Below are 140,350 nucleotides of genomic sequence, written 5' to 3'. Positions count from 1 at the left end.
TCACTTGGAAATGTCCTTGTTTTTTAAAGAAAAACACATTTTTTTTGTCCATTTAAAATAACATCAAATTGATCAGAAATACAGTGTAGACATTGTTAATGTTATAAATGACTATTGTAGCTGGAAACGGCTGATTTTTTTTTAATGGAATATCTACATAGGCGTACAGAGGCCCATTATCAGCAACCATCACTCCTTTGTTCCAATGGCACGTTGTTAGCTAATCCAAGTTTAGCATTTTAAAAGGCTAATTGATCATTAGAAAACCCTTTTTGCAATTATGTTAGCATAGCTGAAAACCTTTTTTAGCCTTTTAAAATGATAAACTTGGATATCCACCAGAGCTGTTGCCAGAGAATTGAACGTTCATTTATCTACTATACATTGCCTCCAACGTCGTTGTAGAGAATTTGGCAGCACGTCCAACCGGCCTCACAACCGCAGACCACCTGTAACCATGCCAGCCCAGGACCTCCACATCTGGCTAATTCACCTGCGGAATCGTCTGAATCCAGCCACCAGGACAGCTAATGAAACTGAGGAGTATTTCTGTCTGTAATAAAGCCCTTTTGTGGGGTAAAACTCATTCTGATTGGCTGGGCCTGGTTCCCCAGTGGGTAGGCCTATGCCCACCCATGCCAAGAGTGTACAAAGCTGTCATCAAGACAAATGGTGGCTACTTTGAAGAATCTGGTTACTACATGATTCCATGTGTTATTTCATAGTTTTGATGTTTTCACTATTATTCTACAATGTAGAAAATAGTACAAATAAAGAAAACCCTTGAATATATATATATACATTACCTCATGCCTTTCCTGGGCTCCTGATCCTAATCTGTTCCAGTAGCGTCATCCCCACCAGACCCATACACTCTCTCTGGTACCGGATGGTGTCTGGTACCGGATGGTGTCTGGTACCGGATGGTGTCTGGTACCCAAGCTTCATGGCCCATGCTGTGCATTGGAACAACATTTTCTCTCCGGAGACTCCAGTGGTTGAAACATGCACTGCAGCATTGATTAAGGGCAGCGTTTCAGGTGCTGTAATCTGATTTGTTTGGGAGAGATACTGCATCTTCAGCAGGTGCATACTGTATGTTTGCAGTCATGTTCTCCTGAACGGCTGATTAAATATAAATCCCACTTAGAGAGAGGCACTGTTTTGTCATTGAACGAATGAGAAGAGCTGTGAGTGTGGTGTCTGCTGATTGATGTCATCGTAGATTGACCCTAATCACATTTACAGATTTATCAGTCATTGAGTCATTTAGCAGACCCTCTTATCCAGAGCCACTCAGTTATTTAGCAGACCCTCTTATCCAGAGCCACTTACAGTAGTGAGTCATTTAGCAGACCCTCTTATCCAGAGCCACTTACAGTAGTGAGTCATTTAGCAGACGCTCTTATCCAGAGCCACTTACAGTAGTGAGTCATTTAGCAGACCCTCTTATCCAGAGCCACTTACAGTAGTGAGTCATTAGCAGACGCTCTTATCCAGAGCCACTTACAGTAGTGAGTCATTTAGCAGACCCTCTTATCCAGAGCCACTTACAGTAGTGAGTCATTTAGCAGACGCTCTTATCCAGAGCCACTTACAGTAGTGAGTCATTTAGCAGACCCTCTTATCCAGAGCCACTTACAGTAGTGAGTCATTTAGCAGACGCTCTTATCCAGAGCCACTTACAGTAGTGAGTCATTTAGCAGACCCTCTTATCCAGAGCCACTTACAGTAGTGAGTCATTTAGCAGACCCTCTTATCCAGAGCCACTTACAGTAGTGAGTCATTTAGCAGACCCTCTTATCCAGAGCCACTTAAAGTCATTCCCCTGTGGAATCAAACCCGCAACCCTGGAGTTGCAGGCGCTGTGCTCCAGCAGCTGAGCTGTACAGGACACTAATGGACTGTATGTAAGACGCTCATTTACTGTATCTGCTCACTGCCTTTGTAATATGTTAACATGGAAATTAATATTTTGACCTTTTTGGAATAAGGAATATTTTTAATAAAGGACTATTCGTTGTGTCACCTTCAGCATGGTCCTAGCAGGTCAGTCTGGCCTGATTTGTAGCTAAAATGGCAGCCACATCAGGCACACAGTTGTATGTGTATAGTCACATATGGTTAGAGAAGCTCTCCCACGTCCACGTCAATCTATTTCATGTTTGTTTGAGTTTTCTTTGATTAGAACAGAGCCGAATGAGGAAAACCCAGCATCCTGGAAAAAGGATTAAAAAGAACGTTGTAGAAGCGTCTTGGTATTGTACTGAGAGGTTTATAGAGAGGTTTATATTATCCTCAGAAGAGATTCCATTCCTTGCCTTGGCTGTCATTAAAGTGGGTTTAAGAGGTGGGTGTATATCTCTGCGCTCTACTTACCTACCTACCTTACCCTAATTCTCCTTCCTTTACCCTCTGTCACTCTCTCTGTTTCCTTTCCTTCTCACTCCTTTCCCTCTCTCACTCCTTTCCCTCTCTCACTCCTTTCTCTCCTCTCTAGATTGCCCTCCCTCTCTCTCTTATCCCCTCCCCTCTACCTCTTTTTGTCCCTTTCTCTTTGGGGATTTGGGAATTAGTATATCTAGCCGTCTGTGCTGGCTTGTTCTACAGTAGTCATGCTGCTGTGTGTGTGTGGATGGGTAGAGCAGAGAGGGCTCTGAGGATGGCGTCGACACTGGGCAGCAGCAGTAGTAGTAGGGGCAGCTCTCTGGCCGGTTCGCTGGTCTGGCCACCCCTCAACCACTACCCCGGCTCCCAACAGAGGCCCCAGGGCAGGGGTCGCAAGGCCAAAGGCCAGGCGCGAGATGCGTGGACAGCTTCACAGCCCTACCCACAGGGCGGACAGGTGGGCAGCCGCGGTGGGTGTATGTCACATGATGGAGGGGCTGACGGGATTGGACGGATTACATTTTGCAAAGGTTATATGCAATTCAGCCAGAGAGGAGAGAAGAGGACCAATATGGTGGTGTTGGCTTATTGGTGTAGGACTGTGATTACTGTGTGGCTACTCCTCCGCTCTATTGAGCTGAGATTTTCTTATCTGTGGGCACGCTGCCTGGCTCTGTGTGACTCACTGGTCCTGACAGGTGTCTGAGGCTCCATGCTGTGGAGTTGCGTGGGTGTGAGCTCACACTGTTCTGTCTGTTTCTCTCTCTGTCACACACATGCACACACACAATTACTATTCTTGTATTTTCTAGGTGAGGACTTATCACCCCCCACCACACACACACACACACACACACACACACACACTATCCTCACAGTGCTATCCCATTTTCATGGAGCTTTACTTCCATCAGGCTCAGAGCAGCAGATTGTGTCATGCTGCTAAACATTCCGCACCCTTCAGTTTGTCGCCAGTGTTTCTTCAGGTGAAAAAAAATAACTCAGGCGCCGTTAAAGCAATGCTAAACCTTCCCTGACCTGTGTACAAGAAGATATGCCCACTTTTCACTTTGCTTTAGGTCTGGGTTCAGCTGTGTTTTTGTGCATGTTCAAATCACCAGTTGGCTGTGAAAATCAGTCCTAATCATGGATGTTGTTGTCGCTGCTGCTGTTGTCTTCAGAGAAAGTGAAGGTTCACAGCTTTCAGAAGAGCAGACGTGGTGTAGCTCCCACTTGTTCTGTACGTCATGTCTTCTCTGGACCTTATGTTTTAACTTCCAGTCCATCACATCAAAGCTTTCACCCTGGACCAGTGGTGGAGTGGGTAGCATGCAGCAGGCTCCGCGTTGCCGTGGTAAAGTGCAAGCTGTAACTAGTGGGAATGTTCCTAGTGTGTTGGTTCAGATACAGAAATAAACATGATCGTCCAGCCAGTCAGTCAGCGCTGGTGGTTCAACAGAGGGATGACTTGACTCAGTCTATCAGAGCTGAGGGTCCCTGGGGAGAGGGGAGACTCATGAGAAACACGGGGGAACATGAAGAGGGCGAGAGAGAGAAATAGCCTACACCCTCAAGTCGCATCGATTCTTCTCCTATATGTTTAAGTGGCTATCTAACAATGGATTTTCCACACTGTTTGCTCAATGTGTGTTTGTGGATCATCTTGAATCCACCTGGTGAAAAGGTTGTTCCACCTACAGAGAATGGTATATTTATAGGACTTCAGGAAAATGTGACAGAAAATGTGCAAATGTAACGTTGTCTCTTCATGCCTACTTTAATGACCCGTCCAGTGCTTTTGTTGTCGGTGTTGAACTCTGACCTCTGTGTTGGCAGGCTCACCTGGTGGCAGCCTTTGAGAAGAGCCTGGGGAACATGACCTGTCGCCTAACGAGCCTCACCATGACAGCTGAGCAAAGGTACGTGCCTCTTTCTGTTGCTGCGTCCCACCGCTACCAGACACCTTCTCATGTATGAAGTCACGGCTTTAGTGTTTCATCGTCTCTGAGAAGTCTGCCTGTTTGTGCACATCACTGTTAATCCATGGTCCTTTACACTTTACTATAACATTAACTTATAGAGGTGTTATAGAGCATTCATAAGGTCTTCATAAGCACTACATAACGTACCCTAAATCATTTAGAATCATCCTGTGTCGTGCCCATGGCACATTTACCACGCTTTATACAGCATGACTTTTTCTTATGAATGATTTCTGTATAGACCTCTTGTTGAAGGCTTCATTACGTTAGACGCTATGTTAAAGGACAATTCCACCCAAAAAACTGTCTCTCGGGATTTGTTTCATTAGTCCATTGTCATATGATGCAAAACTCATGATGCGGGGATGATTTCTGTATTTTTAAAGTTCACTATCCTCACAACTTTATTGCTGACAAGCAAAACATTTTGGGACTATGTCAACAATGGACCAATGAAACAAATACCAAAATATAGTTTTTGGGTGGTTTTCCTTGAAGTTTAGTGTGGGACCATTTCCACTCTTACTTGAAGATGTAACTTGTCACACATGTATCCTGATCCAGGACATTGGTTTCGCTCCATACTCTGCAGAGTTATTTCTTCAGGGGCGTGTACTGAATGATGCTATACTCATAGACAGATGTCAGACCACATTAGAGATGACAGAAGTGTTTGTTACGGGTTCGTAAATTGGCAGCGCTTGAGTGGGATTAGGGTCTGGGAGAAGAACCCAGATAGGGTAACGTCATCCAGCTCTAAAACCAGGATCAGTGAAAGAATGGTGCATGTGTTTGTAAATGTAAAGCCGTCCTTGTGATGAAACGTGAGCGTTTCCGCCTGTCCGCCCGCCGTGGAAACCCTACTCATAACATTGACGAGCTGTGGCAGCCCTAATCCTGGATCAATTCAACCAGAGATTCTAGAGGGACGTCTTTGTTAAGCAAGCTGCCTGCGCCTCCCAACTTTTAATTAAGACTGAAACCCTATCACAAGCCCACAGTGGTTTTGGGGGAATTGGAGCGATGTTGCCTTATATCTAATCATGTGGGTTTAATAGAGGAGCCGTGTAGGTTTTATCCAAGCAGGTGGGCGGAGGGTAAAACTCTATTGCCAAACCTTATCTTCTTAAACCTGCTTATGGTCTATCTCAGTGTGCTTTTGAGGCAGGAATATTTGACTGAGTTATTTAGATTGAGAATTGAGAGAATAGTGCCCCTGGCCGAAATGAAGATGTTTCTCTTCAACAGGATTAGTGAACAAAAAGGTCTCATTCAAGATCCACCTAAAGCACATTTGTTATTTTTGGGGGACTCCAAATGGTGTTTCTGCAGTATATCTATAATCAAGCAATCAAATTGTTTTCAATTGTGCAGTTTGGTATTGTCTGTGGTGTGGTGGTGCTGTGGAGATTGGTATGGTCTGTGGTGCGGTGGAGATTGGTATGGTCTGTGGAGATTGGTATGGTCTGGTGGAGATTGGTATGGTCTGTGGTGTGGTGGTGCTGTGGAGATTGGTATGGTCTGTGGTGGTGTGGAGATTGGTATGGTCTGTGGTGTTGTGGAGATTGGTATGGTCTGTGGTGTGCTGTGGAGATTGGTGTGTGGTGTTGTGAGATTGGTGTGTGCTGTGGAGATTGGTGTGTGCTGTGGAGATGGTGTGTGCTGTGGAGATTGGTATGGTCTGTGGTGTTGTGGAGATTGGTATGGTCTGTGGTGTTGTGGAGATTGGTATGGTCTGTGGTGTTGTGAGATTGGTATGGTCTGTGGTGTTGTGGAGATTGGTATGGTCTGTGGTGTTGTGGAGATTGGTATGGTCTGTGGTGTGGTGCTGTGCAGGTTGGTATTGTCTGTGGTGCTGTGGAGGTTGGTATTGTCTGTGGTGCTGTGGAGGTTGGTAATTGTCTGTGGTGTGGTGGTGCTGTGGAGGTTTATTGTCTGTGGTGTGGTGGTTCTGTGGAGGTTGGTATTGTCTGTGGTGTGGTGATGCTGTGGAGGTTGATCTGTGGCGCTGCTTCTCTTCCTCAGGAGTCGGAGCTGGCTGAGCTGAGAGAGACCATGAGGCGCTGAAAGCCCAGAACACAGACGCCCAGACAGCCATCCAAGTGGCCCCCTCAACGGCCCCGACCACCTACACAAAGGTAGCGCCGCCAGAGGAGAACACTCCATATGCGCTAGTGTGGGCAAGAACTCTTCCTCTTGATCGACCCACACATTTCAAACTCTGTCCCTCTTTACTCATGAGAGCAGCCATACACCACTCTAGAATGTTCAGAGCATCCATACACCACTCTAGAATGTTCAGAGCAGCCATACACCCTCTAGAATGTTCAGAGCAGCCATACACCACTCTAGAATGTTCAGAGCAGCCATACACCACTCTAGAATGTTCTGAGCAGCCATACACCCCTCTAGAATGTTCAGAGCAGCCATACACCCTCTAGAATGTTCAGAGCAGCCATACACCCCCTCTAGAATGTTCAGAGCAGCCATACACCACTCTAGAATGTTCAGAGCAGCCATACACCCCTCTAGAATGTTCAGAGCAGCCATACACCCCTCTAGAATGTTCAGAGCAGCCATACACCCCTCTAGAATGTTCAGAGCAGCCATACACCACTCTAGAATGTTCAGAGCAGCCATACACCACTCTAGAATGTTCAGAGCAGCCATACACCACTCTAGAATGTTCAGAGCAGCCATACACCCCTCTAGAATGTTCAGAGCAGCCATACACCACTCTAGAATGTTCAGAGCAGCCATACACCACTCTAGAATGTTCAGAGCAGCCATACACCACTCTAGAATGTTCAGAGCAGCCATACACCACTCTAGAATGTTCAGAGCAGCCATACACCACTCTAGAATGTTCAGAGCAGCCATACACCCCTCTAGAATGTTCAGAGCAGCCATACACCCTCTAGAATGTTCAGAGCAGCCATACACCCTCTAGAATGTTCAGAGCAGCCATACACCCCCTCTAGAATGTTCAGAGCAGCCATACATCCCTCTAGAATGTTCACCCTCTTTGAAAGTTGATCTCAAACACCTGGCGCTTGGGAGTTAGACTGGGTAGGTACTAAAAAGCGGGTTGTCTTGTGCTTCCAGATCTGCGGATTAGGCGGCAACACTCGTCGGAGAGCATGTCCAGCATCAACAGTGCAGCAGTCACTCATCCCTGGGCAGCGCCAAAGACCTAGAGGACAAGAAGAAGAAGAAGAAGAGCTGGGTAAGTTAGTGAGTGAAGAAATCCCACGGGAGAAGGAGAGGAGGAGGGTTTCTTGGCTCGAATAGACGTCTCCATGCAGTGCACTTCACTCTAACCTCTGAACCATCTAAACCATGCCAGTCTCACACTCCTTTCTACTGAGAAGTCATACATTGTCATAACTGTGACTTGTAATTCCACTCCCTTTCTCACGCTCTCCTAACCCTAACCCTCTGCCAGGGAAAAGAGAGAGGCAACAAGGTGAATATGAAACCCCCCATCCTCTCGCATGTCTATGACAGAGTGAATGACTGAGATAAAGAAGGGTAACACTTTTGTACAAGGATCACATAATGGGCACTAATCTCCCTAAGTGTATAATTGTGTATATAAGTAGATAAATAAGTAGATAAACCTTTATTCTATAGTGTTAGCCAGTCGTTAGTCCTTCATTCAGTGTTTCCTGTACTCATTCATGTGTAAAGAAGAAAACACTAAATAAAGCCTAATAAAATGTGTTAATAATACCAACTAAAGGCTTAATTCACTATTTCAAATAGTGCCTAATGTGATCCATATACCCGAAAGGGACAGATACTTATTTAAGAATGAATCAGTGCTGTCCCACTTTGTTGCCTTAAGTCCCCCAGTCAGTGTACCACTTGATTAAGCGTACAGTCAATCTCTCCTCGTAATATTAAGCTTCTTTCCCCTCTCCTTCTGTGTGCAGTTACACTTCTGCCTCCCATGGAGAAAATATGACACACCCTATTTGAGAAACGCATTCATTCAAAAAAATCCACGTTTTTGTAAATCCTCCCTCTACCCTGTGTTTTTCTGCCGGTAATACAGTTTCCTGCTGGTTAATGACTACTATTTTGCGAGGACCCTCTGAATAATTTTTCATTACATTCAATAATTACTCATACATTCTTATAATAAGATTCAGTACAGAAGACAACCCCACTTCAGGAGTATACAATCTGACCTCCATACTATCTCTTCTGGGAAACAGACCATGATGAACGGCTAAATGTTCGTCAAGGAGTACGACCAGCATCTTTACAACTGCTCAATTCTCTTTCCCAATCCTTCCCAGACTCTGAGCCAGAGAAAGCTCAACCCATGCTCATAAATAAAATCTGCTTCTTATTTATGCAGCTATTCATATTAATTTGCCTATAAAATCTGCCTCTGTGCCACTGTGGCCTGAAACACTGGGAGTGTGTGACTCAGAGGTTAATGAAGTGCCTGTGATCTGGCTGAAGAGGGCATCACTAACAGCAGGGAGCGGGACATGGGCACACACACACACACACACATCAAGTGCAGTTTCCTGGATCCATTCTTCAACTTGTACAGGAAACAAATGTCTCCTTCTTCCGGCTCCATTGTGGCTCCAGATGTTCTTTAACATGGGGGGAAAGTCTGCAGTCGCACTGAAAATGATGTGATTGTGCTATGGCTCCTCCTCCAAACAAGGGAGAGATATGAGGCAGCTCAGCTCTGAGTGCCACAACGAAAATGCCCCAGACCTCAGGAACTAGTCGCCAGTTAAATGGAGTTTTAAAGTGGCAAGGGAGGTATTTTGGGGTATGACAGTTGAACAAAGCTCATTAGGTATTTATAAGCTATATTCTTCAAAAATCAATATATATATATCATTCATTTGAAAGTTAAAAAATGGATGTACTAATCTCAGATTGCCCCTTTAAAGATAATGGTGGCCCTAGCGGTAATACAGTAGTGATGATGTGTGGGTCAGTGGAGGGGCGTGTTCTTGTGGTAACAGTAGTGATTGTTCTATCCTCAGGTGGCTGACTCCATCCCAGCACAGGTTAGTTGTACTGAGGCGTCCTACTGTCCGTATGCTGTGGTGACCACCCCTCTTCCTCCTCTCTCCTTTCCTCCTCAGTTCTTCAACGTTTTCTCCTTCTACAACTGTTTGGCATGGAAACAGCCCCCTCTCTCTTCCTCCATTTTGACTGCCTGTTTGTTTCTAGTTCCAGGACCTTAAAAAGTCTGGCTCCTCCCCTGCATTCCTCATTACTCCTCCATACAGTCTGGCTCCTCCCTGCATTCCTCATTCCTCCAGTCTGGCTCCTCCGCTGCATTCCTCATTCCTCCTCCATACAGTCTGGCTCCTCCCTGCATTCCTCATTCCTCCTCCATACAGTCGCCCTTGATTGGATCCCTCTCTCGCCCTTGATTGAGTTGCCTTGCGTTCCCTCTCTCTGATGGTGACTGTTGCCTAAGAACAGCACTGACCCGATAGGAAATGATCTCTGTTCAGTTGGAGAGATGGGCGATGTTGATGTTTTGGTGTTTCTCTTGCAGTTGCGGAGCTCGTTCAAGCAGGCCTTCAGTAAGAAGAAGGGCAACAAGCCTCAGTCTCCCCACGACGACATCGAAGAGATGACAGACACATCACTGCCGTCCTCGCCCAAGCTACAGCATGCTAACAGACAGGACAGCTTCCCAACACTACTCTCCTCAGCCTCTACCACAGAGTGAGTATACTGTAATATACACACATGGCAGATAGCCTAGCGGTAAGAGCGTTGGGCCAGTAACTGAAAGGTCGCTAGTTCGAATCCGCGAGACGACAAGGTGAAGAATTGTCCCTTGTGCAAGGCACTTAACCCTAATTGCCCCAGGGTCACTGTTGATAATGGCTGACCCTGGATGTGACCCTACCCCCCGATGTCTCAGGGGGAGTTGGGATATGCAAAAAAACACATTTCTCATGAAGACATGTATGAATACACACTTGTACATGTGTGAAACAGGACAAATCTAATCACCCACCTCATTATTATTATTACAAACAGGCTACATCCCAATCTACATACAACACATACTTCAGTGTCCATGTCTTGGCACATGTTGTTTTTCTTCTGAATTCACCCACTCTTTTTTTATGTCTCTTCTTGTTCACCTTGTTTCTCCATTTCATATGTCTATCTGTCCAGTAACAAGTGCCTTTGTGATAGCAAGCCCCTCCCCATTTGGATGTCAAAGAGAAGGCTAAACGGTCATGTGGTCTACAAGCACAGATCTCGGTAACAGGCTGTGTGTGGCTGGCACGCTGTTGGGAGTGTGAAGTGCTTAACTCAGCCTGCTTTTATCTTTGGCTGGCTCCCAAATGGCACGTTAGTCCCTATATTGTACACTCTAGGACCCATAGGGCTCTGGTCAAATGTAGTGCACTATGTAGGGAATAGGGTGCTCTTTTTGGACTTAACCTTTCTCTCTCACAAAGGGCCCCAATCAGGCCACGACGCAAAAAATATAATGCACCAGAATGTGAGCCGCGTACACAAATATTAAAATCACTTGTAGCAGTCATGGGAGAGGATATTATATTTCCGTGCTTACTGATACTGCTGGTGAATTGGCCATGTACAGAAGGCTCCTCCATCTTGCTAATATCCTCAGCTGGCCATGCATTTGCCAGAAGCATGCTAGTTTCATTCACATCTGCTGTGTGTGGCCAGCTGGCTAGTTGGTTTGCCCTCACTTCTTTTGGAGGGTCCCTGACAGGATTTCCTAGCCGCGGAGGGTGATGCTCATGGTGTGGGTTTTGAAATCAATTTCCCATTTCAGATTGTAAACTCAGCTGTGACCTGCAGAGTTTGATAGTAGTGAATGACTTACATGGTAGCAGTAGTAGCAACACTGGATCTGTAGACAGACACCATCTTTGTCTTTGCTTGGCCAGATGGACCATTCCTATGATGGAGGATTCACTCATCCCCAATGCTCACCTGAACCCTGTGTGACCCCGTACCACCTATGTGTTTGTGTGTTTTCTAAGTATGTCTGCCATAACGGTTTCCTACTGACTCAATGGATCCTCTTTGACTGTTCAGCCGAGTTCTCTCCCTCGGGGTTGAGGTTCCCTCGGTGGACGCTCCCCATGCCTGTACTGTACTGTATGTGTAACTATCCCTGTTTGTAGTATTTCTAGCCTGTATGTGTAACTACCTCTGTTTGTAGTATTTCCAGCCTGTATGTGTAACTACCCCTGTTTGTAGTATTTCTAGCTTGTATGTGTAACTACCCTGTTTGTAGTATTTCTAGCTTGTATGTGTAACTACCCTTGTTTGTAGTATTTCTAGCTTGTGTGTAACTACCCCTGTTTGTAGTATTTCTAGCTTGTATGTGTAACTACCCCTGTTTGTAGTATTTCTAGCCCTGTGACCCCTGTGTGACCCCTTGCAGGCTGTGTGAGTGCACGGAGGCGGAGGCGGAGATCATCCTGCAGCTGAAGAACGAGCTGAGGGAGAAGGAACTGAAGCTGACAGACATCCGCCTGGAGGCTCTTAGCTCCGCCCACCACCTGGACCAGATCCGAGAGGCCATGAACCGTATGCAGGTGAGGAACCAGGTAGCCTGCTAAACGAATGCACAACCCAAACCATGGGGACCCACCAATGTTAATTAGCACTGACGTATATATCAAATCACTAATTGTACATATAGCCTTATTTTGTTGTTTAACACTAATCCAGTCCATTTCTTATCTGTTGTTTTATCTGTATGTATATTGTTTATGCTGTAAAAAAAAAAAAAAAAAAAAAACTTCAGGAGGAGACATTATTGGGTTACACCCAGAGAGACCTGTTTCCCAGGGGCCAGTGGGCCGTGACACTGTGCAGTTAGGGAGCTAAAGCAGCGTTTGGGGATTGTTCTGGCTCTTTGATGCCATGCCAGGAGTGACTGGGGTGGTCAGGGGGTTCAGGGGGAAGCCAACAAGCCGCGATGGCACCGTGGTCAACATACAATATAACCACTCAGACCACTAATTAGGTTTATCTGTCGGTGGGGCTGGCCGTGCCATACACCCAATCACCTTTCTGGTAGAGCAATGACAATGCATCTCATGACAAAGACCGAGGGGGACAGTGGCTTGGCCGTTGATTCCAACTCCCATGACAAAATGGCAACAACTGGAGAAGTCAGCGCTCTCTCCTCAGATATGTAGATAATCTACCCAGGCCCTTAATCTGGGATTTAGGTTTTAGCCCAGTACAAAGAGCTCTGTTGAGATTAAAGGGTCTCTCACAGCCAACAATGACGCTAATACTGATCCAGAATGATAACTATGGGCAGTCTGAATGCAAGGAAATTTCCATATTCTTCTAATCGGCTTACCTCTCAGTAGAATGACTTTATTTTTACATCGTGTTGGGCTCAGTTTCTGGATTGCTCTCTAAAAGCGTCCATTTGTGGTGACGTCATTGTCTCCCAACAGGTGGCATAGGCCTACATGATGAGTTATAACCATAGAAAGATGAATTACTAGACAGGACACTCAAATACGGTTGCTGGTCCACCCATCACAGAACATTGACTTGAAAGGGAATGTTCATTCTGGTAGTTCTATTTCTATAGTTTAGAAAAGCATCTGTCAGGAAACAACGACCGTGTCATTTAGAGTATCCTCCTGATGCTTATTCTCTGTCATTGGGCAGAATGAGATCGAGCTGCTGAAAGCGGAAAATGACCGGCTCAAGACGGAGGCACCACGCCAGCCGCCACGCCAGCCAAGATGGGCCGGCCGCCCTCTGAGACCTCCAGTACATCCTCGTCCTCCTCGCGCCAATCTCTGGGCCTGTCCCTCAACAACCTCAATATCACAGACACCATCATGTCAGGTGAGCCACAGCTTTGAGCCTGTCCATCAACAACCTCAACATCAACTGTGGTGACCCACCATAACCCTGTGACTCTACAACATGACAGACACCATGTCAGGTGACCCACCATAACCCTGTGACTCTACAACATGACAGACACCATGTCAGGTGACCCACCATAACCCTGTGACTCTACAACATGACAGACACCATGTCAGGTGACCCACCATAACCCTGTGACTCTACAACATCAGACACCATCATGTCAGGTGACCCACCATAACCCCGTGACTCTACATCATGACAGACACCATCATGTCAGGTGACCCACCATAACCCTGTGACTCTACAACATGACAGACACCATGTCAGGTGACCCACCATAACCCTGTGACTCTACAACATGACAGACACCATGTCAGGTGATCCACCATAACCCTGTGACTCTACAACATGACAGACACCATGTCAGGTGACCCACCATAACCCTGTGACTCTACAACATGACAGACACCATGTCAGGTGACCCACCATAACCCTGTGACTCTACAACATGACAGACACCATCATGTCAGGTGACCCACCATAACCCTGTGACTCTACAACATGACAGACACCATGTCAGGAGACCCACCATAACCCTGTGACTCTACAACATGACACACCATCATGTCAGGTGACCCACCATAACCCGGTGACTCTACAACATGACAGACACCATGTCATGTCAGGTGACCCACCATAACCCTGTGACTCTACAACATGACAGACACCATGTCAGGTGACCCACCATAACCCTGTGACTCTACAACATGACACACCATCATGTCAGGTGACCCACCATAACCCTGTGACTCTACAACATGACAGACACCATGTCAGGTGATCCACCATAACCCTGTGACTCTACAACATGACAGACACCATGTCAGGTGACCCACCATAACCCTGTGACTCTACAACATGACAGACACCATCATGTCAGGTGACCCACCATAACCCTGTGACTCTACATCATGACAGACACCATCATGTCAGGTGACCCACCATAACCCTGTGACTCTACAACATGACACACCATCATGTCAGGTGACCCACCATAACCCTGTGACTCTACAACATGACAGACATCATGTCAGGTGACCCACCATAACCCTGTGACTCTACAACATGACAGACACCATGTCAGGTGACCCACCATAACCCTGTGACTCTACAACATGACAGACACCATCATGTCAGGTGACCCACCATAACCCCGTGACTCTACAACATGACAGACACCATCATGTCAGGTGACCCACCATAACCCTGTGACTCTACAACATGACAGACACCATGTCAGGTGACCCACCATAACCCTGTGACTCTACAACATGACAGACACCATGTCAGGTGACCCACCATAACCCTGTGACTCTACAACATGACAGACACCATGTCAGGTGACCCACCATAACCCCGTGACTCTACAACATGACAGACACCATGTCAGGTGACCCACCATAACCCTGTGACTCTACAACATGACAGACACCATGTCAGGTGACCCACCATAACCCCGTGACTCTACAACATGACAGACACCATGTCAGGTGACCCACCATAACCCTGTGACTCTACAACATCAGACACCATCATGTCAGGTGATCCACCATAACCCCGTGACACTACAACATGACACACCATGTCAGGTGACCCACCATAACCCTGTGACTCTACAACATGACAGACACCATCATGTCAGGTGACCCACCATAACCCTGTGACTCTACAACATGACAGACACCATCATGTCAGGTGATCCACCATAACCCCGTGACTCTACAACATGACAGACATCATGTCAGGTGACCCACCATAACCCTGTGACTCTACAACATGACAGACACCATCATGTCAGGTGACCCACCATAACCCCGTGACTCTACAACATGACAGACACCATGTCAGGTGACCCACCATAACCCGTGACTCTACAACATGACAGACACCATCATGTCAGGTGACCCACCATAACCCTGTGACTCTACAACATGACAGACACCATGTCAGGTGACCCACCATAACCCCGACTCTACAACATGACAGACACCATCATGTCAGGTGACCCACCATAACCCTGTGACTCTACAACATGACAGACACCATCATGTCAGGTGACCCACCATAACCCTGTGACTCTACAACATGACAGACACCATCATGTCAGGTGATCCACCATAACCCTGTGACTCTACAACATGACAGACACCATCATGTCAGGTGATCCACCATAACCCCGTGACTCTACCATAACCCTGTGACTCTACAACATGACAGACACCATCATGTCAGGTGACCCACCATAACCCTGTGACTCTACAACATGACAGACACCATCATGTCAGGTGACCCACCATAACCCTGTGACTCTACAACATGACAGACACCATCATGTCAGGTGACCCACCATAACCCCGTGACTCTACAACATGACAGACACCATCATGTCAGGTGACCCACCATAACCCTGTGACTCTACAGACACCATGACAGACACCATCATGTCAGGTGACCCACCATAACCTACAACATGTGACTCTACAACATGACAGACACCATCATGTCAGGTGACCCACCATAACCCTGTGACTCTACAACATGACAGACACCATCATGTCAGGTGACCCACCATAACCCCGTGACTCTACAACATGACAGACACCGTGACTCTACAACATGACAGACACCATCATGTCAGGTGACCCACCATAACCCTGTGACTCTACAACATGACAGACACCATCATGTCAGGTGACCCACCATAACCCTGTGACTACAACATGACAGACACCATCATGTCAGGTGATCCACCATAACCCTGTGACTCTACAACATCAGACACCATCATGTCAGGTGACCCACCATAACCCTGTGACTCTACAACATGACAGACACCATGTCAGGTGACCCACCATAACCCCGTGACTCTACAACATGACAGACACCATCATGTCAGGTGACCCACCATAACCCTGTGACTCTACAACATGACAGACATCATGTCAGGTGACCCACCATAACCCTGTGACTCTACAACATGACAGACACCATGTCAGGTGACCCACCATAACCCTGTGACTCTACAACATGACAGACACCATCATGTCAGGTGACCCACCATAACCCCGTGACTCTACAACATGACAGACACCATGTCAGGTGACCCACCATAACCCCGTGACTCTACAACATGACAGACACCATCATGTCAGGTGACCCACCATAACCCTGTGACTCTACAACATGACAGACACCATCATGTCAGGTGACCCACCATAACCCTGTGACTCTACAACATGACAGACACCATCATGTCAGGTGACCCACCATAACCCCGTGACTCTACAACATGACAGACACCATGTCAGGTGACCCACCATAACCCTGTGACTCTACAACATGACAGACACCATCATGTCAGGTGACCCACCATAACCCCGTGACTCTACAACATGACAGACACCATGTCAGGTGACCCACCATAACCCCGTGACTCTACAACATGACAGACACCATCATGTCAGGTGATCCACCATAACCCTGTGACTACAACATGACAGACACCATGTCAGGTGATCCACCATAACCCTGTGACTCTACAACATGACAGACACCATCATGTCAGGTGACCCACCATAACCCCGTGACTCTACAACATGACAGACACCATCATGTCAGGTGACCCACCATAACCCTGTGACTCTACAACATGACAGACACCATCATGTCAGGTGACCCACCATAACCCTGTGACTCTACAACATGACAGACACCATCATGTCAGGTGACCCACCATAACCCTGTGACTCTACAACATGACAGACACCATGTCAGGTGACCCACCATAACCCTGTGACTCTACAACATGACAGACACCATCATGTCAGGTGACCCACCATAACCCCGTGACTCTACAACATGACAGACACCATGTCAGGTGACCCACCATAACCCTGTGACTCTACAACATGACAGACACCATCATGTCAGGTGACCCACCATAACCCTGTGACTCTACAACATGACAGACACCATCATGTCAGGTGACCCACCATAACCCTGTGACTCTACAACATGACAGACACCATCATGTCAGGTGACCCACCATAACCCTGTGACTCTACAACATGACAGACACCATCATGTCAGGTGACCCACCATAACCCTGTGACTCTACAACATGACAGACACCATCATGTCAGGTGACCCACCATAACCCTGTGACTCTACAACATGACAGACACCATGTCAGGTGACCCACCATAACCCTGTGACTCTACAACATGACAGACACCATCATGTCAGGTGACCCACCATAACCCCGTGACTCTACAACATGACAGACACATGTCAGGTGACCCACCATAACCCTGTGACTCTACAACATGACAGACACCATGTCAGGTGACCCACCATAACCCCGTGACTCTACAACATGACAGACACCATCATGTCAGGTGACCCACCATAACCCTGTGACTCTACAACATGACAGACACCATCATGTCAGGTGATCCACCATAACCCTGTGACTCTACAACATGACAGACACCATCATGTCAGGTGACCCACCATAACCCTGTGACTCTACAACATGACAGACACCATCATGTCAGGTGACCCACCATAACCCCGTGACTCTACAACATGACAGACACCATCATGTCAGGTGACCCACCATAACCCTGTGACTCTACAACATGACAGACACCATCATGTCAGGTGACCCACCATAACCCTGTGACTCTACAACATGACAGACACCATCATGTCAGGTGACCCACCATAACCCCGTGACTCTACAACATGACAGACACCATGTCAGGTGACCCACCATAACCCCGTGACTCTACAACATGACAGACACCATGTCAGGTGACCCACCATAACCCCGTGACTCTACAACATGACAGACACCATCATGTCAGGTGACCCACCATAACCCCGTGACTCTACAACATGACAGACACCATCATGTCAGGTGACCCACCATAACCCCGTGACTCTACAACATGACAGACACCATGTCAGGTGACCCACCATAACCCTGTGACTCTACAACATGACAGACACCATCATGTCAGGTGACCCACCATAACCCTGTGACTCTACAACATGACAGACACCATCATGTCAGGTGACCCACCATAACCCTGTGACTCTACAACATGACAGACACCATCATGTCAGGTGATCCACCATAACCCCGTGACTCTACAACATGACAGACACCATCATGTCAGGTGACCCACCATAACCCTGTGACTCTACAACATGACAGACACCATCATGTCAGGTGATCCACCATAACCCTGTGACTCTACAACATGACAGACACCATCATGTCAGGTGACCCACCATAACCCCGTGACTCTACAACATGACAGACACCATGTCAGGTGACCCACCATAACCCTGTGACTCTACAACATGACAGACACCATGTCAGGTGACCCACCATAACCCCGTGACTCTACAACATGACAGACACCATGTCAGGTGATCCACCATAACCCCGTGACTCTACAACATGACAGACACCATCATGTCAGGTGACCCACCATAACCCCGTGACTCTACAACATGACAGACACCATGTCAGGTGACCCACCATAACCCTGTGACTCTACAACATGACAGACACCATCATGTCAGGTGATCCACCATAACCCCGTGACTCTACAACATGACAGACACCATCATGTCAGGTGACCCACCATAACCCTGTGACTCTACAACATGACAGACACCATGTCAGGTGACCCACCATAACCCTGTGACTCTACAACATGACAGACACCATGTCAGGTGACCCACCATAACCCCGTGACTCTACAACATGACAGACATCATGTCAGGTGACCCACCATAACCCTGTGACTCTACAACATGACACACCATCATGTCAGGTGATCCACCATAACCCTGTGACTCTACAACATGACAGACACCATGTCAGGTGATCCACCATAACCCCGTGACTCTACAACATGACAGACACCATCATGTCAGGTGACCCACCATAACCCTGTGACTCTACAACATGACAGACACCATGTCAGGTGACCCACCATAACCCCGTGACTCTACAACATGACAGACACCATGTCAGGTGATCCACCATAACCCTGTGACTCTACAACATGACAGACACCATCATGTCAGGTGACCCACCATAACCCTGTGACTCTACAACATGACAGACACCATGTCAGGTGACCACCATAACCCTGTGACTCTACAACATGACAGACACCATCATGTCAGGTGACCCACCATAACCCTGTGACTCTACAACATGACAGACACCATGTCAGGAGACCCACCATAACCCTGTGACTCTACAACATGACAGACACCATCATGTCAGGAGACCCACCATAACCCTGTGACTCTACAACATGACAGACACCATGTCAGGTGACCCACCATAACCCCGTGACTCTACAACATGACAGACACCATCATGTCAGGTGACCCACCATAACCCCGTGACTCTACAACATGACAGACACCATGTCAGGTGACCCACCATAACCCCGTGACTCTACAACATGACAGACACCATGTCAGGTGACCCACCATAACCCTGTGACTCTACAACATGACAGACACCATCATGTCAGGTGACCCACCATAACCCCGTGACTCTACAACATGACAGACACCATCATGTCAGGTGACCCACCATAACCCTGTGACTCTACAACATGACAGACACCATCATGTCAGGTGATCCACCATAACCCTGTGACTCTACAACATGACAGACACTATTTTTTTATTTTATTTTATTTATTTTATTTCACCTTTATTTAACCAGGTAGGCTAGTTGAGAACAAGTTCTCATTTGCAACTGCGACCTGGCCAAGATAAAGCAGACAGACAACACAGAGTTACACATGGAGTAAACAATTAACAAGTCACACAGTAGAAAAAAAGGGGAGTCTATATACAATGTGTGCAAAAGGCATGAGGAGTTAGGCGAATAATTACAATTTTGCAGATTAACACTGGAGTGATAAATGATCAGATGATCATGTACAGGTAGAGATTTTGGTGTGCAAAAGAGCAGAAAAGTAAATAAATAAAAACTATGGGGATGAGGTAGGTGAAAATGGGTGGGCTATTTACCAATAGATTATGTACAGCTGCAGCGATCGGTTAGCTGCTCAGATAGATGATGTTTGAAGTTGGTGAGGGAAATAAAAGTCTCCAACTTCAGCGATTTTTGCAATTCGTTCCAGTCACAGGCAGCAGAGTACTGGAACGAAAGGCGGCCGAATGAGGTGTTGGCTTTAGGGATGATCAGTGAGATACACTTGCTGGAGCTCGTGCTATGGATGGGTGTTGCCATCGTGACCAGTGAACTGAGATAAGGCGGAGCTTTACCTAGCAAGGCCTTGTAGATGACCTGGAGCCAGTGGGTCTGGCGACGAATATGTAGCGAGGGCCAGCCGACTAGAGCATACAAGTCGCAGTGGTGGGTAGTATAAGGTGCTTTAGTGACAAAACGGATGGCACTGTGATAAACTGCATCCAGTTTGCTGAGTAGAGTGTTGGAAGCAATTTTGTAGATGACATCGCCAAAGTCGAGGATCGGTAGGATAGTCAGTTTTACTAGGGTAAGCTTGGCAGCGTGAGTGAAGGAGGCTTTGTTGCGGAATAGAAAGCCGACTCTTGATTTGATTTTCGATTGGAGATGTTTGATATGGGTCTGGAAGGAGAGTTTGCAGTCTAGCCAGACACCTAGGTACTTATAGGTGTCCACATATTCAAGGTAGGAACCATCCAGTGTGGTGATGCTAGTCGGGCATGCGGGTGCAGGCAGCGATCGGTTGAAAAGCATGCATTTGGTTTTACTAGCGTTTAAGAGCAGTTGGAGGCCACGGAAGGAGTGTTGTATGGCATTGAAGCTCGTTTGGAGGTTAGATAGCACAGTGTCCAATGACGGGCCAAAAGTATATAGAATGGTGTCGTCTCTGCGAGGTGGATCAGGGAATCCCCGCCCGTATACATCATTGATATATACAGAGAAAAGAGTCGGCCCGAGAATTGAACCCTGTGGCACCCCCATAGAGACTGCCAGAGGACCGGACAGCATGCCCTCCGATTTGACACACTGAACTCTGTCTGCAAAGTAATTGGTGAACCAGGCAAGGCAGTCATCCGAAAAACCGAAGCTACTGAGTCTGCTGATAACAATATGGTGATTGACAGAGTCGAAAGCCTTGGCAAGGTCGATGAAGACGGCTGCACAGTACTGTCTTTTATCGATGACGGTTATGATGTCGTTTAGTACCTTGAGTGTGGCTGAGGTGCACCCGTGACCGGCTCGGAAACCAGATTGCACAGCGGAGAAGGTACGGTGGGATTCGAGATGGTCAGTGACCTGTTTGTTGACTTGGCTTTCGAAGACCTTAGATAGGCAGGGCAGGATGGATATAGGTCTGTAACAGTTTGGGTCCAGGGTGTCTCCCCCTTTGAAGAGGGGATGACTGCGGCAGCTTTCAATCCTTGGGGATCTCAGATGATATGAAAGAGAGGTTGAAGAGGGGTTGAGAGGGTTGCGACAATGGCGGCGGATAGTTTCAGAAATAGAGGGTCCAGATTGTCAAGCCCAGCTGATTTATACGGGTCCAGGTTTTGCAGCTCTTTCAGAACATCTGCTATCTGGATTTGGGTAAAGGAGAACCTGGAGAGGCTTGGGAGAGGAGCTGCGGGGGGCGGAGCTGTTGGCCGAGGTAGGAGTAGCCAGGCGGAAGGCATGGCCAGCCGTTGAGAATGCTTGTTGAAGTTTTCGATAATCATGGATTTGTCGGTGGTGACAGTGTTCCCTAGCCTCATTGCAGTGGGCAGCTGGGAGGAGGTGCTCTTGTTCTCCATGGACTTCACAGTGTCCCAGAACTTTTTGGAGTTGGAGCTACAGGATGCAAACTTCTGCCTGAAGAAGCTGGCCTTAGCTTTCCTGACTGACTGCGTGTATTGGTTCCTGACTTCCCTGAACAGTTGCATATCGCGGGGACTGTTCGATGCTATTGCAGTCCGCCACAGGATGTTTTTGTGCTGGTCGAGGGCAGTCAGGTCTGGAGTGAACCAAGGGCTGTATCTGTTCTTAGTTCTGCATTTTTTGAACGGAGCATGCTTATCTAAAATGGTGAGGAAGTTACTCTTAAAGAATGACCAGGCATCCTCAACTGACGGGATGAGGTCAATGTCCTTCCAGGATACCCGGGCCAGGTCGATTAGAAAGGCCTGCTCACAGAAGTGTTTTAGGGAGCGTTTGACAGTGATGAGGGGTGGTCGTTTGACTGCGGCACCGTAGTAGATACAGGCAATGAGGCAGTGGTCTCTGAGATCCTGGTTGAAGACAGAGGAGGTGTATTTGGAGGGCCAGTTGGTCAGGATGACGTCTATGAGGGTGCCCTTGCTTACAGAGTTAGGTGGATTCCTTGATGATTTGTGTGAGATTGAGGGCCTGGTGGGTTCCTTTAGGTCACCTGAACAAACTTTGTGTGAGGTGTCCAGGCACAGCAGTAGGGGGTCGGTAGCAACAGTGAGAGACTTATTCCTGGAGAGAGTAATTTTCAGAATTAGTAGTTCGAACTGTTTGGGTATGGACCTGGAAAGTAATGACATTACTTTGCAGGCTATCTCTGCAGTAGACTGCAACTCCTCCCCCTTTGGCAGTTCTATCTTGACGGAAGATGTTATAGTTTGGTATGGAAATCTCTGATTTTTGGTGGCCTTCCTGAGCCAGGATTCAGACACGGCAAGGACATCAGGGTTAGCAGAGTGTGCTAAAGCAGTGAGTAAGTACCATGTCAGGTGATCCACCACAGCTGCTGATCCACTTTACTGTTACAGCCCCATGTTACTCTACATGATCTTTAGACACCATCATGTCAGGTGATCCACCACAGCTGCGTTGTCCTATCTTTACTGTTACCCACCACAGCTGCTGCGTTGTCCTATCTTTACTGTTACCCAACACGCTGCGTTGTCCTATCTTTACTGTTACCCAACACGCTGCGTTAATCCTATCTTTACTGTTACCCAACACGCTGCGTTGTTATCTTTACTGTTACCCAACACGCTGCGCTGTCCTATCTTTACTGTTACCCACCACAGCTGCTGCGTTGTCCTATCTTTACTGTTACCTCGTTGTCCTATCAATACTGTTACCCAGACAGAACTCCTCGTTGTCCTATCTTTACTGTTACCACCACAGCTGCTGTGTTGTCCTATCTTTACTGTTACCCACCTGCTGCGTTGTCCTATCTTTACTGTTACCCAACACGCTGCGTTGTCCTATCTTTACTGTTACCCAACACGTGCGTTGTCCTATCTTTACTGTTACCCAACACGCTGCGTTAATCCTATCTTTACTGTTACCCAACACGCTGTTGTCCTATCTTACTGTTACCCAACACGCTGTTGTCCTATCTTTACTGGCTGTTGTCCTATCTTTAGTTTGAAGACTGCGTTGTCCTAACTGTTACCCAACACGAGGTTGTCCTATCTTTATCATGAACTGTTACCCAACACGCTGTTGTCCATCAAGTTACCAACACGCGTTGTCCTAACTGTTACCCAACACGCTCGTTGTCCTATCTTTACTGTTACCCAACACGCTGCGTCCTATCTTTACTGTTACCCAACACGCTGGAAAATAGAATGTTTATGTTAACATCTGCGTTGCCTATCAATGCATTTTTTACTGTTACCCAACACGCTGCGTTGTCCTATCTTTACTGTTACCCAACACGGCATCTTTACTGTTACCCAACACGCTGCGTTAATCGATATTTACTGTTACCCAACATGCTGTTCGGACAGTTTGAAGACAATGTGCTAGTCCTTTTGGATGAAGGTGAGTCACCAAGGCACGTTTGTAGTTCCTCAAGTTAACATCTGCATCAATCAAGCAGACGTCAGAACAGAACTCCTCGGAGAGGTGTGTGTGTGTGTGTGTGTGTGTGTGTGTGTGTGTGTGTGTGTGTGTGTGTGTGTGTGTGTGTGTGTGTGTGTGTGTGTGTGTGTGTGTGTGTGTGTGTGTGTGTGTGTGTGTGTGTGTGTGAGACTAATTAAACCTTGTATGCTCCTCTTCTCCGAATCCTGCCTTGTCCTCGTTGATGAGTGGAGTGCTGTTCGGTCCTCCTTTGGTCTCCTCGTCTGTCCTGTAATTAAAATAGAACACTCTCGGAGGGACCTTATGGCTGTTTAATTGATGGGGGTGAGTTAGGAGCAGCAGCGCGTGGGAAGACGAGTGGCAGAGGGCCCTTATCACCCCTGCACAGAGCCTGCATGCCAGCAAGCCAGCCGAATACAAGTAGTTCCCCTTCCTCCCCAGTTCAATGTAAATAAAGCAGAGAGAGAAAAATAGAATGTTTATAAATAATAATGTTTATAATTAATATCTGGAGCTCCTAGCAATGTAACTTTTTAACCTGACAACCGTGTCTTTCAAAAGGCAGAAGGACCGCTCTATATTAAATATAGGCTCTTGTTTTTACTTTTCTATTTTTCAGACGCTTAGTTTTTCCCCAAGATTGTTTCTTCCCTTGATAGATAGTTGTGTTTGTGCCCACAGATATTCTCCTGGACGATGGTTATGATGGCAATCTACGCAAAGAGGGGCGCAGTGTCCGCATTGTGGTCACAATCAACAGTGGCTCCAATAAGACCAAGGTAGCTAATGAGATATGGTGCCTAGAATCAACAGTGTCTCCAATAAGACCAAGGTAGCTAATGAGATATGGTGCCTAGAATCAACAGTGGCTCCAATAAGACCAAGGTAGCTAATGAGATATGGTGCCTAGAATCAACAGTGGCTCCCAATAAGACCAAGGAGCTAATGAGATATGATGCCTAGAATAACAATGTGAGAATCTTATGCTGTCGTATAATCAGATGCTTCGGTACCAGCGCTTGACTTGGGCAGGAGCTCACCGGAGCCGAGTACCAGGACCTTAGTTTTTCTGTTCCTCTTGTAAAATATTATATCAAAAGAATTTTGGAGCTCCTGCACCTTAATATAAACAGTACCGGCAACTAAAATAAACACTGGCACCTATTTCAGTCCATGTCACTGTTCGGTACAACAATTTTGTAACTTATTTTCATTCATGTCTCTGACATGCTACGTTTTCTAATTCCCTATCGTACACTCAGGGTATGCAAAGCCAGGAGTACCTCATTGGTTCCATCGGCGTGAGCGGAAAGACCAAGTGGGATGTGCTAGATGGAGTAATCAGACGATTATTCAAGGTAAAACCTCCTTCCCCCTGCTCACCATATGATCAGTCACTGACTGAACCCTACAGACGAAAAACACCAAATATGAAGCACTACATTTTTTTTTTGTCAGAAAAAGCTCATGATATATGGTTCTTCCTCTGTATGATTGACAGACTATTTCTTTGCTGTGGAAACATATGGATAAACACTGAGATGTTAGATAGAATGTGTCTTTATCTTAGAATTCAATTTGTCCATTTCCCCTCCAGGAGTACGTGTTCCGGGTGGACCCACTGACCAGTCTGGGGCTGAACTCAGACAGTATAGTCAGCTATAGGATGGGGGATGTGGTGCGGGCCCACGCCTCTGAACTGCCTGAAATGCTGCCCTGTGGCTACCTGGTGGGGGACAACAACGTCATCAGCATCAACCTCAAAGGTACTAGGATGGCCCAGACTAACGGCATGATGCATTTCACTGTTTCTATTGTTGTGTGTTTTATGTATTACTGTACGTCCTACATCCTTTTAAGGACATGACCAAACACATTTCCCTCTGGTGGGATAATAAAGTTTATTAAATCAAAATAGCACAGATATAGAGGAAGGGCCTTGAGTCTTGACCATGAGGCCTGAACAGGAACAACCCACCTATAGGATGGCACATTTCCAAACATGACAAAATGGAACCCCAGAAGGTTTAAATAGAATGTCCAAAAGCTTCTTAATCCTGACATGACAATACTCTCATGCACTTTGAAAAGCACTTCGGACACTTCAGTCAATGTACTGCTCCTGAAGGGGCAAAGGAGGTGTTTTAATTAAATGGACTAACATCGGCTTCCATTTTTATTCACCAGAGCTAAAAAAAAGTAGACAACACTTCCTTTATTTCACTCGCAGGCTGGCTGCTATGTTCCTGTGGTCATAATGGCCGCTTCTCTCCCATAGTCACAACAGTGGCCATCAGCAGGAACATGTAGTGGGCCAGGCCTGAACTAGGTGCCATTGAATCCTGTGTCAGCACTCTGCATTACAGTTGTGTTTTTCACTGGAGGAGTAGTGTCCATGCTCCCATCAACAGTCAATTATAGTTACTCTGCAGTCATTAAAGCTGAATTATAGTTACTCTGCAGTTATTGAAGCTGAATTATAGTTACTCTGCAGTCATTAAAGCTGAATTATAGTTACTCTGCAGTCATTGAAGCTGAATTATAGTTACTCTGCAGTCTATTGAAGCTGAATTATAGTTACTCTGCAGTCTATTGAAGCTGAATTATAGTTACTCTGCAGTCATTGAAGCTGAATTATAGTTACTCTGCAGTCTATTGAAGCTGAATTATAGTTACTCTGCAGTCTATTGAAGCTGAATTATAGTTACTCTGCAGTCATTGAAGCTGAATTATAGTTACTCTGCAGTCATTGAAGCTGAATTGTAGTTACAGTCATTGAAGCTGAATTATAGTTACTCTGCAGTCATTGAAGCTGAATTATAGTTACTCTGCAGTCATTGAAGCTGAATTATAGTTACTCTGCAGTTATTGAAGCTGAATTATAGTTACTCTGCAGTCATTGAAGCTGAATTATAGTTACTCTGCAGTCATTGAAGCTGAATTATAGTTACTCTGCAGTCATTGAAGCTGAATTATAGTTACTCTGCAGTCATTGAAGCTGAATTATAGTTACTCTGCAGTCATTGAAGCTGAATTATAGTTACTCTGCAGTCATTGAAGCTGAATTATAGTTACTCTGCAGTCATTAAAGCTGAATTATAGTTACTCTGCAGTCATTGAAGCTGAATTATAGTTACTCTGCAGTCATTAAAGCTGAATTATAGTTACTCTGCAGTCATTGAAGCTGAATTATAGTTACTCTGCAGTCATTGAAGCTGAATTATAGTTACTCTGCAGTCATTGAAGCTGAATTATAGTTACTCTGCAGTCATTGAAGCTGAATTATAGTTACTCTGCAGTCATTGAAGCTGAATTATAGTTACTCTGCAGTCATTGAAGCTGAATTATAGTTACTCTGCAGTCATTGAAGCTGAATTATAGTTACTCTGCAGTCATTGAAGCTGAATTATAGTTACTCTGCAGTCATTGAAGCTGAATTATAGTTACTCTGCAGTCATTGAAAATTATAGCTGAATTATAGTTACTCTGCAGTCATTGAAGCTGAATTATAGTTACTCTGCAGTCATTGAAGCTGAATTATAGTTACTCTACAGTCATTGAAGCTGAATTATAGTTACTCTGCAGTCATTGAAGCTGAATTATAGTTACTCTGCAGTTATTGAAGCTGAATTATAGTTACTCTGCAGTCATTGAAGCTGAATTATAGTTACTCTGCAGTCATTGAAGCTGAATTATAGTTACTCTGCAGTCATTGAAGCTGAATTATAGTTACTCTGCAGTCATTGAAGCTGAATTATAGTTACTGAGTCATTGAAGCTGAGTTACTCTGCAGTCATTGAAGCTGAATTATAGTTACTCTGCAGTCATTGAAGCTGAATTATAGTTACTCTGCTGATCCTAAATCAGCGCTCCTACTCTGAGATGTTTGACACATACTCCACCTGACGTCCCAAAGAGTTGCACCATAAACAATAATCAACTCTTCCCATTTCTCATGATTTATTTTATGTTACCATCGTTTATTAGCCATCGCACAGTCGCACTGCATTTAATTATGATATTTTATGGGCTATTACCTGAGTGAATGAACTCATTCATTCCATTAGTTTTAGAATGGCATGAATTGTATTCAGTCTAACACAGGCTGTGAGAGGCTATGTTATATACCGTTAACATGATAATATCCTGTATGATTATAGCACCTAGTATCATCAGACAATCACGTCTCTACTCCTGCAGGTGTGAAGGAGAACAGCATAGACAGCCTGGTATTTGACACCCTCATCCCCAAGCCCATCGTCCAGAGATACCTCAACCTGCTCATGGAGCATCGCCGCATCATCCTCTCTGGCCCCAGCGGCACTGGGAAGTCCTTCCTGGCCAGCAAGCTGGCAGAGTTCATTGTCACCAAGTCTGGTCGAAAGGTCACGGAGAGCAACTTGGCTAGCTTCAACGTGGACCAGAAATCCAGCAAGGTAAGAAAACGCTCAGCCAATAGTATTAAGGAGCTAGTCGCTAAGGAGTCGGCATATTTGTCTATAAATCGCCTCGTTTGGCACTGTACTGTATCAAGGACAGTGGTCCTATTTCAAAGACAAAGTTACACTCACTTTATGTATAATGGCCACATCTTTAAGCTCACTGTGTGTTGTTTCTGTGCAGGACCTGCGTCAGTACCTATCCAGCCTGGCAGAGCAGTGCAACACTGAGGAGAGCGAGACGGAGCTGCCCGCCGTGGTCATACTGGACAACCTCCACCACATCGGCTCACTCAGCGACATCTTCAACGGATTCCTCAACTACAAGTACCACAAATGGTGAGTATAGCTCCACCGGCACAGGAAGGAAGTCTAGCCGCTATAGGATGGTGGTGGTGATGATGGGGATGATGATGGTGTTTAACTCAAATGCAACAGTTAGAGTTAATGTGAACACGGGGATTCTATACCAACAACCATCTCTCATTACAAGATAATGCAATTCGTATTCTTTTCAAGATAGTTTACCTACTGTTCCCTGATAAGCACAATCACTGTTGTGAAAGGAAACGTAAATATCCTTATTGCCTGGCTCTGGTACGTAAACTGCACTGTCCTCAGTATAATTGTTCTGTCTTGTCTGCAGCCCGTATGTGATTGGAACCATGAACCAGGGAGTGTCTTCCTCTCCCAACCTTGAGCTTCACCACAATTTCAGGTATGTGCACCTTCACCAACACTCAAACCGCGATTCAAAAGCTTCCTTTGCTCTTTGCTTTCAACATATTGTTTTCCCTGTACAGAAAACATATTCAAGCAGATTCCTGCTAACTAACATTATTATGGGGCCTTTTTCTTTAGTTGAAAACTCTGTTTATTCAGTTTTACACACGACAACACAAAACAATATAAATAATATACTCAACTAGAAAGAAAAAGGAGAATAGCTTTAAAGATACCGTACTTTGGACAAGTTAAACACACCAGGCTACCAAGGTTAAAGGGCCATCTGTAGTGCAGGGACAGAGCACACACCTCAACATCGTTCCTGTAAACAGACAATGGATGGGGGGAGGGGGAATCACCCAACCATCCACTGGACCAAAAATAAAGTTTACAATGATTTAAAAATATAGAATAATTTTATGTAAGCATGAACAATAGAAAACATTTTAAAAACAGGGCAAAACAAACTCCCAGTTTAGTCTCTGACTGGTCAAGATGAACAAGGCAGGTCACATTCAATAAGAATCAATAGGCACATCAACCTTAATGCCCCCTCCCCTCCCCAAACAAAACCACCCCAAAGAAATGCTCATCCATCCCTTAATTCACAGGGGGGTGAAATACAGACTTATTTTAGTGTTCATATGAATGCCATCAGAGGATGGACTGTTTAAAGACCGGAATGGAGCCCAAGCCTCATAAAACAGTTTGAGGTTCCCACGCGTATTGTATTTAATGTTTTCTAGTTTCAGAGAGCACAACACATCTCCCACCCAATATTTATAAGATGGGGGAGCTGCCATCTTCCAGTTCTGTAGTATTAGCCGTCTAGCTAAAAGAGTTGGATAAGCAACAGTGTCCGACTGGATTCTTGACAGGGGGGTACCCATGGGCAGTACTCCAAAAAGGGCTGTAAGGGGAGACGGATCTATAACAGTGTCATATATATCAGAGAAACATTTAAATATGAATTCCCAGAAACCTGACAGTTTGTGACAGCCCCAAAACATATGATAGTGTGGCTGGTTGTGTTTTACACGGACACCGGTAGGATCAGAATCTCAGAATATTCTTCCCAGTTTGGCTTTGGAGCCTTTTTCAACAATAAGATGCACTGTGTTATTTTTAAAAGGGTGACTATAAAAAATATAACAGTAACTCAATTAAAAATGAATCAATAGTCAATAGTAAAACTACCAATAAGAACATTGTGATTATGTACAGTATTTAATCAACATTTTATTCCTGCTTCCACTAGTAGAAACAATAATACCACCACCAGGCCTACTGCCACAAAATAGTTGTGTGGGTGTCTTTCAAACCATGAAGTCAGTCGACTTGGGCGACCTGACAATTCACATAATAAATATTTCTATAGATCTGTCATTCTAATTGAAAGTAAGTTCTATATGAGCCATTTCTATGCTTCCTGTTAAGTTTAGTTTTTGCGTCTTTAAATTTGGTTTTGTCCACCAGCTTCAAACAGCTGAAAATACAATATTTTTGGTTATGGAAAATATTTCACAGCAGTTTAGATGATACAATGATTCTCTACACTATACTTGCTGGTTTTGTTACATAAACTGAAATTAGCTATTAACTATTATAATGTTTCTAAACAGGCAATGGCGGAGTGATTCATGCATAGTGCATCTTAAACTTTGCTAATTAGCTTTGCTAAATTGACCTGATATCATTTTAGGCCTTACACACCTGACCTCATTTTAGACGTGACATATTTGAGAAGATAATTACATGACTAATGTGGCGACAGATATATTTGTCATTGGGTGCATGCAAAATCACACTGACATTCATTGATTAACATTTTCATCACACTGTCACCATGGAAGGTACAGGAAACAGCCCAGCATTTCATAAAATGCCATGAGGCCAAATGTGGCTCAACCTCCACGCTGATACTGGCCTTCCTGACTATGAGTCGGAATTACAATGTGGAATGATCAAACCAGAGTGCAAGCCTCAGAACAAGCAGTCATCTTTATTATGACAACAGAGCAGTCATCTTTATTATGACAACAGAGCAGTCATCTTTATTATGACAACAGAGCAGTCATCTTTATTATGACAACAGAGCAGTCATCTTTATTATGACAACAGAGCAGTCATCTTTATTATGACAACAGAGCAGTCATCTTTATTATGACAACAGAGCAGTCATCTTTATTATGACAACAGAGCAGTCATCTTTATTATGACAACAGAGCAGTCATCTTTATTATGACAACAGAGCAGTCATCTTTATTATGACAACAGAGCAAATATATGCCAAACATCCATCCCCCAAACGGCCCTTATCTTTGGGCCAAACTTGCATGGAATTTCCCTAATGCTGAATTCCAAATCGACCTCTAGTGCCATTCTCTAGTCACTGATCTGAAAGAATTGGATCTAGGTATAAGAAACTTGATGCTCCATCTTTTTTCCCATAGGCTGATTGGAATAACCACCACATCCAATCATTTCAGGTCTACCGGAATCATGTAGCCTCCAATTCCATCACAGCTGCTCCATAGAGTGTGATGTCATACATGTTGTCTCGTCATCCTCTTCCCCTGTCTCCAGGTGGGTGCTGTGTGCCAACCACACAGAGCCGGTCAAGGGTTTCCTGGGCCGATTTCTGCGCAGGAAGCTGATCGAGACGGAGATCAACAGGAACATGCGCAGCAATGACCTCATCAAGGTCATCGACTGGATTCCCAAGACGTGGCAGCACCTCAACGGCTTCCTGGAGGCCCACAGCTCCTCAGACGTCACCATCGGTTAGACACTTAATAAGTGTATTTTGGTGTTGTGACTTGGGCTATGTGAGGTAATGCGTTGCTCAAACTGAAAGGTGCTACATGGTCAATCAGACGTCTGCATTGGCCGAGCAGCATTTACAGTGATATGGCCTCTGCAGAAGTCAGGGCATTCATACTTCTTGCTCTTCGCTGAGCAGCACAGAGCTGTTGTCTAGGAAGTGAGTTTGTGTTTATGCAGAACCTGCCGTCCCCATGTACCGTCGACCAATCATGACAATGCGGCGCTATACAGAGCCCTCCGGATTATTACAACATTTAAGAGGCGCACGGCGATGCGGTACAGAGCTCAATTTAGCCTCTGCGTCACACCATCCGTACTGCGCCTCCGACCACATTTTCCAATCAAGCATGAATTGTCTCTGACCCCACAACATACAGGGAATGTGTTGTGTTCTGCCTTCAGGTCCCAGGCTCTTCCTGTCCTGCCCCATGGATGCAGATGGCTCGCGGGTGTGGTTCACTGACCTATGGAACTACTCCCTGGTGCCTTACCTGCTGGAAGCCGTCAGAGAAGGGCTCCAGGTGGGTACAGACGGAGGTCAAAGGACACAAAGTAGAGGGGTACCGGTGTAGGGTGAAGTTGCCCCTGTCATCAGCATCTATGATTTCTCCTTTCGCTTAACTCATTTCTCGTTTTGTGGCCACCATTACAGCTGTACGGCAAGAGGGCGGCGTGGGAGGACCCATCCAAGTGGGTGAAGGACACCTACCCCTGGAGATCTGCCTCCTTGCAGCATGACAGCCAGGCCCTGCTCCAGTTACGGCCAGAGGACGTGGGCTATGACGGCTACAGCTCCTCCAAAGAGGGCGCCTCCTCCAAACAAGTGTCACAGAGTGACACGGAAGGAGACCCACTGGTAAGGAGAAATTAAAACAAAGCCCTGAAATGCTGAAAGAAGGTCCAGTACGGGGATTTCTCATTTCTGAAGAAGACCATTGACTATCGAAACGTGATTCAGTCTTTTAAGCTTGTCTAATAAAACTATGTGACTTTAATGGTGAGCGAGTGTTGCACCTTTTCCTGTCCCATTATTTCATTTCCTTCAAATATGTTTAGAGAGCGGAGCATCGTTCAGACATTATTGAACATTATTGAATTAAGTTTCCGCCTGAACCCTTCTTTTCAGCACTTTAGTTTTACTTCAGTTTTAGAGTCCTAGGACTGAGCACCACTTCAGTGGTCCAGAAAATATAGACTTATTTAGAGCCAGCACAACACAATTTCAGGAGGCAGGTAGCCTAGTGGTTAGAGAGCCAGAACAACACAATGATTCAGGGAGGCAGGTAGCCTAGTGGTTAGAGAGCCAGATTCAGGAGGCAACACAATGATTCAGGGAGGCAGGTAGCCTAGTGGTTAGAGAGCCAGAACAACACAATGATTCAGGGAGGCAGGTAGCCTAGTGGTTAGAGAGCCAGAACAACACAATGATTCAGGGAGGCAGGTAGCCTGGTTAGTGGTGATTCAGAGAGCCAGTGGTTAAGACAACACAATGATTCAGGGAGGCAGGTAGCCTAGTGGTTAGAGAGCCAGAACAACACAATGATTCAGGGAGGCAGGTAGCCTAGTGGTTAGAGAGCCAGGTGATTCAGGGAGGCAGGTAGCCTAGTGGTTAGAGAGCCAGAACAACACAGATGATTCAGGGAGGCAGGTAGCCTAGATGGTTAGAGAGCCAGAACAACACAATGATTCAGGGAGGCAGGTAGCCTAGTGGTTAGAGAGCCAGCCAACACAATGATTCAGGAGGCACCTAGTGGTTAACAGAACAACACAATGATTCAGGGAGGCAGGTAGCCTAGTGGTTAGAGAGCCAGCACAACACAATGATTCAGGGAGGCAGGTAGCCTAGTGGTTAGAGAGCCAGAACAACACAATGATTCAGGGAGGCAGGTAGCCTAGTGGTTAGAGAGCCAGAACAACACAATGATTCAGGGAGGCAGGTAGCCTAGTGGTTAGAGAGCCAGCACAACACAATGATTCAGGGAGGCAGGCCTAGCCAGAACAACACAGATTCAGGTTAGTGGTTAGAGCCAGCACAACACAATGATTCAGGGAGGCAGGTAGCCTAGTGGTTAGAGAGCCAGAACAACACAGGCAGGTGATTCAGGATTCAGGGAGGCAGGTAGCCTAGTGGTTAGAGAGCCAGAGCCACAATGATTCAGGGAGGCAGGTAGCCTAGTGGTTACAGAACAACACAATGATTCAGGGGCAGGTAGCCTAGTGGTTAGAGAGCCAGAACAACACAATGATTCAGGAGGCAGGTAGCCTTGGTTAGAGAGCCAGAACAACACAATGATTCAGGGAGGCAGGTAGCCTAGTGGTTAGAGAGCCAGAACAACACAATGATTCAGGGAGGCAGGTAGCCTAGTGGTTACCAGAACAACACAATGATTCAGGGAGGCAGGTAGCCTAGTGGTTAGAGAGCCAGAACAACACAATGATTCAGGAGGCAGGTAGCCTAGTGGTTAGAGAGCCAGATTCACAACACAATGATTCAGGGAGGCAGGTAGCCTAGTGGTTAGAGAGCCAGCAACACAATGATTCAGGGAGGCAGGTAGCCTAGTGGTTAGAATGATGATTCAGGGAGGCAGGTAGCCTAGTGGTTAGAGAGCCAGAACAACACAATGATTCAGGGAGGCAGGTAGCCTAGTGGTTAGAGAGCCAGAACAACACAATGATTCAGGGAGGCAGGTAGCCTAGTGGTTAGAGAGCCAGATTCACAACACAATGATTCAGGGAGGCAGGTAGCCTAGTGGTTAGAGAGCCAGAACAACACAATGATTCAGGGAGGCAGGTAGCCTAGTGGTTAAAGAGCCAGAACAACACAATGATTCAGGGAGGCAGGTAGCCTAGTGGTTAGAGAGTGATTCAGGGGCCCTAGTGGTTAGAACCAGTAACCGAAGGTTGCTAGATCGAATCCCAGAGCTGATAAGGTGAAAATCTGTCGTTCTGCCCCTGAACATGGCAGTTAACCCACTGTTCCTAGGCCGTCATTGTTCTCAACTGACTTTCCTAGTTAAATAAAGGTCAAATAAAAAAAATTGAAAAACATGATGAAGACTGAAATCACAGGCATGTTCTAACTCTGATAGATGATTCTAATGCTGATTTGAATGACCGTTTTATTTGTACAGTGATATGTAAAATAGAGTCATATGAAAAGTTTGCTAAGAGAGTTTTACGTTTCCTGAAGCTAAGTGAAGCAACATGAAGGAGACCATGTTGGTGGACATAATAATAAGAAATAATAAACAAAAAAGACATCAGTGAGTAAAGGTGGAAGCTCGTTTCCAAGGATACCAATAACAAACGTAACAGCAGATGACCTTGTCTTTTGAAAGAAGAAAACACAAAGGGGATTTAAACACACAACCCCCCCACACACACACACACACACAGCCATTAAGCTCTGAAATGTCAGCAGCTCGTTATTCGGATGACTACACTTTAATTCCACTTTGTGCGTGATAAACCGTGTGGCAGGTGATTCCTGGGGGGTTGAATAGGAATGGGCTTTCTCTGTTGGCCACTTAATCCTCAACACATTACTGTGTAATCATCAGAGGTGGCCTGCACAGAGCTTTCCAGCCCTGGTCGCTCGCCTCCCTATTGGCCCACCAGGACCATTACAGGGAAATGAAGACCGCTGTGCCAGGTGCTTTCCATATATGGTCGGAATGGGCCACTCCGTTCCTCAGGGCCTTGAGGATCGGCTGGTTTTTCATCTTTCTTTAAAACCACGTCTGATGTAGACCTGAGGAACCAGGTGTGTGCACTAGTGTGCAATTAAGCACGATGCAAGTGGACAAAGCAGCTGACGCTCGAGCCCCTGGTGTCTATCTCTGATAAAGGACCACTGCAATGTCACCTTAATGATAATACCCAGTCTAAGACCTAGTAGTTGTGATAGTGGACTCTGAATAGCAATGTGGTGTTGGCTCTCTTTTTGTTTGCCAGTCTTTTTATTGGTTGGTTGTTTTCTGTGTTTTCCAGATGAATATGCTAATGAGGCTGCAGGAGGCGGCCAACTACTCCAGCGCGCAGAGCTGCGACAGCGACAGCGCCAGTCACCATGACGACCAGCTGGACTCGTCGCTGGAGTCGGCGCTCTAGACGAGAGCTCGGAGAGGAGACCTCAGATGGAGTGACGGAGCGGAGCGCTTTTCAGCGTGGCGTCAGCGAGACGTGGCGGCTCGAACACTTCCAGGCACCCCACACATAACACAGAGAGATGTGTGTAGTCAGGAGATGTCTGTTAGTGGGGTCGGGGGGAGAAAAGCCCTCTGACGAAATGGAGTAGATTTTTGTGTATGGTGGTTGAGACACATTCCTCCATTTCTCCACTGGATGTGGCATCCCAAAATGCAGGCTGCACGTACACAGTGAGAGACAATTATGTCTGTGGTTCTACACCATACAACTGGAATTGACATTATAGTTTTATTTGTTGATTCACAGTTGTTGTATTAACTACGGATGTTTACAAGGGCCAAATTCTGGTTTTGTTTACTAAGGTGCTGAACAAAAAAGGCACGTATCCCTCCCGTCAAACCCTGACCTCAGACGAGCCACATGGTGCTGGTCCCGTGCTTAAACCTGTCCCTAGTTTACAGGCAACGCCAAAACCCTCCGTACACCCCCTCGCCAACAAGCACAAAAAGAGCACTGTGTGTCGTCCAACCAACTGCTACTGTGAAACAATGGACAAGTGCCCGTGTTACCGTTTGATATACTGCCAAGGGCACTGCGACGTGCCCGTCCACATCCAGAGTCCTTTTAGGCTTTTCACACTAGCAGACCTGTTGTTTACCCTTTCCTTTAAAGATGGACAGCACTATACCAACAAATGGGTGCTGAAGGGAGGGGTGGCTCCTTCAATCCAAGGGCCAGGTCAAGAACAGTACAAGCCTGATATTGGTGCTTTCTCAATGCAAAGCTCTGAGACAGGGTGTATTACTTCAGTCTTTGGCTCCCTGCTGACCATCCTGAGTGGATAGGAGATTGACAGGAACACACACTTCCTGACACACAACCATTCAAATGAAGTGGTGCCGTATCGTCTCAGTGGGTGCTTTAATTTCAGTACAGTAAAGGAGAGTTTTATAACTACTTTTAGGCCAAAATATCTCACAGATCCTGTCAAAGTATATTTCCCAAAACCATCCACGTTTGTTTCTGACAGTAATATTGTACAAGCAAAATGGCTGTTATACTGTATTTGCAAGTGGAACGGACCAATTGTATAAAAGTTCAAAGGGTTGGGCATTTTTATAGTTGTTGCTTTTACCCAGTTGAGCTGGGTTCACTTGGACTGTCATGAGCACAACCCTTTGGTTTTATAGCCTAAGGAGCATGTTTTAAGCTTTCTAGGGGGAACATTTGAAGGAGACGTTTCCTTTTACATAACAGCGTGTGGTAGGGACAGAAGCCATTTTGGATTTTGATTGTCCTTCCTCCATTAATGAGTGGGTTGGTTTTGCACAGTTAAAGTGGGGGTGTAAATAATAAAGTATTGCACAGTGAATCAGAGATGCGTTCTTCCCTGTTGATGTTATATTACGCTTTAACTCGTTGAGAATTATTGTACGTTGCAAAAAATAATACAAAATAGAAATGCAAAAAACCAACAAGCTGTCAGAAACAGGTGTATGTCTTGTGGTGATTGGCTGTCTTGCCTATGCAGGAGACATACGATGTACAGTATGATATTATTATTTTAAACGCTGTATATTAATGTTCACTAAATCACTGATTTGAGGAGCAAACCATTCAATTTATCAAGAAAAGCAAATCTGGTCATTGTCACAGATTTTCCTTTTGTGTAATTCTCTGGAACTAGCATTTGGTGACTCATCCCCCGATGTCATAAGGTGTATGCACCAATTTGTAAGTCGCTCTGGATAAGAGCGTCTGCTAAATGACTTAAATGTAAATGTATTCAACAGGCGAAAATTCACAAAGCATTACACTAACATTTCTGAATATACTTAAATTCAGTCTTGTATTCGGTTTTAGTAGAATCTGTTTAGTTTTTTTGTCATCCCATTCTGGAGGTACTATTTTCCTGCTGTTGTGCTATTTACAGGTGCTACTGGTCAACTAAATCTATCAGATTCCATTTTCTGCAGAAAATGTTGTCACAACCTCAGGACAAGCTCTTGTTGTCATCACTTGGCTGTGACAAATGTATTTTTTATTTTGTTTTTGCACACATCATTGTTGGTCTACCCCATCAGCCTGCATCTAAACATAGAGCCTGACACACACACACACACACACACACACACACACACACAGTCGGTAAGACATAGCTCCCCTCCAACACAGCAGACATCTAGTCACCCCTCCCTGCTCCCCTAGGACACAATCAGTTGCCTAGTTAACCAGATGTTTTCACAACACAAACAGTTGCCTAGTTAACCAGATGTTTTCACAACACAATCAGTTGCCTAGTTAACCAGATGTTTTCACAACACAATCAGTTGCCTAGTTAACCAGATGTTTTCACAACACAATCAGTTGCCTAGTTAACCAGATGTTTTCACAACACAAACAGTTGCCTAGTTAACCAGATGTTTTCACAACACAAACAGTTGCCTAGTTAACCAGATGTTTTCACAACACAAACAGTTGCCTAGTTAACCAGATGTTTTCACAACACAAACAGTTGCCTAGTTAACCAGATGTTTTCACAACACAAACAGTTGCCTAGTTAACCAGATGTTTTCACAACACAAACAGTTGCCTAGTTAACCAGATGTTTTCACAACACAATCAGTTGCCTAGTTAACCAGATGTTTTCACAACACAAACAGTTGCCTAGTTAACCAGATGTTTTCACAACACAAACAGTTGCCTAGTTAACCAGATGTTTTCACAACACAAACAGTTGCCTAGTTAACCAGATGTTTTCACAACACAAACAGTTGCCTAGTTAACCAGATGTTTTCACAACACAAACAGTTGCCTAGTTAACCAGATGTTTTCACAACACAAACAGTGTACCATTATGTCATGGTGACACCATACAATCTCAATGACATCTTTTAGTTGAAAACATTTACTGCTTTGAGAGAAGAGTTTCTTTTTTTTGTTGAAACATTTGTCCTTAAATGTTTAATATTTTGTACATTTGTATGTAACATATCGTGTAAATAGACAGTGATTTAAATCATCTGGAGGGATTTTGTAGTCTTTGTAAAGCCCTAATAAATGGTATTTGGTGTCACATGAGCAAACGATGTGTCCTGTTCTATCTCATGTCTCTGATCATTTGTTCTCCTCCATATCTTTCCTCTGGTACAGACTTGGCGATATCCCAAACAAATGTTAACACACACAACTGCTCTTACCTTTATTTACGGTCGCTCTTTGCTAGTGTGCAGTTTTATTTAAACATACATTTGTTTGGGATTGAACGTTGTTCCTGCCAGAACCAGCACCTGTATCTGGACATACAGTAGAGCTGGGGACAGGGTTTCCACTTGGTTCTACCACTATGTCTAAACTTAACATGAACCTTTCCCTCATAGAGAATCATGTTGGGGATGGAAGGTGCTGGCTGGGTAACATTATTGTGCCCAATAGATTATGCCACTATAACCGATTACTGTGCCACTCCAGAGCTTTACCAACAAGTGTGTGTCTATCATTCAGCTTTGGCTTGGTGTCAGTGGGCTACTGGATGAGGATTGGCCAACCCTGTGAGCTCCAGAACTCTGACCAAAAGTGCTCTTGATCAAATACACCATATTTGAAATTGTAAAAAGCTCACTTGTAAAGGAGTTTACGTTCACATTATGTTGCTCGTCCAACAAAAGCTGGTGTCAATGTTCACTAAGAAAGATGTCAGCAACTCCACTTCCAGTTCTGTTAAATGGCCCATTGGTATTAACAGGGGTTCCTTCAAATGTGCTTTAATTGATTTTTAAAAAACAAACTTTTTTAAACTTAGTTTCTGAAAGTACAGAAGAGGAATAATTAGTAATTATAATACAATATCAGGTATAAGCAATAATACAATATTACAAGACATTTATATTATGAACTGCTATAATAGTAAGCGGTTACATTTATAATGGGAGATTCTTAATTGTATCCTTCTTGCGTCCTCTCTCCTTGCCGCCTCCTCAAAACCCATTGGATGACAAAGCCAGAGGTCCCGCCCTCTGACCCTTTCTTCCATTGGGTTTTGAGAAGGGGGCGATGAGAGAGGACACGAGGAGAATGCAATTGAGAAAAGACCCTTGAGTTATAACTGCCAGTAGTTACATGGGGAAATCTAACGATTCATTGGACATTGATTGGAAGGATTGGGGAAGAATGGGACTGTGAGTGAGGGTTGGAGGTCGGAAACGGAGGCGAGTATTGCAGACGAAATTGATTGGAAGGATTGGGGAAGAATGGGACTGTGAGTGAGGGTTGGAGGTTGGAGGTGAGTATTGCAGACAAAATTGATTGGAAATGGAAGAATGGGACTGTGAGTGAGGGTTGGAGGTTGGAGGCAGACGAAATTGAGAAAAGGTTGGTGAAACAACAACTATGCTGAAATGAGGACAATATGGGTGTCAGTTCTGATGCTATGGAGAGGAGGGTGAGGGTCAAGGACTAGAATGGGCGGTAGTGGAAAGACATAGGAAGAAGACAGATCATGACACAGAAAGTAGTGGATTGTCTAGTAAGGACAACATAAAGAGGGCCAAGGTAGGAAGCAAGAGGAATGATGTGTTGGAGTGGAAATTGTGATGGTGTTTGATGAGACCACAGGGCCTCACACCCTATCTGACGAGCTAATGCTGTAGAGAAAGAGGAAGGTGAAGTGAAATTAGCTCAGTTCATTGGAAATAGTAGATTATTAATATTGTGTGGTTGTCAGGCTCAGCAAGAGAAGATACTGGAAATGGAAAAGCTTAATGGAAAGAAGATTAAAAGCCATGTCCCTGGTGTTTATGCTAGATCATCACTGGGGTCCCAATATCTATGTCCACAGATGACAATTAAAGACCATGTGAAGTCAGGCAGAGTGATTGAGGCCAAAAGGTTGTTCAGTAGGAAAGAGGGTCAAAGAAGTGAAAGATTATCAATGATGTCTTGCCGGGAAAAGTACAGAACGGATTCCTTAGTTTCAATGTCAGAGAATGTGTCTCATATGCACTGCAGTGTTTTAAATGCCAAAGAATGGGACATGTAGCTGCTCATTGTAAAGGAAAGAAAAGATGTGCCAGGTGTGGAGGGGCACATAATTACTATGAAAACAATGTGAAGGTTAAGTACTGTAACTGTGGGGGAGAACACAGTGCAGCATTAGGTGGATGCCAGGTACAGAGAAAGGAGGAGCAGTCATGATGGTTTGGAAGCTTGTTCAGAAATATTGTGCTCATGAATGTGTGGTGTCAAAGGACACTTTGATAATGAATAAAGTTGACTTCAAAGTTTTTATTGGTAAGGTTATCAATACGACTCGGGTTGTGGAAAGCAGAAATGCCAGGTTGAAGGTTATTGTGGAGACGGCAAAAGAGATATTGGGGGTAATAGACTGTTGAAATGGTTGTTGACATGCTGAACAGTCCTAAGGGTGGAGTGATTCAGCATGATATAAAGTTTAATGGGGTTGGGGAGGGTGTGGTAGAATTTTGGGTTTTGAATTTTATTTTCATGGTAGTACAGACTTGGGCAGATCATGATTGATCGTACATTCCAGCACAGTAGGTGGCGGCATGCACTTTAAACGTTTGTTTGCGGACCGCCATGATATCATAGAAGAAGAAGAAGAAGAAGAAGAAGAAGAAGAAGAAGAAGAAGAAGAAGAAGAAGAAGCTACTATAAGCTCCACTAGGTGGAGGGGGAGGAGGGCGGACGCCTCGGTGGAAATGGAGTCCCTAGAGAAAACAAGAACAAGATGGTTGTCAGGAGTAGTGCAGTATTATCATAAGGAGACGTATACTTGGAAAACATAGGAGGAATGGAGGGGAAAGGAGAGGGAGAGGAGGTCTAAGAGAGAGAGGAAGAGGAGGTCTAAGAGAGAAGAAGAGGAGGTCTAAGAGAGAGAGGAAGAGGAGGTCTAAGAGAGAGAGGGAAGAAGAGAGGGAGAGGAGGTCTACGAGAGAGAGGGAAGAAGAGGGTGAGCTTTAGTCAGATAAAAATTGTGGGGAAAAGGGAGATGATTTGTTAAAGAATGGTAGAAAGTGTAAGCAGAGGGAGCTGAAGACAGGAGGAGAAATGGAAGTGAATGAGGGTGAAGTATCGGAGGTGGTAGGTGTGGTGAAGTTATCAGGGACTGAGGTATGCACCGAGGATCAGGAGAAAGACGAGTCTGTGACAGTAGGAGTGAAGTTTATGGAAAAAGTGGACTCTTGCCTTTTGGTTGATTCATTTGTGTTTTCACAGTGGGTGAAAAAAGAGTTGGGTAATGTGGAATCAGTGAGGGTAACCAGACGGGGTCTAGTGATAATTGTAATGTGGAATCAGTGAGGGTAACCAGACGGGGTCTAGTGATAATTGTAATGTGGAATCAGTGAGGGTAACCAGACGGGGTCTAGTGATAATTGTAATGTGGAATCAGTGAGGGTAACCAGACGGGGTCTAGTGATAATTGTAATGTGGAATCAGTGAGGGTAACCAGACGGGGTCTAGTGATAATTGTAATGTGGAATCAGTGAGGGTAACCAGACGGGGTCTAGTGATAATTGTAATGTGGAATCAGTGAGGGTAACCAGACGGGGTCTAGTGATAATTGTAATGTGGAATCAGTGAGGGTAACCAGACGGGGTCTAGTGATAATTGTAATGTGGAATCAGTGAGGGTAACCAGACGGGGTCTAGTGATAATTGTAATGTGGAATCAGTGAGGGTAACCAGACGGGGTCTAGTGATAATTGTTTGTGTTTCTGTTGGTCAGAGGGAGAAGGCGCTCAGAGTAAAACAAATGGGGGCAAGAAAAGTTAATTGTTTCGCTCTCAAGAAAGGGGCACCAATGAAAGGAGTGATAATTGGGGTAGCAGTAAATATAAAAGTTGACCAGCTGAGGGGAAAGATTCCTGGTGTATGTGATGCTCGTCGTTTGACGTGACGCAGACAGGGTGGCGAGTGGGGAAACAGAAGAGTCCATGTCTGTTCGTTTTAGTTTTGAAGTTGAGTCTTTGCCTGAAAAGTGAAGTTAGGATATAGAAGTTATCCTGTACGAGTGTATGTGCCAAATACATTACAATGTTACCGGTGTCAAGCTGATGGACATGTGACAGCAGTGTGTAGGAGGGGAGGTCCAAGGTGTGAGAAGTGTCCAGAAGGACAGGAGACAGCAGTGTGTAGGAGGGGAGGTCCAAGGTGTGAGAAGTGTCCAGAAGGGCAGGAGACAGCAGTGTGTAGGAGGGGAGGTCCAAGGTGTGAGAAGTGTCCAGAAGGGCAGGAGACAGCAGTGTGTAGGAGGGGAGGTCCAAGGTGTGAGAAGTGTCCAGAAGGACAGGAGACAGCAGTGTGTAGGAGGGAGGTCCAAGGTGTGAGAAGTGTCCAGAAGGGCAGGAGACAGCAGTGTGTAGGAGGGGAGGTCCAAGGTGAGAAGTGTCCAGAAGGACAGGAGACAGCAGTGTGTAGGAGGGGAGGTCCAAGGTGTGAGAAGTGTCCAGAAGGGCAGGAGACAGCAGTGTGTAGGAGGGGAGGTCCAAGGTGTGAGAAGTGTCCAGAAGGACAGGAGACAGCAGTGTGTAGGAGGGGAGGTCCAAGGTGTGAGAAGTGTCCAGAAGGACAGGAGACAGCAGTGTGTAGGAGGGGAGGTCCAAGGTGTGAGAAGTGTCCAGAAGGACAGGAGACAGCAGTGTGTAGGAGGGGAGGTCCAAGGTGTGAGAAGTGTCCAGAAGGGCAGGAGACAGCAGTGTGTAGGAGGGAGGTCCAAGGTGTGAGAAGTGTCCAGAAGGACAGGAGACAGCAGTGTGTAGGAGGGGAGGTCCAAGGTGTGAGAAGTGTCCAGAAGGGCAGGAGACAGCAGTGTGTAGGAGGGGAGGTCCAAGGTGTGAGAAGTGTCCAGAAGGACAGGAGACAGCAGTGTGTAGGAGGGGAGGTCCAAGGTGTGAGAAGTGTCCAGAAGGGCAGGAGACAGCAGTGTGTAGGAGGGGAGGTCCAAGGTGTGAGAAGTGTCCAGAAGGACAGGAGACAGCAGTGTGTAGGAGGGGAGGTCCAAGGTGTGAGAAGTGTCCAGAAGGGCAGGAGACAGCAGTGTGTAGGAGGGGAGGTCCAAGGTGTGAGAAGTGTCCAGAAGGGCAGGAGACAGCAGTGTGTAGGAGGGGAGGTCCAAGGTGTGAGAAGTGTCCAGAAGGGCAGGAGACAGCAGTGTGTAGGAGGGGAGGTCCAAGGTGTGAGAAGTGTCCAGAAGGACAGGAGACAGCAGTGTGTAGGAGGGGAGGTCCAAGGTGTGAGAAGTGTCCAGAAGGGCAGGAGACAGCAGTGTGTAGGAGGGGAGGTCCAAGGTGTGAGAAGTGTCCAGAAGGACAGGAGACAGCAGTGTGTAGGAGGGGAGGTCCAAGGTGTGAGAAGTGTCCAGAAGGACAGGAGACAGCAGTGTGTAGGAGGGGAGGTCCAAGGTGTGAGAAGTGTCCAGAAGGACAGGAGACAGCAGTGTGTAGGAGGGGAGGTCCAAGGTGTGAGAAGTGTCCAGAAGGGCAGGAGACAGCAGTGTGTAGGAGGGAGGTCCAAGGTGTGAGAAGTGTCCAGAAGGACAGGAGACAGCAGTGTGTAGGAGGGTAGGTCCAAGGTGGTCCAGAAGGACAGGAGACAGCAGTGTGTAGGAGGGGAGGTCCAAGGTGTGAGAAGTGTCCAGAAGGGCAGGAGACAGCAGTGTGTAGGAGGGGAGGTCAAGGTGTGAGAAGTGTCCAGAAGGGCAGGAGACAGCAGTGTGTAGGAGGGGAGGTCCAAGGTGTGAGAAGTGTCCAGAAGGGCAGGAGACAGCAGTGTGTAGGAGGGGAGGTCCAAGGTGTGAGAAGTGTCCAGAAGGGCAGGAGACAGCAGTGTGTAGGAGGGGAGGTCCAAGGTGTGAGAAGTGTCCAGAAGGACAGGAGACAGCAGTGTGTAGGAGGGGAGGTCAAGGTGTGAGAAGTGTCCAGAAGGGCAGGAGACAGCAGTGTGTAGGAGGGTAAGAGGTCAAGGTGTGAGAAGTGTCCAGAAGGGCAGGAGACAGCAGTGTGTAGGAGGGAGGTCCAAGGTGTGAGAAGTGTCCAGAAGGGCAGGAGACAGCAGTGTGTAGGAGGAGGTCCAAGGTGTGAGAAGTGTCCAGAAGGACAGGGTGAGACAGCAGTGTGTAGGAGGGAGGTCCAAGGTGTGAGAAGTGTCCAGAAGGGCAGGAGACAGCAGTGTGTAGGAGGGGAGGTCAAGGTGTGAGAAGTGTCCAGGAGGACAGGAGACAGCAGTGTGTAGGAGGGAGGTCCAAGGTGTGAGAAGTGTCCAGAAGGGCAGGAGACAGCAGTGTGTAGGAGGGGAGGTCCAAGGTGTGAGAAGTGTCCAGAAGGGCAGGAGACAGCAGTGTGGGAGGGAGGTCAGAAGGTGTGAGAAGTGTCCAGAAGGGCAGGAGACAGCAGTGTGTAGGAGGGGAGGTCCAAGGTGTGAGAGAAGTGTCCAGAAGGGCAGGAGACAGCAGTGTGTAGGGAGGAGGTCCAAGGTGTGAGAAGTGTCCAGAAGGACAGGAGACAGCAGTGTGTAGGAGGGGGAGGTCCAAGGTGTGAGAAGTGTCCAGAAGGACAGGAGACAGCAGTGTGTAGGAGGGGAGGTCCAAGGTGTGAGAAGTGTCCAGAAGGGCAGGAGACAGCAGTGTGTAGGAGGGGAGGTCCAAGGTGTGAGAAGTGTCCAGAAGGGCAGGAGACAGCAGTGTGTAGGAGGGGAGGTCCAAGGTGTGAGAAGTGTCCAGAAGGGCAGGAGACAGCAGTGTGTAGGAGGGGAGGTCCAAGGTGTGAGAAGTGTCCAGAAGGGCAGGAGACAGCAGTGTGTAGGAGAGGAGGTCCAAGGTGTGAGAAGTGTCCAGAAGGGCAGGAGACAGCAGTGTGTAGGAGGGGAGGTCCAAGGTGTGAGAAGTGTCCAGAAGGGCAGGAGACAGCAGTGTGTAGGAGGGGAGGTCCAAGGTGTGAGAAGTGTCCAGAAGGACATGAGACAAAGAAATGTGTAGTATTGGGGAAAGTAGTGGAATGTGTTAATTGTAGGGGTACCCATGGAGCTGGGGATCAGAAATGGCAGCTTGAGGTTTCTAGGGTTAGAGTAGTACAGAAGTTGTCATATGCTGAGGCAGTGAAGAAAGTAGAGGAAGATGGGTTAAGGAGGAGGAGTGGTGAGAGTTGTAGAGATATACCAGTACAGAGGGAGGAGTGGTGAGAGTTGTAGAGATATACCAGTACAGAGGAGGAGTGGTGATAGTTGTAGAGATATACCAGTACAGAGGGAGGAGTGGTGAGAGTTGTAGAGATATACCAGTACAGAGGAGGAGTGGTGAGAGTTGTAGAGATCTACCAGTACAGAGGGAGGAGTGGTGAGAGTTGTAGAGATATACCAGTACAGAGGAGGAGTGGTGAGAGTTGTAGAGATATACCAGTACAGAGGGAGGAGTGGTGAGAGTTGTAGAGATCTACCAGTACAGAGGGAGGAGTGGTGAGAGTTGTAGAGATCTACCAGTACAGAGGGAGGAGTGGTGAGAGTTGTAGAGATCTACCAGTACAGAGGAGGAGTGGTGAGAGTTGTAGAGATAGAGAGGAGGAGTGGTGAGAGTTGTAGACCAGTACAGAGGAGGAGTGGTGAGAGTAGTAGAGATCTACCAGTACAGAGGAGGAGTGGTGAGAGTAGTAGAGATATACCAGTACAGAGGAGGAGTGGTGAGAGTTGTAGAGATATACCAGTACAGAGGAGGAGTGGTGAGAGTTGTAGAGATCTACCAGTACAGAGGAGGAGTGGTGAGAGTAGTAGAGATCTACCAGTACAGAGGGAGGAGTGGTGAGAGTAGTAGAGATATACCAGTACAGAGGAGGAGTGGTGAGGAGTTGAGTAGAGATCTACCAGTACAGAGGAGGAGTGGTGAGAGTAGTAGAGATATACCAGTACAGAGGGAGGAGTGGTGAGAGTTGTAGAGATCTACCAGTACAGAGGGGGAGGAGGGTAAGAGTTGTAGAGATCTACCAGTACAGAGGAGGAGTGGTGAGAGTTGTAGAGATCTACCAGTACAGAGGGAGGAGTGGTGAGAGTAGTAGAGATATACCAGTACAGAGGGAGGAGTGGTGAGAGTAGTAGAGATCTACCAGTACAGAGGAGGAGTGGTGAGAGTTGTAGAGATCTACCAGTACAGAGGAGGAGTGGTGAGAGTTGTAGAGATCTACCAGTACAGAGGGAGGAGTGGTGAGAGTAGTAGAGATATACCAGTACAGAGGGAGGAGTGGTGAGAGTTGTAGAGATATACCAGTACAGAGGAGGAGTGGTGAGAGTTGTAGAGATCTACCAGTACAGAGGGAGGAGTGGTGAGAGTTGTAGAGATCTACCAGTACAGAGGAGGAGTGGTGAGAGTTGTAGAGATCTACCAGTACAGAGGAGGAGTGGTGAGAGTTGTAGAGATATACCAGTACAGAGGGAGGAGTGGTGAGAGTTGTAGAGATATACCAGTACAGAGGAGGAGGGTGTGAGAGTTGTAGAGATATAAAGTACAGAGGGAGGAGTGGTGAGAGTTGTAGAGATATACCAGTACAGAGGAGGAGTGGTGAGAGTTGTAGAGATATACCAGTACAGAGGAGGAGTGGTGAGAGTTGTAGAGATATACCAGTACAGAGGAGGAGTGGTAAGAGTTGTAGAGATATACCAGTACAGAGGAGGAGTGGTAAGAGTTGTAGAGATCTACCAGTACAGAGGAGGAGTGGTGAGAGTTGTAGAGATATACCAGTACAGAGGAGGAGTGGTGAGAGTTGTAGAGATCTACCAGTACAGAGGAGGAGTGGTAAGAGTTGTAGAGATATACCAGTACAGAGGAGGAGTGGTGAGAGTTGTAGAGATATACCAGTACAGAGGGAGGAGTGGTGAGAGTTGTAGAGATCTACCAGTACAGAGGAGGAGTGGTGAGAGTTGTAGAGATATACCAGTACAGAGGAGGAGTGGTGAGAGTTGTAGAGATATACCAGTACAGAGGAGGAGTGGTGAGAGTTGTAGAGATATACCAGTACAGAGGGAGGAGTGGTGAGAGTAGTAGAGATATACCAGTACAGAGGGAGGAGTGGTGAGAGTTGTAGAGATCTACCAGTACAGAGGGAGGAGTGGTGAGAGTAGTAGAGATATACCAGTACAGAGGAGGAGTGGTGAGAGTTGTAGAGATCTACCAGTACAGAGGAGGAGTGGTGAGAGTTGTAGAGATATACCAGTACAGAGGAGGAGTGGTGAGAGTAGTAGAGATCTACCAGTACAGAGGAGGAGTGGTGAGAGTTGTAGAGATATACCAGTACAGAGGAGGAGTGGTGAGAGTTGTAGAGATATACCAGTACAGAGGAGGAGTGGTAAGAGTTGTAGAGATATACCAGTACAGAGGAGGAGTGGTGAGAGTTGTAGAGATCTACCAGTACAGAGGAGGAGTGGTGAGTTGTAGAGATATACCAGTACAGAGGAGGAGTGGTGAGAGTTGTAGAGATATACCAGTACAGAGGAGGAGTGGTGAGAGTTGTAGAGATCTACCAGTACTGAGGAGGAGTGGTGAGAGTTGTAGAGATCTACCAGTACAGAGGAGGAGTGGTGAGAGTTGTAGAGATATACCAGTACAGAGGAGGAGTGGTGAGAGTTGTAGAGATATACCAGTACAGAAAGTGATATAAGTTTCAGTAAGATTGAATTTTTAGCATTTATAGCAATGGTTATCAACTGTACTGCAAGGGATGGAACGGAAGTTGCATAAAATTGACATTGTGGTGGCAGCTGCAGAGAGGTATTTGGGTGTGTGAGACTTGACATCAGAAGAGTTACAGGATGTGTTAAGTGGTGATGTCCCATCCTTTCAGGATGATGGAATGAGGTAGGAATAAATACATTTAATTAGTGGAGTAGGGTGGTGTTAATTTATTATAGATTGTTTTTATGTGTGAGTGTAATGTTAGATGGTAGGGTATTTATTTAGTACATTTTTCTTTTTCAAGCAAAGTATAAGGGAGTTGTACTCCAGTCTAGTAGGTGGCGGTAATGCAACGAATTGGATGCCAACCGTCGTTAAATCTCGAAGAAGAAGCCACTAGGTGGAGGCAAATAGTAAGAAATAGACAGGGCTTCGATAGCACTGGGGCGGTGCTCTTCGTCCACACACTTCCTGAAAATGGGCTTGGAAGAGAGTTTGGACACGAAATGCGCTTTGGTATCTTTACCAAAACACTCATACTGGTTTGACTTTTGGCTGTTTGTGATGTTTGACATCGCATTTTTCCTCGTTATGTATTTCATAGTTCCCTAGCTAAAATGGTAAGTTTGAGTACAACTGCAAAACCCCAGATAGCTAGCTACAAATTAGACTTGCTAGCTATGGTGGCTAAGGAAGTGAGAGTGCCAGTTAAGTTAGTTGTGTTTGAGCACACCCTGTGTATTTTAAAGTTAGCTAATTTATCATATTAAAAAAATATACACATACATACATACATGCATACATACATACATACATACATACACAAATACCACTTGTTGTATCTGGTTGCGCACCAGAACATGTGTATTGAAGGTTATTAAAACATTGTTGAATTGTATCCCTTGCAGGAGTGACTTGGAATTCTAGACTTGAAGTGCCGCCCCCTTTAACCATGACCCCCTGCTGGCTGAAATGATCGATCTTTAAAAAGGAGTGTTTACACCACTGAGGTATGAGGTTTACACCCCTCGACCAGATTGGTGTTCAAATTATATTGGATGTCTTCCTTTGTTAGGCCTATATGTTGTTTTTAACTGCCTACATTTTGGTATTATATGAAATATTTACCAGTATTTTTCAGTATGTCCAGAAAATAGCAAAATTGTGAGACCATAACATTTGAATATGCCTGTTGTTGAAATCAAGACAATAATTTGTGGCAGTCTGACTACTTAAAATGTGAAACTCAACTTCAATACAACACCTCACTCTGGATAAAAGTGGCTGCTAAATGACTGCAATGTCACAAGAACTGCAGGTTAACATGATGTAGCTAGTGGAATAAAGTGTGCTCTCTCTCTAAAATGTGTATGTCTGATTTGGATATGACACGATTGAGAGAAGGCGACTTGATTGAGCCACCTAAACATGATGATTGGAACAAGATTACAGCAATAAGGGGAAAGAGATGTATTCCCGGTCTCTTGAACAAAGATCCTACTGAAACTACATCGGCATAAACCAGAGATCTGTAATTCCATGTCTGGAATAAAAGTGATGTACACTATGAGATAAACCTATGTAAATCACAAAATAAACATGTTTTTTTCTGTCACATTCTGAGATGTGCATAGTGGAATCATATTTACTAATAATTTTGACATGTTTTATACAAATATATAGTTTGTTTTTGTATCTTGTGTTTTTGTAGTAGCACAGTAAATAAAGACAGCCGGAAGTTTACACCAGAGTCGTGCCAATGTATGGTCGGTAGGTGGCAGTATAAGCGCCTTTTCCCATTGATGGACCAGAGAGGAAGAAAACTTTCCCGGAAGATAAAAAAGAAGAGGAAGGACGCTAGCCTGCCAGATAGTGGATAAGCTAAACTATTATACTCCCAAATGTGTTTCTGTGATTTATATAAACCAAACTAGTTTATTAAAGTTATATAAGTCACAACTCAATTATCCATAATGATGGAAATCTGTGTCACGACAAAACCAGTGGAGAATGCAGGTTCGTTTAAAATAAGTACCCAGCTAACGTTGGCTAGCAACTTGCGGCTACTGTTAGTTATATCAAAGATACAGGCTGTCTAGGGTGGACTATCCATTGGGGTAGACTAGCTACTAGAAGATGGATCGAATAGATAAAATAGTTGGGCCACTGATTCACATTTTAGCTACATCTTTATTTGCTAGCGTCTACTCAAGTTATGCGGCAATGTAACGTTATGCCTCCTAACCCGCATTACCAATAATTATTGTCCCAAGATTGTCTCGTCTCTCTCACCAAACTCAATGACTAATTTTTGCCCGTAGATATCTTCCTCCCGTTATCCTCTTTGCGCCTGTTGATACCACCTCTGAGGCTGCTCTCTGCGGCCATGTGGCAAGTAGCGCAACGAAGAGATGTCATGGATTATGAGAAACTAGAGGAGTTCGTCGGCCTGGTGACAGCGACCGTTCCAGACCTGTTGAATGAGAAACAGAGGGCCAAGCTTCTTCTGCGGCTGCGAACAAGGGTTAGTGGCGAATACAGTTAAGGATGATGTTTTTGTAAACTGGAACCCCTAACAGCAGTAGTTTGGACAGTGTGTTTAGAGCCATCTCTGATTAAAACGGTCTTTCTTTATATTGGCTTTATGTAGCTGCTGATTAGTTAGGTTCTGTCCATTTTCCTGATTGCATGGGGGTTGTCCATGGTCCTGATCAGTTGGGTTCTGTCTACTGTCCTGATTGCTCAGGTTCTGTCAGTGGTCATCATCTGTTGGGTGCTGTTGTCTACTTCCTTGAATACTGTTATTCCTTTCAGGTGATACTAGAGTTGTGCTCCACTGATCATACAGCTGATATCCAGATCATCCAACCCACCTGGACAGAATTCGCCCCCTGGACACACAGGGGTAAGTAATGATACTCTGTGGAGGACAACTTCAATTTAGCATGGGGCCATATGTATCAAACTTCTCGGAGGAGGAGTGCTGATCTAGGATCAGGTCCCCCCTGTCCTTGTAATCCTTGTAATTGTGATATAAAATGCTTAACTGATCCTAAATCAGCTTACTTTGAGATGCTTGATGTATATGGCCCCTGGTCTTTATGGAACCGCCTTTGCCATTCCTATCATTTGAAATGTGCTTATTTAAATCACGTATTTGCCTAGGATAAGATAGAATTAAAACATTGACATAATGAATAAGCAACCGTCAGATCCTTTGCACCAATTAGCTTGCGCTAATTTCCAGTGCTTGTTCCTATATGTCAAGGCCATCAAGGACAGCAGTGTTGCTCCCTCTTATTTTCAGTGGTGGGTGACAGTGGTTTACTGTTCCCTTATCACTGATAAGTTCTATTTCACAGAGTGGAGATGCTGAGGTGGATGCAGAAGAGGCCATCTTCCTGGAGCTCATCCAGACTTTGCTGAAAGACCCAGCAGAGAGAGAACACTTTTTCCAGGTCAGTCTGCCTCCATCATATGTTAAGGTCTCTCTCTCTAGCTTCCTGGTTCTGTTTAGTTACCAAAGACTATTTACAGTCCTTGGAATTATATTACCCCGGAGGGGTAGGACCAGCTAGGACCAGCTTCCCCGCCCCCAATCTAACCTTGACCATCAGTGGGGTAAATGCAGAACTGACCCAAGATTAGCATCTAGGGTCAACTTCACCCTACACCAATTATATCCCCATCTATCTTGATTCCAGGAGGTGTTTCCAACGGAGTACGGCGCCAGCTATGACACAGATATGCAACTACTTGTGTGGGAATTCCTTTCTAAACTGGAGAAGATATTGCCAGTACCAGACCTTGGACAGGTAGCACAAAGTAACACCTCACTAGGTCACCTTCAGCTGGGTTCAAGTCCCCTTCTGTTATTGTATTGGGAAAATCCTGCAGTGCTGACCATGATGGCAACATTTAGACTGGTTAAGTTATAGGAGGGTAATATGTTCTGTTATAGGAGGGTAATATGTTCTGTATCTTATTAGGAGAAGATATCCAAGCTGTACTGTCACTTTCTGCACATAACCTCTGCCTTATAGCCACTCCGGGGCCACGCTGTTAGCTGAGGTGCTAGCCACCGGCTTCTCTGGTGTTCTTGAAATGGGCCTAGCATTTTGAAACATTCCCCAGTGTGAAAAAAAACATGTCAACTTTCCAGCATATTGTCACTCACTTGTTTGCATCTCTGCTCCTATAGACTGTGTCATGGCTCAGTTCTGCTCCCTCTGTCCTGGAGGAGTGTTTGCAGGCCCTCTCTCAACCTGAGGACCTGAAATCCCTGCTGCAACACCACACATGTCTTGAGAACTTGGGCACTCAGAGTAAGGAGGAAATATTGAATGTCTTTCTCTGTTACTACATATAATAAAATGTGGAGACTGTGGTATGCCCTGTAAAAACAACCACCTAATGCTTGTGCTGCCTCTGTCACATTATTAGTCTCCTTTTCCCATTGTATTCCTTCAGGTCACACCGTTGAGATGTCTTCTCAGGTCTTTGCCTGTTCCCAGTGCCCATTCTTTCACATGCAGGAATCCTACCTCCTCCAGCACATTGAGCGAAATCACCCAGAGGAGTACAGCAAGCTCCAGAAAACTGAAGAGAACCCAGCGCTTCCCGGGAAAAAGTTCCCCCGTCCTGAATTCCCCAAGCCTTTCCCCATCCACGCAAGCTCTGAACCCGGTGCTCACACATGTCACGAGTGTGGAAAGACTTTCACTCGCTCATCAGACGTGACCAGGCACCAGCGCATTCACACAGGGGAGCGTCCGTACACCTGCAAGGAGTGCGACAAGGGTTTCAAAACTCCTGGGATCTGACGAGGCATCAGCGGATTCACACCGGGAACGCCCATATATCTGCCCTCAATGTGGCAAGGGGTTCACCCAACTGGGCCTACTGTCCCTGCACTTCACCAGAACGCCTTGTGGCCAGAGTGCTGATCCCCCACTACAGTCCACAGAGCAACAGGAGGAGCCAAACGACAAAGGGAGTGGTCAGTACAAGTGTCAGAAATGTGGGGCTAGCTTTGACACCGTACTAGAGCGGCTGAAGCATAGGCAAACCCACGTGGTGAATCGCCATTACAAGTGTTCCCAGTGCGAGAAGATCTACGGCCGCCCGTCTGACCTGAGGAGACATCAGATGAAGCACACCGGAGAGAGACCCTTCCCCTGCGCAGAGTGCGGCAAGGGCTTCACTCACGTGTGGCTGCTGAACAAGCACCGGCAAATCCACACCAAGGAGCGGCCGTACCCGTGCCCGGAGTGCGGCAAGAGTTTCACCCAGTTACAGATACTGAACAGACACCAACTGATTCACAACGGGCAGAGGCCTTTCCAGTGCTCCTTCTGCGAGAAAAGTTTTACTCAGCTCGCGGGCCTGACGAGACACGAGAGGATTCATACAGGGGAGAGGCCATACCTCTGCACCGTCTGTCAGAAGACCTTCTTAACACATGGGGAGCTGGTAAGACACCAACGCAGCCACAGCGACTTCAGACCGTTCTCTTGCTCTCAGTGTCCCAAGAGCTTCAAAACCAAGCGTGCACAGAGTGAACACATGAATACCCACACAGGGGAGCGACCGTTCTCTTGCGCACACTGTGGGAAGGAGTTTGCCAAGTCTACTTCCCTCATAAGACACAACCTGATGCACACAGGGAGAGACCGCATCAGTGCGCTCAGTGTGGCAAGACCTTCCTTACCTCTGGGGAGCTGCTCCTCCACAGACGAATACACACAGGGGAGCGGCCATACCCGTGCTCGGTCTGTGAACGGAGGTTTAGGTGTTCGTCAGACCTGACCATGCATCTGCGGACACACACAGGAGAGCGCCCATACTCCTGTATGTTGTGTAAGAAGTGCTTCTCCACCTCAACGCGTCTCAAAAGGCACCTGCGCACTCACATAGGGAAAGGTGTGTAATCATGGCAAGAACCTTCGAAAATATTGTCATGTATATTAATTTATTTTCCAAATCATGTTTATGGACTGCATTACTGACTAGTATGAGGACACAAAATATATGCATGTTACTAAAACTCAGCCTTACAACATGCTCTATTAAAAAATACAATTATGCCTTTAATTCACATTAAACATTTTATTTTAACACTTGGTGTGGAAATTTTCTTGGCTCATCTCTTGTATTTCCCTGTTAACAGTTCAACACAAATGTTGTACACACACATTTTCCAACAGTAGACCTGTATTCGATCAGCCCACTGCCCATAAACTAGTCAACTGAAAAACAATATGATGCGCCCTCCCTGATCAGATGGCTTTTCTGTTTCGTTATGAAGTACTGCACCAAGCAAGATTGGTGTGAAATAATTACAAGTGGAAAGATACCCCTTTGAGGTTAAAGCACCAGTCATGTGAGAAATGTTGAAATAAGCAACCAATGATTTAAATTATCATTGGGCACAATGGTAAGGTTTGGTTAGGTAATTATAATTTGAGGTTGAGTTGACAAAATTAAATTCTAACACTACACAAATATGCTTTCTGATATACTAAGGTGAATGCACCAATTTGTAAGTCGCTCTGGATAAGAGCGTCTGCTAAATGACTTAAATGTAAATGTACTAAGGCTTTTTCTGTTAATGGCATCAACCATATCAAGGATGGACATGTATTCAAACATTTGATTTAGCATGCTTAGGTCATCCATCTTTTAATATGAGAAAATACTATGGTTCATTATGGAGTATTTTATTACAACTTAACTTTTCTTAATAAAGTATACCATTTATTATCGGGGGGGGGGATCGTGTCGTTCACTACAACCGTCACGCAGAGTAAACGTTAAACCTAACAACACACCCCTGGAGTCTAACGAGCTACTGACACCTACTGGTGGAGATCGAGTCGTGTCTGGCGACAAAATTCAGGTGACGATTAACATCTCGCCTGTAAACTTTACAAAACAAGGTTCTTCAAAATCCCTTTCTTTTATGATTCTGTCAAAACATAATGCAGCTAGCTATTCATGGGTTGCACAGATGCCGCATCATATTGATGTCCAACTGATACTCAGTCTTTCTGAACTGGGGCTAATGACATTGCTAAAGTAGACAACCTTTGTAGAAAACAAAATTGGCATCATTATGATGTCAAGTTTACTTGAGAAATGGCAGTGTTGTCATCATGAGCTAAGCAAAGTTCGACAGAAAAAGCTAGCAGTGCTAACGTTAAGCTAACTAAAACGTCGATGCCCAGTCGTAGCTAGCTAAAGTTATACTGCATATAAAGTCAATCTGGCGACATTACAATGATGACAAAAGCTTGTCCTACTAATTATTTTCCTCCTTTTTAAAATGTCATTGTGTTTCCAAGCCACGGTAATGCACTTCATACAATATCTTCATCAACACCAAGACCACATGAAATAGAATGCTCAGCTGGGCATCAGTCGAATCAAACGAATGTTCAAAACAATATTGTATGACGAAACGCGCAGCCCAGGAATACAATGAAACCACGTGTTATCACGCGACATTTGCCTGGTTCACTGTGTTCCATTTGTTTTGAATCTAAGCAACTGCAACAATGCCGAAGAGAGGGAGAAAGGTATGTCGATTGATAGACTATATTTCTGAAAGGCTACAAAACAATAATTTATTACCGGATAAATTACTGTAGAAGTCGTGTTTCAAACGGTGTTTAACTAGAGTGTGTGTGTATTTGTTTATTTTAACATGGAACTAGAAGAAGAGGTCAACCCCTGTAACCATCGAGAACGCCAGGTGAATTTACATTAGAAAATTGAGGCCCACATAGATCCAATTTAATTATAATATGTAATTCTATATTTAGGCCTATATAAAAAAATGTCCCAGAGAAAACAATCTAATGAATTATCTAATAGTGTCATTAATGTCACATGCAACCCCAGCTATGGTAAAGGAAGTTTCTAATGAACTCCACCAACAGAGTGAAGCAGAGACAAGTCTGTCTTTGTGGAATTCAGCTACGACTACATTGATTCACCAAAAGTCAATACTTGTAAAAATATATACTGTATATATAATGAAATGCTTACCTTGTACCCATGTTTGTCCTCAGTAGTTGCGTGCCTTTCTTTGTTTGATGAAATCCATACTTTTTCAATAAACCTTAATCAAATACAACCACCTGCTGTTTCCTTAAGATTCAATTGGCACATGCTCATTTTCACTGAGTTGCCATCTTAGAGCAACAGCAATGAGCAAACAGTCAGTGGTTGTATTTGATTAACATTTATTGAAAAGGTATGGATTTCATCAAATAAAGGCACGCAACTACAGAGGACAAACATAGGTACAAGGTAAGCATTTCATTATTTACATTTTTTGAAGAATTGACCTTGGACGAATCAATGTTGTCAGAGCTGAATTCCACAAAGACTGTTCTCCACAAAGCCTGTTCATCAGAAATGTCCTTCACCATGGAGGGGAGTTTAGTCAGCTAACACTGACTAATGCATATATGGTCAAATATCTGCAGGAACAATGAGACGACACATGACTCGATACGCCGTTACGCAGGAAAAATTGTGGTGAGCCATCAATTGTGAACGATACCTTTGCTCTATGTATGTGGTTTCACTGTATAAACATTTGCCTTGACTTTGTATTAATGAACCTGCATCATCTTAAACATACATCTTGCATTTACTTGTAGGACTACATTGCCCAGTCAACCACTGCTTTCTCTCAGGAAGATGTTTCCGGTATAGGCCTACATAACATCTTGGGGAAGACTGTAGAGGGCCTTCTCCAAAAAGTGTGCGGAGGGGTCTCAAGCATCCTGAACAAGTATTTGTATGGGGCGGGGTGTTGTCTGATGCGGTGATCCCAGTAAATCTCTTGCCTGTAGCTTCAAATGGAGACAATCGGAAAATGGAAAAAAGATGGCAGGACTGCACTGAGGAAGACTGTGAACTGATAATTATCCGACTGACAGGGACTGTAATTATCACCATGTTGGATAGTGTTATGGAGAGTTGCAGGACGGACCCCACACACAGTTCTTTCTTAGAAGAACTGGGGCTCACCATGGAAATGGTAACGATCATACGTGAAGTAGCAGAATGTGCAGCAAACGCCACAAGTAATGATTTCAGTCAGTTCACAGTTGGAGGAGTTCCTCTCTTTCAGAGACCACTGAGCAATCTCTCCTCTGGGCCGAGTCAACCAGCATCCCCCCAAAATGCCTTGCCAACATCCACTGTTCCCACACCTGTCTCAAAGGTGAGCTCAGCCAGTCCCAGATCCACTGACTCAGGGACCACACAAGTCAGGAAGCCAAGACAATCAACAGAAGGAGTTCAGAGACTCTCCGAAAGGCAGCAGAATCCAGGGGAGGAGATCACGTCTCTAGTGATTGAAACCATTCTACGGTCAGTTGCGGATTTAGCCAGGCATGGACTTCTGCCAAGCTGCACCCAGTAGACTGGATGCCCCCTTTTTATGGAGGTGATGCAGAAAACAAACATGTGAAGCCAATTCATAAAAGCATTAATTAAACAAATATGTTGTTAAAAGGTGAGTCAGCAGTTTGTTTCTATGGCAACAAAAACATGAAATAAAGTCAAATGTACGACTGTTTTTAATTTTTAATGAAAGCCTTATGAAGGGATTTAACACAGAACGTTGTGTTAAACGATGAATGTCAGTTATAGAATCAAGTACTGAATGTGAAATGGCAGTGCAGATATAATGATATGATATTTTCCAACAACAAAATAATGTTTAACAAGACTCCATCCAAGAATACATTCAGGTCACCAGATGGTGATAATAGAATAATAGCATTGATTATAGCAAGCAACACTGTACGAAAACTCAGATAGTCTAATAAAATAAAAAATATGAACCTTAAAAAAAGGTGTAGAAGTTACATGCCTGAGTTCATTTTGGATTTTCAATATTCAGGAGTTGCATATTCCTTTCCTTTGGACCAATGGTGGGGAGTAAAGCTGTGCATTGAAACAAACTCAGGGCTCACCAGCCATACAATCAATAATGCAGTTTTCATGTGGTTTGAGTTTGTACCCATGAAATACATGTCAAGATGCTAACACTTGAAAGTTCAGCTGACACAATATGTAATATTTCCCTGTATATAATCAACAGGTACAGGTATTTAAAGTCCCCCCCCACACACACGTTAAAGCCATGTATGCGAAGCAAATAGGCTACAATATGTATGCACACACACATACAGGGAAATAACATCAAAGTCGCAATTGCAACACTGTTGCACATGGAGCCTGGTATGGCCTTGTACATATGAGCCAGTGGACAGCGCCTAGTGCTGAAAACGTAAAAGCGCTGTTTTGATTTGGACATTTGGCATCTGACGTAGCTAGCTAAAGTCTACTAACGCTTCGAATACTTGAACACAAACAATCATCAACTTGTTGCTTGCTAAAAGAAACAGTAGCTTGCTAGCTCCCGATTTTTGCTTGATATAGTTAAACTCGAGCGTTTGGTCGTTTGTTTGAGGGACGCTGTGATTGATTTTGACAAAATTAGGTAAATTAGGTCAATTATCTTGAGTTATGAGTTTGCTATTTTTTTTTAAATACATTTTCCACTACAACTGCGTTGTTAATTTGCTACGTAACTTAGCTGACGTTAGTTGCTGACAATGCAGCATGTTATTTAAAAAAAAATGTAATTCTTTGACAACTATTCAGGTTATGTTAATGTGTAGAAAACACAGTCAATACTGAACCATACATTTTTCCTTCCAGCTGGCAGAGAAAGCCATTAGGGAAGCTGTGCACACAGTTCTGATAGATGGACGCCATGGGGAGTTTTCAAGCCTAAGAATAATGGAGCTGAAATGCATTGATATGTCTAAGACACCTAAAGCCCAATCAACCTTGGAGTCCATTCATCTGCCCAAAGACAGTAATGACAGCTTGAAATCAGGATCCTGTGAGGACTCCCTGATTGCTGAACCTCATGCTGACCAAGTTGACACCATCAAGGCATCTATGAACACTGAAATCCACTCAGTGGTTCCTAAGGCCACAGTGGTCTATGCTAACCAACCCGAGGCACTGTCCAGTGAAGTGCTTCTGGGCACTGAAGGTAATGGAGATGTTGCTGACCGTGCTGTGGTGGGTTCTCTGACTCCAGACTGTGACCTGGCATTGGTTGAAGGGCTGGACCCTGGGTGGCACACCCCCCTGGTACTGATGGAGACCTTGGTGAATCCTGGCAATGACTCTGACCTGACTGTGTCTGACTCCAGTGAAGTGTCTCTGATCACTGACGACCTGCCAGTGGTGGACTCAGCTGTTGACTCCAGTGATCACTGGCGACCTGCCAGTGGTGGACTCAGCTGTTGACTCCAGTGAAGTGTCTCTGATCACTGACAACCTGCCAGTGGTGGACTCAGCTGTTGACTCCAGTGAAGTGTCTCTGATCACTGACGACCTGCCAGTGGTGGGACTCAGCTGTTGACTCCAGTGAAGTGTCTCTGATCACTGACGACCTGCCAGTGGTGGACTCAGCTGTTGACTCCAGTGAAGTGTCTCTGATCACTGACGACCTGCCAGTGGTGGACTCAGCTGTTGACTCCAGTGAAGTGTCTCTGATCACTGACGACCTGCCAGTGGTGGACTCAGCTGTTGACTCCAGAGGGCAGCAGAGGGCAGAGGATGACTTACAAAGCACTGACCAGCTGCTAACGAGGTCCTGTGCAGATTGTGTGACCCCAGAGAAGCACTATGCTGTACCGTTTGAGGACTCTTTGAACTCTGACAAGGAAATCTCCCTCAACATTAAAGACCATGATGACCGACCTGCAGTAGACTTTAGCAGAGATTCTGTGAGCTCGTCTGACCAGTCTTTGTCCCTTGTTGCCACTGCTCTTGGATCAATAGTCACTATTGACTCTTTCAATAAGGCTCTGTTGTTTTCCAATATGTTCGACCAAGGCAAAGATAACTCTATTTACCAGCCTGTAGTGAAGTCTCAGACCACTGAAAATCTAATTAACCCCACTTTGGTGTCAGAGTCCATTCAATCTCTCATCAATGAAATCCTGGAAGATAACATTATCTCAGCCCCTGATGACAGAACTCTGTTCACTACAGACCATGTAGGATCACATGAGATTGAAATATTTATATCTAGAATGCACTTAGGCAGTGTTATCACCTGTCATGATGACCAGTTTTTGGAGCCAGACAGTGAGGATGACATGGTTGACCCTTTGTCTCACACCAGTCATAGCCATCATCTGTGCGAGTCAGTCATGAGGCCCAAAGGTCAAGTCCAACTCAGTGGACATACTTGGTCACCCTCTTATGAGACTGATGACTGCCGTCGCTATGCTCAAGACCACAACGTGATGGAATACAAATTGAAATACAGCTGGGACCTAAAGTCTGCATGGGTTTCTGTGCCACACTACATTCTGACGAGAGGGGAGAGTGTGACCAAAAGGATGGAGGGAGAGAAGAAGTATGGAGAAAAGGAATGGGAGAAGTGCTCCTCACAGTGTGACAGGAACTCTCTGATTGGTGAGTATTGTGATAATTATGTAGTTGATTATATTTCTATACATATTTTGACCACAGGAAAGGGTAGCCTATGTTTCCATGTTACTACAAGGTAGAAATAGATTAAATTGAATCCAACATTTTAATTATTGTGATTATTGGTGTAAATTTAGATTACAGGTATGTATTGATTGGATTTAAATGTTCCCTCTCGCTCTTTAGAGCATAATGGACAGTGGAGGATAGCCAGAGCAGTAGAGGCAGACACTGAAGAAATCCTTCCCAAGCCGTACATGAGAGACTTAGTTATGTACGATGGATTCAACCAGCTAAATGAGGAGAGGGTGGGAAATCAGCTGGTCCTCTCCTCTCTCAAGGGCTCTCAATGAGGTTAAGAAGGACACAGCTTTTGGAGGTCATTGAGAGAGGGGATCAATACATTTACGAGAGAAAATGAGAGAATTAAAGATGAGATGAAGAAGAAAGACATGAGGAACTTTAACAGTGCCAAAGATCGAAGGGCAGAGAGAAAGAGGGCAAGGAGGAGGGAGTGAGAGCGGGAGAGGAACTGTGATTTGACCACATGGATGCCCTCCCGGTCCGGAATGGAAAGTTCCATTATAGGACTCCGTCCCAGGCCTCCGTCCCGGCCACTGCTCAGAGAACCAGTCTTAGCCAGAACCAGCTTCAGCCGCACCGACGCCAGAACGATAAAGGTTAGGAGATGATCCTGCAAAGGAGCCGCATTGCCTACAAGATCAAGTGCCTGCAACGCCGGAAAGCGGCTGCTGAGGGGTTGACACTGACTGAGGGAGGTGGAGGACCTGAGGATGGGGGTGACGGAGAGACAGTGATGGACATTACAGGGCAAAGTAAGAAAGCCTCAAAGCGCAAGGGGTCAAAGGGCAAAGAGAGTGGAGGAGGGGAAGGTAGTGACTGGGCCAAATTCGGTCTGGAGGAAATTGTGGAGACCGATGACAGGAATAAAGAGAAGAGAACCAAAGTACGGACAGGGCAGAGAAGTAAGGACAAGCGAAGAGAAGAACGAGAGAGACAAAGATGTAGTAAGGAAACAGATTTGATCTCAGATGAATTAGCAAGAATGGACATAGAAAAATAGATGGACATAAAGCGGATGAGACGATTAGCAAGATCTCTGAGGAAAATATTTCTAACAACTGTTGCGTAGAGACAAATGAGGGAGAAAAATATGATAGAAAACAGATTAAAGAAAAGACGAGCAGAACAAATGTACATACTGATGAGGGAGTGATGAGCAAAGCATCATGGGAAAGAGAAGAGGCTGGAGAGGAGAATGCTAAGACATTTCAAGAGAGCTTAAAAGTCCAGGGTAAGAGCATAACATTCAAGTTAATGATAAGTATAATGTGTCATAAATCACATTTTATTTGTCACACCAGGTGTTCACCTTACAGTGAAATGCCTACTTACAAGCTCTTAACCAACAGTGCAGTTGTAAGAAAATACCAACACAAAAAAGATAAGAGATAAGAAAAACAAATATTTAAGGAACAGCAGTAAATAACAATATCGGGGCGAAATACAAGATGTACCAGTTCAGAGTCAATGTGGAGGCTATATACAGGGTGTACCAGTTCAGAGTCAATGTGGAGGCTATATACAGGGTGTACCAGTTCAGAGTCAATGTGGAGGCTATATACAGGGTGTACCAGTTCAGAGTCAATGTGGAGGCTATATACAGGGTGTACCAGTTCAGAGTCAATGTGGAGGCTATATACAGGGTGTACCAGTTCAGAGTCAATGTGGAGGCTATATACAGGGTGTACCAGTTCAGAGTCAATGTGGAGGCTATATACAGGGTGTACCAGTTCAGAGTCAATGTGGAGGCTATATACAGGGTGTACCAGTTCAGAGTCAATGTGGAGGCTATATACAGGGTGTACCAGTTCAGAGTCAATGTGGAGGCTATATACAGGGTGTACCAGTTCAGAGTCAATGTGGAGGCTATATACAGGGTGTACCAGTTCAGAGTCAATGTGGAGGCTATATACAGGGTGTACCAGTTCAGAGTCAATGTGGAGGCTATATACAGGGTGTACCAGTTCAGAGTCAATGTGGAGGCTATATACAGGGTGTACCAGTTCAGAGTCAATGTGGAGGCTATATACAGGTGTACCAGTTCAGAGTCAATGTGGAGGCTATATACAGGGTGTACCAGTTCAGAGTCAATGTGGAGGCTATATACAGGGTGTACCAGTTCAGAGTCAATGTGGAGGCTATATACAGGGTGTACCAGTTCAGAGTCAATGTGGAGGCTATATACAGGGTGTACCAGTTCAGAGTCAATGTGGAGGCTATATACAGGGTGTACCAGTTCAGAGTCAATGTGGAGGCTATATACAGGGTGTACCAGTTCAGAGTCAATGTGGAGGCTATATACAGGGTGTACCAGTTCAGAGTCAATGTGGAGGCTATATACAAGGTGTACCAGTTCAGAGTCAATGTGGAGGCTATATACAGGGTGTACCAGTTCAGAGTCAATGTGGAGGCTATATACAGGGTGTACCAGTTCAGAGTCAATGTGGAGGCTATATACAGGGTGTACCAGTTCAGAGTCAATGTGGAGGCTATATACAGGGTGTACCAGTTCAGAGTCAATGTGGAGGCTATATACAAGGGTGTACCAGTTCAGAGTCAATGTGGAGGCTATATACAGGGTGTACCAGTTCAGAGTCAATGTGGAGGCTATATACAGGCTAGGTGTACCAGTTCAGAGTCAATGTGGAGGCTATATACAGGGTGTACCAGTTCAGAGTCAATGTGGAGGCTATATACAGGGTGTACCAGTTCAGAGTCAATGTGGAGGCTATATACAGGGTGTACCAGTTCAGAGTCAATGTGGAGGCTATATACAGGGTGTACCAGTTCAGAGTCAATGTGGAGGCTATATACAGGGTGTACCAGTTCAGAGTCAATGTGGAGGCTATATACAGGTGTACCAGTTCAGAGTCAATGTGGAGGCTATATACAGGGTGTACCAGTTCAGAGTCAATGTGGAGGCTATATACAGGGTGTACCAGTTCAGAGTCAATGTGGAGGCTATATACAGGGTGTACCAGTTCAGAGTCAATGTGGAGGCTATATACAGGGTGTACCAGTTCAGAGTCAATGTGGAGGCTATATACAGGGTGTACCAGTTCAGAGTCAATGTGGAGGCTATATACAGGGTGTACCAGTTCAGAGTCAATGTGGAGGCTATATACAGGGTGTACCAGTTCAGAGTCAATGTGGAGGCTATATACAGGGTGTACCAGTTCAGAGTCAATGTGGAGGCTATATACAGGGTGTACCAGTTCAGAGTCAATGTGGAGGCTATATACAGGGTGTACCAGTTCAGAGTCAATGTGGAGGCTATATACAGGGTGTACCAGTTCAGAGTCAATGTGGAGGCTATATACAGGGTGTACCAGTTCAGAGTCAATGTGGAGGCTATATACAGGGTGTACCAGTTCAGAGTCAATGTGGAGGCTATATACAGGGTGTACCAGTTCAGAGTCAATGTGGAGGCTATATACAGGGTGTACCAGTTCAGAGTCAATGTGGAGGCTATATACAGGGTGTACCAGTTCAGAGTCAATGTGGAGGCTATATACAGGCCGGTTCAGAGTCAATACATACAGGGTGTACCAGTTCAGAGTCAATGTGGAGGCTATATACAGGGTGTACCAGTTCAGAGTCAATGTGGAGGCTATATACAGGGTGTACCAGTTCAGAGTCAATGTGGAGGCTATATACAGGGTGTACCAGTTCAGAGTCAATGTGGAGGCTATATACAGGGTGTACCAGTTCAGAGTCAATGTGGAGGCTATATACAGGGTGTACCAGTTCAGAGTCAATGTGGAGGCTATATACAGGGTGTACCAGTTCAGAGTCAATGTGGAGGCTATATACAGGGTGTACCAGTTCAGAGTCAATGTGGAGGCTATATACAGGGTGTACCAGTTCAGAGTCAATGTGGAGGCTATATACAGGGTGTACCAGTTCAGAGTCAATGTGGAGGCTATATACAAGGTGTACCAGTTCAGAGTCAATGTGGAGGCTATATACAAGGTGTACCAGTTCAGAGTCAATGTGGAGGCTATATACAGGGTGTACCAGTTCAGAGTCAATGTGGAGGCTATATACAGGGTGTACCAGTTCAGAGTCAATGCTGGTGTAGGCTATATACAGGGTGTACCAGTTCAGAGTCAATGTGGAGGTGTACTATATACATATACAGGTGTACCGGTTCAGAGTCAATGTGGAGGCTATATACAGGGTGTACCAGTTCAGAGTCAATGTGGAGGCTATATACAGGGTGTACCAGTTCAGAGTCAATGTGGAGGCTATATACAGGGTGTACCAGTTCAGAGTCAATGTGGAGGCTATATACAGGTGTACCAGTTCAGAGTCAATGTGGAGGCTATATACAGGGTGTACCAGTTCAGAGTCAATGTGGAGGCTATATACAGGGTGTACCAGTTCAGTGGAGTCAATGTGGAGGCTATATACAGGGTGTACCAGTTCAGAGTCAATGTGGAGGCTATATACAGGGTGTACCAGTTCAGAGTCAATGTGGAGGCTATATACAGGGTGTACCAGTTCAGAGTCAATGTGGAGGCTATATACAGGGTGTACCAGTTCAGAGTCAATGTGGAGGCTATATACAGGGTGTACCAGTTCAGAGTCAATGTGGAGGCTATATACAGGGTGTACCAGTTCAGAGTCAATGTGGAGGCTATATACAGGGTGTACCAGTTCAGAGTCAATGTGGAGGCTATATACAGGTGTACCAGTTCAGAGTCAATGTGGAGGCTATATACAGGGTGTACCAGTTCAGAGTCAATGTGGAGGCTATATACAGGGTGTACCAGTTCAGAGTCAATGTGGAGGCTATATACAGGGTGTACCGGTTCAGAGTCAATGTGGAGGCTATATACAGGGTGTACCTGTTCAGAGTCAATGTGGAGGCTATATACAGGGTGTACCAGTTCAGAGTCAATGTGGAGGCTATATACAAGGTGTACCAGTTCAGAGTCAATGTGGAGGCTATATACAAGGTGTACCAGTTCAGAGTCAATGTGTCAAGGTAATTGGGGTAATTATGTACATGCAGGTAGGGTTATTAAAATGGCTATGCATAGATAATAACAGAGAGTAGCAGCAGCATAGGGGGAGTGGGGGGGATAATCTGGGTAGCCATTTGATTAGCTGTTCAGGAGTCTTATGGCTTGGGATAAGAGCTGTTTAGAAGCGTCTTGGACCTAGACATGTCGCTCCGGTACGGCTTGCCATGCGGTAGCAGAGAGAACAGTCTATGACTAAGGTGGCAATTTTTAGGGCCTTCCTCTGACACCGCCTGATATAGAGGTCCTGGATAGCAGGAAGCTTGGCCCCGGTGATGTACTGGGCCATAGACACTACCCTCTGTAGTGCCTTGCGGTCGGAGGCCGAGCAGTTGCCATACCAGGCAGTGATGCAACCCGTCAGGATGCTCTCGATGGTGCAGCTGTAAAACCTTTTGAGGATCTGAGGAACCATGCCAAATCTTTTCAGTCTCCTGAGGGGGAAAAGGTTTTGTCGTGCCCTCTTCACGACTGTCTTGATGTGCTTGAAACATGTTAGTTTGTTGGTGATGTGGATGCCAAGGGACTTGAAGCTCTCAACCTGCTCCACTACAGCCCTGTCGCTGAGAATGGGGCCGTGCTCAGCTCTCCTTTCCCTGTAGTCCACAATCATCTCCTTTGTCTTGATCACGTTGAGGGAGAGGTTGTTGTCCTTGCACCACATGGTCAGGTCTCTGACCTCCTCCCTATAGGCTGTCTCATCATTTTCGGTGATCAGGTGATGACACTGTTGTGATCAGGTGATGACATTGTTGTGATCAGGTGATGACATTGTCATCAGCAATGATGGTTAATGATAGTGTTGGAGTTGTGCCTGGCCGTGCAGTCATGAGTGAACAGGGAGTACAGGAGGGGACTGAGCACGCACCCCTGAGGGGCCCCCGTATTGAGGATCAGCGTGACGGATGTGTTGTTACCTACCCTTACCACCTGGGAGCGGCCCATCAGGAAGTCTAGGATCCAGTTGCAGGTGTCTAGTCCCAGGGTCCATAGCTTAGTGATGAGCTTTGAGGACACTATGGTGTTGAATGCTGAGCTGTAGTCAATGAATAGCATTCTGGCATAGGTGTTCCTTTTGTCCATGTGGAAAAGGGCAGTGTGGAATGCAATAAAGATTGCATCATCTCTGGATCTGTTGGTGCGGTATGCAAATTGGAGTGGGTCTACGGTTTCTGGGACAATGGTGTTGATGTGAGCCATGACCAGCCTTTCAAAGCATTTCATGACTACAGACGTGGGTCAGTAGTCATTTAGGTAGGTTACCTTCGTGTTCTTGGGCACAGGGACTAGGGTAGTCTGCTTGAAACATGTTGGTATTACAGACTCAGTCAGGGACAGGTTGAAAATATCAGTGAAGACACTTGCCAGTTGGTTAGCGCATGCTCGGAGTACACGTCCTGGTAATCCATCTGGCCCTGCGGCCTTGTGAATGTTGACCTCTTTAAAGGTCTTACTCACATTGGTTGCGGAGAGCGTGACCACACAGTCAGTGTTACTTGCCTCGAAGCGAACATAGAAGTTATTTAGCTCATCTGGTAGGCTCGTGTCACTGGGCAGCTCTCGGTTGTGCTTCCCTTTGTCGTCTGTAATAGTTTGCAAGCCCTGCCACATCCAACAAGCGTCGGTGCCGGTGTAGTACGATTAGATCTTAGTCCTGTATTGACACTTAGGCTGTTTGATGGTTCGTCGGAGGTCATAGGAGGATTTCTTATAAGCTTCTGGGTTAGAGTCCCGCTCCTTGAAAGCAGCAGCTCTGCCCTTTAGCTCGGTGCGAATGTTGCCTGAAATCCATGGTTTCTGGTTGGGGTATGTACGTACAGTCACTGTGGGGATGACGTCCTCGATGCACTTATTGATAAAGCCAGTAACTGATGTGGTGTACTCCTCAATGCCATTGGCAGAATCCCGGAACATATTCCAGTCTCTGCCAGCAAAACTATCCTGTAGTTTAGCATCTGCTTCATCTGACCACTGTTTTATAGACAGAGTCACTGGTGCTTCCTGCTTTAATTTAGTCTTGTAAGCAGGAATCAGGAGGATAGAGTTCTGGTCAGATTTGCCAAATGGCAGACGAGGGAGAGCTTTGTACACGTCTCTGTGTGTGATGTAAAGGTGGTCTAGAATTGTTTTCTCTCTGGTTGCACATTTAACATGCTGATAGAAATTCATTAAAACTGATTTAAGTCTCCCTGCATTAAAGTCACCGGCCAACATAACTGATGTTGATATAAATGTTTGTCCTGTTTGTGAATTATGAGTGAACTGATTTTTTTTGTTTTACTTTCAGAGGTCATAGATGGAGAGGAAGGTCCTACAGGAAGAAAGTTAGAGGATCAGAAGGCCAGAGACAGTGAGGAGATACAAAACAGTGATGGATATGTGAAAATGAGAGAGATTGGTAAAAGAAAGGAAGTGGAGGTAGAGGTTACAAAAATCTGTACCTCCTGTGATGAAATGTCCATCATGGTTCTGGAGAACCAAGGCAATGCTAGGCCTATGACAGACTCCCAGACTCCATTGAAGGGCAAAGGAAAGCAACAACATAGCCTTCCATACAAGAGAACAGAAGGACTTCAAGAGGAGATCAATTCAAAGGGTGAAATGCTTCAGGGTGGAAGACAAGTAAACTTCCCTTTGTGTCAGGCACAGAAACACAGAAGTCCGGGTGTGTTGGGTGATGTTGCAGGCTCCTGGAGAAAGGAGAAAAGAGTCCACAAGGAGAAAGACAGAGAGGAGAAGGACAGAGTGGGCCAGACATGGCGAGACCAGGGGGGAAATGACAGGGAGCAATGGAATGGAGAGACAGAGAGGGGTGGAGTTGGTAGGAGTAGAAGAGCTAGACAGAGAGGAAACCAGTTGCTGCTTTTTTCTAGGCAAAAGCACAGCAACTGGAATGACTCTCATCCATCAGAGAGCAGCTGTGACTGGAGGAGCAGGGAGAAAGAGGTGCCTGAGAAACATGTTGAGAGTAGGATGGATAAGGCAGAGAGGTGAGAGGCCTCTGAAGAGGGAAAAGAGCTAAAGGAAAGAAATACATTGATGTGTGTTAAATAAATATTATTTCAGATATCAGAAATTGGATTATAGAAGTTATTGGTAAATCCAGGCACATGATTCAGACAAAATGGAATCTATTAATATTATTCATCACTAAGACAAAGTATGTTATTTTTCCCTTTCTGCAAAGGGTTTGTGGGCGGGAAAACTATTTGATTAATATCCCTCCATTCGCGCTTCAATATCCGGCAAGGTTGAACGGTGACGGTCATTTCCACCTCCGACAGTTTCCGTGTGGCCACAATCAAGACAACCGCTGTAAACAAACTTTCAGTAACGGTTTAATTCCAGAAGAAATACATTTAAACAAAAAGATATGCATATCAAAACAGGTGAGTTTTGGGTACCGGTAGCTATTAGCACATTACTTTGTGACTTTCTACTTTGCCAACCTAGTAAAACGTTCTGAAATGAACACTCCCGGTACCGTGTGTTGGAGCCGGGGTGTTATGAAACTTCTCTAACGTAATGTTAGCTAGCTAGCCAGGAAATGGTTTATTGTTCCAATGCATACTTGAAGACTAACGGTATGACCGTATTATAGTATCTCCTGCTTAGTTAAAAGTTAATATTTTAAATAAATTACGTTTCAGGTTAGCTGGCGTTGGCTACTGTTAACGTTACATACACGTTGCTTTTCTGTTTCTTAGCAGACTAGCTAGCTAGTTAGCAAGTGGTTGGTTGGCAAGGCAGTTCGATAAGGTTATAACGTTAGTTACATAGCTTTTTGCTCATATGACATACAACTTGCATAACATGGTTGTAAAGTAATTTAAGTGTCATTATAACATTTGCCACTGGATTTTTTTTCTCTTCAGTTTAATCGGTAGCTAGCTAGGCCGGACGTGGCGTGCATTCTAGCTCTGCGTAGCTATGTGGCTAGCTAACGTTAGCTAGCCAGTTAACCTAAAGCCCTAACAAGTTAAGATGGCTAGTTCATAATTTCACCAATAAACCATAACATAAATGTGCAGTTTAAACTGTTCCATTTTTTATATTAAATTATTAGGGGATTCTAACGATCTTCCTTTGCCTTCTATCTAACTTTAGGTACATGGGAGGCCAACACAGTGTGCGAGTCTGACACCCTGTGTGATCCTACTGGCCTTGTGTCCTCCACCAACCCAGAGGCTCATATTGGCAACCGCCGCCTATCACCTGGGTCTGGCAACTGTGGTGGTGGAGGAGGTGGAGGCTGCCCAACTGGGGTTGACCAGCAGACCTGCCAAGCTTCACCCCAGGCCCTCGAGGGCAACCTGAACGGACCCGCCCATGTACATGCCTTCACTTACCGTAGAGACAGAGATCGTAGAGGCCAGCACAAAGGCCGTGGCCCTCGCAGAGAGGGGCCCAGGGGGGCAGGGCGTGTAGCAGATAGGCCCCCGAAGCAGAGCCAGAAGGAGAGGTGGGTGGAGGACAGCCTGTCTCTACTCAAGCACCCACCTGCTTTTCCAGTGCAGGACAGCCCTGCCAAGCTGCAGCCGACCATCAGCTATGCCTCGAAAGTGAAGTCAGGGGCGGTGGGTGGAGTGCTGGAGGAGGAGGGCCGCCCAGCCATTGGTGTCCTGCTGCAGAACCAGTGGGGACTTAGTTTCATCAGTGAGGTCCTCCAAGCCACAGAGGGTTCAGTTCCCTCTCCTGCCCCCATAGCAGCACCTCAGCTCACATTTGAGGTGAAACCGCCAACCCAACACAAGAGAGGCATCACATAGTCCAGGCCAGTGGTGAAATCCCAGTTCCTGTCAATACCTCAATCTCCATTGACCAGTACAGAGAAGAGGAAGCAAAGATCAATGGGAAGCTGCTTCTCACCTGTCACCATCTAAAAGAGGCTCTGCACTATCACACAATAGGTAAGGGCGGACGTGGTTAAGACCTCAATAATACATTAATGTATTGTAAATGTTATTTTTCTGTGGCATCTGTCATAAAGTTGTATGCATCATATTATGAATCCTAACTATACCTTGTTCAATTTTTAGAATGGAATGTCACCTGCAACAAACAGAAAGAAGGTGAGATGTTCATCAGGAAGGTCCATTATTAGAATTTGGACCGGATTCTCCACGCTGGGCATTAGAATCTCTGAAGCAGGGCTCATACTTTTAAAGGATTTTAAGATGTTTTCAGACCTCTAAAGTAGTCTAATGTCAAGAGAAAATCACATCCCACAACATCAGTGGTGTAAATTCAGTTTAGCTGTATGCCTCCACCCCAAATGAATAGAAAGTACGGTCACCCAATAAAACCAGGAAATGAAATGGTGCTCATCTTTTCCATTCATTTGAAGTTGTGGCGTATAGCTGGATACACACAACCACTGTCGTGGGACATGGTTTCATCTTGACATTACTTTCGAGGTTGGGGGGAAAAAATGGACAAACGTTACTTAAAAAATTAAATGGTCTCTTTAATGGTTTGATTTGTTAAACGTTGATATATTTTATTATCCCACCATAATATGTAATAACACCCAATAATACAAGATGGTTTAAATACAGATGGAACGATGAGACTGATATATAAATGTGAAGGATCCACTTGGACTATTGACTCATTTGTTCCAATTTGAAACAACAGGCTGTGGTCTCTTGGTTGAGTTATAAAAATCTTTGGTTTAAACGCGTAGAAGAATAAGTGCAGTGAAGAACTATCTCTTTGTTAGGGCACAGTCATTGAATTTCACGTTGTCTCTCAATTCCAACGTACTTATGTTATCATTATCAACTGATTCCCCGTTGCTCTTCGGGGCGGGGTGTCATATTTTTAAATCAATTGCCATCTCCATTTTCTTAATGTTTATTTTTTTTAAGGAAGTTGTCTTGGCATCACTAGATGAATTTGGATGTTTCTCTGTCAAGACCTTCAGGTGAGGCTTGATATGATTTTAAGGAATCCCACCAGCGGAGTGTCATATTTAAAGAATCCATGAGCTGGGCCAGAGGCTTGGCAATTGTACGCAACCTTACAGGGCTCCCTTGTTAACCTTTCTAGATGAATAGATGGCAGGGTTAAATCTCACCTGACTTCTCAATAAGTAGATGGCGTTGAAAGCGCTACTGAACACAATTTTCACTAGGCTATTTGCATGCTCTAAGTGTTTGTGGTTATTCAGCATGACCAGTAGGCAAATTGTATTGGATCTAGGAGAGATCCTACTCGTGACCTCATTTAAACTTGCTGCATCTTGTCTGCAAAAACATTTGCATCATGCACCCTAATGGTTCTAAAGAAGGATACAACTTGATGTTTTTTTAATCTAGTGGGTTTCCTGTTTCAGAAGTCCTTGCTGCAGCCCCCAAGGGCTAGATTGTATGAGAGGTTTGACAATGCTGCCTGTCACTAAATGCTGTCTTATTTTTTTGTTTCAGATCCCAATAAGGTAGTTTGGTATAAGAACTCCCTGGACCAGCCAGCCTAGTGACTCATGGACCTGTCTGCCACAACACACACCCCCACACACACCCCCACTCAGGTCGATGTCTTTACACAAAGCCACACTGAGACACTTTGGACTAACTCCTTGATGAGATCCACAACTAGGGACTTTTCTAACGCCTTCAAAGGCCTGCCTTAATGAATTGGACCTGGAGTTCCTATCGGCTCAAAATGATTCGTTTTAATGTCGTGTTGAGTTGGTCTTTTTTTAACAATCTTAAGAGCTGTCATTTTATTGTGAGGAACTGCAGTTTTATCAGACATTTTCTGTTTTGTCCTCTGTTGTAAGGGATCCGTCAAGCACTTTCTAATCTGTTGTGACCAATCCTTGGTACTCCTACCCTACCAGGTGTTTATTTTTTTCACAAATTTGAAAATGTGTTATACCTGCTTCATTTGACCGTATTTTACACGGGACAGATGTGTAATCATGTCTCCAGTTTACAGGGGTGCAGACAGCACAATAAGAAGGCACCCTTCCCCTGTCTGATCCTAATGCTGTTTTATTTTGTACCCTGATTGGGTGAATGTTACTCATGAATCCATATGATTACTCATGATCACACTAGCTCAGTTTTATGATTTGAAATATATAAAAAAATACACTGGAGGATAAGTGAACAGTATTGCATAATAAAATTGAATGAACTTGACATGCCCCATGGTCTTACTGGTAATGCTCATACTTCATTGTTTTATCATTTTTACATATGATAAAACCCACAGCATTATTTGCTTTAATACGGACAGGTTTTAAATGTTTTTACCTTTTTTTTAAAAGTAAACTGAGGGCTTGACTATCCTTGCCACTGAAGTTCAGCACGATTGAAATGTAAAGGTTATTTCCAGCCGACATGCAGTGTTTACTGCTAATGCAAGAACATTGCCTTTCAATTTCTATGGCGCTGAACTACTGCAATACGAACTGAAAAGGACAAAAATAAGTGATTGTGATCCTTGGATGACTTGATTGGATAAATGTTCAGTGGGCGGAGTTACAGGAAGGGGAGGGGGAAATCTGTTCGGTCTTGAGTTCCAAATTTACCTACCTTTCTGCCTGAACAGCTTAAAATATGTGTGGAAAAGGCATAGAGCCCTCACCTCTGCTGGTGCAATGCACTGGGCTAGGGACCATAAGATCACAGGTTCTAATCTTGCTGATCCCCATCCTCGAAAAAGGTACATTTCAGCTTTCAGTGGTAAAGCAAATTTTTATTTAATGTTAAGCCAATATTGCCACCTGTCAATGATTTTAGAAGGAATGATTTAAATGGTTTGATAATCCAGATCTGTTTAGTTGTAAGAAATCTAGCTACATTACAACGTCTCACTGACGATCTCCGGAGGTACTTATTTTAATCGTATACACTTGTTAAAAAATATATTTGCACAGAATGTTGACAAGATAAGGACACGTTAACACCAGGTATAAACGCGGCTATATTGTGGACTAGGGGCTGGATTAAATCCGTATCGCGGAAGAGCTGCATTATATTGACATTTAAAGGCATAGTTCCCGCGTTCGGAGACTTCATTCACGGTAAACGCTGCATATCTTGGCTCAATCAGAAATGACTTATTTTAATGCGGATCTTCTGCGATACAGATTGAATCCAGCGCTAGAGAAAGCCAAAAAAGATCAAAAGATAAAGGTGTTTTCTCCAAATGCGGTAACATTGCCTTTACATTTCAATCGCACTATAGCGCAGATTTTCTGCAGTCCGGATTTAATCTAGGCCTAAAATACTAATGAGTGTGGCTAAAAACTGTTGTGTTGAGGAGTTCAGAACGATAGAAGTGAGGCATAGAATATTTCTACATTCTTTCCCATCATGACACAACACATACAATCCAGGTAAAGGGAAGGTGGGTGCAAGTTGCAGCCTGTTGGGTAGTGAGCTGTCAATCTCTCCAGGTCACCTCCACTTCATCTGTTCTGTACCTGCCAACAACAATGTTTCTCTTGTCACTGGATGACAGCACAATATGGTCGACCTGTTGTCAAAAAATATCCAGTTAACATCTCAATACACTTTTGTAAAATAGACGAAGAACTTCCTGTAACATTTTAGCTAAAATGTTTATGTAAAAGTAATCACTGTACAATAGAATGAAAGGGAATCATTGTACTGTACAATATAAATATGATAAATCATTGTACTGTATAATAGAATATGATCAAAGGGAATCACTGTACTGTACAATAGAATACAATGAAAGGGAATCATTTGAGTTGCAGGTATAGTGGAATTACCTTTGAGTGATCCATGAGTCTGACAGCTCAGTTGTCTGACCGGATCGGAACATCTCCCAGCCAGCCTGTGCAATCATTGCTCCATTATCGATACAAAAGCTGTGACACAACGAAACAGAATATCACATTTTAATAACAGGATGTACAAAGTTAAAGTACATTGTGAAATTAGCATCAACATAAGCCATTTTACTTGTATTAGTTCATAAATAATAAAGGTAAGCATTGAGTGTCTTAGATACACTTGTCAGATCCCTTGTATTGAAAACATAGTATGTAGAACCTTACCTCTCATCTGTAGCAAAGAGCTTTGCACCCCTCTCCTTGCACATGACTCCCATCATCTCCTGCAGACGCAGATTACCTACAGAGCAAAACCGTCATCAGCATTCCTGAAGGGTTGTGTTTGAGTTGTGCCTGTCCATAATGAGATCAGACAGATTTACATGATATTACATCTTATGTGTTTTAATGAATTACATTGGAAAGCCCACAACCCCCACAATGAAGTACAATTGACTTACAGCCAACGCCTCCAACGATGAGCACTTCCTGGGAGCTGCAGTGAGCCATGGCCCTCTCTGTGATCTCCACCAGCATGGAAAACAGGGTCTCCTACAGGACACACAAGTAGTGAAGGATCATTACACAGTGGTGTGCTCTGACACCTCTCAGACTGTGAGTGATGCCACCATGTAGCTGCCATCATTCTGAAAGGGAAGGGTGTTGCCGTGCCGATGCAGGAAACAGGCTGACAACAACGCACTGGGGCAGTTTATTGCTTTTGTTCTGACCTGTAGGGAGAAGCACAGGTCTTCTGCTGTACACTGATTACATTTCAACATCTTCCCAGCTGCTTCCTGAAAGAAAAGGGACAAATATGAACACATCAAACATGCCTCCTTATTATAACCATTGTCCATCTAACTATCACAAAAACCCTGTCTCTCCCGGACAATGCTATGCAACCCAATGCAATGCAACTCAATGCAGAACTTAATTCCCACTTAAAGGCTCTGCATCTTACCTCGATATAGGATAGAATCCCAGAGAATGACACGTCCATCCCCTTCACCGTGTATGGAAGCTCCACATACTGTGTACCTCTGACAAAACAAACAGGAAATCAATGGTGGAAATATACACATATGAAAACATCTACTGGCCGACTGCAATTCCAAAGAAAACACATGTACTCACTTCTTGGCCATCTGCTCAATGTTGTACCCAGGGCTGGGATCATTGGAAATCTGAGTACAAACCATTTTGATTCATGAGAATGGTAAAACAATTTATTCAAGGTATAGTCCGAGTCCACAATAAATCTTAAAGAGGAGAAAAAAGGATGTTGCTATCTCGCTTTAAAAACAAGATGCATGAAAAGAGGAGCAAATTGAAAATGATATTCAGCAACTCTTGTAAGAAGATGGAAGTGGACTACATGTTTCAGCATGTAGCCTTTATAGGAGCATTACTTAATCAGGTTTGTTTCAGTTTAGTCCCCTGAAGAGCCATGCAGAACTCACCTTTATCACCCTGGCAAACCTGTCCAGGCAGTTGCCCACTGCAATGTCGATGGTCTCACCAAATATCCTGTAGCGCCGCTCAGAGTATGCAATCACCTTCATGAGGAAACATTACATTAGAGCACAACTAAACCCAGAAACCTCAGTTGAGACAGGTATGAGTGCTAACTAAGGGAAACCTAAGAACTCTCAAGTTGTGCGGGACATCCCAAGTCTGTCTTAGTATATATGTATGGGTGACTGACCTGTGTTTACCTCCACTGACATAGAGCACAGTGGGGTTATTGGCTTGAGTGATGAGGCGGCCCATCTCAATGTGGCCAATACAGTGGTTGACACCCAGGAGAGGCTTCCCCACAGCTGGGCCACTGTGCGCGCCACCAGAGCCACTGTCACCAAGGGGCACCCATCCCTGGTCCTGGGGTAAATAATATCATGTTGGTGAAAACTGAATGGTACTACAGGTCAGGAAAGGCCACTTCAGCTTTATAGGAATCAGTGACATAGGAGTTCCTGACCCTTTGTGTATGCCACGCAGTCAACGTCAGCAGGCTTCAGCCCTGCCTCCTCCAGCGCCTCCTTCAGAACTGTTAGGATGACACTGCGGTGATGTCTGGCTGTCTCACTAGGCAGGAACCCTGGGATGGAGAGTTAAGTCTGTTACTGCAACTACACACATGAGCATTAGGACAAACGCAAGCCTTCAGTTGTCATTTGAGTCTACTTTGAATTCAACCAACTTGCGGACCAGGGGTGTAATGTAGGTGCGTCTGGGGTTTGAGAGTACTTCCCCATCCCTCACAATGCCTACACCAATCTTGTTGGCACTACCCTCAAATCCAATCACTACAGTCATGTCAGCTAGAGAGTTTGAGGAGATGGAGAATTATAATGAATTTTTATTTTAATAAAATAAAAACTTGAACATTGAAAGAATGTCATAGCTATTGGTCTTGTGTGCATCTGAAAAAAATATGTTCAGAGTGCGATGGCATTGCTACAAATACCAGAAACAGTTGCATACATCAGTTCATACAAGAATAAACAGTGCAATGTCAACGACTAAAAAAGTACAAGTGTTCTTTATTTATTCTTCAAAAGCAATACGAAAAGTAGAACATAAGCACTAGAATATAGATACCAAAAACAGTGTCATGTTTGGTTAAAACTATTAGAAGCATGATTAGTTAGCTAACACTCGGGTTGTACACCAGGTGGCGATCATGATATACAATCAATTATTCAGTTCAAATGCCAAAAACGAAGGCACATTAAGAGCCAATTTCACGTGTTTTAAATGAAAAACATTATTTCAGATGAGAAAGCAAAAAAGTTGAATACGAACCTTCCAGTTGCTGAGTATTTCGTGTTTTGACAGTACTCTAGGCAGTGAGGACCCATAACAAGGGGTCGTTTGCTGATTTTCCTTACATAATTGTATCTTTCAATGTATTGTATTAACCAAAACAATTGGAAGCTAATTGTAGACATTTAATGTTTGACGTAAACAAATACATAACATGCATAAAAAGCTGATACCTGGTGCGTTCACGGATTCAGGGTAAAATCACATCAGGCATAATGTTGGGCAGCCTACACGGCATGCGCGTGCGTGACCATGTTCCTCAAACCCACTGCTTTGTTTTGGAGGAGTGACTGTGACACGGTTGAATCCTTTGTTGTGAAAACGCAAAGTAAGAATACTTTGGGTTCTCTCTAGTTAATTCTTAGTTTTAAAAAGTAGTAGTAGCAGCAGTAGTTGCATTCATTTTCTGCCAGATTGCTCGTTCACATTTTGCCCATTTATTCAGACTCGATCTTCATTCGACATGGATTGAGCCATAGGCCGCACATAAAGTTATGTATATGTCCTAAGCTAACTCGCTTATTATCAAAGATTCGCCTGTTTTTGCAGTAGTTACAGAATTGTTAAATGGATATGTGATACTGTAATGTAAACATCTTTATCACATATCCTGGCGTACAAACTAGTAGCTATTGTGGCGGTAGCTGATGAGCTAAGCGTCGCTATTGTATTTGCTAAAGTGGCTGCTATAAATGAAGTAATGACTTGATCATCTGTTTTTCTTTTTCCCAGCGGCGACGTGTACTCGATGTGTGCGTGTTGTGTGTCTTCGGGGCGTGTGGAATAAGAACGTGTGAAAGTATGTCGAAAAGAGCGAAGAAAAAATGAGCAGGGAGGCTGGAGATGGTGACCATGACAACGGCACAGGTGAGACAATTGATGTGTCCTGTTTTTGCGATATGTATCTTACACTTACATTATGTCTGAAGCAGAACAGAATACAAAAAAATACTGTTACACCAGTCTCCAATACCCCTCCCTGTTTTCTCTTGTCTTACAGCTCCCGCTGCCAAGAAAGGAAGAAGGTCAAGGAACCAGAGGCCCCCATTCTGTACAGTGACCCTCCTGATAAGATGAACAGCAAAGATGGTTAGTGCTGCTAACATGAAGATCACCTCCTGGAATGTGGATGGGCTTAGAGCTTGGGTCAAGAAGAAGGGCCTTGATGTGAGTTTAGAACCACAGTCCAAAGCTGCATTACGACTTGGCATTGAGCTATAAAATCAAATCAAATTGTATTTTGTCACGTGCGCCGAATATCACAGGTACCTTACAGTTAAATGCTTACCTACAAGCCCCTTACCAACAATGCAGTTTTAAAAAAGTATAAGAATAATAAAAATAACAAGTAGTTAAAGAGCAGTAAAACAACAATAGAGACTATAGGGGTACTGGTACAGAGTCGATGTGCAGAGGCACGGTTAGTTGAGATATAGTGCATAGGGTTAACTACACATGTGAAATAAGTCCACACAGTTATGCAATGCATGAGATTTAAACGTTGAGTGTCTGTGAACTTCTGTTAAATACTATTGTCTGGTCCATTCATCTGCACAGTGGCTGCACCTTTTAAACACTGATAAATGGCAGTGCAATGTGAAGGAACTGATTGGTTATTTTCCTCTCTCTTGCCCAGTGGGTGCGTGACGAGGCCCCAGATGTGCTGTGCCTGCAGGAGGCGAAGTGCGCTGAGAAGTCCCTTCCTGATGAAATCACCTCCATGCCCGAGTTCCCCCACAAGTACTGGGCTGGCTCCGATGAGAAGGAGGGCTATAGCGGGGTAGCTATGCTGTGCAAGACTGAGCCCCTCAAAGTTACCTATGGCATAGGTGAGTGAATGGCTGATCCTGTTAGGTGACCTAAACTGGGACATGCTTAACACCCCGGCAGTCCTACAATCTAAGCTAGATGCCCTCAATCTCACTCAAATCATCAAGGAACCCACCAGGTACAACCCTAACTCTGTAAACAAGGGCACCCTCATAGACGTCATCCTGACCAACTGGCCCTCCAAATATACCTCCGCTGTCTTCAACCAGGATCTCAGCGATCACTGCCTCATCGCCTGTATCCGCCACGGAGCCGCAGTCAAACGACCACCCCTCATCACTGTCAAACGCTCCCTAAAACACTTCTGTGAGCAGGCCTTTCTAATCGACCTGGCCCGTGTATCCTGGAAGGACATTGACCTCATCCCGTCAGTTGAGGATGCCTGGTCATTCTTTAAAAGTAACTTCCTCACCATTTTAGATAAGCATGCTCCGTTCAAAAAATGCAGAACCAAGAACAGATACAGCCCTTGGTTCACTCCAGACCCTGACTGCCCTCGACCAGCACAAAAACATCCTGTGGCGGACTGCAATAGCATCGAATAGCCCCGTGATATGCAACTGTTCAGGGAAGTCAGGAACCAATACACGCAGTCAGTCAGGAAAGCTAAGGCCAGCTTCTTCAGGCAGAAGTTTGCATCCTGTAGCTCCAACTCCAAAAGTTCTGGGACACTGTGAAGTCTATGGAGAACAAGAGCACCTCCTCCCAGCTGCCCACTGCACTGAGGCTAGGAAACACGGTCTCCACCGATAAATCCATGATTATCGAAAACTTCAATAAGCACTTCTCAACGGCTGGCCATGCCTTCCGCCTGGCTACTCCAACCTCGGCCAACAGCTCCGCCCCCCCGTAGTTCCTCTTAAGCCTCTCCAGGTTCTCCTTTACCCAGATCCAGATAGCAGATGTTCTGAAAGAGCTGCAAAACCTGGACCCGTACAAATCAGCTGGGCTTGACAATCTGGACCCGCTATTTCTGAAACTATCTGCCGCCATTGTCGCAGCCTATTACCAGCCTGTTCAACCTCTCTTTCATATCGTCTGAGATCCCCAAGGATTGGAAAGCTGCCCACCAGTCATCCCCCCTCTTCAAGGGAGACACCTGGACCCAAACTGCTATAGACCTATATCCATCCTGCCCTGCCTATCTAAGGTCTTCGAAAGCCAAGTCAACAAACAGGTCACTGACCATCTCGAATCCCACCGTACCTTCTCCGCTGTGCAATCTGGTTTCCGAGCCGGTCACGGGTGCACCTCAGCCACACTCAAGGTACTAAATGATATCATAACCGCCATCGATAAAAGACAGTACTGTGCAGCCGTCTTCATGACCTCGCCAAGGCTTTCGACTCTGTCAATCACCAAATTCTTATCGGCAGACTCAACAGCCTCGGTTTTCGGATGACTGCCTTGCCTGGTTCACCAATTACTTTTGCAGACAGAGTTCAGTGTGTCAAATCAGAGGAGCATGCTGTCGGTCCTCTGGCAGTCTCTATGGGGTGCCACAGGGTTCAATTCTCGGGCCGACTCTTTTCTCTGTATATATCAATGATGTTGCTCTTGCTGCGGGCGATTCCCTGATCCACCTCTACGCAGACGACACCATTCTATATACTTTCGGCCCGTCATGGACACTGTGCTATCAACCTCCCACGAGCTTCAATGCCATACAGCACTCCTTCCGTGGCCTCAACTGCTCTTAAACCTTGGTAAAACCAAATGCATGCTTTTCAACCGATCGCTGCCTGCACCCGCATGCCCACTAGCATCACCACCTGGATGGTTCCAACCTTGAATATGTGGACATCTATAAGTACCTAGGTGTCTGGCTAGACTGCAAACTCTCCTTCAGACTCATCAAACATCTCCAATCAAAAAATCAAATCCAGAGTCCCGGCTTTCTATTCCGCATAGCAAAGCCTCCTTCACTCACGCTGCCAAGCTTACCCAGTAAAACTGACTATCCTACCGATCCTCGACCGGCGATGTCATCTACAAAATGGCTTCCCAACACTCTACTCAGCAAACTGGATGCAGTCTACCACAGTGCCATCCGTTTTGTCACTAAAGCACCTTATACCACCCACCACTGCGACTTGTATGCTCTAGTCATTTGGCCCTCACTACATGATGAGTCGCCAGACCCACTGGCTCAGGTCATCTACAAGTCCATGCTAGGTAAAGCTCCGCCTTATCTCAGTTCACTGGTCACGATGGCAACACCCATCCGTAGCACGCGCTCAGCAGGTGTATCTCACTGATCATCCCTAAAGCCAACACCTCATTTGGCCGCCTTTCGTTCAGTACTCTGCTGCCTGTGACTGGAGGCAATTGCAAATATAACTGAAGTTGGAGACTTTATCTCCCTCTCCAACTTCAAACATCAGCTATCCGAGCAGCTAACCGATCGCTGCAGCTGTACATAGTCTATAGGTAAATAGCTCACCCTTTTCACCTACCTCATTCCCATACTGTTTTTATACTGTTTTTATTTATTTACTTTTCTGCTCTTTTGCACACAATATCTCTACCTGTACATACCCATCTGATCATTTATCACTCCCGAGTGTAATCTGCAAATTGTATTATTCGCTACCTCCTCATGCCTTTGCACATTGTATATAGACTGCCCATTTTTTCTACTGTGTTATTGACTTGCTAATTGTTTACTCCATGTGTAACTCTGTGTTGTCTGTTCACACTGCTATGCTTTATCTTGGCCGAGGTCGCAGTTGCAAATGAGGAACTTGTTCTCCAACCCAGCCTACCTGGTTAAATAAAGGTGAAAATAAAAAATAAAAAAATACTCTAGTTGGCTGTGAGTGTCTTATCTTTACCTATTGACTGTTCTCTCCAGGTGTCTAGTTAACCTGCCTATCCCCAATCTGTCTGCAGGTAAAGAGGAGCATGATAAGGAGGGCCGTGTTATCACTGCTGAGTTCCCCACCTTCTTCCTGGTCACCGCCCTCGTGCCCAACTCTGGCCGAGGCCTGGTGCGCCTGGACTATCGCAAGACTTGGGACGTGGAGTTCAAGGCCTACCTGAGCGACCTGGACAAGCGGAAGCCCCTGGTGCTGTGTGGCGATCTGAACGTGGCCCATGAGGAGATCGACCTGAAGAACTCCAAAGGCAATAAAAAAAACGCAGGCTTCACAGCAGAGGAGCGTGAGGGCTTCAATCAGCTGCTGGCTGCAGGCTTCACCGACAGCTTCCGCGAGCTGTACCCCGAGCAGGCCAACGCGTACACCTTCTGGACCTACATGATGAACTCTCGCTCTAAGAACGTAGGCTGGCGTCTGGACTACTTTGTGCTGTCCTCTGCTCTACTGCCAGGTCTTTGTGATAGCAAGATCCGCAACCAAGCTATGGGCAGTGACCACTGCCCCATCACTCTACACATGGTTGTGTAGATCAGTCTGGCCAAAGTGCTGGATCAATTGTTTCCCAGTTCAATAGTTTTGGCAGTGTGGCCATGCATTGTTTTCTCATGTTAAATGTGACCTAGGTGGCGGACCTCAGATGAAGTCATGGCATTCCCAACTACTGAAACTAATCTGTATGCCGGTGTGCACTCAACATGAGTGAAACATCAGAACCTGGAAACACGTTTCTACTGAAACTGGGATTCTCAAATGAGTTTACTTGAACCTCAAATCTTAAATTGTATAAACTACCGTAGTCACAATTGTCCTGTCACCCATTTGAAGTGACTATTCAACACTGCTTTACTTTCCCACCCACACAGTGCACTCCTAAGTGACATCTGGTAACAAACTGCATAATCCCTGCAAGTCCTCTGAGGCACTGTGTTCTTTAAACATGTGAAACTGATGTTGGTGCTAAATAACTGCTAGTCTGTCATTGAAACATTGCTCCTTTGAAGGGAATGTGAGTCCTATTTTGTTAATTAATATTATATATAATGGTAATGAAGTCATTACCATTGAGTGAATATTGATAAATTAATCACGGTACAGATTTATTAGCATGCAAACATTCAGACCCGGATTGATGGCCAGTATTAAGATTGTCAAATGGTTCAACCTCTGCAGAGCTGATATGAGACCAATGTCAGTGGTATCTCACCCCTTATGGTATCTGCCAATGTCAGTGGTATCTCACCCCTTGCCAATGTCAGTGGTATCTCACCCCGTACTGCCAATGTCAGTGGTATCTCACCCCTTATTGCCAATGTCAGTGGTATCTCACCCCTTTACTGCCAATGTCAGTGGTATCTCACCCCTTTACTGCCAATGTCCGGAGCAAAGTTTCTAAGACATGCCTGTTTTGTAAAAAAAAAAAAAATCCCAAACCATAGCTTGAGTTTATAGATGGTAAATGTACCCATGCATCTATTAAAGTTTAGTTTTAAGTATGCTTGAGTTTCCATTTTATTAGGTTTTAAGATGAGGTTTTCATTACAAAAGACAGTAACAATTTTTGTATTGTTCATTGAAATCTCTTCATTAAACTCATTTGAGCTACAACTCTGAAAATACAATGTACTATACACATAAAATGCATTTTAGCAGACGGACACGAGGCACAATTCTTTTAGTACTTCTACATTGTGATAATCAACCAAAAACAACATTTTGTCGGGATTAATTGCAGCCAGGGCTCTACAGATTAAATCCAGGCCAAAATTGTCACATGAGTGATTCAGCTCATAGAAGAGCTGTCTGTGCCTTGATGAGCAACAATGACAGTATTTCAGCTGAGGAAAGCCAGAAAGAATTCAAATGCATTTCATGAATCATTAGATTAGGAATTACCAGTAATATACTGAACAAAAATATAAATGTGTAATCATGTGCTGAAATAAAAAATCCCAGGTATGTTTCATACTCACAAAAGCTTATTTCTCTCAATTTTAATGCACAAAAATGTTGACGTCCATGTTAGGGGAGCATTTCTACCTTGCCAAAATAATCCATCCACCTGACAGGTGGGACATATCAAGCTGATTAAACAGCATGATCATTATTTTACCAGGCAAGTCAGTTAAGACCAAATTCTTATTTTACAATGATAGCCAAATTCCCTAACCCAGAAGACGCTGGCCCAATTGTCCGCCACCTTATGGGACTCCCGATCACGGCCGGTTGTGATACAGCCTGGGATCGAATCAGGGTCTGTAGTGACGCCTCTAGCACTGAGATGCAATGCCTTAGACCGCTGTGCCACTCGGGAGCCCAAGGATCTGATGGGACCATAAAAGGCCACTTTAAAATGTGCAGTTTTGTCACAACACAATGCCACAGATGAGGCGTCAAGTTGAGGGAACGTGCAATTGGTATGCTGACTGCAGGAATGCCCACCAGAGCAGAGCTGTTAGTGGTCTCACAACCGCAGACCACGCCAGCCCAGGACCTCCACATCCAGCTTCTTCACCTGCGGGATCATTTGAGACCAGCTACCCAGACAGCTAATGAAATGGAGGAGTATTTCTGTCTGTAATAAAGCCCTTTTGAGAGGATAAACTCATTCTGATTGGCTGGTCATGGCTCGCCAGTGGGTGGTCCTAAGCCCTCCCAGACCCACCCATGGCTGCACCCCTGACCAGTCATGTGAAATCCATAGATTAGTGCCTAATGAATTTATTTCAATTGAATGATTTCCTTATATGAACTGTAACTCACAAAAATATTTGAATTTGTTGCATATTGAATTTATATTATTATTCAGTATTTATATTTTAACACTCCTGATGTCTACTGTCGACAGCTAACTCACTATTACATTCTACCAAATCATTTGACTGAAATCTGGACAGAGACACAATCATGCCTCAGTAAATCTTGGTGGCATGAGTCTGCTGGTGCATCTTCAGGTGATATGACTGTTTGAATCCTTTGCCACACTCTGAACACAGGTAGGGTTTCTCTCCTGTGTGGGTTCTCAGGTGTCTCTTTAGACGGTTGGCGCTGAGAAAGCTCTTGTCACAATGGGTGCAGGAGTAAGGCCGTACCCCTGTGTGGTAGCGCAGGTGAATGGTCAGGTAGCAGGACTGGGTGAACTGCTTCCCGCAGTGGGAGCACTGGAACGGCTTGTGGCCCGTGTGGAAGCGCTCATGCTTTAGAAGCTCCGCATGGGAGAAAAACCCTTTGCCACAATCGGAGCACAGGAACGGTCTCTCCCCCGAGTGGGTTAGCTCGTGCCTGGTCAGTGTGGCCTTGTACACAAAGGTCTTGTCGCACTGCGAGCAGCTGAACACGTTCTCCCTGGTGTGGCAGCGTTCGTGTTTCTTCATGTTCCTCTCCCTCTTGAAGCTCTTCCCACAGAATGAGCACATGAAGGCATTTCTTCGGGAGTGGATCTTCATGTGACTTACCAGCCCTCCCTTGTAGAGGAAACCCTTTCCACACTGCTTGCACTGGTGTGGCCTCTCTTTCAGGTGGGTGCGCTGGTGTGCGGTCAGAGCAGCCTTGTAGGCAAAGTTCTTGCCACAGCTGCAGACATGCAACCTCTCCTCTTGGTGTGTGAGCAGGTGCCTGTTAAGGTACGTACTACTGCTGAATCCCAAGTCACACCTTGGGCATTTGTAGAGAGCTCAGCCTCGGTGGCGTTCTCCGTGTGAGTCCGGAGGTGTCTGACCAGCGCAGACTTCCAGGAGAACCGACGGTCGCATTCGAACACCGATACACACCGTTCTCCATGTGTTCTTCTTGTGCTCTGTGTACGCTGACAAGGACTTGAAGTTCTGCCCACAGATCAGACAGTCATGCTTGCGCCCATCCTTGTGTGTCTGTCCGTGCCTCTCCAGTGACTGCTTGAAGGAAGCGGCGTCCGCACTGAGGGCACACGTATGGGCGCTCGCCGGTGTGGACGCGCCGATGGTATTTCAGTAAGGACTGAAACTTGTAGCTGCTGTTACAGTCTGGGCAATCATAGTGTCCCGCTTGGCCTGTTTGGTGCGGAGCAGACAGAGCATCTTCCTGCTCTTCCCCGAGTGGTTTGTCTCAATGTGCTGCTGGACGGACGCCTCGTCTGAGTTGACGAATGGACACCACCCTGAAGGACCAACAGAGTAGAAGTGAAAACCTGATGGAGTCAATAAGGGCAGGATACAAACAATTATTTAAGCAATGTATGTAGGTAACCACTCAACAGACCAAACAATTACACACTTATGCAAAACTAATAAGGTAATACATGCACCTGTATCTCCTTCCTTTGTTGAGACCACTGGTGAGCCATAGGAGTGTTCCTCACTGTTGAAGATAAACAGGTAGAGGGCAATTCCAAGGTAACAGAGTGACACAGACTCACATTTTCACTTGTCAAACAAACACCAATGATTTCAAAGTTAAACAAACCATACAACTATGCACAAGGACAACATTGAACAATTTCCACAGAGAATTTTACAAGGATACATTTACTTGAAAAACAGTAGTTTGGTAACAGAATGACAGTTTGTGCTGTCTGTTAATAAACTTTGTTTTTTGTTTGACATACATTTTAAAGTAAAAACATCAGAGTCTCAATATCACTCTGTTACCGTGGAATTGCCCGCCCTAGAGCATTAATGCCATGAGAAGACAGTTGAGTTACATCTTATTTTTCACTTAAAATACCAAACTTGTTATTTAACCTTAAAATGTCTGCATCGATCTACTTTACCTCTTAAAATGCAATGGTGTGAAACCCTGGGGGTTCATCAAGCTTCCATCTGTCCTCCTCTTTGGGGTGGCAACCTTTCCCTTGAGCTTCTGCAGGTTCACCATCTGCACCTTCAAGGTCGGTTTCGTTTTCCTACCACTGGTACGGACCTTGACAAGTGTTACAACCTTGTCCAGAAGTCCAGGCACCAACACTGCAGGCTCAGATGAAGTGGACTGACCAGCTCCTTCCTGTGGATTGTGACAGGATTTCCCTCCATCCTCCAACACCGGGTCTGTTTCAGGGGGTTCAATAGCCACCTCTCCTACAATCTCTTTAATCCCTATATCCTCTTTCTCAGACTTCAGGCTTTTTGTAAGTTCCTGCGTTTTGACCTCAGTGCCCTCTGTGTGAACCTTCAGGTGTCTCACCATGGCCGACGCCCAGTTGAACTTCCTGTGGCACTGTGAGCACTGGTAAGCGCCTTGCTCCATATGGCTCTTCTTGTGCTCTGTGCGGGCTGACAAGGACTGAAAGGTCTCCCCACAGATTAAACAGTCGTAAACGCGCCCATCCTTATGTGTCTGTTTGTGCCTGTCCAGAGACTGCCTGAAGGAGAAACACCGTCCGCACAGATGGCACACATACGGGCGCTCTCCTGTATGGATGACCTGATGGGCTATTAGTGCAGAGGCAAACTTGAAGCTCTTCTCACAGACTGAGCAGATGTGGGGCCCAGAGGATGTTTGGTGATGGGCGGATGCTGAGTCATTCTCAGCTTCTTCTAGATGCGAGTTGCTCTCCAAGTCCCCCTCTTCATGGTCCTCCATCACTTTCTCCTCTTCCTCCACATCTTCAGCGGGCATTTCTTTAGGCTCTTCTTCGTCCTCCATGGTCTGTGCTTCGTCATCGTTCCCATCCTCCACCTCCTCCTGACCCAAACCTAATTCAACCTCTTCATAATCGGTCAGAGTTACAATTTCCACCTCGAAGTCATCCACAAACTCCTCCAAGGGTTCTGACTGGTTGTCACAGGTGGTCTGCTCAGTGCTGATCATGGTTCTACTGTGTGGCGGGATGGAGAGAGAGGACAGGATGCAGTCGCCCATGGCGCAGGGGGTACTGTTCAAAGAGAGGATGCTACAATTAGTCAATCCATTTGGATGAATGCCATGTTCAGTTTTAAAACTGCACGGATACATTTGCTACGTGTCACCCACCATGTTGCTCCAAATGTCCAAGACGTTTATGGTGCTGGAGAAGACTCTTCAGATCTGCTGGATGAGATATAACATGGGCACAATCATCCAAGACTGAGGGGGCAGTACCGAGCCATGCCATTGTCTGGGGGACAGATAAAATAATAGATATGTATCTACTGAATATTCCACTTCACATGGTTCCTTGCACAGTTTAATTAATCTGGTACAGCACAATGATTATTAAACAGTAGGTGTGAATAGAAGGTATTCTTTCCCTCACCTGTGCGAGGTCAGGGGTCGGTAGCAGTTGAACCAATCTGGACAGGAACTCCCACAGTAGAGTTTGCAGCTCGATGTCATATTGTGGTCCATACTCCACTGGGAATATCTCCTGAGGACACAGATGAGGAAGAAAACCCCTCCACATGATTTAATATACAGGTAAATGCAATGCAAAACACTTTACTTCATTGACCTGTAAATCCAATGCAAGAGGACATGTGTTCTGTGAAGTCTCACTGTGAAAAAATGCTCTCTCTCATCAGGGTCTTTAAGCAGGGTCTGGACCAGCTCCAGAAAATGAGTCTCTGACGACTCCACCTCTGTGTCACTTACCTGTAGGATACATCAAATAAGGACACATTTGTCCAACATACAGTGTATCTATAGCAGTGCATTTCACTCCAGTCTACTCCTCCAGGAAGAAGGTATTCATTAACGATCAACTTACATCATTACTGAAGTGGGTAAGTGGTTGAATCATGTACAGCTGGGTTAAGATGACCTGAGGTTCTACAGGATGCTCACTGCGACACAACTCCAGAATGTGCTGCAATAACACATACCCCATGCACCGTTATTCATTAGTTATATAGTTATAGTACGTCAGACTGTTACCATGGTCACCCCATGGCTTTTCAGTCTGAAAAAGTCACCCTAAAAATATGCAGTAGTCTCCACAAGCCAGCATGTTGAATAAAATGACATTTACACTCAATTTACTGGTTGTCCGTGCTGTTGTCCTTTTGGCAGTAGAAAATAAAGATCATATTTCCACGGTTTGTATTTTTTCTATCTCCTGAAGCATTGCACATGATGCACAATATGCAAACAATAGCCGAACGTAACCAAACGTTGTCGACTGAAGCATGTCCCCTTCGCAATCAGCTGGAAGCGCATGTGATATACTACAAATGAAAAGTTGTCAACGTTTGGTCACGCTTGGCCAGTGTTTAGATATTGTGCACGTGTTTACGTCCCATGCATCAGTATTGAAAACGTCTACGGAGAACTGAAAGTCGGGCTAATAACACTTCCCTGTGGATATTTGGTCACCGATGACCTCCGACATAAGGATAAAAATCAGCAGACAACAGGTAAAGTTTGTCTAAATGAAGTTTATTCAACATTCTGACTTGTAAAAGGACTGTTCTGAAATGAGTGTGCCTACACGAAACTACATCTTCCACTCTCGGGTTCTACAAGGACTGTTTTGAAATGCGTGTGCCTACACGAAACTACATCTTCCACTCTCGGATTCTACAAGGGATCCGAATACATAAGGGCTCTATCTATGCCTCTACACTCACTCATTAGGGTTGTAACACTCACCCTTGCTCGCAATCCCAAAATAAGTTGGGCCCTGTGCCTATAGATCAGCAACTCAGGGACCATCTCTGTCACCAGGGAGACAAACTCTGCCAGCATTGCATAATTCATGGCATCTCGCTGTTGCACCACCTGCCATATGGACGCGGACATAAGCTGAATGGGTGGAACCAAGAGGCAGAGGGAGAGGAGAGGGAGACCTAAAACAGCATGGGAAAATGAATAATAAGGGTGCAATCAGAACGTCAAACGCATACACTGTATATATAAAAGTATGTGGACACCCCTTCAAATTAGTGGATTTGGGTATTTCAGCTAAACCAGTTGCTGACTGATGTATAAAATCTAGCACACAGCCATGCAATCTTCATAGACAAACATTTTCAGTAGAATAGCCTTACTGAAGAGCTCAGTGACTTTCAACGTGGCACCGTCATAGGATGGCAACATTCCAACAAGTCAGTTCGTCAAATTTCTGCCCTGCTAGAGCTGCCCCAGTCAACTGTAAGTGTTGTTATTGTGAAGTGGAAACTCTAGGAGCAACAACAGCTCAGCCGCAAAGTGGTAGGCCACACAAGCTCACAGAACGAGACCGTTGAGTGCTGAAGCGCATAGCTCATACCATTTGTCGGTCCTCGGTTGCAACACTCACTAGAGTTCTAAACTGCCTCTGGAAGCAATGTCAGCACAAGAGCTGTTTGTCGGGAGCTTCGTGAAATGGGTTTCTATGGCCGAGCAGCCACACACAAGCCTAAGATCACCATGCGCAATGCCAAGCTTCAGCTGGAGTGGTGTAACGCTTGCCGCCATTGGACTCTGGAGCATTCTCTGGGATGATGAATCACGCTTCACCATATGGTAGTCCAACAACGAATCTGTGTTTGGCGGAGTCCAGGAGAACACTACCTGTCTGAATGCATAGTGCCAACTATAAAGTTTGGTGGAGTCCAGGAGAACACTACCTGTCTGAATGCATAGTGCCAACTATAAAGTTTGGTGGAGTCCAGGAGAACACTACCTGTCTGAATGCATAGTGCCAACTATAAAGTTTGGTGGAGTCCAGGAGAACACTACCTGTCTGAATGCATAGTGCCAACTATAAAGTTTGGTGGAGTCCAGGAGAACACTACCTGTCCGAATGCATAGTGCCAACTATAAAGTTTGGTGGAGGAATAATGATCAGGGGTTGTTTTTCCATGCTAGAGCCCTTAGTTCCAGTGAAGGGACATCTTAACACTACAGCATACAATGTGACATTCTAGACCATTCTGTCCTTTCAACTTTGTGGGCAAAAGTTTGGGGAAGGACCTTTCCTGTTTCAGCATGACAATGCCCCCGTGCACATAGCGAGATCCATAGAGAAATGGTTTGTCGAGATCGGTCTGTAAAGAACTTGACTGGCCTGCACTGAGCCCTGACCTCAACGAACACCTCTGGGACGAATTGGAACGCGCCTAATCGCCCAACATCAGTGCCCAACCTCACTAATGCCCTTGTGGCCGAATGGAAGCCAGTCCCTGCAGCAATTTTCCAACATCTAGTGGAAAGCCTAAACAGGATATCTAGTGGAGGCTGTTGTTATAGCAGCAAAGGGAGGACCAACCCCATATTAATGCCCATGACTTTTAAATTGTCGACGAGTATGTTTGATGAGATGTTCGAGGAGCAGCTGTCCACAAACTTTGTCATGTGTTGTACCTTCATTGGCTTGGAAAAATAGTATTTCAAAAGAACATTGTAAACAACTTTAAAATCAATCTGCAACATAGCTAGTGTATTATCTGAAATGGTTAAATAACGTTTCACAAGTCTTGTGTAATTGAATGTAGCTTATGCATCTTAATTATGTGTACTGGGGCATATTCAGTGGAGCAAATGTTCATGATTGTTGTAGAAATACGCGAGTACTGCTCGTGTCCTGTGGACGTCATTTTTGACTGCAAACAGGCTGTGAACATGGTGTCTTGCCGAACATACCCCAAAATAACTCAAGTAGCAAATAGTATATGCTGCGGCTGGCATATTTGCATGGTCATTTATTAGATACAGCCTACCTGCATTGTCCGCTGCCGAAAATTCCGAGTCCATTTTGTCGCGTGGGCCAAATGCTGACTGTTGTTACAAACGTTAGATGGAGGATCCCGTTAGACACGGGATTTAATGCATCGGTTCCTTCCTGAACGCTACAGATTGTAGCAAATAATGTTGTGAACACTACGTTTGCTTTGTCTACGAATGTTTTACTAATTGTAAACCAGTTAATAACATGCTTGTAGCCACGAACGACAAGCAATCCGGAAGTGATCCTGGAATTACTGCGCGTCACAAAGGACCGGTCATCGGAAATGCATCGGATAGTTCACCTAGGAATGATTTAACCGGTATCCAACAGATCTTCTACACAAAGCTACCCAAAGCCTATTGTTTTCTCTACATGGGCCTAACCTGTTCCCCCGCCCAATTGATTTCATTTGAATTACTGGTATGTGTGTCAGAGAGACAGAGGGCTACAAAGTAGAACAAAACACATGTATTGTGCTGGGAACTGTAAAAGACAAGGAGACAAGTTGGCATCCACCTAAGGCTGGTTCATTACCGTAACAGAACATTTTACTAATCTTTGACATTCTTCAAAAGTTATTAATATATAATAATATAATAATAATAATTATTATTATAAAAGTTATTGACAAACATTTTAATTTACTAGCTCTTCTAATATACCAGCTACTGATTGACTAATTGGATGATCATAGCACTGATTTAGTTTTACAATAAAATAAGTCAAGGACATGATTGAGTTGCAACTCCCTTTGATCAGACAAAATAATAATTGACAGCTATATTTCAATGGCCATGAGCCAGACTGACACGATAACTTATTTTAGAGATCTAATGGTGTTGAAAGACCTTCCTTGACAGAGACATTGTAGAATATAATAGCTGTGAAGGTAAATTTACTTTAATTGTGTCTGCCATTTTTTCCAATTGTGCTGCTGCCCTTACTTCACGCTTGGTTGGAATTTTCTCCAAAGTCTGAGCTCTGGACTGCCTCTGACCCCGAGTGGTTCTCCATGTGTTTCTTCAGTTTGGACGAGGTGGGAAAGTTTTCATACACTGGTTACAGACAAATGTCTGCACCCCTGTATGAAAGCGTTTGTGTCGTGCCAAGTCTGACGAACTCTAAACTTCAGCTGACAATCAGGGCAGGGGTAAGGGCGTTCCCGGTGTGAATGCGGATGTGTAGTTGTACCTCTGCAGGGGTGAGAAATGTCTTCCCACAGTGGACGCAGGGAATGGTCTTTCCCCTGTGTGTATGAGATGGTGCCTGGTCAAAGCGTAGGGTTTGGTGAATCCTTTCCCACAGTAAGAACAAGGGTAAGGGCGCACGCCAGTGTGGGAGATGATATGTTCCTGTTGGGATTTTTGCTCTTAAACCTCTTGTCACACTGATTGCAAGCGTACGGTCTCTCATCAGTGTGGGAGCGGTGGTGCTTGGACAGCTCCCCTGGGACAGAAAGCTCTTCCCACACTGAGAGCAGAGGAAGGGTCTCTCCCGGTGTGCATTCTCTCATGTCTGCTCAGGATGGATATCAATGTGAACCTCTTGGGACAGTAGGAGCACTGGAAAGGCCTCTCGCCCGTGTGAACTATTTGGTGTTTCTTGAGCAGGAAGAGGAAGGAAAAGCATCTCCCACACTGGTTGCACTGGTGCGGTCGTTCGCCGCTGTGGGAGAACATGTGCCTCTTCACATCAGCTTTGCGCGTATAGCTCTTGTCGCAGTGCGGGCACTTGAACTGCCGCTTGACCAGGTGGGTCTGCCGGTGTTGGGAGCGAGCCAGCAGGGAGTGGAAGCTTTCGCCACACTGCTGGCAGATGTACTGAAGGCTGGTCCCGTGGCTCTTTCTGTGCTCCAGCAACTCAGAGGAGGAGGGGAAGCTCTTGCCACAGATGGAGCAGAGGTGGGGTAGGTCGCTCTCGCCCAGGTGGGAACTTCTGTGGTGGGCTGTCAGAGAGCGGAGGTTGGCAAAGGAGCTCCCGCACTGCTGGCAGGGGAAAGAGATGGATGTCCCACCATGTTTCTTCTCATGCTTGGTCAGGTCCCACGAATGCTGGAAGGTCCTGTCGCATTGAGAGCAGTGGAAAGGTCTCTCACCCGTGTGGGTGAGCTGGTGTCTCCTCACATCGGAGGAGCGAGTGAAGAGCCTACCGCACGTGGCACATGTGTGGGACTTATGGTAGCCTTTTGCTTTCGTGGGAATCCCAGCATTACCGGTTTGATTCTCAGAGTTTTCGGTTATTAAAGTTTTTGAAGAAAGGAGAGGTTTGATTGATGTGAATATCTGGCCAGTGTTGTCAGGACATGGTGAAACCGCTGCTCTGTTTTTCCAAGACACATTGGGCTTGTTGTACTCCTCTGTGTGAATGCTTTGCATGTGGAGGTGAAGGCTCTTTTCCTCCAGACTGTGGTAGGCACACATAGGGCAGGTAAAGGGTCACCTTGTCAGATCCACCTGGGAGACAGAAGTCAGACAAGGCATGTTTTATTTGCATGGCTTGGGAATTAAATAAAATGCTCATTGAAAAATATATTGAGACCACACAATGAAAGACATACATCTTCCAAACATTCATATTTTTTCCAAATGTTGGTCCCTCAGTTGTTGCTACTGTGAATATGTACAGTTGAAGTCAGAAGTTTACATACACCTTAGCCAAATACATTACAACTCAGGTTTCACAATTCCTGACATTTAATCCTAGTAAAAATTCCCTGTCTTAGGTCAGTTAGGATCACCACTTTATTTTAAGAATGTGAAATGTCAGAATAATAGTAGAGAATGACAGTCCCAGTGGGTCAGAAGTTTACATAAGGCATTGCCTTTAAAATGGTTTAACTTGGATCAAACATTTTGGGTAGCCAGCCTTCCACAAGCTTCCCACAATAAGTTGGGTGAATTTTGGACCATTCCTCCTGACAGAGCTGTGTAACTGAGTCAGGTTTGTAGGCCTCCTTGCTCACACAAGCTTTTTCAGTTCTGCCCACACATTTTCTATAGGATTGAGGTCAGGGCTTTGTGATGGCCACTCCAATACCTTGACTTTGTTGTCCTTAAGCCATTTTGCCACAACTTTGGAAGTATGCTTGGGGTCATTGTCCATTTAGAAGACCCATTTGCAACCAAGCTTTAACTTCCTGACTGATGTCTTGAGATGTTGCTTCAATATATCCACACAATTGTCCTACTTCATGATGCCATCTATTTTGTCAAGTGTACCAGTTCCTCCTGCAGCAAAGCACCCCCACAACATGATGCTGCCACCCCTGTGTTTCACGGTTGGGATGGTGTTCTTCAGCTTGCAGCCTCTCCCTTTTTCCTCCAAACATAACAATGGTCATTATGGCCAAACAGTTCTATTTTTGTGTCATCAGATCAGAGGACATTTCTCCAAAAAGTACGATCTTTGTCCCCATGTGTAGTTTCAAACCATACTTTTTTTATGGAGGTTTTGGAGCAGTTGCTTCTTCCTTGCTGAGCGGCCTTTCAGGTTATATCGTTATTGGACTTGTTTTACTGTGGATATAGATACTTTTGTACCCGTTTCCTCCAGCATCTTCACAAGGTCCTTTGCTGTTGTTCTGGGATTGATTTGCACTTTTCACACCAAAGTAAATTCATCTCTAGGAGACAGAACGCGTCTCCTTCCTGAGCGGTATGACGGCTGCGTGGTCTCATGGTGTTTATACTTGCGTACTATTGTTTGTACAGACGAACGTGGTACCTTCAGGCATTTGGAAATTTCTCCCAAGGATGAACCAGACTTGTGGAGGTCTAGAATTTTTGGCTGGGCTGATTTCTTTGGATTTTCCCATGATGTCAAGCAAAGAGACACTGCGTTTGAAGGTAGGCCTTGAAATACATCCACAGGTACACCTCCAATTGACTCAAATGATGTCAATTAGCCTATCAGAAGCTTCAAAAGCTGTGACGTTTTCTGGAATTTTCCAAGCTGTTTAAAGGCACAGTCAACTTAGTGTATGTAAACTTCTGACCCACTGGAATTGTGATACACTGAATTATAAGTGAAATAATCTGTCTGTAAACAATTGTTGGCAAAATTACTTGTGTCATGCACATAGTAGATGTCCTAACCGGCTTGCCAAAGCTATAGTTTGCTAACAGGACATTTGTGGAGTGGTTGAAAAATGAGTTTTAATGACTCCAACCTAAATGTGTGTAAACTTCTGACTTCACTGTATATAACCATCTCCCTGATGACTGTCAGAATAGTCACTATCGGAATAGTTGGAGAGATCATTATTACCGGCTTCTCTTCCCTGGGTGAGTTGACATAAACCATGCTTGAGGCCTCACCGTTGTTCCTGTGATTAAAAACGAAAACAAAAATATCACTAATTTGATGACAAAATGGCAGATTCCTTTTTAAATGACAGTACTCCTATTCTCTAATCATCACTCATACTTGTTCTCAGTGTTCTTTTTCCTCCTCCAAGTTCTTGGCGTCTTCGACTGCAGCCGTGTAGACCGCCTCACATTTGACGTCACAGGTTGTTGGGTTTGAAAGTTGACCACTTGGGACGTGTCCTTCCCTTCCTGGTTCACACATACAATCACAGTCTCTGATTGGCCGTCCTGATCTGCCACCACCTCATCTTGGACATCTTTTTGACTGCTTCAGTCTCTGTCCCAGTTCCAATGTCTTCACTGATATTAACAGCTTCATCTGCTTGCTCCACCGGAACACTCACTGTGTCCATCTCTTCCTCGGCTGCACTCATCTCCTCCCCACGTAGCCATATTCTTCAACGACTGTCATCTCCAGATTCATATCCTCAGCTTTAAGTTCAACCACCTCCTCCCGCAGTGGAGAGGCGTTTGACGGTACGTATTCCTCGTTCATCGTCTCTACAATCTCTTCTTCCACCTCTGTTCCAACCTCCACTTCAGTGTAAACTGTTACTACTACCGCATCAGTGTCCTCTAAAGACATGTGGCCCAGCACGTCTGCCGAGTTATGTGACGACTCTGACCGGATGACAAAAGTGGTCGGCTCAGTGGTGACCACCATTTTAGGGGTGGACAGAGAGGAGAGGATGCTGTCGCCCATGGAGGAGGAGAGAGCAGCTGAACAAGAGAAGACAAGAACTGTGTCGTAAAAAGACCTGTGAGTTTTAAACAGTACTGTGCTACAAAATGTTGCATCATGATTTGGTAATCATTACAGGAGACTTACAAGGTTCTTTTAAATGTCCAAAACTCTTATGGTGCTGGAGAATGAGGTTCAGATTCTCTGGGGTAGACTGCATACACTCCTCCAGGACTGAAGGGGCAGAGCTGAGCCATGTCGCGGTCTGAAAGGGAATGTGTTTTAGAAATGCATTTTATATTCAATCACCGTAGCCTAAAGAATTGTGTTTGTCTTCCCAAAATGTACTATTCCCAACCTGTGCTAGATTTATGCAACATCCAATATCAGAAAGTCTAAATTGCCAGAAGCTATGCATGCCACAATGCTCAATACCTGCTTGAGATCTGGTACTGGAAACAGTTGTTCCAGTCTGGAGAGGAACTCCCATGTTAACGTCTGCACCGCTGTGTCATAATGTCGGCCATATTGTTCGGGAACACCTCCTGTTGGGGGAACATTATTTAAATGGAGGCAAGGCGATGGATTGTAACTTTTCCCGGGCGTGACACTCCCATTGTTTTCAGTAAAACCTTGGCGTAAGCAGCGCGGTCCTGCAAGAGGCTCACAGCGCCGAGTGTAAAATTACCTGAAAGAAGCACTCCCTCTCGATTGGGTCCTTCAGCAGTGATTGGACAAGCACCACAAAATTTGATTCAGATGCTTCCACCTCTGCGTCTCTGTACTGCAAGACAGTAAACAGATACAATCATCTCATCACATCACATAGTGGCTGTGTGCACTCAAATCCACTTGGAAAACAACCAAGTTCTGTTCTAAGAGGCAGCGCCTCTTCAACCTCAGGAGGCTGACGAAATTTGGCTTGTCACCAAAAGCACTCACAAACTTCTACAGATGCACAATCGAGAGCATCCTGGCGGGCTGTATCACCGCCTGGTACGGCAACTGCTCCGCCCACAACCGTAAGGCTCTCCAGAGGGTAGTGAGGTCTGCACAACGCATCACCGGGGGCAAACTACCTGCCCTCCAGGACACCTACACCACCCGATGTTACAGGAAGGCCATAAAGATCATCAAGGACAACAACCACCCGAGCCACTGCCTGTTCACCCCGCTATCATCCAGAAGACGAGGTCTGTACAGGTGCATCAAAGCTGGGACCGAGAGACTGAAAAACAGCTTCTATCTCAAGGCCATCAGACTGTTAAACAGCCACCACTAACATTTCTGTGGTTGCTGCCAACACACTGACTAAACCTCAGCCACTTTAATAATGGGAATTGATGGGAAATTATGTAAAATATATCACTAGCCACTTTAAACAATGCTACCTAATATAATGTTTACATACCCTACATTATTCATCTCATATGTATACGTATATACTGTACTCTATATCATCTACTGCATCCTTATGTAATACATGTATCACTAGCCACTTTAACTATGCCACTTTGTTTACATACTCATCTCATATGTATATACTGTACTCGATACCATCTACTGCTTCTTGCCTATGCCGCTCTGTACCATCACTCATTCATATATCTTTATGTACATATTCTTTATCCCCTTACACTTGTGTGTATTGGACAGTAGTTTTGGAATTGTTAGTTAGATTACTTGTTGGTTATTACTGCATTGTCGGAACTAGAAGCACAAGCATTTCGCTACACTCGCATTAACATCTGCTAACCATATATATGTGAGAAATAAAATTTGATTTGATAATAGGACTATAGCCCACTTACTCCTGTGCATCCTGGAGTAACAGTGGGCATGCTGTCCAGGTAAGGTTGGATGGTTTGAGGGTCGGCAGGGCCTCGGCACAGCTCCAGAACCAACTGAATCACACAGTAGAAACAAGTATTAACTGTGGTACAAACCTGTAGCTGGAGAAACCATGTCATTGTCATCTCTCAATCAACTCAGGTGGGGAGTACCCATTCATAGGATTCATAGGATTGCAGACAGGTACATAATGTATAGAACAGACCCAATTCTCTACTCATCATCATAGGAAATTCTCTCTCTTCTGTTCAATATATTTCATTTGCGCTTTTCAGGGCTCTCCAGCCAACTGAATAACCCTATGCCCCCTGACTCGTCTCTCACCCGTGCTCTCAGACCTAGAATGAGCTGAGCTCTATGTCTGTGGCTCAGCAGCTCTGGAATGGCCTCTGTCACCAGAGTCACAAACTCCTCCAACTTCTCATAGTGCCTCACATCTCTTTGCTGAGCCACCTGCCACATGGCAGCAGACAGGAGCCGCAAGGGTGGAACCAGGAGGTGCAGAGAAGAAAGACTGAGAACTGGATCTGAAATGTTGGTGTACAAATGGACAAACATTCAATCAGAAGTCAGAACACTGTTCAAAATATATACAGTAGTAATATATCATTATGTCTGTCAGCTAATGATGCGGACAATAATTTATAATCTCGTCGTTACAGGATGGGGCTCCATAGAATAGAAGCATCAGTCATTAGCCTTTGTCAGGATTAATTTGCATTAAGCAATAACTTTACCATTCACATTGTCTTTACTTTAAATTGATAGCTAGTTAGATAGGATTACAAGCACACTTGGCTTAACAATGCAGTCATAACAACCGATTTTAGCCGGGGATCAACTGATAGCTAACTATGCCACTTTTTACATGGGGCTTTTGATATTAGTTCTGCAGATATTAGCTAGCATGGTAACGTTATCTAGAAGTTATTTTATTACACACCATTGACGTCTTTAGATAGTCCACATGCATCCATGGCTATAAATATACGTATGTAAAAGCGCAGAATAATTTGAGAACAAAATTATTTGACTGCTCCCCAACGAGCGAAGTAACATCGATCTACTTCCCCAAAACTTCCGGTACCCAAGACTGGACTCAATTTTCGTTCCGCCTGTACCTTTTCCAAAATAGAAGTCATAGAAAAGAACAAGCTCTCCAAGCTGCCGGCCTACATTACAACTAACATGGCTCTGTTAGATTTGAGTTGATTTCCCTTTGAAAAATATTGTAGCCTACTGCAAGACAAAAAAAGCTACGTTACTTTTATTACCTTTATTACCTAATGAATACTCCGTTAAAGATACAGAAGTTTTGCCTCTGGGGGTGCTGATGAGCCAAAATGTGTCCATTAGAGAAAAGGAAATACTGTAAATACTGTCTATTGACCCGAGATAGCAGATTGATTCATATTATGTATATCAGCCATGAAGACAACACTCGAGCCTACATATTTTCCCTAATTTTTGAACATAAGAGTAGAGGCCTGCACTCGCCTCTCAACAACCAGCCTGTGTACCGGTAGCAACTGTCCTCTTCATTCTGCAAAGGAAGGTGTGCAATACTTCTCTCTTTTTAATGTCAAAACAAAGTAGGTCATCTAAATAAAAGAATATGCCCTTTGATGTATGATTCCTGGCAGCAAAAAGCACATCTCAAATATACAATCAAGCTGTGACAGAATTAACAATTCACAGTATGAGGCTCAACTCTTGTTGTTACAGGCCTCTAATACAAATGGCCTGTCTTACTTTACATTCCAAAAAACAACATATGAATAGCAATGACACAGCAATATCGTCAACAAACAGCCTCAACTGCTGCATGAGTTCGCTCGTGTGTACGCAGAAGATGCAGTCTGTTGTAAGCCTTCCCACATTCAGTACACACGTATGGCTTCTCTCCCGTGTGGCTGAGCATGTGTCTCTTCAGTGGAGTGGTGCTGTTATAGCGATTTCCACACAAGCTGCAGGAGTAGGGCTTCTCTCCTGTGTGTATACGCTTATGTACTGTAAGATAGCAGGACTGGGTAAAACTTTTCCCACACTGCTCACATTTGAATGGTCGTTCTCCAGTGTGGTAGCGCTGATGTTTCACCACCTCGGAGTAAGTTAAAAAACTTTTACCGCACTGAGAGCACATATGTGGCCTCTCCCCTGTATGCATGCGATTATGCCTGGTCAGATCAGTGGACTTGGAAAATCTCTTCCCACACTGTGAGCAGGGGAAAGGACGCTCCCCTGTATGAGTCTGTAAGTGTTTCTTTAAAAACCGATTGGCCTTGAAAGTCTTTCCACACTCCAGACAAGGGAAGGGTCTCTCCTCTGAGTGACACTGAAGGTGTTTTGACAATTCACCAGAGGACAGAAATCTTTTTCCACAGTCAGGGCAAAGAAATGGTCTCTCTCCTGTGTGAATTCTCTCATGTCTAGTCAAGATCTGTAGTTGTGTGAATCTCTTTGGACAATGAGAGCACTGGTAAGGCCGCTCACCTGTATGAGTTCTCTGGTGTTTGATCAAGTTCGATAGCCTTGGGAAATTTTTAGGACAATGGGAACACAGAAATGAACCCTCTTCCTTATGAGCATTCAAATAGTGTTGCCTAAGACAAACTAGCTGCGTGAAGTTCATGTTGCATATTGAACACTGGAATGGTCGCGCGCCATTGTGCATTTGCATGTGTTTTGTGAGGGCATCCGAGTTTTGACATTTCTTCAAACACTGGTTGCACTGCAGCGGGTCACCACCGGAATGAATCAGCTGGTGTCGCTTCATTTGGGATATCTGACTGAAAGACATGTCACATTCTGGACATTTGTGTTCACCCTCTTCGCTGGGACACTGCTCACTCTCAAGGCCTGCTGGGAGGTTTAACTTGATCCCACAGTCAGAGACTGGCGACTCTGCTAAATGAGCCACACTGCAGTGTGTCTTTAGATCTTCCTCCCGATCGAAGCCCTCTCCACACGCGCAGCACTGGAACGGCCTTGACCCTAGGCCCTTTCGCTGGTGTCTTTTCAAGTCGAAGGAGTACTGGAAAGTCTTCCTACATTGGGTGCACCTATAAGGCCGCTCCCCAGTGTGGGATCTCTGGTGTCTCCTCATATCTGTCGCTCGAGAGAAGGTCTTTCCACACACAGAGCATGTTTTGGAGTGTGATGTATGCTTGCCAGACTTCCCCAGTGTGTGGGGAATGTCTGAGAGACATGGGTTCAGAGCGGTGCTGCTGGAAGACCCTGTAGGGGTTTCTGTTTCATTTTCAGCAAGCATCCTTCTGTACTCCTCTGGGTGAAGCGCTTTAAGGTGTTGCCGGAGGTTCACCTCGTCAGCATGGTTAAAAGAGGACTGAGAGCAGGCGAAGACAAGAGAGGAGCCTCCACCGTCCCACCTGCAGGGGAACAGAGAAAGGAGCATACTGTATATTTAGAAAGTTATCAAAAATTATAATCCAACTTATTCTAAACCAGGCATCTGGATCATATTCAACATTGCCAAATCTATTCAATTAAAATGATGAAACATTCAGAGAATTCTAACGACATCCAAGTGTACCTATAGTACCATAGAACCCTTGTGTTGATATAACATTGCAAACCTTTATTTCCATTCATTGTGGAGCTGTCAGAAGTGGCGCTGAGGTCTTCAGAGTCTTCCCTAAAGATTTTAGCGATAAAGCACAAACATTTTTAAAACGTGTCCAATGACACTGCACTTGATTGATTTTATTTGACAGTTTAACAAAGCCATAGAAAGTACAAACATGTTTAAAACGTGACAGGGATAACACAATGAAGTCAATGACACATTTCCATTGTGATCCTTTTAAAGTAAATGGTGAAATTGCTTTAAAACCTTAAGTCCCCTCCCACCCCTCATTCTTACCTTGGGTCTGGAGACAGGTATAAAGGGACACCGCAGGTCCCATTAGCCTCCTCCAATGCCTTGAGCTGCCCTCCATTGGGACCTCTTGATCCCACGGTCTTCATCTGGAGTCTTGTGTTTCTTCTCAATGGTTGAGAGTTGGAGGACATTTGGAGAGGCAGGACACTGACGTCCAGTCTCTGGAACCCTAATGTGGGTTTTTGGTGCAGACAGGATGGGACCAGTTCTGGCTGGTTCATTACTTCTTGTGGCGTACATTGGGAACTTCCTTGATCCGTGACAGTTTGGGGGACATAACCAGCTTCATTTCTCTCCTGCTCATCCTTCTCAAGCCCCTCCTCTGTGAAATCATTTTCTTCATGTGGGTTCTCATAGTGGTTGGACGGTCTGTCAATTGTATTCTCTGCACATATAGGCCCAACTAACTCCGGATGTTCAACATGCTCCTCCTCCTGATAAATCATTTCCACCTCTCTATTCATTGACTCCAGATCCACACACACATCCCCCACCTCTGCGCAGAAAACGGCTTCCTCTATGTTCATGGCACTGGTTTTCTCTGAAACAAGCTCAGCGTCTCCGTTCGGATGCCCCACTTCCTCACAAATAACCTCCACTTCTCCCTCTTGACGTTCTTCCTCGCTTGCATTGGCTACCATCTCCCGCTCTTCCCCATTCAAGTCAGCCTGACTGTCTCTTTGGTTCTGTGACTCAGTCTTCTCTATACTAAACTCCCTTTCCTCTCTGGTGTATGTACAGGTCCCCAGCTCCACTTCTGCATATTCAGTCACTACTACAGACTCTGTTTCCATCTCTTCACCATATAAGGCTGGGTCCATACAACCATCCATCAACTCTGATTGGATCTCTGTTTCTGTCTTTCTAGTGGCCACCACCACTACCGGAGTGAGAGACAGAGAGGAGAAGATGCAGTCGCCAGCAGAGGAGGAAGAAGTTGCTGATTGAGAGGTGAAAGGAGACAATTAACAGTGAGATGTTATTTATTTTAATAAACTGCTGGGATATGAATAAAGGGGGAATGTTACAATCCTAAAAGCATTTCCTTGAATCATTCAAATGTAACAATTTGCATACCTCCTTTACTAATTCTGGATTTTTTTTTTTTTAAAGTGGTTTACCATTGGTGTCCAAATATCCTAGTTCTCTATGATGTTGCAGTAGAGTCTTCAACTGCAGAGGCTGAGATAGAGAGTTGACACACTCTTCCAAGATAGAGGGTCCAGCATTGAGCCAAGACACTGTCTACGAGATGGGGGAGCACACATTAATATAATATGCAATCAAAATCGGTCCAGTTGTTCTTAAATAAAATATTCTAAATGCCCATTATCTTAAATAAAATGCTCCAAGATGTCTCATCATGTCTAATACATATACTGAGTAACCAATTCAACGTTTTGTGAAGAGTGCTGCAGTGCTCCACATGAGATGTCTTAGCATGTTAATTCATCGTGGGCATTATGACATGAAAGAAAGATGCAGACATTCTTTATGCAAACATTCAAACAAGACAACTTTATTCACGCTTGATAACGGAGGTCTGAGGAGTGGTCTAATGATGAGGTTCTGCCCGAGTACCTGTTTGAGGTCTGGTACTGGAAGGAGCTGCTCCAGCCTGGAGAGAAACTCCCACATTAATCCTTGCAGGGCAGAGTCATACTTGGGTCCATAGTCTACAGGAAACACTTCCTAATGGGAGAGATTAAAAAGACAGGGGGTGGTCAATTATTTGGCTGGCTACTTTTCACATAGAATTTTTCTTTCAAAGATTAAATGTAGCCTAAGAACATGAAGCGGTAGGTTGATTATCACAAACAAAACATAAAACATAAAATGTAGCCTAGATACTACTGGTTTCATCTGTTTTGTTATACCAATGTTGACAGACCATACAAATGTTCAAACTTTGGTGTTTAAAAAAACATATACTGACCTGGAAGAAATGTTCCCTCTCAACTGGGTCTTGGATAAGAGTTTGTACCAGTGCAAGGAAATTTGATTTAGAGGCTTCCGCTTCTGCACAACAAAACTGGGGAAATAACCTCTTGAATAAATGTACTGTAATTCTGACAAGATCGAGTGAGAACATCATTACAGAGGATTGAGGAATATCTTAAGACTCACGTCTGGATCCCCCGGATGTGATCTTGCAGCGTGGATCCTGTCCAGATGGCTCTGAAGCCCTGCTGTCTGCTCCGTGCGGCACAACTCCAAAACCAACTGGCGGAAAAAACACAGATTAATCCTACAAGAACACTGTTGGGTGAACAACTTGGCCTAAACTTTCTCTTCAAATATTCCATTACCTGTTGTTTCATGAATAAAATAGAATTCCTTGCAACTCATTACTAAATTAACCATGTTCTTTTCAAGTCACAGGACAAATCCGGATATATAGATTTTGTGGTTTTCATTCCTGGTCCTTTTGGACAGTGAAAAATGTGTGCGTGTGGGCGCTACGAAAGAGTCAAATAATCATCACCTCGCTCTCTCACCTTTGCTCGTAAGCCCAACATGAGCTGGGTTCTCTGTCTGAAACTGAGCAGCTCTGGAACCGTCTCTGTAATAAATGTCACAAACTCTTCCAGCTTCCCGTATCCCATTATATCCCCTCGTTGGGCCACTTGCCACATCGCTGCAGAAAACAGCCGCAGCGGTGGGATGAACAGGCGCAGGGCAGGTAGAGGAAAAGATAACCCTATGAATGAACATATCGCAGGCAGTAAGCAGCTGCACTGACTGGGCTAAACAAGAGCACACATTGCTAGGCTATGACTAGAAGAGGAAAATATTGATACTACTTGCTATAGCTAACTACGCATTGTATTTTAAATAGATTATGTCTGAATGCAGATCGCATAAAAGCGATCACAAATGGAAATATGCATTGATTCCATAGTTACACCATAAGTAGCTAGCTACAGGGCGACAATTGGAAAGTTGGCTTGCAGCTGGAACCCCTGCCTGCTCTGCTTCTGTCTGGTGGAAGCTTCCAATCAGTTCCCTGCGACAACTATAAACTTACCCGTATTCACCACCGGCTCCGTTAAATTCCTATAATCCATTATTATCAGTCACAGGGACGTCCTAAACTAAACCCAAGCAATCATTGATTCATTTGGCTGAAAAATCTGTTTACCTGGAAGTTATTATTTTTTTCTCATTTTGCAGGAAGTCGCTTAAAAAAACATTAGTTCCGGTTTATATTCGCCTTCAGAATAAAAGTTACGATCATGGGAAACGCTATATCACAGATTGAACAATGAGACCGGTACTGGACGTATAAATATGAAGCATCCGCTGGAAAGTTTCCACTCGGAAGCCCACTGACGGGCAGTGGGAGAAGATGGAACGAGATGGATATTGGCCTACATTCTGAACATTTTCTCATTAATGAAACATTTGATCTCAATACAGTTTTCTGTTCCCAAAACTAAAATATGTTATGAATAGAGTGGTCTAAGTTTTGTCAACGTTTTTCTAAGCGCGTTATTTAGGTGTGAAAAGTCGAATTGAGTTATTGCACACGTGCATTTCAGAGTAGGCGTTCCCTAACGGATATATGCAGATGTTTTCTAGAACGGGCCAATAGGATCTCGCTCTCTCGTGCTTGGCTCTGCCCACCTCCTTGCTTGTTCTTCCTACGAAAATTAATCTGTTCCATTGGAAACTACAGGCTGTGGTCTATCTTGGTTTAGTTATACAAATCTCTGGCTATATCGTCTCTAGTAATCAGTGAATCATCTCACAGATGCTAATATAATGCAATAAACTCCTCTGATGTTGCCAAAAAGTGAATTTAATTCAAATGACAAAATCATATACAGCACGTTTCATACAATATTAAAATAAAGGTTAATAAAAAATGTAACCATAAAAATAAAGAGTGCATTCTTAATGAAAAGTTCAGCTATCACAGAAAAAACAATACTTGAAGTATTGGACTGAATATACCCACTATGATAAGTAGCTTAAAGGGAAAAAAAAATGTTTTGCTTGTCAGGAATCAAGATGTTTAGATATGTAACTTTTAAAGTGCATTCGGAAAGTATTCAGAGCCCTTGACTTTTTCCACAGTTTATGTTACAACCTACACAATACCGAAGGTTACGTATGTAACCACGATTATGTGAGCTATTTGGATCACTCCAATATATTGGTATCACTCCGCTGCGGAGGGATACATCCGAGGAGAGGATTAACAGATTTACTCCCGTGTACACCCGTGTCACGGCTGGGGTCCGCTCTTATATAATATATATATATATATATATATATTAGAACCCATGGCTGCGACATGCATTCTCTACATAATTTTTGAGGTGACTCTAGCACCGTAGAGGATTGGAGTGATCCAAATAGCTCACATAACCGTGGTTACATACATAACTTTCGTTATATTTTACTATATTGGATCACTCCAATATATTGGTATACCTGACCAGCCTACGGCGAAATCCCAGTGCGGGACCGAGACGCAGGGGCCGTCAATGTGGAAGGGGAGGCCAGGACCGCTGAGCCAACCGCAGAGGGAGGTGCCACGTTTACCTGATAGTACCTAGCAAAAAGCGCACGAGGACAAAGCAGACAAAGAGCTGGTCTGTTGTTCTAACTGACCGTGTCCGCTCCACATAGGCAGCCAGTGCCCCCTCAGGGCACAACATGCCGGAGGGAGGCCCAGAATCCCCCGCCACTGCCGGGGGTCGTAAGCAGACAGGATAAAAGTTATGTTCACATGCCTGTCTGACAGAACCTTCGGGAGGAATAAAGGGTTGGGGAGGAGAGATGTACTCCTCCCCTGGGTCCATCCGGTAGCACTCAGAAATTACTGAAAGAGCATGGAGCTCACCCACCCTCTTCATGGAAGTAATCGCTACCAAGAAGCCACCTTCATAGAGAGGTGTTTCAGGTAGGCAGACTCCAACGGTTTGAAAGGCAGAATTGGATGTGTGCCAAGACCACATCCAGATCCCAGCTCGCCATTGAGCGGGTCCGTGCTGGACGCAGGCGATCTAAAGGACTCTCAAACCATGAGAAACAAAATTTTCTGGTCTGATGAAACCAAGATTGAACTCTTTGGCCTGAATCCCAAGCGTCACGCCTGGAAAAAACCTAGCACCATCCCTACAGTGAAGCATGGTGGCGGCATCATGCTGTTGGGATGTTTTTCAGCAGCAGGAACTAGGAGACTAGTCAGGATCAAGGAAAATATGTTTAGAGCAAAGTACAGAGAGATCCTTGATGAAAACCTGCTCAGGACCTCAGACTGGGAAAAGGTTCACCTTCCAACAGGACAACGACCCTAAGCACACAGCCAAGACAATGCAGGAGTGGCTTCGGGATAAGTTTCTGAAAGTCCTTGAGTGGTTCAGCCAGAACCCAGACTTGAACCAGATACATCATTTTTGGAGTATCCTGAAAATAGCTGTGGAGCGACGCTCCCCATCCAACCTGACAGAGCTTGAGAGGATCTGCAGAGAAGAACGGGAGAAACTCCCCAAATACAGGCGTGTCAAGCTTGTAGCATCATACCCAAGAAGACTGGAGGCTGTAATCACCGCTAAAGGTGCTTCAACAAAGTACTGAGTACAGGGTCTGAATAATTATGTAAATATTTTATAATTTTTTTGTTTAGAAAAAAATATATATTTGCAAACATTTCTAAAAATCTGATTTTTGCATTGTCATTATGGGGTATTGTGTTTAGATTGATAGGAAAAACAAATGTATACATTTTTGAATAAAGCTGTAATGTAACAAAATGTCAAGGGGTCTAAATACTTTTCAAATGCACTGTACGTCAATGGACTAATGAAACAAATACCAAAATATATGTTTTTGGGTGGATTTGTCCATCAAGTAAATTCAGTTGCTCATTGGTCATTTAGATTCTCTTTACAAATGACTTACAATCAATACTTGCAACCGACTCTACAAAACATTTTAGATGATCTATTCAAAATATCCACTTAACTATCTGACGGACCTAGTTATTAAATCTATCCAAAAGAAAAATAAACATTCAACAACTGATATGCAAATGTACAACAATAACTCAATTTTCATTGAGGGAGTGAGTGAGTTGGTGAGCCTTGAGGCATCGAATTTGGGTGAAAGATTCCCCACATTCCCCACATACATGCTTCTCTGTATGGGTTTTCTGGTGCCTTTTCATATGATGAGAAAATCTGAAACGTTTGTCACAAACGCTGCATGTAAATGGCTTCTCTCCTGTGTGAAGTCGTTGGTGTGATTTCAGGTAACCTGACTGGATGAAGGACTTTCCACAGTCTTGGCATTTGTATGGTCGCTCACCAGTATGGTATCTTTCATGCAACCTCCTTTCATTTGCTGTGATGAAGGTTTTTTCGCAATAGGAGCATGGAAATGGTCTTTCTCCTGTGTGAGTAAGTTCATGTCTTTTCAATGACACAGCTTTGTAAAACTGCTTTCCACAGACTGTACAGGTAAATCTCACCCCCTCGTGAACTTGCTCAATATGTGTATTCAGCTGAATCTTTGTCCGATAAGTCATGTCACACTGCGAACAAGAAAAGGGTTTCTCCTCTGAGTGAGTTCCCATATGCACCGACAGTTCAGAAGCGGCCCTGTAACTCTTTCCACACTGCCAGCACAGGAACGGCTTTTCTCCTGTGTGCTTCCTACTGTGTATCGTTAGAGAATTGGCTGTTCTGAATTTTTCTGGACAAACAGAACACTGGTACAGGTACTCTCCTGAATGAACCCTCTCATGGATGACAAGGTACGATAACTGAGTGAAGGTTTTCTCACATTGAGAGCAGGGGTATGGTCCTGTGAATTTATGTTGATGCAGATAGTGATCTCTCAGACGCCCCAACAGGGTAAAGGTCTTCTCACACATGGTACACTGGATTTCCTTGTGCATCAGCTTGTGTCTGTCAAAGGCAATGGAGTTTGGGTATATCCTTCCACAATCAGAGCAATAGAATGGATTGTGAATTCGTTTGTGTGTTCTTAGGGAGGATGAGCCTTTGAATTCCTTGTCGCATTCATCACATTTGAATACCACCTTTCTTTCCTCCTCCTTGCATTCTGCCCTTGTGTCATCAGTGGCTAGCAGTTCACCAGCCTCCTCTGGAGTAGCATCCTCTTGTTGCTGGTCCACCAACTTAGATGCTTCTTCTTGGTTCACCTTCAGACAGATATCCCTCTGGTGTTTCTTTAAACCATGCATGTACTTGAAGCGCTGCTCACAATTGACACATTGATAAGGACGCTCCTCTGAATGGGATCTCATATGAATAGCCATTCCTGAAGCACGGTTAAAAATCTTCCCACACACAGTGCATGGTTTGGGTTCTTTGAGAGTCGGCACTGAAGTAGCAGCTGTGATTTGGGTCCCAGTGTCGTTTTCCTTGGTAGTGAGAGGACTGCTGCAACCTTCCGTTTTAACTTCCGCTTGTTGCTGGTCCACACTCTGACCCAAGTCTTCTAGGATGCCCTCGTGGCCAAGGATTTCCTGATGTTTCTTCAAGGTATCTTTGTACTTAAAACTTCTCTCACAAATAGCACAATGAAAGGGACGCTCCTTTGAGTGAGATTTCAAGTGCCTTTCCATGTCTGAGGTACGAGTCAAAATCCTACCACAGACACAACAGGTTTTTGAGTCGGACAGCCCTTTGTGAGATGGTTGTGGGTTTTCATCAGTGCCAAGAGACCCAGTGCTACCCATTGATTGGGATTCATCTTTCTCTGGCTGCGGTTTCCCCTTCTGTTGTGACAAGTTTTGACCAACCTGACCTAAATCTTCCTGGTTCACTTTCTTACACAAATCTCTCTGGTGCCTCTTCAAATCATATGAATACTTGAATCGCTTATCACAATTTACACACCAAAATGGATGCTCTTTTGAGTGGGATCTCATGTGCCTTGCCATGTCTGAAGTACGAGTGAAAAACCTCCTACACAAAGAGCATGTTTTGGTGTCCAGAGGTCTTTTCTGTGTTAGACCTGATGGAGATAGCGTCTTAAGGGGTGATGTGTTCGTAGATTTGCTAGTTGAGGGTTGTGGGATCTCTTCTTTATTTTCCCAATCAACCAAAGTTGAGAGGTTCTTTTCACAAACTCCTTGCTGGTGTCTCTTCAGATCATAAATATCCTTGAAGCCTATTGCACATTTGAGGCACTTAAACCTATAATCATGATCTTGAGTGTGGCTTCGCTGGTGCCTTCTAAAGGACGTGGCTCGAGCAAAAGTCCTCCCACAGTCAGGGCATGTCTTCCTGAATGGGCCTCTTTTGCATGACTTCCTCAGGGAGGTGTGCACCTTGGAGGAGGATGGCTGTTGGATTGCACGCTCGGAAGAATCCGTTTTACATGGCTTTTGTACTTTTGACCGTATTTTCTTAATCTGCAGCCTTTTGCTTTGTTTTGAGGTTTGAACATGAATTCCGGTGACAGCTTGATTGTCCGTTTCCACACTTACAGGCTTCCTATTCATAGCAGGCTCCTTCTCAGTAAATGAGTCTCTTTGATCTTCATCTGGTGCAAGTAGTCCTCCATTGTTCTCTATTGTACCCTCCACCAACCCTTTTCCTTCCACTCTAGCCAAACATTCTGATAGTGAATCTACTTCTGTGGCAGTCACCACACGTACATGTGGAGGGAGAGACAGAGAGGAGAGGATGTAGTCACCAAAGGACGATGGAGTTCCTTTTTGTGCAAGGGAGAGACAAAAGACAGGTTAAACTGAATTAATATATTTTCTGCAACAGTGTTTGACCAACGTCATACATGTCAATTGCATTTTCACAATCTTATATAATTGTTATTTATTTATTTAATTTCAGTTTCATATTCCATTTGGTGCCCAACCCATGACTTACAAGACACTATTCATCAAGCACTTGTGCAAAAAAACACAAATACAAAATTACATTTTACACAATTCATATTTGCATCATGTACAACTAGCTTATACTTCAAATATTTGCAATTCTGGCACAGCCAATCCAAGCCAATCAAAGCAACAACAAAAAAAAGTGTTTTTTTGTCACATACACCAGATAGGTGTAGTGAAATATGTTGTTTTACATGGTCAGCCATAGTAATACAGCACCCCTGGAGAAAATGAGGGTTGAGTGCCTTGCTCAAGTGCAAAGACAGATTTTCACCTTGTCGGCTCAGACATTTGAACCAGCAACCTCTCGGTTACTGGCCCAACGCTCTAGGCTACCTGCTATGGATCCTTTGAGTCTGTACGATACTCACCGATGGAGTCCAAATGTCCAAGTTTTCTGTGGTACTGGAGCAGGGTCCTCAATTGTATGGGGTCAGGTACAAACTGTACACATTTCTCCAGGGCAGAGGGGACAGCACTTAACAAGGAGGCAGTCTTGAGAGAGAGGAACATGGTTTCAAAGCATTAACAACTACATGCTCATGTCCAACACACAGTTTATTAAACATGAAAATATTATTGATTATTGATTGTTATTCTTGACTTCTAATTCCCCAAGCTGATTAGATAAAGGTGTTATTCATTCTTATTACCTGTTCAAGGTCTGGTAGGGGAAGTAACTTCTCCAGTCTGGAAAGGAATTCTAACATCAGCATCTGTATTGCAGTGTCATACTTGGGCCCAAATTCCACAGGGAACACGTCCTAGGAGAGAATAAATTAATGTAATAATTAATGTCAATAATTAGCCTAGTATTAGCCTTTTGTAACCTAGACCAGCAAACTTTTTGGCTCAAGGGCCACATCGGGGTTTCAAATTTCCGAGGGCCACACAGCTTTTGTTAGTCAAGATATGGGCAGTTATCTGAAATTATATAGGTCCATTATTATTTCTACATACTTTATATTTGGTTTCATGTGTTAAAAAGCCTGGAGTTATTTTTTTATCCAAAATAATCATGGGACTGGATAGGGAAGTCAAGCAGAAAGAGGTGATCACTTTCCTACCATATAAGAGCAACACAAACCTGGTAGAAGTTCTCCCTTTCACTTGGGTCTTTCAGCAGAGATTCAACCAGCTCCACAAACTTTGATTCAGATAATTCCACCTCGGCATCACTTGACTGCAACAAAACACATACAACAATTAAATAATCACATTTAACAACTCAATGACACAACATTTAGAGTGACATAGGCCTCTGCTCCCTCCCAGAAAGATACTCACCTCTGCTTCCCCAGTGGATATGAGGCTTCGGATCCTGGCCAGGTGTTGCTGAATGTCTTGGTCTGCTGTCTGCTCAGTGCGACACAACTCCAGAACCATCTAAAATTACAGATGACTAGTAGAGCAAAGGCCAACCACACACTTTGAAGGCATTGCTCTGTTCTCATTTGAAGATAATGATAGATAGCCTAGCTAAAGGCCAACGGCAGTATTTGAGAAACCAGTGTCAGGGTCTTTATCTCAATCAATGTTTAACAGCTGGGTGGTTTATGCTAGAGTCAACAATATTGTTGTCAGAGAGTAACCTCACATGTACTTGTTGCATGTTTCTTTTTCCCCATTCTGAACCCAATCTCTTACCCTTGCTCGAAGCCCCAGAATGAGTTGGGCCCTCTGACTGCAACTCAAAAGCTCTGGCACAATCTCTGTAACCATGGTGACAAACTCTTCCAGCATCCCATAATCTTGAACGTCTCCTCGTTGAACCACTTGCCACATGGCTGCAGAGACAAGCCGCAGTGGTGGAATGAAGAGACGCAGAGAGGGAAGAAGAAGAGGGGGACCTAAAAATAAGGATATGAGCCACAATAATGATTGAAATAATGCTGAACTGATATTGAAAGTTAGAGATGGTTCAAAACCTTTCAAATATTTCCTCAAGGTTCCTGATTTAACTTGTAAGACAAAATGAAACCAATGGAATTGCCCCAAACGTGGAAACTGCATTCATACGAACTAATCAAGCGCACCAGATTAGTTACAAATATTGAGGTCCCTATCTAGCAACTCATTTGGTTAAAGGGAAAAAAACATAACATGCTTGCCAAGGTAATTGTACATCTAAATAGGCTATCCTTTAAAAAAACATAACAGTGGATGATTCAGAAGTACTAGTCCTCCCGCTTCTAGCATACTTAAAAGATCGAGACATACGGACATTTAGCGAGGATACGCCATGTTGAACATCAAGCACACCAAGTGTACTGAAAACAAATCCGCAATACCATTTTCGCTGGGATTTTGACATTGCATCTCGTCCTCATACAAAAGTAGTCACGCACGAAGCTTGAAAATTAGCTAAGTGTTTGTTATAAAGATGGTTTCCAAAGTTAAAAGGCTTACAACAGTTTTAAAACCTAACCGTCGGTAGCATTGAGTGTGACACTGAACGTAGCCCGTTCAATTTCCGGTTGCGTTTACACCCCCCAGAATAAAAGTCCTCGTGAATTGAGTTAAAATTCGGAATAGATTTTTTAACAAAGTCATCTTTGTCAGCAAGACGGTTATTGACTTGGTGTGCCAACTAAAAATAATTCTTACAATATTTAGCAATCCCCTTGTATAATAATAAAACATATTTAAAAACTCACCTGCAAGTGTGTAAATCCCAGAGTCTGGCATGGCTCAATAATGTGTCCCTAAATGTGAGGGTCAACAATGTGCAACAATAAAACACAGCCTAAAAAGATGACTTTGAAACAATGTACAGTACACCATAAACTATGTGGATCACATTATGTGCATTGAAATCAAGATTGCCCTCTTTCTCCATCTCCTCATGTGTAACCTACTAGATGGATTTACCCCTGTCATGCTCCTTCCACAAACAGCAAACTGGAAAAAAGCCCACACCATATTCTCTACACTTCATTGGAACTGATGCCCCCTGGGATGTGCTTGCTGCCGTTAAAAGTAGTGTTATGAGGGCTTGTATGAGTGGTAAGGCTGAAGCAACCGTCTGCAGACAAAAATTTGAGTGAAGTCATGGGAGGTGAATCTGCTATAGTTTAAAGTCTGACATTGATGTAGTTTTCTAACAGCAAGGCTCAATGCAACATGGCAGTGTTGCCATTGTTTATAAAAGTAATTATTTGTGATGTCGAAATAAACATGTCTCCAACCCCCATATCACACCCTGAAAATATGTGTGTACATTGTGCTATCAAGTTGTAGGCCCCCATTGTAAATACAAATAGTTTCTTAACTGACTTGCCTAGTTAAATAAAGGATTCAATTAAATTTAAAAAAATAGAAAATACATAAATTGGGGAGCCTCAAATATCACATTAATTTGTACATATCCACTGTATATGTTTGCCTTTGATGATGTTAAATGGCATTATGCTTATCTTTGTAATTCCAATAATTTATTAACATTATTATTCTCTTGGCCAAATATCCCTCAAACCTGTTAAACTTAAACATTTGGAAAATATATTAGAACTCATTAACATGTCGGTTAATGTCTCATAGCCTTGTCACATCTAAAGATGTCTTGGTGTAGTATTTTTTTTTTTTTATTTTTTACATATTATTGTATACACAGGAATGTTAAACCGCATTATACATTCTACCATGGTAATGCACAATTATGATGAATGGTACCAAAAATGATATATGGCACTATCTTTATTAAGTGTGCGTTACCATGGTATAATGGCTATATAATGCATTAAATAAATAAACCCCCCAATGTGAAAAGAGGTCGGTTGGCCTTTAAATTGATGAATTGATATACCAGTATGGGCACGTTTCTTATAAAGTCAGAGGCAGGCTACTTGTTGGTCCTAGTTTTCTGAAACATCAAAGAAATAGGAAAATAGTTGCTGTGGAAAAAGGGGTAATACTTTATGTATTAATAGTACTGTATTTTGCTCATGTTTGGGTTCCCTGTGTTGCTAACCTGAAATGTGGGAGAAAGTGAGATATATGGTAGCCTGATCTTTGGCATTTTGTAATAATTTAGTATTGAGAGTCAAGGGGCGTTGTGCTTGTTTCAGCCCGCAGAGGGAGCCGCTCGCTCTACTGGTTGCTTCACGCGCTCTCCACGGAGGCTCTCGCGCTAGCATGACTAGGTTAAAACTGATGAGGCACCAGATAAACGAAATATTTAACGTTATCATCACGGTGAGCAAGTTGTAAACCATAGGATAGGAAACCACAAGTTAAACGGAGTGTAGTGATATAACTGTTGTTATTTTATGTTTTGAAAGTTTAACACATTTATAAAAGCCCGTTAACATAGAATTCGGCTAAAGTTCGCTCCAGTCCAGCTGGCCTGTCGTAGTCATGGCGACAGGATCAACGAACGTTCTTGCGGAGTAACAAAATGAAACATTGTAAATGGCTGTTTTAGGTATATGCTGAGAATCTATTAAATAATATGATAATTAATACCCTTTAAAAACATGTTTTTTTAGTATGTTGGCTATTTAGAATAGTATAAGAGTAGCCAATTCAGTTGAATGAGAGCAAACTGAAAAATGCATTGAAGAGAAGTTAGTTTACGGTTTCCGACTCCTGTCATTCTTCTCACCATTACTATCCAGCTCCCAAGGTTTTAGAGGGTACACTACGAGACCATGTGTGTTGTGGTTTTTCACTATGAGCTAAAGGGGTTTAAGAGGGTACTAGGTTTACGCTTAGCCATTTCAGAGCTACTATTAGTAGTCAATGTTGCATTATGCGAGTATCATAAATTACTTCGATTTTGGTCATATTACCCGGAAAACGGTGGGGCACAGACCATCATAATTCACTGTAAACAACCATGCTTTTGTTTTACAACATGCTACTAGTACAAAACCATGGTATTTTTAAAATTGTATTACCATTGTTCATTTTTGTACCATGGTAGCTAGTACATTTTTTTTATCACTTTTTTTGGCAGGAAAATATCGTGGTACTGGTGGGGAAAAAAACGGATAGTACATTTTTTAAGGAAATGAGTGCCTCCCACAACGCAGGCGATGAGGAGCTGGTGTGGAGCAACTGCAGAAAATTGGAAGTCGACTGCAGTCAAAACTTCGTGACTTTTGATCACATGGTTGTTGTAAAGTTCATGCAGTCCACGTGTAGACGCATGTCGGAACATGTTTATCCCCACAATGCAAGTTTGAAAGGTTGGTCACTGATTTAACAAACGTGATCCACTCGAGCATCCATGGTGTTGCACTTGGTTATGAGTATGTAATTTGTGCTGTTCGTGTATGCTGTCATGTTGCTGACTCACGTGCCCAAAATAATTGCCATGCGGAGACAGTTTTAGTGGTTTAAAGAAGGCCTGAGTAAGTCCAACAGGTCACAAATATTCCAAACTTGGATGAATTATTTCTCCATTAAGATTTTGGATAAAAATGTAAAATAGCCAATATGCCCGAAAAAAATACCCTTCTTCCAAAAGGACCTTTCTATGGATTAGCCTTCCTTCCAGTTAAATCAAAAGTCATTAATACGTTTGTTCAAGTGTCACTGGGACATTTGAGGACCAGCGATGCTGACCTGAATGATACAAATATGACTGATACAAAATTCAACCAACGCTTGCAGAAATGTATGAAGTGAATCTGTGCAAGATATGAATGTGAATACACACGTTTTTAAATCAGATATTTTCATGTCCTCCTTTATTATTGCTATTGTCAGAAAATGCAATGTTGTAGTTATTTGAGAATAACAGTTTACATTACAATTTAGCTATTGAAATTATATAGGGAATTATGAAAAAAATATTAAATGAACAAACAAAACAACTATTTAAAAAAAAGGTGTTAAACCAGTGTTTTTTAATATATATATATATATATATATATATATATATATATATATATATATATATATATATAAAGGTGGTAAACAGTACACAACAAGAACTCAAATGCCAGAGTGGTAATGCTTTTGACTCCGGTCCACATATACCTGGTGACGAGGGTTCAAACTCCTTCTCTGCCCTTCTGTCTGTGCCCCTACTTTCCTTCTACCTCACTACTTTCCCTGCTGTACCGTCTTAAAATTAATACAAAATAAAAAGGAACATCAGAGTTCCAAAAAAAAAAAAAAAAAAAAACCGTCTATTTTAATTCCCAGGGTGAGTGCATAGGTGTTCAGTCAGGCGCTTTTTTTGAGCGAAAGCTAACCCACATTCTCCACACACATGTGGCTTATTTTTTCTTGTATGGGTTCGCTCGTGTTTTAACCTATGATAAGACAATCTGAAACTTTTATCACAAAAGCTACATGCAAATGGCTTCTCTCCTGTGTGAAGACGTCGGTGAGATTTCAGGTAACCTGACTGAATGAAAGACTTTCCACAGTCTTGACATTTGTATGGTCTCTCACCAGTATGGTATCTTTCATGCAGCCTTTTTTCATTGGCAGTGATGAAGGTTTTTGTGCAATAGGAGCATGGAAATGGTCTTTCTCCTGTGTGAGTGAGTTCGTGTCTTTTTAACGACACTGCTTTGTAAAACTGCTTTCCACAGATTGTACAAGGGTATCTCACCCCCTCATGAACTTGTTCAATGTGTGAATTCATCTGAAGTTTTGTTCTGTAGGACATGTCACACTGCGAACAGGAAAATGGTCTCTCCTCTGAGTGGGTCCCCATATGCACCGACAGTTCTCCAGCAGCCTTGAAGCTCTTTCCACACTGCCAGCACAGGAACGGCTTTTCTCCTGTGTGCTTCCTACTGTGTATCGTTAGAGAATTTGCTGAATTAAACTTTGCTTGACAAACAGAACACTGGTACAGGTACTCTCCTGAATGAACCCTCTCGTGGATGACAAGGTATGATAACTGAGTGAAGGTTTTCTCACATTGAGAGCAGGGGTATGGTCCTGTGAATTTATGTTGATGCAGATAGTGTTCTCTCAGACGCCCCAACAGGGTAAAGGTCTTCTCACACATGGTACACTGGATTTCCTTGTGTTGCATCAGCTTGTGTCTGTCAAGGGCAATGGAGTTTGGTAGGACCCTTCCACAATCAGAGCAATAGAATGGGTTGTGAATTCGCTTGTGTGTCCTTAGGGATGAAGAACCTTGAAGTCCTTCCCACAATCATCACATTTGAAGACCACCTTTATTTTTCACATTGGAAGACCACCTTTATTTTTTCCTCTTTGCATGAACTTTCCTGGTGTTGCTTCAAATTACAGATGTCATCGAAACACTTTCCACATTTTTTACACCAGTGAACCAGTTGTAGTCGACTGGTAGATGTCTCTGGGGTATCAGCATTAACAGCCACCAGTTCACTAGACTCCTCCTCTTGGTGCTGGTCTACCATCTGAGAGGACTCTTCTTGGTTCACCTTACAGATATATCTCTGGTGTTGATTCAAACTTTGCTTGTACTTAAAACGCTGCTCACAGTTGACACATTGGTAAGGACGCTCTTCTGAATGGGATCTCATATGAGTAGCTAAATGAGAAGCACAGTCCAAAATCTTCCCACACACAGTGCATGCGTGTTCTTTGGCAGTTGGAGCTGGAGTAAAAGCCTTGATAAGGAGCTCAGTGTCATTTTCCTTGGTAGTGAGAGGACTGCTGCAACTCTCTGTGTTAACTTCCACTTGTTGATGGTCCACACTCTGACCCAAGTCTTCTAGGATGCCCTCGTGGCCAAGGATTTCCTGATGTTTCTTCAAAGAGTCTTTGTACTTAAAGCTTCTCTCACAAATAGCACAATGAAAGGGACGTGCCTTTGAGTGAGATTTCAAGTGCCTTTCCATCTGTGAGGTACAAGTCAAAATCTTACCACACACACAACAGGTTTTGGAATCTACCTGGGTGCGATTCTCTGCAGTGGCAAGAAAAACCTTCTCTGGTTCCAGGCCACTCTTTGTTGTGCCATGTTCTGATCAACATCCTGACACAAATCTCCCTGGGTCACTTTCTGACACAATTCTCCTGATGTTTTCTAAAATCGTATGAATACTTGAATCTCTTACCACAATTGACACACCTAAATGGACGCTCTTTTGAGTGGGAGCTCATGTGCCTCACTAAGCTTGATGTACGAGTAAAAAACCTCCCACACACAGAGCATGTGTTCGTGGCTGTGATAGTGTCCAGAGTTCCTTGATGAGATGGCCCTGGTGGACAGGGCGTCTTGAGGAGTGATGGGATCTGAGGTTTGCTAGTTGAGGGTTGTGGGATCTCTTCCTCATTTTTATCTTCATGCAACATGTTTAGCTCCTTTTCACAATCTCGCCTCTGGTGTCTCTTCAGACTTTGACCATCCGAGAATAATTTTTCACATTTGTGGCACTTAAACTTGAGATCTCCAGTGTGGGTTAGCTGATGCCTTTTCATGGCTGCAACCCGAGTGAAAGTCTTCCCACACACTTCACATGCCTTATTGAATGGGCCTCTTCTGCATGAATTCTTTGGGGAAGGACACACCTTGGAGGATGATGGCTGTCTGTTTGCAAGCCCAGTTGTTTTAGGTTTTCTACCTTTTGAACACATGTCCTTAATCTGCAGCCTTTTGCTTCGTTTTAATTGTGATGGTCTGAGTAAATTCAAGCCAGTGACTGCTTGATTGTCATTTTCCCCAACGGCAGACTCCATGTCAATACCGTAATCTGGCTCAGTAATTATGTATCTTCTAACTTCATCTGCTGGGACTAGTACATCGATTTCCTTTGTCCGATTCTCCAACAACTCTCTTGCTTCCATTCCCTCATAATTCATGCTTTCTGATTGTGTATCTGAGTCTACATCTGGGGCAGTCACCACTCGCACATATGGAGGAAGAGACAGAGAGGAGAGGATGAAGTCACCAAAGGACGATGGAGTTCCTTTTTATGCAAAAGAGGGAGACAATGACAAAAAAGTTCCACTGTGAATTCACTTTTTTGCAACAGTAGTTGACTAACATCATACATGCAAATTATGTAAATGCCTCAAATATAAACTTTACCGATAAAAGTCACATTTGTTCTACTTGACACGTCATTCAAGTAATAAGGCAGAGGGCGTGTGGTACATTTAAGCATAAGGCCGAGGGCGTGTGGTATATGGCCAATATACCACGACTAAGGGCTGTCCCTAAGCACAACGCCATGTGGAGTGCCTGTATACAACCCTTAGCAGTTGTATATTGGCCTTACACCCCAAATTACACCCCATATTGCTAATATAAACTGGTTACCAACGTAATTAGAGCAGTAAACAAGTATTTATACATCATACCTGCGGCAAATTGTTTGATATACACATGGCTGAAATTCGGTATCAACCAATCAGCATCCAAGACCCAAACTACCCCATTTATAATTGCAATTTTGGCACGTCCAATCTAGAACACTGTATGATACTTACGGATGGAGTCCAAATGTCCAAGTTTTCTGTGGTACTGGAGCAGGGTCCTCAATTGTATGGGGTCAGGTACAAACTGTACACATTTCTCCAGGGCAGAGGGGACAGCACTTAACAAGGAGGCAGTCTTGAGAGAGAGGAGCATGGTTTAAAATCATTAACCCACGACAAACTCATGTCACACTGAGTTTCTTTGTTTAAAAGTGAAAAATTCTTGACTTCTGATTCCCCAAGCTAATTAGATAAAGGTGTTATTCATTCTTATTACCTGTTCAAGGTCTGGTAGGGGAAGTAACTTCTCCAGTCTGGAAAGGAATTCTAACATCAGCATCTGTATTGCAGTGTCATACTTGGGCCCAAATTCCACAGGGAACACGTCCTAGGAAAGAATAAATAAACCTAAAATGCCAATAATACCTATATGTGAAACTATTTAAAACTAGGCCACTAAAACCTAGACCAGCAAAGCTTTTATACTTTCCCACCGTATAAGAGCAAAACAAACCTGGTAAAAGTTCTCCCTTTCACTTGGGTCTTTCAGCAGAGATTCAACCAGCTCTACAAAGTTTGATTCAGATAATTCCACCTCTGCATCACTTGACTGCAATAAAACACATACAACAATTAAATAATCACATTTAACAACTCAATGACACAACATTTAGAGTGACATAGGCCTCTGCTCCCTCCCAGAAAGATACTCACCTCTGCTTCCCAGTGGATATGAGGCTTCGGATCCTGGCCAGGTGTTGCTGAATGTCTTGGTCGGCTGTCTGCTCAGTGCGACACAACTCCAGAACCATCTAAAATTACAGATGACCAGTCAGGAGTAGAGCAAAGGTCAACCACACGCTTCGTATGCATTACTCTGTTCTCATTGGGAGAAAATGATAGCTAGCCTAGCTAAGGGCCAACAGCAGTATTTGAGAAACCAGTGTCAGGGTCTTCATCTCAACCAATGTTTAACAGCTGGGTGGTTTATGCTAGAGTCAACAATATTGTTGTCAGAGACTAACCTCAATGATTGTGTTGCATGTTTATTTTCCCCATTCTGAACCCAATCTCTTACCCTTGCTCGAAGCCCCAGAATGAGTTGGGCCCTCTGACTGCAACTCAAAAGCTCTGGCACAATGTCGGTCAACGTGGTGACAAACTCCTCCAGCATCCCATAATCTTGAACATCTCCTCGCTGAACCACTTGCCACATGGCTGCAGAGACAAGCCGCAGTGGTGGAATGAAGAGACGCAGAGAGGGAAGAAGAAGAGGGGGACCTAAAACAAAAAAGGTAAATAATTTGTAAATAAAGCCACCCAAATGTCTTGCTAGCTAAGAAGTTATCCCACTGCACTGTACAGTCACCTTGACCAGATGTATACATTCATAGATCCTAGGTATAGTTGGAAGGGGAGGTCTAAATGCTATACTGAACAAAAATATAAAAACATACCATTTCAACGATTTCACTGAGTTACAATTCATTTAAGAAAATTAGTTGATTTAAATACATTCATTAGGTTCTAATTTATGGATTTCACATGACTGGGCAGGGTCGCAGCCATGGGTGGGCGTAGGCCCACCCAATTGGAAGCCATTTCCAGCCAATTAGAATTAGTTTCTCTCCACAAAGGGGCTTTATTACAGACATAAAAACTTCTGTTTCATCAGCTGTCTGGGTGGCTGGTCTCAGACGATCCCGCAGGTGAAGAAGCCGTGCAGCAGCAGAGAAAAAGTTTATGACTAGGGTGGCTGGAGTCTGACAATTTTTATGGCCTTCCTCTGACAACGCCTCGTATAGAGGTCCTGGGTGGCAGGAAGCTTTGCCCACGATGATGTACTGGGCCGTACGCACTACCCTCTGTAGTGCCTTGCAGTTGGAGGCCGAATAGTTGCCATATCAGGCAGTGATTCAACCCATCAAGATGCTCTCGGTGGTGCCGCTGTAAAACATTGAGGATGCGAGGACCCATGCCAAATCTTTTCAGTCTCCTGAGGGGGAATAGGTTTTGTCGTGCCCTCTTCACGACTGTCTTGATGTGCTTGGACCATGTTAGTGTGTTGGTGACGTGGATGCCAACAAACTTGAAGCGCCTAACCTGCTCCACTACAACCCTGTCGCTGAGAATGGAGGCGTGCTTGGTCCTCCTTTTCCTGTAGTCCACAATCATCTCTTTTGTCTTGATCATGTTGAGGGAAAGGTTGTTGTCCTTGCGCCACACGGTCAGGTCTCTGACCTCCTCTCCATAGGCTGTCTGATCTTTGTCGGTAATCAGGCCTATCACTGTTGTGTCATCAGCAATCATAATGACGGCGTTGGAGTCGTGCCTAGCCGTGCAGTCATGAGTGAACAGGGAGTACAGGAGGGGACTGAGCACGCACCTCTGAGGGGCCCCGTGTTGAGGATCAGCGTGGCGGATGTGTTGTTACCTACCCATACCACCTGGGGGCGGCCCGTAAGGAAGTCCAGGATCCAGTTGCAGAGGGAGGTGTTTAGTCCCAGGGTCCTTAGTTTAGTGTTGACCTTGGAAGGCACTATGGTGTTGAACGCTGAGCTGTAGTCAATGAATAGCACTCTCACATAGGAATTCCTTTTGTCTAGGTGTGAACGGGCAGCGTGGAGTGCAATAGAGATTGCATCATCTGTAGATCTGTTGGGGCGGTATGCAAATTGGAGTGGGTCTAGGATTTCTTGGATTATGGTTTTGAATTGAGCCATGACCAGCCTTTCAAAGCATTTCATGGCTACAGACATGAGTGCTACGGGTCGGTAGTCATTTAGGCAGTTTACCTTAAGTGATCTTGGGCACAGGGACTATGGTGGTCTGCTTGAAACATGTTGGTATTACAGACTCAGTCAGGGAGAGGTTGAAAAATGTCTGTGAAGACACTTGCCAGCTGGTCAGCGCATGCTCGGAGTACACGTCCTGATAATCAGTCTGGCTCTGTGGCCTTGTGCATGTTGACCTGTTTAAAGGTATTACATCGGCTGCGGAGAGCGTGAACACACAGTCATCCAGAACAGCTGATGCGCTCATGCATGTTTCAGTGTTACTTGCCTCGAAGCGAGCATAGAAGTTATTTAGCTCATCTGGCTGCTCTCGGCTGTGCTTCCCTTTGTAGTCTCTAATAGTTGGCAAGCCCTGACACATCCGACGAGCGTCGGAGCTGGTGTAGTATGATTTGATCTTAGTCCTGTATTGAAGCTTTGCCTGTTTGATGGTTCGGAGGGCATATCAGGATTTCTCATAAACTTCCGGATTAGAGTCTCGCTCCTTGAAAGAGCCAGCTCTATCCTTTAGCTCAATGTTGCCTGTAATCCATGGCTTCTGGTTGGGGTATGTACGTGCAATCACTGTGGGTACGACATCCTCGATTCACTTATTGATAAAGCCAGTGATGGATGTGGTGTACTCCTCAATGCCATCGGAAGAATACCAGAACATATTCCAGTCTGTGTTAGCAAAACAGTCCTGTAGCTAATCATCTGATTCATCTGACCACTGTTTTATAGACCGAGTCACTGGTGCTTCCTGCTTTAATTTTAGCTTGTAATCAGGAATCAGGAGGATATAATTATGGTCAGATTGGTCAAATGGAGGGCGGGGGAGAGCTTTGTACGCATCTCTGTGTGTGGTGTAAAGGTGGTCTAACCCCCCCCTCCCTCCTCTCTGGTTGCACATTTAACGTGCTGATGGGAAACAAATCAGTTTTACCTAATTTCTTTCCCTGAATTAAAGCTCCCGGCCAATAGGAGCGCCGCATCTGGATGAGCATTTTCCTGTTTGCTTATGGCGGTATACAGCTCATTGAGTGTGCCATTAGTGCAAGCGTCTGTGGTAGTACGTAGACAGCTACAAAAAATACAGATGAAAACTCTCTAGGTAGATAGTGTGGTCTACAGCTTATCATGAGATACTCTACCTCAGGTGAGCAGGTCAGATATCATGCATCAGCTGTTTACATATATGCATTGGCCCCCGCCCCGTGTCTTACCAGAGGCTGCTGTTCTAACCTGCCGATAGAGTGCATAACCCGCCAGCTGTATGTTCTTAATGTCGTCATTCAGCCACGACTCAGTGAAACATAAGATTTTACAGTTTTTAATGTCCCGTTGGTAGAATATACGCGCTTTCAGTTCTTCCCATTTATTTTCCAGCAATTGAACGTTAGCTAGCAGGACGGAAAGCAAATCAGCCACTTGTTACCTGATCCTCACAATGCACCCTGATATTTTTCCGCAAAAATCTGTTTCCAGAGAATGGCGGGGATCTGGGTCTGGTGTCTGTAGTATATCCCTCTCATTTGACTCATTTTAGAAAAACTCTGTCTAATCTGAGGTGAGTAATCGCAGTTCTGATGTCCAGAAGCTCTTTTCGGTCATAAGAGACAGTAGCAGCAATATTATGTACAAAACAAGTTATGAAGAACGCGAAAAAAATTGTTTTTGCATGGTTGGTTAAGACCTGATAAGACAGCAGCCATCCCCTCTGGCGCCATCATCAGATGTCTTTGGCGGCGGCTTATGGTAGAGATATGAACATTCAATTGTCTGGCAACAGCTCTGGTGGACATTCCTGGAGTCAGCATGTCAATTGCACACTCCCTCTCAACTTGAGACATCTGTGGCATTGTGTTGTGTGACAAAACTGAACATTTTAGAGTGGCCTTTTATTGTACTCAGCACAAGGTGCACCTGTGTAATGATCATGCCGTTTAATCAGCTTCTTGATATGCCCCACCTGTAATGGGGACAGATTATCTTGGCAAAGAAGAAATGCTCATTAACAGGGGTGCAAACAAATATGTGCACAACATTTGAGAGAAGTAAGCTTTTTGTGCATAAGGGACATTTCTGGGATCCCTTATTTCAGCTCATGAAACCAACACTATAACGTCACATGTTGCGTTAAAAGTTTTGTTCAGTATGAAAGGGACCCTTTGGACGTCCAACTCTGACGTCACCCCATTTAAATTGAAACGTAATAAAGTAAGGGTAAGGACGTCCCAATGAGCCCAGTCTCAGCATCTACATACAGTGCGGGTCTTAAGAAATTGATATGAGCCGCAACCCTGATTGAATACTGAACAGATTCAAAGTTGAATTTAACATAAAACAGTGCTGCTTCAAATACATATTTAAAATATTTACAAAAAATGTAGCAGATTTCAAATAACACAATGAAACCTATGGTGATGCCCCAAACGTGCGAACTGTATGCACAAACCAACAAAGCGCACCCGATTAGTTTCGAATATGTTTAAAAAGACAGATTATTTATTTGGGGTAAAAACAATGCATTCTTGTCAAGGTAACGTTAGGTCTCTATGTCCTCCTACAATGCAAAGCGCGCTGAATAACTACATATCCAATCAATTATTAAACAGGCTATCCCTTACAAAACATAACAGTGGATGATTCTGAAATACTAGTCCTCACATTCCTAGCATGCTAAAATAACAAATGCAAATTTAGCAAGGATACGCCATGTTGAACATCAAGCACACCAAGTCTAGTTAACAAAATCCACAATACCATTTTCGTCAGGATTCTCGGCCATCTCGTCCTCATACCATATTCACCCCAAAAAACATGAAATGTTGCTAAGTGTGACAGCTATGATTTCTACGTTAAAAGGCTTGCAAGTTTGAAACCTTATCTTCAATAGCAGTGTGACCGTGAATTTAGTCCGTTCAATTTCCGGTTGCGTTTACCGCCCACAAATTTCTGAATAACAAATCCCCGTGAAATTGTACATTACTAGAAAGACATATTTGCCAGCAAATTCAGTTACGGACTTGGTTTGCCATATTAGAACTCTTACTATTGGTTTGCCATACCCTTTGATAAGTATTACAATTAAGAAAATCCACCGGGAAGTGCGTGAATATCATGAAACTGTCAAATAAAAATGTCAATAGCCTTTGCCGAATACCCTTCATGCAAATGACCTTTCCATGGATTAGCCTACCTTGCAGTAAAATCAAACGTAATTAATCATTTTGTTCCAGTTTAACCGGTAATGATCCTGAAGGATCCTAATGAAACAAATATTTTTGCAAGCATTGGTTGACTTCTCTATGAAGTGTATATTTTCCGAAGTTACAAATGTGAAAAAACACACATGGATATGTTCATGTCCTCCTTTATTATTGCCATGATCATAAAATGCAATGTTGTGATTATTTGAGAATAACAGTTTTACACGTTTCCTCCTTTAGTGTACATACTACAAATTAGCAATTGAAATTATCCACAGAATTATGAAACAAAGCTGAAAAATAGAATATTAATTCAAACCTGAGGTGTAAACCTGTGTTTTTATTTTTAGTACACAAGAACTCAAATGCCAGAGTCTAACAGAGTGCTACTTGGTGACGAGGGTTCAAGACCCTTCTCTGCCCTTCTTTCTGTCTGTGCCCCTAATTTGTCTCCCTGACTACTTTCCCCACTGTACTGTCTTAAAATGAATAACAATGCAAAGGAACATTAGACTTAAAAAAAAAATGAACATTTTAATTCAAGGAGTGAGTGCATTGGTGTTCAGTCAGGCGCTTTCTTTGAGCGAAAGCTGACCCACATTCCGCACAAACATGTGGCTTCTGTTTTCCTGTATGGGTTTGCTCGTGTCTTTGCCTATGGTAATTTAATCTGAAACGTTTGTCACAAACACTGCATGCAAATGGCTTCTCTCCTGTGTGAAGTCGTTGGTGTGCTTTCAGAAAACACAACTGTACGAAGGACTTTCCACAGTCTTGGCATTTGTATGGTCTCTCACCAGTATGGTATCTTTCATGCAACCTCCTTTCATTGGCAGTGATGAAGGTTTTTGTGCAATAGGAGCATGGCCATGGTCTTTCTCCTGTGTGAGTGAGTTCATGTCTTATCAATGATACAGCTTTCAAAAACTGCTTTCCACAGACTGCACAGGTGTATCTCACCCCCTCATGAACTTGTTCAATGTGTGTATTCAGCTGAATCTTTGTCCGATAAGTCATGTCACACTGCGAACAAGAAAAGGGTCTCTCCTCTGAGTGAGTCCCCATATGCATTGACAGGTTTCCACGATCCTTGTAACTCTTTCCACACTGCCAGCACAGGAACGGCTTTTCTCCTGTGTGCTTCCTACTGTGTATCGTTAGAGAATTTGCTTTATTGAACTTTGCTTGACAAACAGAGCACTGGTAAGGGTACTCTCCTGAATGAACCCTCTCATGTTCAACAAGGTATCTTAACTGAGTGAAGGTTTTCTCACATTGAGAGCAGGGGTATGGTCCTGTGAATTTATGTTGATGCAGATAGTGATCTCTCAGACGCCCCAACAGGGTAAAGGTCTTCTCACACATGGTACACTGGATTTCCTTGTGCTGCATCAGCTTGTGTCTGTCAAAGGCAATGGAGTTTGGTAGGACCCTTCCACAATCAGAGCAATAGAATGGGTTGTGAATTCGCTTGTGTGTCCTTAGGGATGAAGAACCTTTGAAGTCCTTCCCACAATCATCACATTTGAAGACCACCTTTCTTTTTTTTCACATTGGAAGACCACCTTTATTTTTCCTCTTTGCATGAACTTTCCTGGTGTTGCTTCAAATTACAGATGTCATCGAAACACTTTCCACATTTTTTACACCAGTGAACCAGTTGTAGTCGACTGGTAGATGTCTCTGGGGTATCAGCATTAACAGCCACCAGTTCACTAGACTCCTCCTCTTGGTGCTGGTCTACCATCTGAGAGGACTCTTCTCGGTTCACCTTACAGATATATCTCTGGTGTTGATTCAGATTGTGCATGTACTTAAAGCGCTGTTCACAATTGCCACATTGATAAGGACGCTCATCTGAATGGGATCTCATATGAATAGCCATAACTGAAGCACGGTTAAAAATCTTCCCACACACAGTGCATGGTTTGGGTTCTTTGAGAGTCGGCACTGAAGTAGCAGCCGTGATGAGGGGCTCAGTGTCGTGTTCCTTGGTAGTGAGAGGGCTGATGCAACTCTCTGTGTTAACTTCCACTTCTTGCTGGTCCACATTCTGACCCAAGTCTTCTAGGATGCCCTCGTGGCCAAGGATTTCCTGATGTTTCTTCAAGGTATCTTTGTACTTAAAACTTCTCTCACAAATAGCACAATTAAAGGGACGTGCCTTTGAGTGAGATTTCAAGTGCCTTTCCATCTGTGAGGTACAAGTCAAAATCTTACCACAGACATAACAGGTTTTGGAATCTACCTGGGTGTGATTCTCTGCAGTGGCAAGAAAAACCTTCTCTGGTTCCAGGCCACTCTTTTGTTGTGCCATGTTCTGATCAACATCCTGACACAAATCTCCCTGGGTCATTTTCTGACACAATTCTCTCTGGTGTTTTTTCAAATCGTACGAATACTTGAATCTCTTATCACAATTGACACACCCAAATGGACGCTCTTTTGAGTGGGAGCTCATGTGTCTTACCAAGCTGGAAGTACGAGCAAAATACCGCCCACACACAGAGCATGTGTTCGTGGCTGTGATAGTGTCCAGAGTTCCTTGATGAGATGGCCCTGGTGGACAGGGAGTCTTGAGGAGTGATGGGATCTGAGGTTTGCTAGTTGAGGGTTGTGGGATCTCTTCCTCATTTTTATCTTCATCCAACATGTTTATCTCCTTTTCACAAACTCGCCTCTGGTGTCTCTTCAGATTATGACCATCCCTGAAGCTTTTTTCACACATGAGGCACTTAAACTTGAGATCTCCAGTGTGGGTTAGCTGATGCCTTTTCATGGCTGTGACTCGAGTGAAAGTCTTCCCACACACTTCACATGTCTTACTGAATGGGCCTTTTTTGCATGACTTCTTTGGGGAAGGCCGACCCTTGGAGGATGATGGCTGTTTGTTTGCACGCCCGGAATAATCGGTCTTTCGAGGTTTCCGTCGTTTTGAAAACATGTTCTTAATCTGCAGCCTTTTGCTTCGTTTTAATTGTGATGGTCTGAGTAAATTCAAGCCAGTGACAGCTTGATTGTCATTAACCCCAACTGCAGACTCCATGTCCATACCGTAATCTGGCTCAGTAATTATGTATCTTCTAACTTCACCTGCTGGGACTAGTACATCGATTTCCTTTGTCCGATTCTCCAACAACTCTCTTGCTTCCATTCCCTCCAAATTCATGCTTTCTGATTGTGTATCTGAGTCTACATCTGGGGCAGTCACCACTCGCACGTATGGAGGAAGAGACAGAGAGGAGAGGATGAAGTCACCAAAGGATGATGGAGTTCCTTTTTATGCAAAAGAGGGAGACAATGAAAAAAATGAAGGTTAAATTGAACAGCACATATGATAATTATATCAATGCCTCAAATATAAACTGTTACCAGACAAACATAACCAATAATATATTTCCTATACATAATTACTCTACCTGACACTCATCATTTGACATTTTTGCAGAACCAATCCAAGCCATGGATCCTCTATAAATCTGTATACTCACCGATGGAGTCCAAATGTCCAAGTTTTCTGTGGTACTGGAGTAGGGTCCTGAATTGTTTGGGGTCAGGTACAAACTGTACACATTTCTCCAGGGCAGAGGGGACAGCACTTAACAAGGAGGCAGTCTTGAGAGAGAGGAACATGGTTTCAAAGCATTAACAACTACATGCCCATGTCCAACACACAGTTTATTAAACATGAAAATATTATTGATTATTGATTGTTATTCTTGACCTCTAATTCCCCAAGCTGATTAGATAAAGGTGTTATTCATTCTTATTACCTGTTCAAGGTCTGGTAGGGGAAGTAACTTCTCCAGTCTGGAAAGGAATTCTAACATCAGCATCTGTATTGCAGTGTCATACTTGGGCCCAAATTCCACAGGGAACACATCCTAGGAGAGAATAAATTAATGTAATAATTAATGTCAATAATTAGGCTAAAATGTGTACTGATATTACCTTTGGTCTTAGATCATCATACAGCCACATCAACATCCTAAAGCAGAAAGTTTTAGCCTTTTGTTTGATCTACAAAGAAATCATAACTAAACCAAACACCTGGAGGTGGAGATACAGCATGTATGAAGGAGAAGGACTCAAACATATAAATATTGTACTTTCAGTTATTGGAGATGAAGTCCTGTACATGGATGTAACAATTAGAATATAAAAACTCAGCCCCTCAGAGTTCTAACTAGCCTGGGTGCCAGTCTGTTTCTGCCTTCTTGCCAACTCCTTATGGAATTGTGAGGCCAAACATTGACAATGGAGTAGGTAAAATCACAAGCAGATCTGCTACCAGGCTACGTTCTAACTGTAGTGAAGACTAAATGGAGCGAAGACTACAATTGAAGTCGGAAGTTTACATACACGGTAGCCAAATACATTTAAACTCAGTTTTTCACAATTCCTGACATTTAAATATAGTAAAAAATCCCCGTCTTAGGTCAGTTAGGATCACCACTTTATTTGACGAATGTGAAAAGTCAGAATAATAGTAGAGAGAATGATTTATTTCAGCTTTTATTTCTTTCATCACATTCCCAGTGGGTCAGAAGTTTACATAAACTCAATCAGTATTTGGTAGCATTGCCTTTAAATAGTTAAACCTGGGCCAAAAAAAATTGGGTAGCCTTCCACAAGCTTCCCACAATAAGTTGGGTGAATTTTGGCCCATTGCTCCTGACAGTGCTGGTATAACTGAGTCAGGTTTGTAGGCCTCCTTTCTCGTGCATGCTTTTTCAGTTCTGCCCACAAATTTTCTATGGGATTGAGGTCAAGGCTTTGTGATGGCTACTCCAATATCTTGACTTTGTTGTCCTTAAGCCATTTTGCAACCACTTTGAAAGTATGCTTGGGGTCATTGTCCATTTGGAAGACCCATTTGCGACCAAGCTTTAACTTCCTGACTGATGTCTTGAGATGTTGCTTCAATATATCCAGATCATTTTCCATCCTCATGATGCCATCTATTTTGTGAAGTGCACCAGTCCCTCCTGCAGAAAAGCAGCCCTACAACATGATGCTGCCACCCCTGTGCTTCAGGGTTGGGATGGTGTTCGAGACTTGCAAGCCTCCCCCATTTTCCTCAAAACATTACGATGGTCATTATGGCCAAACAGTTCTATTTTTGTTTCATTAGACCAGAGGACATTTCTCAAAAAAGTATGATCTTTGTCCCCATGTGCAGTTGCAAACCGTAGTCTGGCTTTTATATGGCGGTTTTGGAGCAGTGGCTTCTTCCTGGCTGAGCGGCCTTTCAGGTTATGTAGATATAGGACTCGTTTTACTGTGAATATAGATACTTTTGTACCCGTTTCCTCCAGCATCTTCACAAGGTCTTTTGCTGTTGTTCTGGGATTGATTTGCACTTTTCACACCAAAGTACGTTCATCACTAGGAGACAGAATGCATCTCCTTCCTGAGCGGTATGACGGCTGCGTGGTCCCATGGTGTTTATACCTGCATACTATTGTTTGTACAGATGAACGTGGTACCTTCAGGCGTTTGGAAATTGCTCCCAAGGATGAACCTGAGGTCTTGGCTGATTTATTTAGATTTTACCACGATGTCAAGCAAAGATGCACTGAGTTTGAAGATTGGATGTATTTCAAGGCCTAAGGTACACCTCCAATTGACTCAAATGATGTCAATTAGCCTATCAGAAGCTTCTAAAGCCATGACACCATTTTCTGGAATTTTCCAAGCTGTTTAAAGGCACAGTCAATTAAGTGTATGTAAACTGGAATTGTGATACAGTGAATTCTGAGTGAAATAATCTTTCTGTAAAGAATTGGAAATATTAGTTGTGTCGTGCACAAAGTAGATGTCCTAACCGACTTGCCAAAATTACATTTTCTTAACTAGAAATGTGTGGAGTGGTTGAAAAATTTGTTTTAATGACTCCAATGTAAGTGTTTGTAAACTTCCGACTTCAACTGTAAATGGAGAAACAAACCTGGTAGAAGTTCTCCCTTTCACTTGGGTCTTTCAGCAGAGATTTAACCAGCTCCACAAACTTTGATTCAGATAATTCCACCTGCATGGAGGACCAATGAAAAATGCATCACTCGCATCACTTGACTGCAACAAAACATGCACAACTACTACATCATTGAAGCTTACAACTCAATTACACAATACTGTCTGGTTGGGCCGATTGGTTTGGTATCGCCTGGTGACACGGGTGGGTGGAGTTAGCACATTATAGATCATTCTTCATTGGTCCTAAAAATGACTCTCCAGCCAGTCAGCCATCAGGTTAAATCCTTTTGAATTAAATTACTTTTTGACAGCATCTGTTTTGATTTAAATAAAACAATTCCATACATATTAACCTATGGAAGAAGTGGTCAGAAAGTTACTTTTTGTACCTGAATGCCTAAACATTCAGGAGGTAAAGGTGCTTTAAGTTGACCCATTTTGCATACCCCATCCATGTCTTCATCACTGGAAAAGATAAACAGTTGAGGTTGATATCATTTAAAAGCTTACAAGAAGGGTTGTCAATTTAAAAAATATATATATATTTACATTTTTAAAAATTAATATATATATATCAATTCAAATCAATTCATTAAAAATCCTACAATGTGATTTTCTGGATTTTTATTTCCCATTGTCTGTCATAGTTGAAGAGTACCTATGATGAAAATGACAGGCCTCTCATCTTTTTAAGTGGGAGAACTTGCACAATTGGTGGCTGACTAAATACTTTTTTGCCCCACTGTATATATACAAAGTATGTTGTAGCTTAAACCTTTACATTTTTTATTTAACGTGGCAAGTCAGTTGAGAACAAATTCTTATTTACAATGACGGCTTAGGTTGCTTGTTCAGCGGCAGAACGACAGATTTTTACCTTATCAGCTCGATCTAGCAACCTTTCAGTTACTGGCCCAACGCTCTAACCACTAGGCTACCTGCCGTCACTACATCATCTGAGGTTTTTGTGTTGAGCCCGCCATCGGTTGAGACACAACATGCTCTTGTGTGTGAATGTACCAATCCAATGTAAGAGTACGTTATGTCTCAACCGATTGCGGGTTTAACACAAAAACTTCAGTTGATGTAAAATAGGGTCTGACCTACAACATATGCGAATATGAAAAGAATCTGAGTTTAAGTGTTTTTAGATCATTTACATTTATGGTTAAAAAAATGACAATGATGATTAAAAAACTTTTTAAAGAAACTATAAAATAGTAATAACCTGTTTGCAAGTTTTTCAATTATATCAAATCTCAACTGGTTCTCTTTTTTGAGTGATGAAGACATGATGGTATGGTCAAGTATGTAAAATAGGTCAACTCTAAGCACCTTTATCTCTTGAATGTTTTGGCATTCAGGTCCAAAAAGTCACTTTCTGAGCACTTCTACAATGAACAAATATGTATGGAAGGTTTTATTCAAATTAAAAGGGGTTCTGTCAAAAGGTGATTGAATTCAAATGGATTTACCCATCAGTGAGTGTGTGTCCACTGACATGGGCATGTATTCTTCACCTCCAATCCCTCTGAAAGATACTCACCCTGCTTCCTCAGTGGATGTGAGGGATCGGATCCTGTCCAGGTGTTTTTGAATATTCGTGAGGTCTAATGTCTGCTCAGTGCGACACAACTCCAGAACCAGCTGAAATGACAAATGGCCAGTCAGTAGTCGGTCAAAGGTCCACCCCACACTTCCTGTGGCACTGCTGTTCTCATTGGGACACATTTTGAGAAAATTAAAGATAGCCTAGATAAGGCCCAATGTCAGTGTTCAATTGAGATAATCAGCTTCAGGGTCTTCATCTCAGTCAATTACCATTCCATTACCAGACCGTTGTCTAAGGCCAGAGTCAACTGTCTACACTGTTTTGTCAGAGCTAAAGGCTAGGGTAGCCCCAGGGTGTGATGTGGTGTTTACTATGATAACTATAAATATCTGCATCTAAAGGTGGAGGAAACATGCTCTTGTAGACTGCTCAGTGATCTAAAGGATGCAAAATAACTGTCTTCTGATTATAGATAGGCATAGAAATTCATACTGTACATGGAAGAAGTTCTGCTCAGACCTCAAATAGATAGCTAGGAGTTATAGGTCTATGTAGGTCTATGTAGGAGTACTAGGTCTATGTAGGAATACTTGGTCTATGTAGGAATACTCGGTCTATGTAGGAATACTAGGTCTATGTAGGAATTCTAGGTCTATGTAGGAATTCTAGGTCTATGTAGGAGTTCTAGGTCTATGTAGGTCTATGTAGGAGGTCCAGGTCTATGTAGGAGTTCTAGGTCTATGTAGGTCTATGTAGGAGGTCTATGTCTATGTAGTAGGTCTAGGTCTATGTAGGAGGTCTAGGTCTATGTAGGTCTATGTAGGAGTTCTAGGTCTATGTTGGAGTTCTAGGTCTATGTAGGAGGTCTAGGACTATGTAGGAGTTCTAGGTCTATGTTGGAGTTCTAGGTGTATGTTTGGGCTAAAGGCTAGGACTACCATCATTATCTTGTCGCATGTTTATTTTCCCCATTCTGCACCCCAATCTCTTACCCTTGCTCTAAGCCCCAGAATGAGTTGGGCCCTGACTGCAACTCAAAAGCTCTGGCACAATCTCTGTAACCATGGTGACAAACTCCTCCAGCATCCCATAATCTTGAACGTCTCCTCGTTGAACCACTTGCCACATGGCTGCAGAGACAAGCCGCAGTGGTGGAATGAAGAGACGCAGAGAGGGAAGAAGAAGAGGGGGACCTAAAATTCGTAAAATAAGTTGTTAGCCGACACACGGTTACCCTGACTAGGCGCACGCAATTTTGACAAGGCGCATTCATAGGACCAAGTTCGCAAGCTCTAGCTAAAAAGTGAATACACTTTAGACTAACGTTAGTAAAAATACATGTTATGTTAATGGGATATTTAACGCAACCACCAGCAGTAGAAATCATGAAAAGCGGAGTCCTGACTTCCACCCATGTTAAGGTAGAAAGTTAAGGGACGGGGCTGGAGAAATGTAACCACTAAATAGAAATAGCTATCCATGATATCAAAATTATAGTTTTAGTCATGTTTTGAGGCTATGTAGTGTTTGTTTACAATTACATTGTTGACAAACATTGTAATAAAACAGGCTTATATTTAGGGTTATAATGGAGTACGACCAATGGTTTATATACATCATTGTGTACGACAGTATAACTTAGCTCATGAGGCATACAAGTTGTATTTTTCAAGAAACAATGGGTACATATCATTAATAAGTACAACAATGGATGAAGCAACTGCTGATTTGATGATATAGCGTGAAATAAAGTCATGGACTATTTCGAAACGGTCTAGACATATCGATATTGCAGATACGTGGGACTTGCCAGTGCCACCATTTCAGCTAGCCTGACTACATTTCAGGCAGGCCGGGATCATAGGGCAAGATACGGCATACGCCATGTTGAACATCGAACGCACACCAAACCTAGCTAACGTTAGTTACGTTATCAAATTGGGAAACAATTTGTATCGTTAACTTACAATTTTGGCATGGATCCTGACTTTGCATCTCGGCCTCATACAATAGTCAACAGGAAGCTAAGATATACTTGAAAAAAGCTAGCTAGCTAGATTTGATTTAGATGCCCCACTTCCCGGTTTAGAGTTGCTGTTCTCTCCACATACCATTCAGGCAGTGAGAAACGGAAGTTGTTTTCATCAGTTTCCGGGTTTTCTTGTTTTTCAAAATAAAACCTCAGATAGGGCTTTCCTAATCACTTATTACATCTCAAACGACTACCTACTGCTATGCCTTTGTTCTGTATTTTAATGGGCGTGTTCATACTACCGCTACATCATATTTATTAGACAATTCATTTAAAAAGTTGATGAAAAGTGTGGGAATAGCTCATGCAAAGCCCATATGTAGTAGGACAAGTGTGCATGTTTATATGTAATGTAATGTAAATTGTCATTATTACATCCTTCATACAATTTTCATTAAAAATTGAAGACCCTCATAATGATGAAGATGATGAATTCTGACATTATAGCTCCACCCTGTGTCCGTATTAAGCTATTACTATTATTGTCGATTGCCAGAGGTGACACAGGGTGGTACAAATCTAGCAAGTGCCTGTAAATAGGAGCATCAATGCGGTGCAGCGGGTCAGGCTGGATGACGTTGTGTAAGGCAGAGAGCCAGAGACAGGCAGCTGGCCACTGAGGCAGAGAAGATAAATGGGGGCTCGGGTTGAGAGGGTGATGACCTTTAGAGGAACAGGGAAGGCTGGGGTGTGATGTTGACAACCCTAGACCTACATGCTTTCCGTAGTGTGTAAAGTTGGCTGGATGTCCTTTGGGTGGTGGACCATTCTTGATACACACAGGGAACTGTTGAGCATGAAAAACCCAGCAGCGTTGCAGTTCTCGACACAAACCGGTTTTCCTGGCATCTACCACCATACCCTGTTCAAAGGCACTTCAATATTTTGTCTTGGTCATTCACCCAATGAGTTGCACACATACACAATCCATGTCTCAATTGTATCAAGGCTTAAAAATCTTTCTTTAACCTCTCTCCACTTTTTATTTTATTTTATTTAACTGTGCAGGTTAGTTAAGACCAATTGTTATTTACAATGACGGCCTACCAAAAGGCAAAAGGCCTCCTGCAGGAACGGGGGCATGGGATTAAAAATAAATAAATAATATAAGAAAATATAGAACAAAACACACAACACGATAGAACTACATAAAGAGACCTAAGACAACCACATAACATGGCAGCAACACATGACAACAACATTGTAGCAACACAACATGGCAGCAGCACATCATGGTAGCAGCACAAAGCATGGTAAACATTATTGGGCAGACAACAGCATAAAGGGCAGGAAAGTAGAGACAACAATACATCACGTGAAGCAGCCACAACTGTCAGTAAGAGTGTCCATGATTGAGTCTTTGCATGAAGAGATGGAGATAAAACTGTCCAGTTTGAGTGTTTTGCAGCCTGTTCCAGTCTCTAGCTGCAGCAAACTGAAAAGAGGAGCGACCCATGGATGCTTCGGGGCCTTAAACAGAATGTGATGGGCAGAATGGGTGTTTTATGTGGAGGATGAGGGCTGCAGTAGGTTTCTCAGACAGGGTGGAGTGCGGCCTAAGAGGGTTTTCAAATCAAATCAAATTTATTTATATAGCCCTTCGAACATCAGCTGATATCTCAAAGTGCTGTACAGAAACCCAGCCTAAAACCCCAAACAGCAAGCAATGCAGGTGTAGAAGCACGGTGGCTAGGAAAAACTCCCTAGAAAGGCCAAAACCTAGAAGAAACCTAGAGAGGAACCAGGCTATGTGGGATGACCAGTCCTCTTCTGGCTGTGCCGGTGGAGATTATAACAGAACAATAATAATAAGGCAGAACAGTTGAAACTGGAGCAGCAGCACGACCAGGTGGACTGGGGACAGCAAGAAGTCATCATGTCAGGGTAGTCCTGAGGCATGGTCCTAGGGGCTCAGGTCCTCCGAGAGAGAGAGAGATAAGAAAGAGAGAATTAGAGAGAGCACACTTTAATTCAGGCCCCTAATAGGACAGGAGAAGTACTCCAGATATAACAAACTGACCCTAGCCCCCCCGACACATAAACTACTGCAGCATAAATACTGGAGGCTGAGACAGAGGGGTCAGGAGACACTGTGGCCCCATCCGAGGACACCCCGGACAGGGCCAAACAGGAAGGATATAACCCACCCACTTTGCCAAAGCACAGCCCCACACCACTAGAGGGATATCTTCAACCACCAACTTACCATCCTGAGACAAGGCTGGGTATAGCCCACAAAGATCTCCGCCACGGCACAACCTTAAGGGGGCGCCAACCCAGACAGGCAGATCACATCAGTGACTCAACCCACTCAAGGACGCACCCTCCTAGGGACGGTATGAAAGAGCCCCCCAGTAAGCCAGTGACTCAGCCCCTGTAATAGGGGTTAGAGGCAGAGAATCCTAGTGGAAGAGGGGAACCGGCCAGGCAGAGACAGCAAGGGCGGTCGTTGCTCCAGAGCCTTCCGTTCACCCTCCCACTCCTGGGCCAGACTACATATGACCCACTGAAGAGATGAGTCTTCAGGAAAGACTTAAAGGTTGAGACAGAGTTTGCGTCTCTTACATGGGTAGGCAGACCATTCCATAAAAATGGAGCTCTAGGAGAAAGCCCTGCCTCCAGCTGTTTGCTTAGAAATTCTAGGGAAAATTAGGAGGCCTGCGTCTTGACCGTAGCGTACGTGTAGGTATGTACGGCAGGACCAAATCAGAGAGATGGGTAGGAGCAAGCCCATGTAATGCTTTGTAGGTTAGCAGTAAAACCTGAAATCGCCCTTGCCTCAACAGGAAGCCAGTGTAGAGAGGCTAGCACTGGAGTAATATGATCAAATGTTTTGGTTCTAGTCAGGATTCTAGCAGCCGTATTTAGCACTAACTGAAGTTTATTTAGTGCTTTATCCGGGTAGCCGGAAAGTAGAGCATTGCAGTAGTCTAACCTAGAAGTGACAAAAGCATGGATTAATTTTTCTGCATCATTGTTGGACAGAAAGTTTCAGATTTTTGCAATGTTACGTAGATGGAAAAAAGCTGTCCTTGAAATGGTCTTGATATGTTCTTCAAAAAGAGAGATCAGGGTCCAGAGTAACGCCGAGGTCCTTCACAGTTTTATTTGAGACGACTGTACAACCATTAAGATTAATTGTCAGATTCAACAGAATAT

At 44.3% G+C, this 140,350-nt stretch overlaps 12 protein-coding genes, 1 long non-coding RNA gene and 2 pseudogenes across 27 annotated transcripts; 8 read left to right on the top strand and 7 right to left on the bottom strand.

Annotated features, from left to right (window-relative positions):
- The window catches only part of LOC118379495 (neuron navigator 3-like), a 276,779-nt pseudogene extending 237,379 nt beyond the window's left edge, over positions 1-39,400 (top strand).
- A 10,010-nt stretch (positions 39,401-49,410) lies between these two features.
- Positions 49,411-54,040, top strand: LOC127926712 (zinc finger protein 34-like). 2 transcript variants are annotated; one of them, XR_008124929.1, is made up of 7 exons: positions 49,411-49,603; positions 49,892-50,999; positions 51,305-51,507; positions 51,798-51,888; positions 52,346-52,441; positions 52,688-52,798; positions 53,185-53,308. XR_008124929.1 is itself a non-coding variant. In XM_052512214.1 (7 exons), exons 5-7 carry the CDS (start codon positions 52,730-52,732, stop codon positions 53,804-53,806), a joined length of 546 nt encoding a protein of 181 aa, XP_052368174.1. In that variant the 5' UTR covers positions 49,411-49,603; positions 49,892-51,507; positions 51,798-51,888; positions 52,346-52,441; positions 52,688-52,729; the 3' UTR covers positions 53,807-54,040. The 2 variants fall into 2 exon arrangements, 1 of the variants encoding a protein (XP_052368174.1); XM_052512214.1 differs by adding an exon at positions 53,454-54,040 and having other exon boundaries at positions 49,892-51,507.
- On the top strand, positions 53,810-55,102 carry LOC127926711 (zinc finger protein interacting with ribonucleoprotein K-like). Its single transcript, XM_052512213.1, has one exon. It carries the CDS (start codon positions 54,132-54,134, stop codon positions 54,789-54,791), a length of 660 nt encoding a protein of 219 aa, XP_052368173.1. The 5' UTR covers positions 53,810-54,131; the 3' UTR covers positions 54,792-55,102.
- An 807-nt stretch (positions 55,103-55,909) lies between these two features.
- On the top strand, positions 55,910-58,627 carry LOC118374005 (uncharacterized). Its single transcript, XR_008124930.1, has 4 exons — positions 55,910-56,560; positions 56,699-56,736; positions 57,476-57,527; positions 57,653-58,627. It is a non-coding gene; the product is annotated as an uncharacterized LOC118374005 (long non-coding RNA).
- Positions 58,628-59,810: 1,183 nt separating this feature from the next.
- LOC127926716 (uncharacterized) lies at positions 59,811-61,879 on the top strand. The gene is made up of 3 exons (XM_052512218.1): positions 59,811-60,269; positions 60,428-61,511; positions 61,713-61,879. Exons 1-3 carry the CDS (start codon positions 59,811-59,813, stop codon positions 61,877-61,879), a joined length of 1,710 nt encoding a protein of 569 aa, XP_052368178.1.
- Positions 61,880-62,611: 732 nt separating this feature from the next.
- On the top strand, positions 62,612-69,730 carry LOC127926708 (uncharacterized). The gene is made up of 2 exons (XM_052512210.1): positions 62,612-62,841; positions 68,925-69,730. Exons 1-2 carry the CDS (start codon positions 62,763-62,765, stop codon positions 69,629-69,631), a joined length of 786 nt encoding a protein of 261 aa, XP_052368170.1. The 5' UTR covers positions 62,612-62,762; the 3' UTR covers positions 69,632-69,730.
- Positions 69,731-69,867: 137 nt separating this feature from the next.
- On the top strand, positions 69,868-73,785 carry LOC127926710 (FMR1-interacting protein NUFIP2-like). The gene is made up of 5 exons (XM_052512212.1): positions 69,868-70,026; positions 70,745-71,334; positions 71,394-71,547; positions 71,677-71,709; positions 73,066-73,785. Exons 1-5 carry the CDS (start codon positions 70,011-70,013, stop codon positions 73,113-73,115), a joined length of 843 nt encoding a protein of 280 aa, XP_052368172.1. The 5' UTR covers positions 69,868-70,010; the 3' UTR covers positions 73,116-73,785.
- A 686-nt stretch (positions 73,786-74,471) lies between these two features.
- LOC127926709 (tRNA N6-adenosine threonylcarbamoyltransferase-like) lies at positions 74,472-77,014 on the bottom strand. The gene is made up of 8 exons (XM_052512211.1): positions 76,913-77,014; positions 76,587-76,636; positions 76,414-76,492; positions 76,181-76,246; positions 75,911-76,001; positions 75,675-75,750; positions 75,387-75,485; positions 74,472-75,074 (listed from the first exon to the last, which is right to left on the bottom strand). The coding sequence occupies exons 1-8, from the start codon at positions 77,012-77,014 to the stop codon at positions 75,035-75,037; spliced, it is 603 nt and encodes a 200-aa protein (XP_052368171.1). The 3' UTR covers positions 74,472-75,034.
- Positions 77,015-78,432: 1,418 nt separating this feature from the next.
- Positions 78,433-84,592, top strand: LOC127926715 (DNA-(apurinic or apyrimidinic site) endonuclease-like; annotated as a pseudogene). The gene is made up of 4 exons (XR_008124931.1): positions 78,433-78,473; positions 79,279-79,445; positions 79,915-80,107; positions 83,001-84,592. The product of XR_008124931.1 is annotated as a DNA-(apurinic or apyrimidinic site) endonuclease-like (transcript).
- Positions 84,593-85,896: 1,304 nt separating this feature from the next.
- Positions 85,897-86,764, bottom strand: LOC118373998 (gastrula zinc finger protein XlCGF49.1-like). Its single transcript, XM_052512217.1, has 2 exons — positions 86,703-86,764; positions 85,897-86,620 (listed from the first exon to the last, which is right to left on the bottom strand). Exons 1-2 carry the CDS (start codon positions 86,762-86,764, stop codon positions 85,897-85,899), a joined length of 786 nt encoding a protein of 261 aa, XP_052368177.1.
- Positions 86,765-86,885: 121 nt separating this feature from the next.
- Positions 86,886-88,824, bottom strand: LOC127926717 (zinc finger protein 436-like). 2 transcript variants are annotated; one of them, XM_052512219.1, is made up of 3 exons: positions 87,732-88,824; positions 87,267-87,319; positions 86,886-87,149 (listed from the first exon to the last, which is right to left on the bottom strand). In XM_052512219.1, the coding sequence occupies exons 1-3, from the start codon at positions 88,817-88,819 to the stop codon at positions 86,950-86,952; spliced, it is 1,341 nt and encodes a 446-aa protein (XP_052368179.1). In that variant the 5' UTR covers positions 88,820-88,824; the 3' UTR covers positions 86,886-86,949. The 2 variants fall into 2 exon arrangements, with proteins under 2 accessions (XP_052368179.1, XP_052368180.1); XM_052512220.1 differs by having other exon boundaries at positions 86,887-87,119.
- A 98-nt stretch (positions 88,825-88,922) lies between these two features.
- LOC127926714 (TERF1-interacting nuclear factor 2-like) lies at positions 88,923-93,152 on the bottom strand. Its single transcript, XM_052512216.1, has 6 exons — positions 92,575-93,152; positions 90,524-90,720; positions 89,643-89,741; positions 89,432-89,527; positions 89,193-89,303; positions 88,923-89,054 (listed from the first exon to the last, which is right to left on the bottom strand). The coding sequence occupies exons 1-6, from the start codon at positions 92,606-92,608 to the stop codon at positions 88,923-88,925; spliced, it is 669 nt and encodes a 222-aa protein (XP_052368176.1). The 5' UTR covers positions 92,609-93,152.
- An 842-nt stretch (positions 93,153-93,994) lies between these two features.
- LOC127926713 (zinc finger protein 436-like) lies at positions 93,995-97,302 on the bottom strand. The gene is made up of 2 exons (XM_052512215.1): positions 97,160-97,302; positions 93,995-94,727 (listed from the first exon to the last, which is right to left on the bottom strand). Exons 1-2 carry the CDS (start codon positions 97,300-97,302, stop codon positions 93,995-93,997), a joined length of 876 nt encoding a protein of 291 aa, XP_052368175.1.
- A 5,498-nt stretch (positions 97,303-102,800) lies between these two features.
- LOC127926722 (uncharacterized) lies at positions 102,801-106,516 on the bottom strand. Its single transcript, XM_052512221.1, has 9 exons — positions 106,412-106,516; positions 105,882-106,021; positions 105,511-105,606; positions 105,320-105,415; positions 104,965-105,075; positions 104,505-104,628; positions 103,366-104,323; positions 103,079-103,137; positions 102,801-102,871 (listed from the first exon to the last, which is right to left on the bottom strand). Exons 1-9 carry the CDS (start codon positions 106,449-106,451, stop codon positions 102,801-102,803), a joined length of 1,695 nt encoding a protein of 564 aa, XP_052368181.1. The 5' UTR covers positions 106,452-106,516.
- A 2,609-nt stretch (positions 106,517-109,125) lies between these two features.
- On the bottom strand, positions 109,126-137,303 carry LOC118374003 (zinc finger protein 14-like). 12 transcript variants are annotated; one of them, XM_052512225.1, is made up of 7 exons: positions 137,127-137,303; positions 113,915-114,117; positions 113,555-113,653; positions 113,355-113,450; positions 112,921-113,031; positions 112,639-112,762; positions 109,126-112,080 (listed from the first exon to the last, which is right to left on the bottom strand). In XM_052512225.1, exons 1-7 carry the CDS (start codon positions 137,152-137,154, stop codon positions 109,442-109,444), a joined length of 3,300 nt encoding a protein of 1,099 aa, XP_052368185.1. In that variant the 5' UTR covers positions 137,155-137,303; the 3' UTR covers positions 109,126-109,441. The 12 variants fall into 12 exon arrangements, with proteins under 12 accessions (XP_052368185.1, XP_052368184.1, XP_052368186.1 ...); XM_052512224.1 differs by lacking the exon at positions 113,915-114,117 and adding an exon at positions 122,724-122,926 and having other exon boundaries at positions 137,127-137,302; XM_052512226.1 differs by lacking the exons at positions 113,915-114,117; positions 137,127-137,303 and adding exons at positions 122,724-122,926; positions 127,186-127,381.
- Positions 137,304-140,350: the final 3,047 nt, after the last annotated feature.

The sequence above is a fragment of the Oncorhynchus keta genome, unplaced genomic scaffold, assembly GCF_023373465.1.
Source record: "Oncorhynchus keta strain PuntledgeMale-10-30-2019 unplaced genomic scaffold, Oket_V2 Un_contig_8101_pilon_pilon, whole genome shotgun sequence".
In the NCBI taxonomy this organism is placed as follows: Eukaryota; Metazoa; Chordata; class Actinopteri; order Salmoniformes; family Salmonidae; genus Oncorhynchus; species Oncorhynchus keta.
The sequence above is the reverse complement of the archived record's forward strand: the minus strand, read 5'-3'. Positions and strand labels throughout refer to the sequence as shown.

What these genes read in the sequence shown, in the direction of transcription:
- LOC127926716 (XM_052512218.1), top strand. Translation starts at nt 59,811, where the DNA reads ATGGAGCTGAAATGCATTGATATGTCTAAGACACCTAAAGCCCAATCA. An exon ending in TCACTGACGACCTGCCAGTG is followed by an intron (nt 60,270 to 60,427) that starts GTGGACTCAGCT and finishes ACGACCTGCCAG; the next exon opens with TGGTGGGACTCAGCTGTTGA. An exon ending in TGACAGGAACTCTCTGATTG is followed by an intron (nt 61,512 to 61,712) that starts GTGAGTATTGTG and finishes CTCGCTCTTTAG; the next exon opens with AGCATAATGGACAGTGGAGG.
- LOC127926710 (XM_052512212.1), top strand. An exon ending in AGGGTTCAGTTCCCTCTCCT is followed by an intron (nt 71,335 to 71,393) that starts GCCCCCATAGCA and finishes CCAACACAAGAG; the next exon opens with AGGCATCACATAGTCCAGGC. An exon ending in TCTGCACTATCACACAATAG is followed by an intron (nt 71,548 to 71,676) that starts GTAAGGGCGGAC and finishes TTCAATTTTTAG; the next exon opens with AATGGAATGTCACCTGCAAC.
- LOC127926722 (XM_052512221.1), bottom strand. Translation starts at nt 106,451, where the DNA reads ATGGATTATAGGAATTTAACGGAGCCGGTGGTGAATACGG. An exon ending in CAGTACCAGACCTCAAACAG is followed by an intron (nt 104,629 to 104,964) that starts GTACTCGGGCAG and finishes CCCATCTCGTAG; the next exon opens with ACAGTGTCTTGGCTCAATGC. An exon ending in AGGATATTTGGACACCAATG is followed by an intron (nt 104,324 to 104,504) that starts GTAAACCACTTT and finishes CCTCTCAATCAG; the next exon opens with CAACTTCTTCCTCCTCTGCT.
- LOC118373998 (XM_052512217.1), bottom strand. Translation starts at nt 86,764, where the DNA reads ATGGAGAACGGTGTGTATCGGTGTTCGAATGCGACCGTCGGTTCTCCT. An exon ending in TCTCCTGGAAGTCTGCGCTG is followed by an intron (nt 86,621 to 86,702) that starts GTCAGACACCTC and finishes CTTGGGATTCAG; the next exon opens with CAGTAGTACGTACCTTAACA.
- LOC127926711 (XM_052512213.1), top strand. Translation starts at nt 54,132, where the DNA reads ATGAAGCACACCGGAGAGAGACCCTTCCCCTGCGCAGAGTGCGGCAAG.
- LOC127926714 (XM_052512216.1), bottom strand. Translation starts at nt 92,608, where the DNA reads ATGGACTCGGAATTTTCGGCAGCGGACAATGCAG. An exon ending in TTTTGGGATTGCGAGCAAGG is followed by an intron (nt 89,742 to 90,523) that starts GTGAGTGTTACA and finishes GTGTTATTGCAG; the next exon opens with CACATTCTGGAGTTGTGTCG. An exon ending in AGAGAGAGCATTTTTTCACA is followed by an intron (nt 89,304 to 89,431) that starts GTGAGACTTCAC and finishes CTGTGTCCTCAG; the next exon opens with GAGATATTCCCAGTGGAGTA.
- LOC127926708 (XM_052512210.1), top strand. Translation starts at nt 62,763, where the DNA reads ATGAGCAAAGCATCATGGGAAAGAGAAGAGGCTGGAGAGGAGAATGCT. An exon ending in AGAGAGCTTAAAAGTCCAGG is followed by an intron (nt 62,842 to 68,924) that starts GTAAGAGCATAA and finishes TTTTACTTTCAG; the next exon opens with AGGTCATAGATGGAGAGGAA.
- LOC127926717 (XM_052512219.1), bottom strand. Translation starts at nt 88,819, where the DNA reads ATGGGCGACTGCATCCTGTCCTCTCTCTCCATCCCGCCACACAGTAGA. An exon ending in ACACCATTGCATTTTAAGAG is followed by an intron (nt 87,320 to 87,731) that starts GTAAAGTAGATC and finishes TATCTTCAACAG; the next exon opens with TGAGGAACACTCCTATGGCT. An exon ending in AACAAAGGAAGGAGATACAG is followed by an intron (nt 87,150 to 87,266) that starts GTGCATGTATTA and finishes TGACTCCATCAG; the next exon opens with GTTTTCACTTCTACTCTGTT.
- LOC127926709 (XM_052512211.1), bottom strand. Translation starts at nt 77,014, where the DNA reads ATGAAGGTGATTGCATACTCTGAGCGGCGCTACAGGATATTTGGTGAG. An exon ending in ACCTGTGCTTCTCCCTACAG is followed by an intron (nt 76,002 to 76,180) that starts GTCAGAACAAAA and finishes TGTGTCCTGTAG; the next exon opens with GAGACCCTGTTTTCCATGCT. An exon ending in CTCTTTGCTACAGATGAGAG is followed by an intron (nt 75,486 to 75,674) that starts GTAAGGTTCTAC and finishes GTTGTGTCACAG; the next exon opens with CTTTTGTATCGATAATGGAG.
- LOC118374003 (XM_052512222.1), bottom strand. Translation starts at nt 114,280, where the DNA reads ATGCAGTTTCCACGTTTGGGGCAATTCCATTGGTTTCATTTTGTCTTA. An exon ending in TTCTGGGGCTTCGAGCAAGG is followed by an intron (nt 113,654 to 113,914) that starts GTAAGAGATTGG and finishes CTGTAATTTTAG; the next exon opens with ATGGTTCTGGAGTTGTGTCG. An exon ending in CCCTACCAGACCTTGAACAG is followed by an intron (nt 112,763 to 112,920) that starts GTAATAAGAATG and finishes CTCTCTCTCAAG; the next exon opens with ACTGCCTCCTTGTTAAGTGC.
- LOC127926712 (XM_052512214.1), top strand. Translation starts at nt 52,730, where the DNA reads ATGCAACTACTTGTGTGGGAATTCCTTTCTAAACTGGAGAAGATATTG. An exon ending in CAGTACCAGACCTTGGACAG is followed by an intron (nt 52,799 to 53,184) that starts GTAGCACAAAGT and finishes CTGCTCCTATAG; the next exon opens with ACTGTGTCATGGCTCAGTTC. An exon ending in TGAGAACTTGGGCACTCAGA is followed by an intron (nt 53,309 to 53,453) that starts GTAAGGAGGAAA and finishes GTATTCCTTCAG; the next exon opens with GTCACACCGTTGAGATGTCT.
- LOC127926713 (XM_052512215.1), bottom strand. Translation starts at nt 97,302, where the DNA reads ATGGACACAGTGAGTGTTCCGGTGGAGCAAGCAGATGAAGCTGTTAAT. An exon ending in AGGACGGCCAATCAGAGACT is followed by an intron (nt 94,728 to 97,159) that starts GTGATTGTATGT and finishes CACGTGCGGTAG; the next exon opens with GCTCTTCACTCGCTCCTCCG.